Raw genomic sequence first — 144,179 nt, 5'->3', positions numbered from 1 at the left:
TTTTTTCTTTCTACTTCAAGAGATGTGTGTAGAATAGAAGATTAAAAGGAGTATAAAGATCCTGAACAATAAATATAGTACAGTTACATAATACAATGTACCATCATATTTTCCTTTTCTAGAAATAGTGCCAATTAGCAGGAACAGTGATCTCCTATAAAACTTAGTGATCATCATCTTTATGTTCCACTTCAAACAGGTAATGATCTTTTTTTTTTCTTTTAGATCAGGGTATGTATTTACCCATAAAGGCTTTAGCTACAGGTAAGGCTGAGCTTTAAGGCAGAGGTGGGGGAGTGATAGAGCAATTTTGGAGGGCATCTGGCCTCCAGCCAGGGTCAACCCACCACACAGGTGGAGCAGACTGGCTCCAGAGTACACCTCTCTTACTAGTGAAGTCCCAGTGACCTACGATGTTTTGCACCCCTCCTGGATCTCAGGCTGTGCTCACCCCAAGCCTGCATCCCTGTACTCACAGTGGTCTGAACCCACAGGAGTCAGGAAGACAGGAGCACTTATTTCTGTCTAGATGTAGGATATTGATTCTGTGGGAGGCAATAATCCCTATGATGACTTCATGACAGAGTGAAAGTCACTGGCTTTTGCAAAGGCAGGATACAACCTTTGTAAAAGTTGTTTTTTCCTTGGCTACTGTCAACCCTCCAGCTTGGTGAGAAACAGGATTCCTTGAATGTCGAGGTGGCAGGTGCTCACTGCTAGAAAAGAAGATGCTTTATGCTCAGGTCCTTCTGAACTTGGACTTGAATGCTTTGAGGGCTGGAACTCCATCTCAGAAGACATGAAATTTCTCACAAGGAAGACATGATATTTCTCACAAGGAAGCAGGAAACAAGCACTAGGCAGAAATTTTTGAGGATGTCTGAACAGGTCAAAGAGATACATCCCAAGCAACATATAAGATATGATGGCAAGAATAGGCCATGAACTGTTGAGTGTTATGTCAATATTAGAAGTTTATATCAATCAAACAAGAGATAGCCACTTTTCCCTTTGTGGGTCACATGCTGGCTCAATAATTAGAGCATATTATCTTGAGAAGTGATGAAATTTCTAACAGAACAGTTTCTCTGCACTTCTTTTTCCCTTCTTTTTGTTTTTGCCCATTCTAGCTCATTGTTTGGTTTCTTATTCCTCTCAGATCTGATGTAGAGAATATTCATGAACATTTCCATTTGCCCATAAGCATTAGTGTGAGCACCTCTCATCACTTTCTTCTACATTGCTTCTTCCTAATGCCATGTATCTATACAGCAACTGCTATGTTATTAAAGATATTTTTCCCACTTTTTTTTTTTTCTAGGACAGAAAGCTCAACTTCCCCAATTGACTTGGTGATTTCACAGTCCATGACTGGATGAGGAAAATCCTTCCCACTGCACATCTCCACCTTCTTTACTTCTCTCCTGATGCGTCCCTCATCCTTGCACCCTGTATTGAATGAAAATGACTAAATGTGTAATTACAATCACCAGACCATTAGTATTTTTTATATTTGCCATGCAAAACCAACATTTATTCATGCCAATTGTCTTGGGCTGGAATAACATCAGAACTAAGATTTAGAAGTTTGGACGTATAGGCTATGCAACTGCCCAAACATTGGCACTGGTTTGGTTTGGTGTCCATTGCAAGTCCTTCTGACATCTGAGATGCTGTTAAAAATGATAGCCCATCACCTCCTGGCTCTCCTCTGCATTATGTCAGTGTACTTTCCATATAAAACCAGTTCTAGTCCAGCTTTGGTTTAACTTTGGAATGGAATACACAGCATAGTTTATAGCAAAGCAAAAAATATTTGTTATGTTTTACATCTTATGTGTCTGTACCCAGACTCCAGATACTCCTCATTATGTAGAGAAAGCTACCTCTGATGTTGAGAACCAGAGCTCTAGATTGCTGAAATTCAAATAGAAATCTTTATCAGAACTTCTCTGTTTTATTAGACAAAATTTCAAACTCAAAAGCACTGAGCAGATTTAAATGGCTGGACTACAGTTATTTTTAAATCCATGTTTTTTCAATTAAAGGAGAAAATAATCAGGCTGTTGTAATCTTTGCTTTCTTTAATGACATCTTCTGTGTCACCACTACAAAGCACCTTATGTTGGTGGGATAGGTATGTTTTTAAGTGACCAAACACATCACCTGTGAATAATCATGAAAATACTCAGTGCTGAGTATTACTTCTTAAACCAATCCTCCTCTCTTTTATTGTATATACACTTTCTTTACATACTTGTGCTAATATGAAAGTTTATATAAACATATTTCTGAGGAGGTAAAAATATATAACAAATTCTTATCTCCCCCTTAATAAATGAAATATGAACTGCATTTCAGTGTGTGAGAGAGAACAAAGATTGACTGTCCCCTAAAGGCATTTGGTAGGATAAGAAATAACCTTAAGGCAATATTGTGACTTTTGCAACTATTGCTGTTTTTGAGATGTAGGGTAACGAAGTCCACTCCTTCAGTTTTAGCTGCCAGAGGCATTCTGCCCACAGAGGATGAGTTTATGTTTCGCATTTCTTGCCTTTTATGGATAATGCTAGAACTAAGAAATCTTTGACATATTAAAGGAAATTTAATACAAATCCCCGTAGCCTCGCAAGTTTAAACATTTTTAAATAGGAAAGAAATAGTATCTTAATCACTTACCTGATGAGACATAAGGCTATTTCCAAACTTGTTACAGGAAGGAGGATGCACTATCCTGAAATTCTGCCACACAGGCTGGATAATGGGGAAAATGAGGTGAATCCAGTAGTACTATGAGTTTTGCAGATGTAAAACTGCCATTAAAAGAAGACAAAACCTGACAAAGTAGCTAATCTTTGAGAAAAATATTAAAAATTACTGTCTTATGAGAGAAGCTTTTCAAGGTTAGATCCCACAGGACTTGCAAAGACAATCCCCGCTGTAAGAGAGTTATGATCCTGGAACATGACCCAATCTAACACCAAATATAGGGCACATGGAAATCAAAATAGCTGAGATGAAAATCTGGGTTGTTCCTACTGAATTTGTCTCCAATATGAAGAGTTGAATTATTTGCAATACAGAAGAAAATTGGAATTGAAACAAACAAAAAAATCTGTATATTTATAAAGTGTAAAAGTTTGAATGCTAGCAAAAGCATGCAAATACATCAGCATTTGCAGCTGAGCCCAAGATCATGGGGGAATTCACAAATGAGAATTATTCCCAGGGTTAAAAATATGGAATAAAATCATGCCTGGAACAAAACATTAACCATTGCATGCTCCCTAGACAATGTGCTTGTGGATTTCTGAGGCTATGCCACACGTCGTCAGAAGTGAGGAGACATCGCATCCCTCCTCTGCATCACTGTGAGCGCAGTGCCATGGGAAGCAGGCCCAGTGTTTTCAGAGAACGTCTAACAAAAGAGCATAACTCTATCTACAGTCAGTTATTAGTCACTTGCTGCTGGTTTCCTGCTTGAGAATCACAATACCGTGTAGTTCAGGTGTAGACTGCTAACTACTTTTCTCTTTTACTCATTCTTCCAAGACTTAAAATAATCCCAAATGAGATGAAGTGGGTCAATACATTCCCAAATATTCACTGAAGCAGGAAATGTAATCTCATGGAATCCTGATTGTCTGCTCTAGAGACTCCTAAAAAAAGTGGATGCTGTGCGTACTTGTTTAGGCTGAAAGACAATAAGACAAATGAAATTTGCTTGCATCTCACTCATCAGGATTTGATCTTTAGTTTTTATTGCTGGTGTATAGATGTGACAGTAACTGGAACTATTTCTGTAGATGCAGATAACCACTAGAACTAATATTCCAATAGGATAGACATAGTTCTAATATTAGTTACATCACAGCCTAATGAATTTAATGTATATCAAATGTCTTTTCCTGAAAGCTAAAAAAAAAAATAAAAAATAAAAATCAGTGTCTTCAAAGAAAACTGGTTCTTCAAGAGTCCACGTTCAGAAAAACAACTATGCTGCACTCTAAATTACTAGGAGTATTTAAGTAATTATGATTTCAAATACTGATCGTAAGAGCAGCAGTCTAGATTTTACTCAAACTGTTACCTGCTATCTAAATTGAACAGCAAAACACCTAGGAAACCCAATAAAGTTAGTTTACACTGAAATAGAGTTTCAACCTAACGAGAGAGAAAGGACATTGTTCCGTTACTTTCCCATGAGAGGCATAATCAAGAAATATGACTTCTCTCTACTCTTTTCAAAGGTGTCAAAATCTGCATCACAGTTGTGTTCATATTTCTCCATATCTATACACGATGCAACTGCTTGTGTGATGAGTTGCCAAACTGGAACAAATTGACTCACATAATCCCAATACATTCATTATTTCTCAACCCAGGAACACCACTGGGGATTAAAGAAGAGAAATCTCTGCATGTGAAACTCCTGAATACTCTGAGTGACAAGAGACTGCTTGGCTCCAGCACTCTCCATTTCTGCAAAGAGTCTATCTGTCTCCCTGTCTAATGGCTCCCCTGGATTTAAACAAAGATTCCTGCCTGAGCATCCCTCAAATAAGTTACAAGAGCAAGTAAAACTACTTTAGTTATATTCTAGTGTTGTTACCTCATCTATCTTTTACTTATGTTTTCCATCTAGAATTGTACTTACAGGCACTGAGGAGTCCCTTCCCTTGTCCTTCTCTTCCTCATCTCTTCTCTTCCCCATCCTTCCCCCATCCCTTCCTAATTCCCATCCCTTTCCTTAAAACCACAGCATTAAAACACCTTCACATCTACAGAGGACACACCAAAAAAAAAATCATGCAATGCATTTTTTTAATACAGGACACATCATAATCATGTCTCAGTTCCTGCTATCAAAAAGAAAATCAAACCTATAATTGGATAAAGATTCTGACAATGTCAAAAATTTGACAGTTGGGGCACTATTTTTTCTCCGTTTGGTAATGTGAAGTGCCGCTTTCTCTGCACAGTGGTAAGTTTAAAATTATCTCATTTGCTACAGTCTGTTTGAACTTTCATTTCTCACCTTTCCTGTCAATCAGAGAAAGCAGAAAGGGAAATAACTTCTTGGTGATTAGACACATGGAGTTTTAATCATCTGTCAGCTGCTGTAAATCAGCAGAAAGAACAGCCAATGACTTAGTTCAAAAACTATAACCAAAGTGTCTGAAACCAGTCAGATTTCTCTGATTGCTGGATTAAATTTAAAAAAAAAAAAAAAAAATTAAAATTGAAATTAAAGTACAGTGGGCATCTAAAGATGTCAAATACCCAAGGGAGAACTTATAATAAGCCTACGTTTAAAAGAATATGTATAACCTAATGGTTAATTAGACTTTGGGTAACATAATGTTCTGAGGAATTTTGTTAAATGGAGTATATCATAAATTAATTTCTCTGCCTAGGGTTTTTGAGTGTAGACACCATCAGTCCCGTAAGCTATATTCTCACAGTGGATATCCTCTCCGAGGCCACCCAATGCCAGCCATCTCCTTCTTCCTACCACTTGTACAGCACCAGAACTATAAAAGAAAAGCTTGACAGAGAGAAACTTGAAACAGAGTGAGGTAGGTGAAGCTTACTGCATACCCGCTGCTCTTAACTGTGTAAATATATCTCTAATTTAAAATGTGCTCAGGGGACTACGTGAAGAAGTCATTGTTTACCATGTCCTGCCACTGATGGTTCCTGGCTCTTTCTGGGTTTTGTCATCTTGCTCATTCCAGCCTGGCTGCAATGCTCAGCTGGTGTTAATGAGAACAGGGTGAGTCAGGGAGGATCTTCTCTATGGCCAAGCTATTGGCAGCAGTAAGTTATTTCATCTGAGGTGTTCCTTTCACACTCCTCAAGGCATTTTTATTTTCTCTCACTTCTCCAACATTTACTTTTGTTTCAGGTTCTATAAATAATAATTGCTCATGTTACTGTTTACATGGATTTTTGTGTTAAGTGTTTACAAAGTCAGATTTGTTGCCTCTTTTTCCATGGAAAACATCTCTTCTCGTGGTTAAAGGGATTTAGATAGTTTTCCTAAAGGGGCTATATTTTTTTAAGTTTCCATTCATGACAGAAAATGAATTTCAAGGAAAAATGAAGTTTAATGAATACTGACAATGCAATTAAAACATTTCCTATGATGGGCAAATCCCAAGGAATTTGATGAGAAACAAATAAATGTAGTTATGAATCGCAGCTCCTTTTTCTTTGCAGAATAAAAGGAATGCAGAGATAGCAATGAGCAAAGCAACGCACTACATCATCATCTGAGAAACTTATCTTCATTCTTCAAGTGCATTCATATCTTTTTTTTCCCCCATTCCTTTTCTGTTTCTCCATGGATCACTGGAAATATTAGAACCAATTTCTCCTCTTGAGGCATTGAAAGAGGTAATAATGATATCAGTGATCGACAAACATCAGAAAAATGTGGAAGTATGGTTAAGATAAGGCTCAATGCTCTCCTTTGTGGAAGATCCCAAAGCCCCTTGCATGCAGTGGTGCGTGCAGGTTTTAGTCTGTCTGTCACACAAAAGAAAAGACCTTTGGGATGCAGCGGTTGTTTAACACGACAATGTAACAATGCCACGGGGTGCAGGCAAAACAAGGCAGATGCAGATTGGTGGGAATACGTATGCGCTTAGAAAATAAGCATTTGCAAAGTTCAAGGTTACTTTCAGAAGTTCAGAATAATTCATTGTGCCACCCTTTCGCTTCTCAAAAAGTGATGTGTAGTCTAAACGATCTGCTTTGTTTAAACGCCCAGCAAAGCAGCAGGGTGAGATGTGTGGCTGAACGCAGGGGAGGCTCATTGTATCTGTGCTATTGCTGAGCAATCAGGGTAGCAGGATCCAAAAACTTGGACGTTTACTGCAAACATTTAGTCAGAAATATTTTCAGATATTTCAAAGTGGACTCACACCCCCCATGCACCAATTTTTGAGGGTAAGTGAGGAACATTATGGAAGTTTCCCCAGTAGGTGCGTGCACTTACATACACAGGGTATGTCACCAAACCAGACTGAGACCACGATAGCTGCAGCTAAAAATAAACGTGAAACAAAACATGAAGGACTTTTTGTGTGGGGGAAAAATAAATAAATTTGTGGTGAATGATGTTTCATTACGTTACTTGGGAAACAATACTTATCATGGTAAAGTAGAGAAGTTGCTGTGCAGTGATCAGAGGAGGGGGAAGAGCACAAAGCAAAGACTCCTGGTAACAGATCTCTGATACATCAATCTCTACCAAACATTTGTGTGGCTTATTACTTCAGGAACATACTGGTAAGATATCAAATGCAGGCAGTATTAAACATACTATCAACATAAACAGAGTCTTTCCGAATCTCATTTTATGAACCTTTGGACTATTCAGGTTTGCTTGTGAATTCCCCTCTATTCTGCCCTGGTGAGACCACACCTGGAATATTGTGTCCAGTGTTGGGCCCCTCAGTTCAAGAAGGACATAGAACTCCTTGAAAGAGTCCAGCATAGGGCCACCAAGATGATTAAGAGAGTGGAACATCTTTCTTACGAGGAGAGGCTGAGGGAGCTGGGCCTCTAGCTTGGAGAAGACTGAGAGGTGACCTTACTAATGTTTATAAATACATAAAGGGCAAGAGTCAGGAGGACAGAGCCAGGCTCTGCATAGTGATAGCCAGTGATAGGACAAGGGGCAATGGGTGCAAGCTGGAGCAGAGGAAGTTCCATGTGAATGTAAGGAGGAACTTTCTCACAGTGAGGGTGAAGGGCACTGGAACAGACTGCCCAGAGAGGTTGTGGAGTCTCCATCTCTGGAGACATTCAAACCCCACCTGGATGTGTTCTTGTGTGATCTAATCTAGGTGACCCTGCTCTGGCAGGGGGGCTGGAGGGGCTTGGACTAGAACGTCTTTTGAGGTCCCTTCCAACTCCTAACATTCTGTGATTCTGTGAATTGATCAGTGTTTTTGAGCAAAAGCAACGTAATGAATGTCCACCTGAGGGAGGACAGGAAGCACTGGTAGGAAATGTGAGTGATAACAAACATAGTGGCTATCCAGATTTGTGCTAGGTCCCTGCAGGGCGTTGATGAGGGCTTTTGCATAGGTGATGTCCATTTTGGTGGCCCTGCAGAGAACAATGTGGCCACAGGATGTCACCTACTTGTCAGCAACTGAACACACATGATTTTTTAATTTTCATTACAACAAATTTTCCAGTCCTTTGCAATATGAAAAAGATGAAAGGGCTTAAGATCTAGACTTGTGAGGATGGTAGCATTTCTTGATGTTGTTAGTGTTTTTTCTTAATCCTTTTCTGGGTTATGATAAAGGAAGAAGAAGGAAATGGATTCAGCCACACTGTTGTTCAATAGCGTAACTACATCTCTCACCCTGGCAGCTAGCACCAGTGCAACATACTTCATGAACAGTTACTTTGATGGACTGTACCCCTGTGACATTGGACAAGAGCAGTAATGGCAGGCAGTAAGTCCATCAAAAGGATTCACATTGAAAAAGCTGCAGACCTTGTCAGAGGGTGACCTATGTCTGACAGTATGACCATTAATTTTCTCTTCTGTGGGTTTTTTTTTCCCTTTTCATTAGCAAAGATTAGTCTTAATTAAACACTAGCTGTTAGATCAAAGGGAATTAGATCAAAGAAGGAATAAACCCAATACATTAATGATATGGTATTTGGTATAATACTTTCCCCAAAAGCCTGTGAAAAGTGTTTTCAAACTATACATTGGTAGCCAGACCCTGAATAACAGGACCCTTGTGTTTATTTATAACTAGATTCTGTCAGATTGCCTTTTTTTTTTCCCCAAGTCATATAAATATATTACTCTCAGGACTGTCTCAGGTAAAGGTATCCAGTTATTGACAATCCACCTGGAAGTGGTGCCCAGCTTCAGTAATAAATACAAAATAGACTTGCCTTTACTACAAATAAGCATCTCCAGTTTAGGAGACAAGTGAATTTGAAGATGATTAAGGGGAAATCTGCTGAAAGTTTTAAGAAGGATTTGACAAGAGAAGCGCTTTTCCTTTGAGCTTGTATTCAGCTTTGAATCTCAGTAGAACAGAGCTTTCATTTCACAGGCAGTCACTCACTGCATACCCAAGCTTTAAAATTTAATGAATGCACCCTTTGCAGGAGACTCTGGCAATAGCTCAGATATATTAGTAAGTGCAATGATGTCAAAAAAGGGAAAGACAGTGCAAATGATGTCTGTCATTGTTATAATCATATTGATAGCTTCAAAGCTTCTGTGTTTTTAATTCCAGAACCATTCCCTATTTTGAACAAGACAGAACCATTAAAAAAAAATCCAACAAACAATAAGATATATCTATCCTTCTCGTAATCATATTAATAATTTTAGTTAATATACATATTTTAGAGAAAGTGTTTCCAATATGAAACAGCTAATGCTATTTTCATTTAGCTGCTCTGAAAGGAAGTCACATATGTAATAATTTAACTATTTCAGCCAGTTTTAGGGTAGCAATTAATATTTATATGCACCCCGAGGATTTAGAAACATGCCAGGGCAGTTATCCTCATGAGTACAGGGCCAAAGGAAATGGGCTCAGCTGCTGGGAATAAAAGAGGCAGCTAAAGCTTTGCGGAGAGTAAAAGAGCCTTGGGGATGTGGAAGGTATTGATTTCGTGAGCAGCAGTAGTAGTATGTGACTGGTGTGGGAGAGAGCTGCGTTAGGGGGCTGTACTCTGTGTTGTGCTCTTGTAGAGGCTGTTCCAGGTTATGGCCCCTTGCTGGGACTGTCCTTGCTAGTTGTCCTGTGAAAATTATTCCTAGGTGAACGTACAGGTAAAGCTCACAAACAACTTCACTTTCTCTATCAAAGCAGCCGTGGCATGTGCTGAGGATGCAGGGCTTTTTGTGTTGTGCCAGGAGCAGGTAGGGAGAAATGCAGCTTCCCTTTGTGAGACTCACAGTGTGTGACACCTTGAAGCTGTTTCAAGTACTGTGCCTACCTGGAGAGAGTTGATCAGAGATAGCTGAAACTGAGCTATTTCTATCTCCTCTTTGAAGTTAGGATGCCAAAGGGCTTGCAGTCTTTAAAGGTTGAGTTTTATTAAGGTACTTCAAAGTCCCTCGTGTTTAGGTGGAGCTTCCTATATTCAAGTTTGTGCCTGTTGCCCCTCATCCTGTTGCTGACCCATCCTCCTGACACCCACCCTCAAGTAAATTGCCTGTTCTCTTTTGGTTTTTAGTCCTGCCTTACTGTGTTGAAAGTAATAACTGAAATACCAGGTACAGGAGCTGTAACTTGCAAATATGAAGTTTTTAAGAACGAGAGCTCTAAGCTTTCCTTAATCTATTCATCAGAAAAAATATGCACTCTTGTTCTTGCTATGTCATTTTTGATTAGGAATTCTGATAATTACTGCAAATGTGTTCCTGTTGGAAGCACAAGAGAAGAACTGAGCCCAGCAGTCTCCTAAAGTGAGAAAATTGGTAACCAATCAATTATTCCAACTACTTTGCATAAGAAAAGATTCATGTAAAATGTAATTGTTGCTTTTAGAAGCCAGGATTATTCATTATTATGTATCTCATAAAGCTGTAATCCTAATTACATAGAACGCAACATGTCAGATCCACAAGCCAAACTAATCCTATATCCTCTAGTCCTAAAATATTTACTCTGAGGACATTACTAATTGTGTGGTACTGTCTGTCTTTTTTTGTGTGTGTGAACAATAATCAGATTTGCTTTTGATTTAATGTTTTCTTGAGGCTAAATAGGATAAATATAATACATGTTTTAGATAATTTAGAGCAATGATCTACTGAAAGGATGAGACATTATAGGATAAGTAATATTTTCTGGCTAATTCTTGCTGAATCCTGTTATGTTGGATGTGATCAAGAAAAACTGGCTGGGTACTAAGAAAAGTATAGTAATTCAAGAAAAAAATTGAATAATGTTAAGAGATAGTTACTCGTCTTTAATGATTAGCTGTACTTAAAGAAGAAACATGTAATAAAATTCCAGTGCTTTGGATTTTATTGGATTTAGCAAAGGAATACTATGGGGTTTAATTATGTACAAATTATGGATATGAGGAGGTTTATCTTGAAGACTTAGTATTACTTTTAAAAAAATAAAACTAATCAGAAGACAGTAATACTATATGTATGAAAATTACCTTTCATTTCGAGATGCTTAAGAAGCATTATCTCTACATAGAAGCTAACAAATTGCTCTCCAATTCCCAAAGTTACTCAGCAACTGATAAGCGATTAGTGTTTTCTGATTTGTGCCTTATGTACACACATCTAAATACCTTCCTAAATGTTTCTGAGTATGACTCTTCTCTTAAGCTTACAAAATAGTTGTACTTAAATGTGCTTGCATATACACCTTTACAAGACCATGGCTCAGAACATGTGTACCTCTTAACCACTTCTACTACAGAGCTATGTGCTATTTGGTGCTGAAATGAAAGGCCACAACCACCAACAAACTACTACATGCTGAAAAAATAGTCTGCCAAAAGAATGAAGTGTGTTTATTACTGGAGTTTTATACAAGACTTTGTACTGCTGTTCCTTAGGTGTTTCCTATTATTTCATTGTTATGAACAATCATTTATGTTGTGGTTCTTCCTTTCAAATTATTTAGCTGAACTGGTTTGGTTTTAGAGATTGATTCTATGTTTATAATATGTTAATAATAAATCAATGCTGATTGCAGAAGACTATCAGTTGTGTTTATCTTAGCTAGTTTGTGTAGGAGGCAACTGTGGTAGCCTATGTGATAAAATACCTCATCTACATTATTTGCATTTAATCCAGCTGAGAGGTGATGGTGGTACCTGTAGCACACAATACTCTAGTAGCAATTTAGAAAGGCAACTAATTTTTCTGCTTTGGTGAACTGAATTAATTGTTTAACAAAGTTGGTTATCTTCTCCACTAGAGACCACTGCATGCTCTTTGTTTTATGGCTACCTGGAAATGGAGAAACCTTCCCTTGGTGAAGGTAATAACACTGAAAACAGTTGTTTTGTTAAGTTCAAATCACCTGCAGCATCCTCTCTGCACAGAGTATGGGCTGAATGAACTCTTCCCAGCCATTTCCCATAATCAGTATTTATACAAAAAACTTACAAACCTCTAAAAATACTGCTGCTGGGATCTGTGTGCAGGCTGCAGCACTAGGCACTGAGTACTGGATGATCCTTACAACAAACACTGCTTTCTGCTCTCGGCTATGTCACTTGGCAGCAGACTTTCCAGTTACTTACCCGAATACCATATACTGTTGTCAGCAACTAACATATAGGTTTAACTAAAGAATTGTTAGCATAGAACACATCTGAATGCAAGTCATATTTATAGGGAGAACAAAGTCCAATTCCACCATTTCTTCACAATGGAAGCATTGCTTTAGGAACTATGGTAAGCGCAGAAAACAGGAAAGCTTTCATGAACATACCAGATAGTAAACTGCACCTAGCATGTGAGAACCTGCTGTGTATCAAGAGTATTATTTTGCCACTGTAGCCTATATATAAATCCACTGACATAAAATAAATCTGCATATGGAGCAGTACTATTGCTTTTAGACTTCTGACATTCCTGGGAGTACTGCTGCTCGCTTTACCCCACCTGCAAATTGTGCTGAAAGCTAGTGTGTGTCAAGGCTTTCTACTATAAATCTTCATTTCTCTCTATTATCTTGCCGAGTTTTTTGTCTTTATTAATGCATGACACACTAGAGCACCCTTCAGTGCCCATTTATATTAGTGTCACAAAAATTGCGACCTGCAAAAAGGAAATTCCCTCCCTCAAAAGGATGATAAATATCTACTTAAGCCTGTAATGACATTAAATGTTAATGTTTTCCTGAAATGAATCAGGCAGAAGAGGTGTTTGAAGGAAGAGTAACCCTGAAAGCATGACCAATTAAAACTAAAGTCTCTTAATGCACTTCTTCAGGTATCCCTCACTGTGAATGGCACTTGAAAGCACTAAGCCACTTCAGAATGAAAAGTGATGATACTTGTGCACTAATAGCAGTGGAGAGCCTCTTAAAGCAACAGTAAATGTTGAGGGTTTTTAAATATGCCTAAGATTTAGCAAGAAAGGAAGCTGAAAGAAAGACCATGAAATAAGGGTTTTGAGCAGAAAGCAGGATTAACACAGGATACTGGACGCCATTGCTTACTGTGCACAGGTTATATATATTATGCGCTTCTTGTGTTACGCAGTGGTGTTGAAAAGCCTTTAGTGACCCAAGTGTTCTTCCAGTTTTTCATGCAACTTAATTTACTAATAAACAAAGGCCCCAGAGGAATTCAAATGTGGTGGTTGTTTGAGATTGCTGGATGGTCTGTCAGTTGTAGCACCTAAGAGGTTAGTTTGGGTTTGTTTTTTTTTTAAATGGATATGAACACTAGGGTGTGAGTAACTAGGACTTGTCTGTCAGAGAACTCCGATCTCTTGAGCATTCCCTGAGAAAACATGGAGTAGGGACAGAGGTCTTTGGGACCTTATGACATTTAGATGATTAAGTTTGTAGCCACTTAAGATTAATTTTCTTCACTGCTTAAGAATAACCTACCTAGAAGAGTTTAAAACATGAAAAATTCTGCATCTAAAGCTGTAGTGGAGATTTTTTGGTGTTGTCTGTCTGCCTTTATTATAAATGATAATGCCTTTGTTTACTACTATGATGCACTGGCATGAATTATGTCACTGGTTTTGTTCTACGAACTACAGTGTAGTCTTAGGATTTGCTGTGATGCGTGTGCCTCTGGGTTACACACCTTTTTTGTGTAACCAGGCTGGCAAGGAGCTATACACCCAGCAGGAAATCTTGTCTTCCTTTGAGGAAATTCCCCTGGAGACAGCTCTTACGTGAGAACAGGGCACTGCTGGGTTAAGGCTTTTGACAGACATGATTACCAAAAAACGGATGCAGGATAAAGCTGTACCATTACTGTCATCAGTTTCTTAACTTGCAGCATTTTAAATGCTCATTAAAATTCTCATAACTTACAAAAATTCCTAAATAACTGAGCTGTGAAGGTAAGTTTGACATCAGCCTGCAATGGCTTCAGCACAAAGGCAGCATTATAAAGCCAATGAACTGTGACTATATCCTGAATGAGAAGAGCTAGAGAAATGCTTACTCTGCTCTTTCTACATGCTCTCTGTATTGGAGTAATTGTTGAAAGATATGCTAATTGAAGATCCTAGGTACAAGTAATTGCAGTGTTTGCATGAAAAATAGTGTTTGAAAACAACATTTTTGCAAAGCTGTATCTGTTTTTAGCCCATCCTCCAGAAGCAAACAGGCCACTAACTGGGATGGCTTCTCTGGTCTGACATGACAACACAGAGTAGAGGCTGATTTTTTTTTCTTAGCTTTGTTTCCTCTCATGGTTTTATATGTAAGTTGTGAAAAGACCTTTCTCCTTCAAACAGTAGGTGCATGAGGCGAGTCAAGCCCTCTTCTGAGAGATGATTGCCTTAGGAGGAGACTAGCAGGGAAGCTGGCAAAGGTGAGAGGCTGCTTGGCTCAGGGGGCAGGGAGCTTTGGCCTCGAGCTGGACACCTCTGGAGTTAATGAAATTCTCTGAGGAAAATCACAGCACAATCCACTTGAGCTGTGTGGCTCTGGCTTAAATGTGGTGAGTCAGAGATGCAAGAGAGCCTGGAGGAAACAGCATCTGAGCAGCAATTAGCTGATGAGGATTTTAAGTGCCAAAGTAGTAGGGCCATCAAGCTGCCATGACCTGGAGAGTGAGTAATTCTAGAAAAGAAAAGGCTGTTCTGTTCTGGTAGAATTATTCCTAGCTGCAAATTCTTTAACTAGTAAGGACTTCCCACGCACACAAAGGGATGGCCAAATCCTACCTCAGAACTGAAGTGCTTTACTACTTCCCATCAGATGTGGCGGATTGCCCTTCCAACTGCAAAACCTGGCTACGAGCTTCCTCTGATACTACCAGTAATTTCCACTAGCTTTGGCCAATGAAGATATTTGCAGGTAGAATGTAAGCAGCTCTGTTTACCTTCAGTCTGCAAAATTACTTCACTGCTAGTGAAGTACGTACTATTAGAAAATAAACTACAACCGAATATGACTCGTATCATGTTTTCTTTAAACATACCATAAAGCTTCCTGTTCTCTATCCTTAAACCCAGAAAATGAAACTCCTGCATCAAGTGCTACCAGACGGGAAACAAATACTTACAGAAGTGTGTGCACTACAGCCTAGATAAACTCCTATTTTCCACTGTTTTTACCTGAAGCGCTCCTCAGTAATGACTTACCTTGAGGCTTTTTCCACTCCCCCTCCTCTAGAGTAAGACTCCTAAAGCAAAAATGTAACTATTAGAAGATAAAACAAGGCTTTTCAACTTGGGAACTTCTGAGGCTTCTTCATCGCTGTTTATACTTGCAAAGCGTTTTTAAAATGCAAGGCAGAAAGGCTAAATACAAACCAGATAAACATTCCCTATTTAATCTGAGTAGTTTTAGAGGGACCAACGCATGGTGAAATGTTACAGAAGTTACTAGTCTCAAATGAAATGTACTGACCTGTGTTAATGCACAATACAAACCTCCCCTGAAAATATGGAAAGATGCTTCTTTTCGCTTCTTGTCATGCATAAGGAAAGAAATCTGGGATGCTTATTCACATGAGCTATATCTTGCATAATAGTATAGCTAACTGGGGTGAATGGAGGACACAGAATTTAAATTTTTAGTTTTAAGTAGCATCAAATTAAAAACAAGTCCATGAAGTTTTCTTCCCCTGCAAACACTGGTTTTATATGATAAGGTCAGATAAAGCAAATTATTTGACTTAACTTTTGTTGGTGGATGGTGTTGGGTTTGCTTTGCTACACAGCAGGCAGTGAGCTGTGAACTTGTAGTTTTTAGTGTAGCATGTATCCATGCATCAGAGGAGAACACGCAGTGCTCCTGTTCATACACGGACTGTTGAGTAGCTGAATGTCTACTCTTGGATTTCAAACGTTCTAACAGGATGTTATCAGAGGTCCAACATTTTTTCATTAAGAACCCCTAATGAGGCTTTCTTGTGTATGTGTGTGGGATAGATAGCTATGGGGGTGAAATTCCTCAGGGATAGAAAATACAAGGGGTTAACAAAACCCCAAAGCCACAAGAAGTGCATAAAATCTTCAACTCAAACTAAAGAATGCAAGAATATATCTATATCACTTTTTCTTCACAAACAAGACTATACACTAGTTTTCTCTTGAGTGTAGTTATTCAGCACTATCAAACATAAAGAGCAAAAGCATGGTCAGTTGTTCATTTATTACAAAGAATTGGAAAAATAACTACCCGAGTTTCTAGTTTGGTGTAAAGACATCTAAAATTTTTTAAGGGTGAATTTCTGACTTTGTGTAGGACTATGCCTGACCAGACACCATGTGGAGGTCTGTTCTAGATCATTAACTTATTAAGGTCACTTAGATGATTGCGGAGATTGTTTTATTTGGCTGCTCTGAAGAGTATCTGGAGTTTAATTTGATTGGAAGGCGAACTTATTTACTGTTTTTTTTACACTTTTTTGCAACTTCAGTTGCAGGGCTTTGCTGCTATAAATCTTTATGTTTTGATCCAGAAGTATGGATTTCTTTTTTAACAAGTTTGTAGGCGTTGACTGCTGCAAACATGAACTGGTGAAAAATGCTCTCAGGATTGTTAGGACAGCACTCCTGCTCATTTAGAATCTGGGTACGTTTAAGAGATACTGCTGTCTAATCTCCAGCTTTGGATTTCTACTTAATTTTGTCATCTAAATGGTCCCTTTTGAAGACAACATGTTACTCCAATTATATCAACATCTAGTTAAGGTAACTAAGTGCAAAAAACCCCAAATGTAGAATGGGGATTCCTCAAATGTCAGTAGGATCTGTGCAAGAACTTTTAAGGCCTGTGATACAGCAAATCAACAGATGGAAGAAGATGTAAATACATCACTTTACATTTGTGTTCTGCTAAATTCTGTATTTTCTCCTGTAAATTTTGCCTGACCACATACCTTGTGATTGGGGTCTTTTGAAAGGCTTCCTCTCCTCCTGAGCAGTGCCAACATCTGTGTCTGCACATCTCCTTGATTGCTGCTGCCTTCCAGACCTGCTTACTTGTGAACAAAAGTTGTAGTAGATCATATAGGTCCTAATGTCACCTCCTTCCTCCTTCACAGCCTTTAATGAGCTTACAAAATGCCTTAAGAGGTCAGACCAAAAGCCAATCTAGCTCCATGCTCTGGCTGACTACAGATACTATTTAAGAGAGCATGTGCTTCATGCTTTCTCCAGCATCCGGAATTACTGTCCTAAGGATGATAAACAGTGCACGTTTGCCTCTAGAGTTTCTTGTGGAACTGTGACCATGAATTTTCTGACCATATTCTGAACTTTCTGATATTATCTAGATCCACAGTTTGAAAAAGTAATTAGGACGTACTTCCTTTTAATTTTTTTAATCAGCTGCATGTTTGTTCTGTTAATGTAGGATTTGGTGAATGCTTTGTATTCAGCTTGTCTAATATGTTCATAAACCTGTAAGCCACAATCACGCTATCCTCAATTTTTCCTTTCCAGGTGAAGAGTTCCAGGCTTCCTAGTGTCCCTTCACAAGGAGGGACTCCGTCCCTGATCAATTCCCAGTGCCTTTTCTTTACCTTGAATTGCCCTGTGTCCCAGATGCGTAGATCAGAATGACATACAGCACTTGGTCAACAGGAGTGCAGAGATTTCGATGTAGTTGCAAAGTGTTGGCCTCTGCCTTGCTTACTCATACCCCTAACTGAAGACACAATTTTCAGCTGCAACTGCACACTGACAATTCTGTTAAAATAGGTTCAGTTATGAGCCTCCTGTCTCTTGCCTGAGTTTTACCTAAGACATGAGCACTGATGTTCACCTGCCAACTTTTTACCCATTCTTTGAGTTTTGTGAAGTTCTTGTGGACTTTTCTCCCCATCAGCACAGCTTATCTATCAGCACATGCCCCTCTACAGGTCAGTGACTAAGATGTATTCAAGTGGTCCCAGAATCAGTCTCTAGGAGGTCCCATTGATGACCTGTCTGTCACAACAAGTGGCCATTAAACCGTATCTCTTGCTTGGCATCTTTTCAGGTCATGAAGAGGACACTTTTCCCAATTCCAGATTAGAGTCTTCACTCAAGTATTGGCAAAATTGTGGGTTTGTTTTCAAATCCATGTGTTTTCTGACACTACTTTAGCCCTCTCTAAACTTTGTGAGCTTAAATTCTCCTTTATACAAGTCCTATACCCTTCTGAGGTGACTGCTTACCCTTGCTGTCAGTAAACATTCTTTATTGCAGACTCAACCCTCCTATCAGGATTGGAACATGCTCATTGGTCTGTAGCTCAGTCTTCCCTCCAGACTCTCCTTTTTATAGATGACAGCCGTGTTGGCAATCTGTCAGTCCTTTGACACAGAGGCAATCTGTAATGATAGGTGAAGACACCTTGCTCAGCAGTTCTGCAACCTCACATCTGATTTCCTTCAAAGCTCTTTGATAAATGCCATTTGCTCCTGAGATCTTACCAGCATCTAGCTTATCTATTTATAGTATTTACACAGAAGGTGCTAGACCACATTGATCTAGATCTTGTGGCCTAGCTGTTAAAGAGAATTTGGCTTCTCTGTCACAGTCTTTTATCAGTGGGTATCCTTTCTTAAACCTCTGTCATCAACTCTCTCACCATCTTCCTACTCAGTCTCCTGCTTTTGATGCATTTAAAGAATTCTGTGTTACCATGCTTCTACCTTGAGCATCGCCTTCAGACAGCCTATTTACAACTGACCTGTGATGTGTTGTGAGTTTTCCTGTTCCCTGTCCAAATCACAGAACTCCCTCTGAGTAAATTTCCTATTGAGCCACATATTTTTTTATTTCTTTTTGAATTGTGGCACATGTTTTACCCAGGTTTCTAATTCAGTAGTTAACAGCCCCCAGGCTAGCTGTAGGCATCTTGTTATTTAGATTATTCCTTTTTTGTTGTTTGTGGTAGGCTTTTGTTTTATTAACAGCCTATATTCTGCATTGCTCCAACTCGTCCTCTCTTGCAACAGTGCTAAACCTACTGTATTGTGGTTGCTGTTATAGAGTAGCTCTCCCATTAATACCTCTTATGCACTACTCAAGCTGCTACTTTGGATTTGGTTGCTATGAGATCTACTGGTTGTTCCAGTAATTGTTCCAGTTGTAATAGTTTATCTTATCAAAAGCTGAAATTCTTCATCTCAGTAGGATGTGGTCTTGAGATCTCTCATGCCTGTAACTTGCAGTTTCTCTAGTCGCACTTTTTCATCACTATAGTTCATTGATCAGGGGTCAGCAGCAGAGATTTTTTCTTTTAAGATTAGATTTTTTTTTATTATTATTATTAGGTCAGTACAGACTTCAACCATTGAGACCTACTACTATGCTTCATTCTCCCTGTGAGACATCCATGCTGTTCCACTCCGTATTATCTTTCACATACGGTGCTAGTGCCACTTTGTCACCTGCATATCCTGCTGTGCCATTCTTAGGTCAGTAGCCTGGCAACAATATCCTACTGATTCTTCCCCCCCCCCCCCCCCCCACCAGGGGGGGAAAGCTTGTTACACCAGGGCTGTTTGATACCACACATTATAATTCCTTCAAATTCTTCCCCACAACAGCATATGCCAGTCAACTGGTACTGTGGGCAGTCTGATTTGCCTTCCCTACACAATGACGTGCCTTCCTAGCTAACAGCTAATGCACCTCTGAAAAGGCTGCATCCCCCTTCACAGTCCATATCAGTCTGTGAACCAGATGTTGTAAGTTTGTCAGTTTTTCCCCAGTTTCCCATTCAAATGTTGACCTTGTAACATCTCCTGCAATCTTGCTCTGTTTTTATGCATATTTAACCTCTCCTTCCTTTTTGTACTTGTCCTAAAATATTTCCCAGTTCCACCTTGATTTCCTGGAGTGCCAATGACATGGAACAGGTATTTGGAAAAGCACCAACGCAAGGAAAAGAAGCAGGACTGAAGCAGGATATTATGTGATACTTCTTGTTTCCCAAGCCACGGAGAATAAAATATCATTGAATCTTTAATGTTGGAAAAGACCACCAAGATCTTCAAGTACAGTACCACCATGTCAACTAAACCACATTCTCAAGTGCCACATTTACATGTTTTTTGAACACCTCCAGGGATGGTGACTCCACCACCTCTCTGAGCAGCCTCTTCCAATGCCTGACTACTCTTTCAGCAAAGTAATTTTTCCCATAATCCAATCTAAACCTCCCCTGATGCAACTTAAAACCATTTATCTTCATCCTATTGCTAGTTATTTACAAGAGACCAACCCCCACCTCAGCACACTTTCCTTTCAAGTAGCTGTAGAGAGCAGTAACATCTGCCCACAGCCTCCTCTTCTCCATGCTAAACCACCCATTCCTTCAGCCATTCCTCATAAGACAATGTAGGCATATGCAAAGGTTTGAGGAATTTGTATAGTGAGATGTGAGCAGCTACAAAAATGGCAGGTTCACATGTCATTACAAATTCCTACATAAGCTTTTTACAAAGCTGGGTGAACACAGAAAACTGGTACCTGTGTAACTCCTGCTTCAACAGACTCATCTGTATTGCTTTATAAACATGATTCAGGATAATACATTCCTTCTGCTTCTACTTAGGAGAAAAAGCATGTTGTGGATTACAAAATAGCGTTCCTCCCATTTTGTTACCATAGCATCAACTTAAAAGTATCTGCATTCTCACTGATATGTCTTCTTCTTCTGTGCCTCAAGGTGTCACAATCCATGTTGAACTGCATCCTTTTGTAAGAAAAAGAGATGAACCTGTAATGTGCATACTCAAAATACTGCTGGAAAAGAAGAAATCCAGGATGAAAATAAGTAGAATGCTATTTTATATTAATGGCATAACACGTGTGAGGTGACCAGAGACTACACATACATACACTGCTTCAAAACAAAGTGCTGACAAGGTGCCTGTAGTCATTAAGTTATAGTTTCCACCATGGTATTTCTGTTAGAAGTTGTTGAAGAACCCATACTATGTTCAGTTCTAAAACACCTCAAAACCTTATAAGAAGCTTCAGGTGAAAAATCTAGGCAGTATCTTTTAGTCCATGAATGCAAAATAAATGAGGAAGTCTGAAACAGCGTTGTAGTTTTGCATGGCTGGGTTTCATAATTGTGGAGAATTTCTGTTGGGATGGGGATTTTAATGATGATTCTTAAATGTGTGATTCATAGAGGCAAGGGGTGGAATGTCACAGTTTTGTGTTGCTGGGTTCTGGTGGAGTAGGGGGGCTGTAGGGGTGGCTTCTACAAGAAGCAGCCAGAAGCTCTCTGCAGGCCCCACAGAGCAAACACCAGCCAGCTCAAGGCCGGAGTTGTTGCTGACCAAGGCCGAGCCCATCAGCGATGGTCACAGTGCCTCTGGGAATCACATTTAGGAGAAAATACCCCACTAGCAGCTGCTTTTTGCCCCTACAGAAGGTAGTGATAAGAAACTGTGCGGACACCAAGGTCGGTGAAGGTGGGGGAGGAGATGCCCCTGCAGCCCATGGAGAAACCCATGGTGGATCAGGTGTCCCCCCGGAGCCCACGGAAAATGCCAAGACCCCATCTGTAGCTTGTGATGAGGCCTCAGGCTGGAGCAGGGGGAGACATATAGGAGATGCTGTGACCCGTATTGGAGCAAGCCCCTGTCAGCACTTGCAGCCCATGGAGAGAGAGAGACACACAGAGATGAGAGACAGAGAGACCCACACCGGAGCAGGTTTGCTGGGTGGGGGAGAGGCTTGTGACCTTGCCGAGGACCAGGCTGAAGCAGTCTGAGCTTTAGAGACTGAGAGACATTCTATGATTTGTGACTGCACCCCACAGAAGTGACCCACACTGAAGCAGCTGGTAAGGAGCTGAAGCCTCTAGGAAAGGACTCACATTGGAGAAGTTCGTGAAGGACTGTCTCCCGTGGGTGGGACCCCACAGTGCAGCAGGGGAAGGGTGTGAGGAATTGTCCCCCAACTAAGAAGGAAAACAACTTGTGAGGAACTGATCGAAACCCCTATTCCCACAGTCCCTGCCCCTCCCCATGCTACAATGCAGGGAGAAGAAGGGAGCAAAATCATGACTAAAATGAAGTCTGCTAAGAAGTGAGGGATGGGGGGAGGTGCTTTAAGATCTGACCGCACTTCTCATTATCTGACTGGTGTCACTGGGGGTGCAGTGTAGTGTAATTAAATTAGAGAGTTTTCTTTCCTTTGTTCTGTGTGAAGTCTGTTTCGCCCATGACGTTGATTGCAGAATGATCCCTCCCTGTCCTTATCTTGACTCCCAAGCCTCTCAATATATATTTTCTCCCTTATCCCGCCGGAAAGGGGACTGAAAGATTTTGATGAGTGTCTGGCCTCTAGCCAGGGCTAAACCACCACAAACAGAAGCCCATTATAATGAAATTTATTTAAATTCTTTAGCACACTCTATTCATAACTTTTTAGCACTTTCCAATGATGCATTTACTTTATGTTTCTATAAATTACACATTCATTGCATAAAACTGCATTCATTTCTCTATCAGTATACTATATAAATTATCACAAAAACAGATGAACCAACCAAAGATTCTTGAATACACGAAACAGTGGCGGGCAGATAATATCAGTAATAGCTTATCTTCATGGTAAGCAGCTCTAAATGAATCCCCTCTTGAATTCATTTAATTAAGAAGCTGAAAAGAAAGAAAACATGATTAAATGCTGAAAAATGCATATAAAACATAGCATCACAATTATTTGAAAAGAATAAACGAAGACTTCAACACATTAATTTGAAAAGTCATTTGACACTTGTGTAATAATCTCTCAAGTTTTTATATCCCATTTAGTAACTACTAAGCAAGCATGAAAGTTAACAGAGAAAACTGCAATGACTGAAACTTAAATTTGCCTATTTAAGAAAAAAAGAAAAAACAAAATGCACTTCAAACATCTGTTGTCTTCAATCAACTTCAGCATCTGCTCTTACTACTTAGAGTGAGAACTACCTTTCTCAGAATGTTTCAGATTTATTTAAAACATTCTTCATTTACAGATAGTGTGGTCCCAGAGCGCGGAGGATATAGAAGGCTTGATGAGGCTCTGTAGGGTTGGAGACTCGTAAATTCTCAGTATTTTACCAAATGAAGATGTTTCAGATTACACTGCTGCTGCTTTACTCATGGAACAAAAAATTTTATTTAAAAAAGTAGATATATATTGCATGTCATACCTTTCTAAGTACTTTACAAAGAACAGCTCTCATAAATTGGGAAATGAGAACACAGAAAGACTTGTACATAACTGTAGACTGTGCTCTAACACACACATTTTGTAGTAATTTCATCAATTTTCCATTCGTGGCATAATTTATTAATCAGTACAAAACATAAATACAAGTGCCATAAGCTTAAAAGACTCCACCAGTACAAAGATGTTTCCTGCTGCATAAAGCTGACAAGCTCATTAGGCAAGATACACAAACCAAGGCAAAACAGATGGCAACTGGCTGGGTGCTGGAGGGTGAAATGATTATTGAAAGGGAAAAGCTAGCGTGAAGAGGTGACTTGTAGGGTGCTGAGTGGAGAAGAGCATGCTGAGCAAAGGAGACTAAAAAGATAACCCAGGTCTCAGATAGCTATGTCAGGTGATGTATGGGGAAGGAGAGAGAGGAGGAATAGTGGTAGTGAAAAGTTTGGGGGGAAGAGTGGGAAGGGGTAAAGATTACAGTAGGCAGGCAGCACTGATAAGCTCAAGAAGGGTAAATGAATGATGTAACTGTAAGAAATACAAATACAGCAGTGTCATTTTAGTTAAATATGCCACTACTGTAGCTATCATTCCTTACTTTCTGCCTGCAAGCAAACTGCATCGTTAGCAATGAAGAGACATGATACAGAATATGGATAAGGCTGAAAGATATGTGGAAGGCATAAAACAAGTTTAAGAGACTAGATACACAAAGAAGGAACAAGCCTAAGGCAGAAAACCACAAAAAAACCAAAACACCATAAAAAAGTCATAAACTACAGAGTAGCCAAATAGAAGGGGGTGGGCAAGGTTTCTGAAAAATCTATAACAGAAAATTGGACAAGAACTGTTAGGACAGATCTGCAAAAAGAATCCATGTGGGCTTATGCAGAGGAAAGCAGAATAGGAAAGGATGGTCAAACTGTGCCCTTCCTGACATTAACTACCTGGAAACGGGTAGAATAGGTAGGAGCAAATGCTAAACTATTAATAAGACTTTCAAGGAAGGGATAAAAGCAAAAAGGCATGCTTTATGGTGGCAATCACAGAAGGAAAGTCCTACTCACAGGAGAGCATGCAAGCTGACACAAGAAGAAACATGCTCTTTTGAAGAGACCTGCTATGGGGCCAGACACCTGGAACTCAACCCTCCTGTTCCTGAAAAGACTAGAAACAGGCACTGAACACGGATACTTCACAGAGAGAGGAATGTGGAGGTCTGTGGATATTCATTAATTCTGTGTGGTGTTGGATGAACAGAAAAGCCTCAGCTGTCTGGCCTTCCATTTATATGGGCAGCTTCCTTCTGAAGAACACAGTGACTAGCCCCAATAAGAGAAGTAGTTCAGAAAATTCTAAGTGCAAGATGCTTCGTTTTGACAACTGTTTATTACTATTTTCCTTCCTTTTAAAATAATCCTGACTTCTGCCATTTTGAAGAAAATGACCAAATTTGCTGAGCACTATAGACCTGAATGTGAATCTTGGTGTTAATCAGAAGTAGATATACCAGTTCATAAACTTTTTGTGACTCAATTTAATGATGTACAAAGTCAAAGTGAAACATCTGAACCGTTGTTAGCAGTGTTTGCGTTTATTAACAAATTCAATTTTTCATGTCTGCAAATGCTATTTGTTCTACTTATTAATATGTTACCAGCATATTTCCAAGAGGTAACTAGTCAATTTTATTCCCTTGCTCAGTCTTATTTAGGATTTCTTTACTGAAACTAATTACAATGATGGCAGACATTTCCTATATAGTATATACAGTGAATGTAAGGAATTTTCAAGCTGTGGGCTATATTACAATTTGTCCATTCTTGTTGCATTGACTGTTTTTCTCTAAGCAATGAATGAATAGTTCAGGTCTGACTTAACATTTATGGTTTTTTGATGAAAATAAGGCATCTTTTATTTATTATACTTTCTTGGAACTCATTTTCTCTGCTAGTCAATACAGAACATGCACTTTTCTGCTCTGCCAATACACAGTTCTGTAGGCTGATTATTTTTTGTGGTTTAACTGAAAACCCTTCACATTGCTCTCTTCAATAATACCCAAATACAACAGCTAAGAATCTGATGATTAAACACTCAACTACAAAAATTCTTTTTAAAGCCAGTTAATGTAACCTTATATGAAAACTTTGAATTTTCAGGTGTTCATATCATTTACATTCAGACTAATACTACAGCAAATAATAAAATGTAGACTTGAAAGGACAATTGGAAGTGTCAACAATAATGAAACTGTACTAAATCATCCAGAAAACAAAGCAGAAAGGACAACACAGGGCAGTTAATAAGCTAAAACATAAAAACTAAAAAAAAAATCAATAAACCTTTTTTAACATCTGTAAACAGTGGATAAGGCTTTTCTATATCCTCTTGAAAAAAACAGTGTCACAAATATTTACATTCCCAACGTTCCCAGTAATACACTGCTGTGCTGGTGTACTGATGTCTTATGGTTTACTCCTATTGCCCTGCATCATTCCTTTTAATATTCTGTGTGCTTTTTGGACTGAAACTGCTTAAAGTGAGGTTTCCAGAGATCCCTCCAAGCTCTTTCCTGACTAGCAAAGCTAACTCAGAATTCATGCTTTTAGGTTATAGTTAAGGATAGCGTCTTTCTCATTCCCTTGAGTATTAGTTGAGAGATAAAACTCTGTGTTGATATAATGAAATTTTATTGCTCAGTCACTGAGTATCTGATACTTAATATATCACTTATTCACTTTAAATATTGGGTGAGAAGGCTTCCAAAAAAGATTCTCTCAGATATATCAACACTCTTATCTCACCCAGAAAGCATTATAAAGGGGAAAATGATGTGTTAAATAAAATTAATGCATTATCTTCCAGCAGTTAATGACAGCAATTAAATTAAAAGTTTTAACGAAATGAAAAATTTCATCTAGTTCCCATAAAAAAGGTGGATTAGTACAGGCATGAAAATGCCTTGCCATGGTAAAAATGGCCCTAGCAGAGAAATTTGTTACATGCTAGCTCATCGATCACAATTGTGTTCACTCAGTAAGTAACCTTCATGATGACCTCCATTTTGCATCACCTCTCCCATTCCAATCCCTTACCGTATAAGGGTATTTTACCAGCATGTTAATTAAACCATTTTTTTTCTCAACCTTAAACTTCAAGACAAAAAACTTTGTGGAATTAAGAATCAAAAACTTGAGTGGAAATTTTCTAAAGTGGATGAAAAAATATAAACAAAATGTTACTCTCCCTTCCTACATGCATGCCCTGTAGAAAGCACGCTTATAGACCTGTGTGCTCTTATCTAGCACTCCTCTGGACAGTTTTCTGTTTCTCACAGAAATTAACAATGACAATGGCATTACCAGGGTCAAAGAAATAACAGCATTCCCAGTACTTTTATTTATGCACTTTAGAAAAGGAAACAACATTCTTTCTCCAGTTTCTGACACCTGCTTTATGTTTATCCACCTCTCTTTTGATTTATCTTCACTTCATGGAGGTCACTGGAGAGAAAGAGAATGCACAGCAGGTTGTGTTGCTGCTTCAGTTTTTATCGATGCATGCTGCTTCACAGAGGACTTATTTGGTTGTTCAGTGCCAGGGAACAGAAACAATTTACTACATTTGACTTTTTTTTTTTTTAAAGTAGGACAGTGAAGTTAATGCCTGAGATCGTGCTTATAGCATTAAAACAATTTCAGTTTCCTGTAGCTGTTGCTTTAGGCTTGCCAACATAAACATTCTTTCTTTTTTCTGACAGATCATTAGTATGCATTGTTGTTACTATTGTTAAAGGCAAAGCTTTACTAGCCTGAGGATGATTTATCACATAAAGACTGATAGTTTCAAGGTGAAATCTACAAGCAGTGAACGTAGAGAGACAGACATATTTCACATCTCAAGATATATCTACACTGGGATCAATTAATGGGACACATAACTTCTTTGAAGATCCAAAGGAATTCAGACAAAAAAATAATGTGTATCAGTATATATGATTTAAGGAAAAATGCAGGATATTAAATTAAAGGGGAAAGAGAAAATAACAGTTTATATACTCGGTCCTCCTTAGCGTTTCGCATGTTCACTTCAGAAGAACTGTGCACATAAACCAATGACCCTTCTATTAAGAAACGCTACAGGACTGTCATGAAGATGACATGGTTGAGACCACTGAAGTGTCAAAACATCAATAATGTTTATTTAAAATCAATAACATTTATTTAAAATCAGTAATGTTTATTTAAAATACCACAACAGAAAATTACATCAGAGCTACCCAAGAAACCAACAGAAACCATAAAGATTTAACTTTGGAAAAGCCCAGATAAGTAAATTACACATTTGGGAAACTAGCAAATGAAATTTGATAATAGCAAAGCAAGAGGATCAGTTCTAGTGCTGGTTTCCAGTAATTCCGTACTGAGTGGGGATTTAAATTCAATGGTTAATTTATTCCCATGAAAGCATAAAGACTCTGGGACAGTCCAAGTAAGCCTGTAAGATCTTTTTTGCTTAATTCTGCCAGAGCAGTAACATTCTATATAAAAAAAAAAACCCAAAAACCTAAAAAGAGAAAAAACACTTAGCCAGCTATTAAATGTTTCCCTGCATTCACAGGGTTCGTTCTTTTATGAATTTACTTAATGACTGTTTCTGATTATTAAATTGAAACACTGGATTTATTTATCTCCTTAAGACAGAATGTAGGGGTTTGGATCTAATAATTCCTGCACAGTAACACCATGATGCAGCGTTTTCTCATTTTAACAGGACTGTGATGAATCATTCTTTTCATCACTAACCTGGATTTCTTTTCTATCTTTCTTTACCAGCTGTTATGAGAAGATGCAAGTCATCTCAGACCATGAGTTGACATTCTTTGGTAGCACTTCTCAAGTGAGCTGACAAGCTACAGATCAAGCTCATAATTCCTTCTTAAGTTTAAGACTTAAGTATTTAATGAGATGTAAGAATCTCTCACACTTAGGAAAACCAAAGGATGCCTTTCACCTCAAGTCAGTCAAAATCTTGCAATATGATACTGTTGGGCCCTTCACAGACCTCTTTCCTTAGCAGAAATGAGTAGAAGGCAGGATCACACCTTCTGTGCATATGAGTTTCTTTGAGTATGATGTTATTAAATGTTAAAACTAAACTGAGGTGATCTAAACTAAATGTCAATCTGCATAAAGAGACAAAGCTCAGTAAACAAGAAAATAGTTCTAAAGTCTTGCAGCAGAACTATTAAAAATCTAAGTATGAGTTCAAATGTAAGCTCTAAGAGGGCTGTGCAAGGCTGAATCCTAGTGGAACACGACATGGAATATAAAGCTGGCTGATGTACTCATCACAAGACGTAGACAGAGAAATCTGAGTATCAGAAAAGTGTATAAGTATTCCTTATATGATTAATGAACATTGGCTGTAAAAACAACGTAACTGTTAACAGTAATACCTGCAGTTCTTTTGTACTTACTTCAACATACAACCTTCTAAACCTGCTGTACTCATGTTTTCCTTACATATGCATTGGTTGACATTTCATTGTGCCAGATCTTTCAGCAAAATGTTACTGTATCTACACTGCAACACCCATCCTCCACCTACTCTTCGAACATAGTAACAGTAATGTAGACTAATAGTCTGCGAAGGATTAGTTTAGTAATTTACAGAAACCAATTTTACTGGAATGATAATAAGGAAAACCTCATCTTTTTAAATGCACTGTGGCTAACTAGAGGGCGAAAACAGCACTCATGCATAATATCTATTGTAATGCCTAGCATAGCACGTAAAGGTTATGTCAGTTGTATACATATATTTATATATGCCTAGACAGATAGATGGACAGACGGAATGAATGAAAAAAAAAAGTTTAAAAAGAGCAAACACTGCAGCAATGGGAAGAACAGCATGGTTTCAAAAAAGACCAAAAGTCAATGGAACAAAATTGCTAATCCTGAAGAATAAAACAACAGGAAACTAGATGATCTTTGAGGTCCCTTCCAACCCAAACCATACTATGATTCTATGAAAAGGACTCTTCCTCATTGAAAATATTTAGCAATTATTTTTGTACAAAACAAAGCTTTGGGAGAAAAAAAATTAACAGGTCTCTCTTCTGTTCACCAACTTCATGACTTGGGGAATGTCGCTGAATTGCTTTTATCTCAGCAGCTCGGTCCATCATTACTATAGCACTGCAGAGTTGCTTTACTGCACCTTTCCTTTTCCTCTAGCTAAGCTTTTTCATGTACATCTGAATATGGTACTAGGATCACAAGAAAATGTTATGGGCCATCTGTTCATGTCAAATTACTACATAACTATATAACAGATGAGCAAGATGATGTGTATCCAATGTTTAGACTGCCTCTGTAGGTGACCTCCCAGCTGACAGCATTCATGTACTAAAGGCAAGAACTGTGTTTCTTTTACTACTTTTCTACTTTTTCTGGTTTTTACACAAATTATAACTGTTTAACTGACAACTGTACCTATAATTAAACAAGACTATAACCTTTCTTTTCTCTCTGGTATGCCCTGAAGAAGAGGAGGATACTTCTGTGATACATCATGCCTTAGCACTGTACACTGGTTAAGTGGTTTTGTGCCTTGTCTTACGTACATCTTTGTTATAAACACACACAAATAAATAAATAAATATCCAATGAAGGTTAGAAACTCAAGCACATGTTTCTTTTCTCATGTGGCACTGCATATGCCACACGTCTGTGCTCAAAACCACTGCATTAACAGTCATGTTAATAACATTAGCTTTCCAGATTTTGGTTTGCTGGAACTAATCACCTTTCTTCCTGCTTCTTCCAGCTCCCTTAGACTTCAGTGGAAAAAATTACTGCCCGTTTACCTTAAAGTTGGTCTTAAACTTATACAAAGCTATTAAAATCTATGAAATGAGAATTTAATGAGAAATTACCTGTATGGATAGCCATGGTATTTGGAGCGAAATATTGACAGCAGGAAGCTGAAGAAAAAGACCACCAGACCCAGGCCTACCAGACATATTACTGGAAGGAAAATAACTGTGTTTACAAGCACATAAAAGATTTAAAGCTGGAATATCTACAAAGAATATTATTTATGTCAATCATTTATGGAGAATTTTGACATAGTTAAATACAAAATATTACTGCTTTGACTACTGATGCCCACTATCTTCTGACAGGATTTCAAACACACATGGAAATAATATTTATGGTTATTAAGAAAAAACAACTTGTCAGTGTGAATGTATTCTCAAGGAAAAAAACCCAGCAATTTGCAACTCAAATGTATGTGGATGCAAACACCTTACTGCTGATAATGGATTTAATAACCCTGTAAATCATACATATCAAGCAATGTAATTTCAGGTATTTGCTTGTTCTTTGTGGAAAACAAATTACATTTAGAAAAATATCTCTTAGACAACTAATTGAATAGTTGTCTCTAGTCAATCATCTAAGGCTGAAGTAACAACAAAGGTAATTCAGTAACTATCTAGTTCTTAGGGGCTAAAACATTTCTCTGAGGTAAATTCCAAGGCTGGTAGCCAAATAACTTTTTGTCCTTAACTTGATAGAAATATAAATCTTTGCATTTTGAATATAAATAACAATCATGCAGACCTCCCAATAACATCCAGATGTAAGTGCTTTGAGCCTTTTCAGGGAAAGAATTAATTAGCAAGGTGAATGCTTAAATTAACAAATAAAATTTGGAATGCCAGTTATCACCTTGTTAAATAATAGCTTAAAACCCTTTTAATCATGTATTTACATTCAACTGTATGTAAATAAATAAAGAAAAAAGGCAACATATACAGTTGAAATACAGTTCATCTATATGAGATGATATTTTGGTTCTGGTGAGCTGCTTTGATTTTAAAGGCTTCTCTTCTTACACTATTCCTACTTTAGCCAAACCTTTGCTATTAATTGCAATATTCATGCTTCAGAAGTGTGCTGTCTTTAAGGGAAGGATGAGCAACTGTGAAGCTGGGGAAATTGACAATGTCACATTTTTTCATTAAAACTGACCATGTGGAAACCAACAAATGTCAATTGAAATATAAAATTTCTGCAGCTCTTTTGCAAAAAGTAGCCATATACGAATCTTATAAACAGCCTTCCTTAGAAAGAAATCAGCTCTCTCACAAATACAATTTCAAAATACGGATGACTAAATTGTGAGGCACAACCAGTGCAAGGCAGGTACACAGGAAACAGTCGCCTCATGGCCACAAGCAGAATGAGTCTGAATTTGTACTCCTGTCCACTTAATTTGTTGTGCCCACGTTCACAGACCCAGATCTCAATTGTGATCTGCGATCGTATTCCAATTAAATTCATGTCACCAGCTCCTTTGACATCAACATTGAAACTAGATACTGTAAAAGATATTCGGAATTAAGTTATACATCAACAGCTCATTGAAGAAGACCCTCAAATCACTACAGATTAGAGATGTCTAGCCAACACTCAACCAGCTATATTTATTTATATTTTTATATATAAAGCACCTATCACCGTATTGATAAATTTTCTTTGGAACCACTCTGATGGCAAAGGTCAGAACAGGAGTCAGCCTGTCAGTACCTCAGCACTGCTGCTTAAACTGATTTAGAAACAAAAAGTAAAAGCCACGAGACTTTTGAAGAATTATGGAATTATGGGATTATGTAAGTTAGAGAATTTCTGAAAGCTTAATCAGATATTAATTTGCAATTTCTCAATGTCTTCTAATTATCCAACCATTATCTTAGTTGTACTAAGTAACTTACTTCTCCGTTTTCCAACATCCCCTTTGGATGTAGCAGCTTCATTCAGGAGTACCATTCCCATGGTGATAGCAGCATCTGAGTGGCCGTTGTTAAGGAAAACAGCAAATGTGTGGATACCTCAGAAAGCCACAAAGGTACAACTAGGGACAAAAGCTTTCGGGTTCCTAAAATGAAAGAAAGGATTTATACACAGAACTGCGTATCACATGCTGTACTGTACCAAGACACTCAACTGTGGCAAAAAGTGTGTTCTAGATAAAAAAGGAAAGTTCAGAAAACTTTAAAGAACAAGTTGTCATGTAGGACACAGAAATTTTGGACAGCTATGGAAATTGTTATTCTCCAATACCTTACAATATTCTGTAAATTGGTAGTAAAGGATTTTTTACAATTAAAACCGTAAGAACCAGAAATCATTCGGTGTTGTTGCACACAATTCATTGGTTATTTCATGCAAATTGAAGCAGTTGAAATGCTTTTTCTTTCTCTGCTTTTATATAAGACATTAGCTCCCTCTTTAGTGTCATATTGCTTAATAGTTTAGCAGAGAATCATCTCAGAGGCAAAGTCCTCAGTCACTTCCAGTGTTTTATTGTCTCATTATAAGTTACAAATGTGAACAAGTACATAATGATAAAACAATTTAACTAATTTAGCAAGATCTTAAACCATTCACTTAATTGTTTATTCGAAACTGTATAAACAAAAAGGAACAGCTACTACTGTGCATAACATCTGCTCTGAAGAGGAGGCATGCCTGAATGCCATACTGAAGCAGGAGCGCATCATGGGAGCCCTATCTCACAACTTCAGGAAATATGAACTTCACCGGAGTTAATGGAGTCCTCAATAAGGTTGGATGTTTAAGCATGACTTACCCCAGGGCTAGACAGCAGGATGACTGCAAACTTTAAGAATGAGAAGATACTTTTGTTTATGCACACAGATAATGCATGGGAAGTAGGTCGAACATGGTACATCCATAAATAGTATCTACATCCCGTAACTGAACACTTGAACTAATCCTGCTCATATTCATACTATGTTAGAAATGTTCTAAATGTTCAAAGACACCTGAAGTTTCAGTTATACACTTTCAATTATGTTGAGCCCGAGAAAAAGGATTTAGAAATATCAACACTAACATCATCCCACTTCATCAGAGATTAGCAGCCTGATTGAAGTTTGAGACTTCAACATTTCAGATACACAGAATAAGGAAAGTCAGATGAGGGATAATAGGATTCACAAAGCAAACACCAGTGGTGAAAGGAGGCAGGTGCCCATCTCACCCAAGAGGCAACATCAAGCAAATCCAAGTTTTAACACAACCTCTTTGATACAAGCATCTACCTACAGTCCTACAATACACACTAAGTAGAAACACACTAGTACCCAAAACGACTTCTCATACGTGTGCACAAGGTATAGTGCATAGGATCACTCTTATGATTAAATGGTTATATTCAAAATTTCTAGATTAATGGACTTGATATCATACTTTTTAAAAAAATTCGTAAAATATTGGGAAAAAAAGCCAACCATGGAATCCATGAGACACTGCAAACTGGTAAGGAAGGCAAAAATTACTTTAAAAAAGGTCTGCATGTTAGGATTCAGATTCATGAGCATAGGAGATTGGAAATCTGTGCAACTGTTATGCTTCAAGTAGGAAAAAGAATTGGAAGAAATGTAAAGAAAATCATTTGGTTTCATCTGTTTTCAAAAGTTACAAAAGCTTAAAAACAAATTAACAGAGGAAGCTGCAGCAAGAATGGCTGAGAAAAAGAAAAAAAAACCACATACATTTCTAACTTCCCTATTTATCACATTCTACCAATCCCTTGATTAGATTTATAGTAGTGTATTTGTTTTCAGTTTAACTGAGTCATGGGAAGAATACTAGCCCTGAGATGTGAGAGTAACTCACCAGAGGCTATAAGGGAAGTGCTAGAAGCTTTGGTCTGCTTGCAAATGGAATTTATTTGCTTGATTATCTCACATGATACTGCACACAATGCATGTAATGTGGTCCTTTGTTATTTTATCTTACCTTTGCTTCTGAGAACTAACCAACCACACACACAAAAGCCATTTGGCAGATAATGTTTCTGCAACTTAGCTCCTGTTTTCTTACTGGACCATGAGCTTAATTCACTTTTCTCACCATCAGAGAGAACAGTCTCACAAAAGTAGCTGTATGCTTTGCGACTGAGAACTTTAAATTCTCTCTTTTGGAGTCTCACGCCATTACCCCTAAAGCTTCTCTCACATTGACACTATTTTTGCTTCAGTTGTTGCTTTCTAACTTCAGTCATCATTGTTGAGCTTTCAGCCTCACCGGTTGCTTTTTAGCTTCAATGACATCAGCTTCGTAGCTTCACACTCTAACACTGAGCATATGTCACTTGCCTCAGCTCTGTGATGCTGAAATAAAAAAAATCAATCTCACCAAGTTTTGATTCCAATGCAATCGTTAGCTTTTTACCACAGAATATACAGCTTAAGTTGTTATCTTTTGCTCCCATTTCTAACATTGTATGTTATGTCTTTACATTATTTTGGTATTCTACAGAAAAAAGCAACAGTCCTAGCTCTGAAAATCTAGTATATTTCTCTAGCAGTACAGAATATAACAATTTGGTAAGTGGCTACTTGGACAGTTTTCCATCTCTACAAAATGAGATGGCATCAAAAGATGGACTGATTTCTAATTCTTCTTTATCTCCCTCACTAGTATGAAACTATTCTGAAAAGATGAGGGGAATGTGGTGCTCAGACAAACCATGGCTAGCCAGTGTTTTAAATTCAGATGCTCATGTTTTCTGATAAGTGTATCCCTCTACAGCAATTTTTTTTCTTTTTTTTTCTGTGTAAATCCAGTTATATGTCTTCTCAAATTTGCAATTATTTCACAATTACACATTAAACTTCTGCTGCTCCTTTTCCCAGCTGGTACATGTTTTTCATAGAAACTGACAATGCATACTGTTTGAGCTTTGGTTCTGAATGTTTTGACACATGAAGAACAGTATTAAAGTAGAATGAAAAACACAGTGATCATCAGAATTTGTAACATTATTTAGAAAATTATCAGCAGTAACACAGCATAATACTTAGCCCTGCAAAAATTAAGATTCCTGATCGGAAGTATTAAAAAACCCACATCATCAAACCCAAATCAAATCAAAAAAGACTGGATTGATAAACTCCCAAATGATAGGTACCCTACAAAATGAAAGTGATTACTAGTAAATTCCAGATACTTTTTGTAAGCATACCTTAATACAGACTGTGATAAATGTTAATTCCAGCCAGAAAGGTAAAAAGGAAGAAAGCCTGATAGTTCATAAATTTATTATCATTATATATATATGTATAGCATTTATATCAATTTGATATTAATATAGAATGTCCTGTAGTAAAAAAAAAACTTTGTTTTTAATTTCAGCCTCAATTTATGAGACTGTCTTTCAAACACAGAGATAATCTGATGGAACAGTAGCTCTTATGATGCTCTTAGACACTTGAAAATGGAAAGTCCATATGAAAGTTTCAGAAGAGGAAGATTTCGGAATCAATTTTAATTCAACTGCAACAAAGTAGCATAAGGATACTTGGCTAAATTTGAGCAAAATCACTATCATACAGTGTTTTTCAGCCTAATTTACATCCTAATTATTTATATTGTTGTTGCCTTTTGGGATCATCTAAAACCAACTCTGGGGAGATAATGTTTACATTTATTATTTATGGCCTTTTTGTTTTTTTAAAATTAATCTGATGGAGTTTTAGGGTTAGTCCTGTCCATCTTGCAAATTCTTATAGATGGTTTGACATTGTACCAAACTTTTTTTTCTAACCTTATTTACATTTTATAATTTTTCTTTTAAAATTTCCTTGCCTAGAGACATGCAAATCACAGCAGTAGACACATCTCCAGAACAGGTAGAAGTATAACAGTACTTTAGTTTACTTAATGTTAAGCATAACAGAAATTAAAATAATTGATTTTTCTCTCAACTTCATTTAAGTTTTAAACAAGATAAATTGCCTAAAATGAACTCTATTTGAGCTATTGATAGGTATTCACAATGCTATGTTTTTTCTCTTTAACACTTTATTCCAACCATTTACCTTACCTTCACGCACTTTATTTCAACCACTAGACTTGTTTTAGTATGCTGTCTCTTCTGTTAGTACATACGTCATCCTTCAGAATTCACACATTCCACCTCTCTTGCTTTCTCTAAGCAGCTATAATCTTTTTAAGAATATCACACCTATTTTTTCTATACCATAAATCATCATCAGTATGACTTGAGGCTGTCATTACACTTCATTGCTAAACACCTGTGCAGCACCTTAAGAGAGACAGTTTATTATTAGCTGAATGCACTTGAGGAGTATTCCATTTAGTAATTCATTTAGTATGTGGATCCAAAAGAAAAAAAACTTTAACTTGGGATTATGTTTCTGCACTTTTTAGCCACTCAAATATAATTCTTAACAATTAAAATTACCAATAAAATTACTTGATGCCTAAAAGACACCCTTAAAATGCAGTTGTTTCCAGCCCGTGGTCAGTGAATGCCTCTTGGTCTGTGGACTAGTTGTCAGGTATATGCAGAAGGGAAACAAAAATGGGGTAATTGCCAGAGCAGCTGACAGCTAAATTTGCTTTGCAGGGGTCTGCAATTCCATTGGAAAATTTTAGAGACAGAAATTGAAAACAGTTGAAAATCACTGAACTACAGAGTTGGCAATTTCATACAGAGGACACACGCCACGTTTGAAGGCAATTCACCAAATCCATTCTCATTCAATTAACTGATGAGAGAGAATTAAGTTGTATATTGCATTGACAAGTTCCCAGCTGTAAATTCCCTGTGTATCTCACTTAGAACTAAGAGGCTTTAGCATCTTTCTTAAAAGGTCATTTTATGAATTACTTTAAAGTCAAGCAATAGAAGAATGAGTTAATAAAAAAGTTTCTTGATTCTTTTTTTTTTTACCTCTCATCTTTCTATGCTTTGCTAAAATTAGGAGTCAGTCAGCCTCCAGAACATCCTACAAGTTTAACAGACAGTACTGGTAGATAATGCAAGAACAAAAAATGTGCTGTATGTTCTGCTGCTTTGGACATTGATTTCCATAGTTAATTAAGAAACATGCCTAAATATGTGCTAATTTTGTGCTTTTGGTTCTATCTTTTTCCACTGTGGTGTTCTTCCCTCTGTCTTATCCTTAAGATCACACATACAAAAACCTTATCTCACCGCTTTAGTTGTTGTCATCTCTCCCTTTTACATAATCTCTGGGGAACACAATTGGATTCCATTATGCATGACTGATAGAGTCTTACTACCAAGAGCGAAATGAGTATTGTTCTTCTGACTTTGACTGGAAATTTCAGGTTCTTACGCTCAGTGACTTTGCATGAGCCCCACTGACAGACAGAAAGACATCTCACATTTAAATTCATTTTGTGGTTGAGTTTTCTTACACCAAAGAAGCACTTAATATACCACATTTAAATTCACTCTGTAAGACAGGAAATGTCTTTCATAATAGGTGTAATTTTAATGCTACAGAAAAGATTTATCTTTTTCTTTGTAACCAATCACATTTCTTTTTCCTTTTCAATCAACATCTTATATCCACCTACACAGCTGTCACATTAAACTCTGCCTTGAGAATTCAAATTAACATGCTGAAAAGCCATTTCCACTTTTACTAAGGTGCATGTATTTTATCAGCAAAGTTAACTAAGTTTATTAGTAATAATGAGAAAGATTTTCAGGTTAATAGTAACTGTTAATTCTTATATTAAGGGTTTAGATTTATCTCCTGTAAAACAAACAGTATGCCTAATAACTGAAACTCTTTTGATAATGAAAATATACACTGTAACTCTGAAATTTACTCTGCATAATAATAAAGATTTACTGTTACCGCAAAAGCAAAGACATATGAGACATTACATTCAAATCAGTTTTATTTCTCAAGGGAATGAAATAAAAACTTGATGAGAATGGTTAGTGTCTACCAAAGGGAGAAATGCAAGAACTGAAGAAATCTTCCAACTTCAACACAGCCTCTCCAATCTTACTATTCCACACCTTTCTTGCTGTATTTTCACACTCAAAGCCATATTTACAGCTCAACACTGCACAGTCCAATGGCTGTTCAGTTTATAACAGTCAATATACTCTATCTGTATTCGACTATATTCAATTACAGCAGTAATACTGATTATGTGGTTTATTTCACATCATTCCTTTTAGAAAATGGTATTTCTAATTCCATAGTTAAATCTGCCTCTATGTCTTCTTAAAAACAGTACGCTCCCTAACTCTAGCAACAGTCCTTGTCTTTAGTTCCTCTTATCTCCTTGCCTTTCCAAGAAAGTTTGTTGGGTTTTTTTTATAAATACCTGATCATTTTATCTGAATCTTATTATCTATGACCCCATTTTTGGTAAGAAAGGGCAGTAAGAAGAGAAACCAGCAACCTGGAACATCTTCTGCATGAGGGAAGATTAGAATTTTTCTACTTGGAAAGGAGAAAAGAAAGAGAAATCTGTATGGTGAATTCTCTAAAGTTCCAAATAAAAGGAAAATGGGGTGGAGGGGGAAGAGAAAGGACTATTTCCCATGACTTTATTAAAGTCATGCAATACAGTTATCATGAAATTACAGAATTTAAAAAAAAAAAACCTCCCCCTAAAGGGGTAACTCCTCCATTACTACATGAAGTTAACATTCATTGATATAAATGTTGTGCCATAATTAATTCAAAAAGGGATTAAAAAGAAATTTATTCATTAGTGGCCAGGAGCTGTAATATTCTGTATGCTAGATCTGGCTTTAAAATCCCTAAATCATTCATTATGGTTGGATGTGTTGTTTTACACAATCCTTCTCTATCTGTGTAACTAACAGTCACTGCTATACTTACACACGGTTTTAAGCTCTGATGATGACTTGAGAAGATGACAAAGTTTGTTGTTAAATCATAATGTGCTTAGATATATGCTCTTTTTTATGTGGTAGAATTAGATACCTAGCCAACAAATACTCTTACCAGAATTACTCATGTGAACAAAGTTACTCATCTGTGTAAATTATGCATTCTGATGGTCCTCAGAGATATTCACTCTCTTCAGAAGCAAAACCCTTGCATTACAGGCTGCATAAGGTCTAGTATGTTGAAAGCTTCACATAGATTACTGCTTTAAAAATCTATTCTGAGGTCTTATTTTAAACAGTCTTTGTGCAGTGTGCCATACTTATCCTACAGCAGTTATATGACCATTTCTGTGATGACTTATTGATAACTTTTCTACTTTGCAGGAGAGTCCTGATATCGATATAATTCTATATAACCACCCAAATTATGATGTGTGTAAATTAGACCCAGTTGCCTGAAGCAATGAAGATCTGGCAGATGTGGGCATAAATGCCGTTATATGTTACATAAAACTTCCTTCTCAATTGCAAATGCTAAGGTTCTGTTGCTCCTGGGAAGGAAATCAAAGTTGGATAATTTCAAAGAAAACTCAAAGCAGGTATTTAAAAGACCAGCATATTTTTATGGATGATTAAATGTAGTCTCGATTAAATTTATACCTAACTGCTATTCAGCATTACTTTTTCTCTGGAAATAAATATTAAAGCAAAAAAAAACCCCAACCTTAAAGAAAAATTATCTACCAATCTATGATTAGGGATGACCTGTAAGGTAGCCCAAATCAAACCAAACCAAACCTTGCCTTCTGTTTTTCCCCTAAGTAATAAAAAAGCTAAATCATAATGGATGTCATTATGAATTTCTGTTCATTTCTGAATTAAAACATGACTGAAGATTCCACTAATTCTACAAGGCTGGCAAAAATTCCAAAGGGAAGCCAAAACCTTATGACAGAGAAGACTGTTATACTCAACAGCAGGAGTTATGAATTGCAGCTTTGGTTGTAACTGCCCAGAGACTATGCAATCTCCTTCCTTAGGGTCTGTAAACACTTGCACTAGACAAAGACATGAAAGACCAATGCAGTGTTGTTGATAATCCTGCTTTAAGGAGGAAGACTGGATTACGTGACCTTCAGAGGTCCCTTTCAACCATCATTTATATGATTTCCATGACTATTTCTTGAAGTTAACTCTCCAAGACAAGACAAAGGGGAGCCAAATAACAACAGAATTGAATAGCAGCATAACATAAAGCCCTTAAAGTTTCTGCATAGTAATAGCCTGAAAGTCACCGAAGTGTATAATTTAACAAGCACCCTCATCTCCAAGCATGCTTTTTCACTGTTCTCTGTGAGGTGCTCAGCCACAAGGACTTTTACTATCTCATGCACGTTTTTAGCTGTCAGACTGTTCCTGAGCAGACAAAAGCATACGTGCAGCAAAGCTTATCATCACAGGATCAGCCCGATCAGTACAGGCAACCAGGAACTTTGTACTGCATTTCTACCAATGGCAAAATGGCATTAGGATGCCAAGCCAACTTTGTGGATTTGGATATATGAAACTTTAGATAGATGAGATCACTGTCTTGGCAGGGGTGGAGCTGAGCTGTTATGAACTAAAGTGCTCCTGGAACAAGTGCAAAGGCAGTGAAGCCATGATGTGCTGGAGTTCGACTGGAGTTGCCTCTGTCCTCAACCAGGCAGCTATCTCCACACACTTTGGACTACACAACCCCTTCACCTCAAACACTGCAGCATAGAACTAGCTTGGGCGAGTGAGTCTGAAAGATTTATAAATACTCATTTCATAAGGCAAAAAAACCCAGCCAGAATTACAGGGGCTACTTCTTACATTAAGGAGCATTTCTCAGGTTTTTAAAAATCCATTCAAATTTTAATTCACTATTCTGCAGACATGAATTCAACCAGGTCTATGTCAAAACATGATGATTTTTTTTTTCTTCAATTTCTAAAAGGAAACTTTACCCAAGATATAAGATGCTATGGACTTGGTAATACAGCCCCCATCAACCACCTCTGCGAAGCCTCAAAATGAGTATAAACCTGGTTTAGGACTCTGGAACTAAAGTAATGCCTCCCTGTTCTGAGGTGACTGCTTACTCTGAGTTAATGTCTTCATTAAGTGTGAAATCTATCCCATTTCAGCTAGTCTGTTATGCCCCTAAATGAAATATCAGTATTTTGGCTGTTAGAAAGCATAACACAAAAATAAAATTAAATACCAAAAATAATCCAAATGCATGGTTGTTTTGTTTTTTTTAAGAAGTTTTACTGAAGCAACATTGTACATGCTGTATGTATTATTACACTAATTTCCACTGTATTACTATATAAGATGTAGTGACCATGTTAGGAGTAAAACTACTGGTTTAAAATATTATAAATATTATAAATTGAAAATTTAATATAAATTTAAAATATAAAAATTCTGGGTGTACATCCAGTTTGTAATCAATAACTTTGTATAGGTTTTACTAAATTTCGTTTTGCTTTATAATATGATTGAAACAGAATATCTGACATCTTCACAAGTCTTTCTTACCCATGTCCTAATTATGCAGCTATAGCTCTTGAAAAAAAAGCAGAAATTTATATGGGTATCATCTAGCAGACTCAGTAGGATCACTATCTAAAAGCAAAACCAGAACTGCAATGGAATATTTTCTCAGAGATATTAAAAATTCACTTTATAGAGAAACACCACATTGTATTTCAACATGTAGCAAGAAGTGACAAGCCCATCCTTGTTCTTACTACTACAAAGTGAAAGGAAGCAACCAAATGAAGCATGTACATTACCAGCATAGTAATGTCTTGTTTTAAAATTCAATGCATCTTTTAAACTTTAAAAGGATAAAGTGAATGTACCACTGTTTATCAGTCTGGCATACTTTATTTCTAATTCCCACATTTTCTATCACGATTTCCTGAATAAACAATAAATGAAGAAGCAACGAAGCAGCTAATAATTACTACCAAAGTTGAAAGAATAAAGAAATATTAATCCTTTCATGCATAACTGTTAAAATCTGTCAAGATTTCATTTCACTTGTGAAATATGTGTGTGACCAAAATCTCAGCTCAATAGTATTGAGCCATGAAATGAAACCTTAGTGAATTCTTTTTGTAAGTGGCATTGAACAACCTCACTGAAAGGATTCTTTCAGCCAACTGCTTTAATGTAGTTAGCCAACTTCCCCATGTAAAGACAGTCTGCCAACAAGAAGATATCACTTTCATGCCTGAGTCAGACAAAGTATGTCATGAACAAAAGTTTTGTTTATTTTTAATCTCCACTGGTTTATAAATTTACTTTTCCCATTCTCAAGCAGCCAACAGGATTTGTTTCAGATAGCAGATTTGATTAACTTGTGGCAGCTCAGGAAAAGTAAAAAACTGTACAAAAGAAAACATGAAGTTGACACTATGTAAGATGTATAGAACCATACAATGGTTTGGGTTCAAAGGGACCTCAAAGACCACATAGTTCCAACCCCCCTGTCATGGGCAGGGACACCCTCCACTAGACCAGGCTGCCCAAAGCCCCATCCAACCTGGCCTTGAACACTGCCAAGGCAGTGTTCTGAGGGCACTACTAAGAAAGTCTGTCTCCTTCATTTCCTGCGATCATGTATATATGCACACAGGTAAGATCCCCCTGAGTCTTCTCCAGGTTAAACAGTCCCAGATCTCTAAACCTTTCCTCATATGAGAGATGCTTGAGTCCCTTCATCATCTTTGTAGCCCTTTGCTGGACCTGCTCAAGTAAGTCTGCATCTTTCCTGCACTGAAAGGCCCAGAACTAGACACAGTACTCCAGTTCAGTAAGAAATATTGCATTTGCTCTTCAAAACATGGATATAAGTTAAATTTGCAATGGTTATCTACGGAGTAAACACAGTTTCAAAGGCAGCAAAATTGTTCCCAGGTAAATAAATGTAATGAAGCAAGAAAATTTAACAGTGACATTGTCTTTGGATTGTACATGCCAAAGATGAAGGTTGATGGGGAAGCTAGAGGAAGAGCAAGACGTAAGCCAACATAACCTCGGGGGATGAACAAGGGAGTAGTTATGGTCATCAAACTCGCAGATCCATACTTCAAATTGGGAAATGCTATTTTCTTTCTCTTGTACACCTTAGAGGAAGGTATTTGTGATCTAATGGCTGTATTTTAATAGGGGTTAATGCTGACTACAGTTTTTATTTAATGAGCAAAGCTGATTAGAAGTTGGCTTTAAAGAAACAAGATAGCATATGAGGGATTTTTTACAGATTATTAAGACATATTCACAAAATAATTAATTTAACTTGCTCTGACTCTAGAATGAAAAGGTAACAGTCAGGTGTGAGAGTCTGTGAGGAGGTGATGTCAGAGCAAACGGGACTCAGTTATTTCTTTCAAGTAGTAGTAAAACTGTTTGGATTGGGGGGAGAGGGGAGAAATCAAAACCAAATACTACTGGAGGATGAATCACCTTTATGCACAATTAGTTAATTTCAGTATTCTTGCCTTGTCAGTTAAAAAAATAATTTTTAACATCTGATTTTTAATTTCTATAATAAGGAGTAAAAAAAAAGAAAAAGGGAAATTAGTTTCTGCTACTGAAAAGATAACACCGAAAGGAAAAACTTTATGATCAGCAACCAGGCATAAGAGTGACAAAGGAAATAATAGGGTACATATATATTAGAGAAAAGCAATGTCAGCTTTACTTGGCAGTAAATAGCAACCACATTGAATATTTATTCAAAGCTATAGTAAGTAAGCCAAATTACAATACCTGCTCAAAAGTTCAATGATATTCACTGTCAGAGCAATTTCATTTAGCACCACACTGTGCCTCAGCTTCCTTTTTTTTTCCTATTCATCACCAGTTTGAAGGATACTCAGCAGAAGAATAATATGTGATTCTGCAACAAACTGAGCCTGACTGCTTCCATGTATGTAACTCTGTAAAGGAAAAAAAAAATAAATAAATCCTCTACACAACAAAGAAATCCACTGAAAATGGCACAACTGGATATGTGAGAATCAAAATAAAATCTGTTTTGAAGAAAAATACCAACAGCTACAGGCAAACAGCACAGTTTAGGTATGTATGTTTTGTAAAAGGGAGTGTTAAACCCAGAATATTTAAGCAAAGCACATATATGCAGTGAATGTAACATTTCATTTAAAAATGCATTATGCTGAACTCTTTCTCACACTGCTGCTAGTGTGGAGTAAAGCACATCATTTGCTCAGGAGATACTGTTTTTGAGAAGGGAGGTGATGAAATCTAGGATAAGCCTCAGCATGATTTTGACAAAAGTTAAAATTGAACCTTGCCTTTTAAAAAAATCAGTCTGTTTTCCTCAGATTGAGTCAAGTGTCTTCATACAAAATCTATTCTATAATTCTCCATTAAGGTATGATTATGTCTACAAAAAAATACAAATGCATAAAATGTCCTGTTTAAATGGAATTGTAGTAAATGCCACCACAGATGTTAATTCTAAATACAAAACTGATATACTTTTTCAAAAAAAAAGTATTGTTACTGGCCTCATTTTTTATCATTAAGAACATATATTATATTATTCAGAAGCTGTTAGTTCACTGTTAACTACCTATGTCAGTAAAAAAAGGAAGCAAAAATTAGACGGACATGCAGAAAATGAAAGAGATTCTGTGTCTTCCTCTACTATATGAATGCTTCTCATACAATTCTATATGAAATTAATATTAATTATATATCTGTTCTCAAAGTATTATCTACATGTATTCTTAGGCACAGATGTGATTTTCTTCCCAATTAAACAGAAAGAAAAACACTCACTCCTGTTAAGGTAAAGAAACAGGAAACCTTTTGTTCTCCTTATGGATTGATGGTTTTGTTTGTTTATTAACTGCTTTTTTTTGCTTTAATTCATTTTACTCTGAATAATTTTGCCTGAAGAGCAGCCTTGTCAAGAGTCAGAAGAATTCAGGTTTGAAATACTCTAATGCTTCAGCAAATGAAAGAATGCCTTAATTCACACTGGTTAAGTTCTTGTTGACGCACTGTCAAAGCATGGAGTTCACAAGATAGGATAAAAGCTTGTACACAGTGGATGGTTATCTACTACTTTCAAAATTCAATTATATTATGCTTATTCGAATAACCAATTCAAAGCTAAACCAGGCAAGAACTTCAGGTATCTTAAGATCTCTCAAAGAAGACATCTTTTTTCTTTAACAAGACAGAAATTGTTGATCTCATAAGAATATCTCATTGCAGCATGACATGACAATGAGACAATCTGAAGATTTTTTGCAGTGTTCCTTCTACATCTCACTAAGATTATTTTTAGATATACACATGCACATACACACCTATGACAAAGGAAGAAAATAGGAATGTTTCATATTGCCAAAGATTAAAGATGAAGTTAAAATGCTTAATAGATTGTGTACTCTTGACTCAGTTGTGACCACAGGCCTGCAGTGACCCTCTGTCAGTTGTGACGACAGGCCTGCAAACAGTGACTCTCTGTCATTATTTCTCATGTAGCTAACGCTATATATATATACACACATATATATATATATATTTTGCTTGTTTGTGTGTGTGTGTATGTATATATATTGCTTGCATATATTACACACACACATACAGGCACACTCATACACTTACAGGATCCGGACTCAAATACGCCTAGCAAAGTGTAAGCATCTATTTCTTCTTACAGTCATAACACCAAATTTTAGTCAAAGTTTCCTCAATATATACTGTATTTCTTTAATACAATGCGAACTGAAATAAAAAAATTAACCTTTCATCAGAAAGTGTAACAGGATCTAGCAGCATTCTTTAGTTATTAAATACCTATATGCGTTTATACTTAGTCATTACTACTTTATTCTATGCACATGATAAATTATATAAAAATACACATTGGGAACTAAAGAAATACACTATGTTGAAGAGACAACATTATTATCACAGATTAATACAACTGCTTGTCACATGACTCCTAAGACTGTAAATGTCTTCTATATTTGTAAAATATTTAGATGAGAGGTGTCACCTTTATTGATATGATTTAAAATTTGTTAAATTATTTTTCTCTTTCTCTTTATGGCAGCAATTAAATTCACCATAATACTATTGAACAGAATCTAAAGTATGTACACAAACACCTACAGAGACTGTATCAAGAAATCATTCCTTTCCTCAAAATATTTTATTGACATTAAATTGTTTAGCTTTCATCCTAATCAGGAGCAAGATTCTTTACCTCCAAAAAAGGCAAATTCTATGCTGTTTCCAAGTACGTAAATATGTCCCACTGGGAGGAAGAATCAAATTTTAGGTGCTAGTCTTTGTCACCCAGCATAGTAACTTTATTTTTAAAAAATCAGTCAAGTTTGTGTGACTTCTGATTTCACTTGGCCATATCAAATAACTACAAAGAATTTTGTTAATGAAACAGGTCACTGTTTCTCTGATAACATAGCTAACATACAGGTCTGACTGCTACGTAATGATGTTTTTAAAACTGCCAGCAAATATGCTTTCGGTTCTGAAAGTTTCGAGTTCACCAATTATTCAGCCTTGAAAAAATGACTGAAAAAATCCTCTCTCAATCTCAGGATGATCAGAGTTCACAAAAGGCGAACTCAATTTGCAACACTGCACTAGTAGTGCCACATAGAATGCAAAGCTGAAACACCACAAAGAAAAGGCTACAAGCTACAAAAACTAATTAGACTGTTGTTTTTTAAATCATATTCTGATTAAAAAAACTGAAGTCTTGTCTACCTGAGAGGGCAAGTTTTTATGTCTTATAGCAGTGGTACATAGATTTGATCTAATGTACGAGCAAGGTTAGTATCGCGATGCTGTAACAATATGATACTGGAAAGACATTCTTAGAACTTTCCCTGCCGGTTTGTTAAATTCCCAGAGTAATTAGGTTTATTGCATAATGTCTACTTGTCTCAGGATTTTCTCATTTCAGTTTTTTCCAGGAGCTGTTTGAGAAGCTTTCAAGGTACAAAACAGGTCACCAAGCCAGTCCGTTGAAAGATGAAGTTCAAGACACTATACTGCAAATAAAGATACTTTTCATTATTGCTATTAATCAGGTGACAGACTCCTAGCTACCTCCACTCAGTATAAAGAAAAAAAAACATGAACTAGATACAGCTTATTTGTTAATGCTGAAACTTGAATCAACCAAAAACCAAACAACTGGAACAAGCAAAACCTGCCTGGGAGACCTGAATCAGAGACTGTAATCTGAAAACCAGCTGCTGAATATGATTTTATGGCTAAATATCTCATAGGGATTAATGTAACTACATTTCTTTCAACGTGAGTTGCAAAGGCATGGCCTTGCTTGCAAGGAAATGGATATGGGGTTTGTTTGTTCTGTTACACATGTCCTTAGGTAGATTATTCTTTAACTGTAGCAGTGGTCAGTCAGCATAATGGTAGTGAAGAAGTGAAAGACTGTTCCAGACAATCAAAATAATTTCCATTTGACAATACAGCGTGAATCAACTGAATTTAAAACAGCACCTCACCCCATTTCTAATGAGCGATGAGTCTTAAGGACTTCACACAGGAATTGCAGAGTGTGTTTTTTACACAATGAACTTTCAGACCTACATTCTAAGCAACAGACAAAAATCATAGTAGACATTTTCAGAAGACAGAAGACCAGTACTTAACATAAAAAACATGGTGAACAACTTTCCTGGAAGAGAGAATAGCAAGAACTATGTGGCATTTAGACTTGTGTCTTTCCTTACAGGTATACGATGATACTGTGAGGCCACTTAAAGCATAAATTATATTTGTAAGGGTATGCATTTATACAAATGTATCCACACACAGTGGTTTTGCACACTGCAATGGCCACTGATTCATCAAATTTTTAAATTCATGGCCATCTGTGGCTCATACTTATCTAAACCAGAATACATTTAAAGATAATATCTCAAAAGGAATTTTGGCAAATTAGGTTGTCAACAGTTTACAACCCATTTTCTCCATATTTTTATCGTGTAAAGTTCTTTAAAAGAAAGGACCTGGTCACATGTGAGGTTTCTTTATTTTCATACTTCTTTCCTTTTAGAAGACAACTGCTGAATGACCTACATGCAAGCAACATATTCTCATGAAATTTTATTTGAAGCTACAAACTACGAAGACTCTAAGAAGTAAGATTTCTGGTTTTGCTATCATTTCTGCTTTGACACTGAATCCATTTACTATTTGGAAGCTCTGTGAAGTCTATCTGGCTGCAAATGCTCTAGGCAAATGCTTTAAATAAATTCATGAATAAACACAGTATTTCTCTTTCATTTTGGAGGAGTCAGGAGGGAAGACGATGTAAGATGCAAAGCTAAAGTTCATCAGAAGAGATGCAATCATGGTTTGATCAGAAGAGCTGTACAGCCTCACAGTTACCACAGCTACACAACAGATACCACAGCAAATGCCATGCTGGTAGGACTAATAGGGGAACCAAAGCATGAGTGACTGACACTTTGAACCAGGTCCTTTTCCAGCTTTAGCATTCTCCTATCTCAGGTCTGATTCCACAGAAGCAATCTGAATTGCTAACTGAAAAAAAATCACATCCCCAAATCAGGCTATTTTCTTTGGCAGTGACAAACAACTGTTCAATACGTTCACATTTCTACAAAGCTCTGCTAAATATTTATCTACTATTTGTAAACTCATTAAATATTTAGTGTTACTGAACTGCAGATGACACATATATATAATCTCTCATTAGGATGGTCATGGATAACAACATTGTAATATATTTTTAAATTTCCCTAAGTACAGCATATGCTTGTTGATTTCCTTTCAACAGTGATAGCTGTCATCATTCAGTAAAATACTTAAGTGTAATCTGTGCCCTCTCCTTCCTTTCTGTTAATAAAATGTAAATAAAACAGAAAAAAAGTAAGTGGAAATAAGGCCTCAATATGTTTATATTTAGACAATACAATTAACCTGTGGAGTACCCAAGATTAAAACTGAAACATGATTCCAGGTGCTCCAGCACTCTTTCCTAAAATAAACATCATTATTTTTTATAAGCATGTGCATGATGAATGCTGGGGTGGAGGGAGTGGATTAAACTGAGTTGGATTCAGTAACTGCATACCATACAAAGCTATATCACGAATTATTATTCATTTGGATAACAAAGAAATAACTCTAATTTCAATTAAGAGTTCTTAAATTTTGCCAAGAACATACATTAGCGCTAAGAATTTGTTCTTTTCTCTTAGAGTGAGGGTAAAAAGACCCCCCACAGCATTCTTTTTCACATCCAAGTTTCATGTTTTCCAATTAATGTCCAGGAGTAATATGACAGTAGAGTATTTAAATGTTTATAAAGCATAAGTTCTAAAACATTCTCTCACGATACCATTTATATACCTTATTTGGAGTGTGAATGCAGAAAAATGTTAAACATGAACAAAGAGTTTGTTCGGTAAACCAAACACTTCAAGACCAAACATCAATGTATATTCACTGAATGCTTTATTGTGCATCTTTATGATCATAACCATATTTCTCCAGATAAATTTAACTATGTAACACTCCAGAAGTAGTGTGCAGCCGAGGAAGATTAAGAATAAAATCTTCCACAGGTCAAAAACCCTACCTTTCAGATATTTTGTTTTCTAAAACCAGCAAGTTTCACATACCATCACTTGAAGCATGCTCTCTAAATATGCTTACTTTATTATGACATAGTAGTATCTGTATTACATAGTAGTATCTGTTCAGTTCGTGCAGGCAGATCAGATTTTAACTTGCTTAAGAACCCAACAGGGGACGTCATATCAAGTTATTAACCTAGGCAGGTCTCTGAAAATCTGAAAATAGAAACCTAATATAATTCTTTCCATCACAGAAGATACTGCTACCTGCTGGGGATAGCACACATACAGTGACCTGTTTTCCCTGTAGCAGCTAGCCATCAAATGCCCTTGTGACTACTGATGTGAAAAATCATGCAACAATGCGGGTTTGAGCCTAGGTTGTTCACATGTGTGAGAATGGCTACCAACTTAGAACGTGTTTGCATATGGACATGATCTGCCAAAATAATTTTCAACACTTTTTTAAACAGAGGGATGTAATGTGGGTATGTTTATTCTACAGAACATAAGCAACACTGGAAGTAAGTAAAAAATATAGAAAGAAGCATCTCAAAAAGAAATACAAAACTTCTTGACTCCAGTTCATTTACTAAACAGCTCAGAAACCTCTGAGTATTCTAATCACATATTAATGTCCAACAGTTACAATAACGACCAAGCATTTAATAGGGCAATTTCTTTTATTGTGGATACCCAGTTATAAAAGGGTCTATCTGTAAATAACACTTAACTACTTCAGAGTTTAACGCAGTATTAAACATAAAATAAATCTAAACTCACTTACTGCTAACAGAAATCCTGAATTAATGAATGTGTGTTTCTGGAAAAATGAAGACTGTGGTGGTTTAACCTTGGCTGGAAACCAGGTTATGACAGTAAGAACTATGCACCCAGCTATTTGAGCCAGTATTTTTTTTCTTAATTTAACGTTTCAGTTTAGCACTAACTCACTTGAAATAAATACTGTCTTTTAGACAGTTACTAGCTTTATGAACATTTCCAACTCAAATATAAGCCAACAGAACACCACTCTCGTGGAAAAGTAATTTATTGTGTTCCTAGCAAGCAATCTCTGTAAGCAACATTTCTACACAAAATCCAGCCCAGCTCATTACAGCCCAGAGACCAAGACTAGGAAAACAGTTAAGGCACATGCACCAACACACACAAACTGGCGAGGAATGATGGAATTACTGGATGTGGTGACTATGCACTTCTAGTGAATTTGTTCAGCTCACACTCCAGGGCTTCACTATCAATAGTAGTAGGATAATCTAGGAAATAAACACTGGTCCCTACAAATAAAAGTCTCTGTCTCAGCATCTTTGGTGTAATATTTAGTGCAAGTGTTCACATTCCCACTTACTAAATGTGATCATGGAACATATCAGCCACTTTTGATAGGAAAGTTTAATAGCTATAGATAAATTTTACCCTATTTAAGAAAGAGTTAATGTTGAATTTTTTGAAAAATGATATAATAAGGTTGCACACAACAACCTCCTACCGACTCTTTGATTCGGTCATGTATCAATTCAGTGAATACGAGTTACATTTTCCATGCCTGAGCTCACTGCTGCATCCACCGTTGCCCCAAACCAAAACAGAGTCCAGAGACAGCAGCCAGTTTTCACAGGACTGGCTGGCTGAAACAGGCTGCGCTGGCTGCCTTCCACAAAGTCCATCTGGCACCGAGCACAGAATATGATCTGGGTTCCCAGCCCTAAAGCAGAAGTGGAGGATTGCTGCCTACTTTTGCAGCTAGCTGGCTGGAAAGGGTAGTTGATGCAATTTAAAATAGTATACAAACCCTAGTTTATGCTGCTGCTTTGGCTGTCCCTAGACAGCCATTCTAGCTATACAGCATTATTCAGGGTGTCTAGAAGTACTATCAAAGGAATTAGTCAGAATAGGTGATCTCACAGCTCCAGAAACTGTGAACACTCTGTTCAGCTCTAGAGGCTTTGATACAATTGGATGAGTAAGAAATTATTCTGAGGGACTCCTCACACATTTATTAATTACTAATGACGACAGAAGATACAGCAATCCTTGGATGAATAATTACTTTGCAGGTTTCAGTAAAAAACAACAACAAAACAACACAGAACTTAATCTGTCATTAGGAATAAAACATTATAGCACTCAATTCCCAAATTCAGATAAACATGCAACAAGTATCTTCCCCCCGAATAGGCATTACAACATGCAGTACCCTTGTGAGAAACTTTAACAGAGAGGAAGGTAAGATTTCCAGGATCTCTGATAGTTATGGGAAGTTTACATAACAACATCTTAGCCTAGTTGCCTAAAGAAAGGAAATTTTTGCAACTGTAATGCTTTGCTTACCAATGTGACTAGCTTCTAATCCACTCGAGAAAGTGGATTAGATATCTCAGAGAAAACTGGCATTCCTACACAGCTCACTACAGCCAGACAACCAAACCAATGATTCTAATGGACAAAATATTGCAGTTAAAGTTCAAATCTTAATAGCTGTTAATAGCTGTACGAGCTACTTTGCTTAACACATGGACACCAAACTACACTACTACTTCTAATTTGGAAACAAGAGATTTTGATATGTTTTCAGTGATCAGCGTTCCCCTAGAAAGACAAACATATTGTTAATAAGAACTACTTTCGGAACTCTTAAAATATCCCTATACTTTTTGCACTCATTCTGATGCTAAGCACAACATGGGATTATATCTCACTGGTCATTTACCTTCTCTATTTTATTCTTTGTTCTTTTAAAGAGACTTGACGGAAGGCAGAATATGCAGCTGGATGCTGCCATATAGAATTACTTTCAATAGGGTTAAGCAGCACTCATGACACAAGTCCACACAATCCGATAAGACTGCTAAGACTGTGGTTAAAGAACTTCATTTTTCCCATTAGCAAATTCTAGGGTGGGAACTCTTCTTCCCCACCCCATCTCCTGAATCCTTTTTTCCAAGACAATGTGGAAGTGTGATGATCTTCACACCACTGGTGTACTGACAAAGACTTATTATGGTGTAACACAGGGAATACAGTAACTGCATAATAGCCTGTAAATTTTCCTTATAAATTGATAGAGATGGAAGATGAAACCATTCAACCGAGCTCATTTTGTTGTTGTTATTTAAATTATGGTTCAGAATTTAAGCCTAGTGAAGTATCGCATGACTCTAGGTCAGATAAAGGTATAGAAGTTTTCTGCAGAAGTTAAGTTTCCCTTTTTCAAGGTCTGTGGTAATAGTCTTTTGACAAAGAAATTACAGCCATTTCAGATATAGCCTTCACCATAACCACCTGTACATTTGGGCAATATATATGAATGCAAATAGGTTTTTAATTTCTTACTCAGGACCTGTGATATTTTCTCTTTTGTAATTTCAGAAGTGTTCTTTCAATTGGTTTCCAAGCTGTGAGGCAAAAAAGGTAGTTTGACCTAAATGCTGAAGTGCTGGAAGCAGAAGTGAAGAGGCCTTAAAATGACGCTAACTCCAAAATAAACTTTGCTGAATTCAAATAGCTGTGAAAATCCCCCAAAATGTTCACTGTGTAGCTGAAGCAAGAGGAGGTGCAAAACCCAAATTACCCAAAGCTACAATCCAAATAATACCAATAGGGGAATGTGAGAATAATCCTGCATTTGATGTAGCTACCTATCCCAAGTAAATTGAATACTGCCCCTAATTCTGCTACACCGAGTTGAGATATGTAAATTAAGTTACTTTGGCTACAGATTTTGCAAGTTCCATAGTAAGTTAAGTCTTTTTTTTTTTGGATTTGCAATAGCACAGACACTTCTCTAGTATAGAGGAAATATCCGAATATTCAGAATGCTGCTTTTAAAATGCTAATTAACTAGGAAGGTGAGACACACTACGCGGGCATGACCAGGCACGCAAAATTGAGCTTGAAAGATTAGTCTATTATGACTGAATAGTTAGATCCATACCAGAAAGAAAAAATCATGCTAGTCTTTCTTGCCAGAGTAATTTTTAGAACCATCTGAAGCACACTGCACATCAATTTACAAACCTTAACACTTATTTTAAAAAGAGGTAACTGAACGAACACAGCATAAACTAACAGATTCATGAATTAACTTGCTAGGTCTCTGGTGTCCTTTCAAATAACACTTGTTAGTAAACACTGGAGTATTCTTGAGAGGAAGACTGACAGCTTATCGACAAAACAGGAACATGAGAGAATGAAGGCCCAGCCATTATTAAGGGACAACAGCTCTGGTGAGGCCACACCTCGAGTACTGTGTGGTGAAGGGTCTGGAGCAAAAGTCCTATGAGGAGTGGCTGTGGGAACTGGGGCTTTTTAGTCTTGAGAAAAGACATGGGAGATCTTACCGCTCTCTACAGCTACCTGAAAGGTGGTTGCAGAGATGTCAAGGGAGGTTGGTCTCTTCGGGTGACAAGTGACAGTTAGATATTTAGATAGTTAAGTTAGATATTAGGAAGAATTTCTTTACTGAAAGGGTTGGAACAGGCTGCCCAGGGATGTGGTGGAGTGACCATCCCTGGAGGTATTTAAAAGGCATGTAGATGAAGTGCTTAAGGACACGATCTAGAGGCGGACTAGTCAGGATTAGGCTGAGATTGGATTCGATGATCTAAAGGGTCTCTTCCAACCCAGGTCATTCTACAATTCTGTGCTTGCATTTCCTTTCAGCTATCTGTACTTCAAGACTTTTACTTTTTTCATAACAACAAAAAGAAAATTTTACTTGTGTGAAATATGAAACTGTTGCAAATACTCTGAAGTTTTATCACACAGTTTTATTTTTACAACCAATTTTTTACTACATGTCATACAGCACACACAGTCAGATATACAAATGCATGTCCCGGTTTATATCCTACTTTAAAATTAACTTCAAAATTAATATTCTGTATTTTTAAAAAAAGTCCCAAACTATGCAAGTATGTAAAGTATAAAAATTTAAGTCAGTAAAAATGGGAAGTATTATTTGCACTACAGCAAGAGTTTTATTAATTCTGTTCAGATTTAGGTGTAACTTACCATCTGATGTTCTTACGAGATGGTATCATTTCAATGATCTAAAGCTTTAAATACTGACATTTTAAGTTCATTACACACTATTGCTGCACAGCATTACCTATTAACATTACTCTCGGGATAAAAAGAACATCTCATGAAATTTTTACTAGATCAGAATTCAGGCTGGCACACATTACTTGAAGGAAACTTATTTACACACCTTCTTTAATCCTTCTTTTTCCAAAACCTTTATTTAATTTCTCTTTTTTTCTCCTCATTCTTCTACAAGCTAACTTAGTAATTTCCATTCTCATGGAAGACCCAAACCTACCTGATTTTTCTCAATGGAAAAGAGGTTATGTTTCTTCCCAACATAAGCTCCCTCATTTGGTCTTTGCTGCTGCTAAGTAATAGTTAGAATTACAAAGCAGCAGTCCTTTGGAGAAGGGGACTAAGGAAAAGGATGCCTAACACAACTGAACAAAAAATTCAAAATAGAACTGAATACATAGTAAAAAAAGGGTCAAAACCAAGTTTTACTGTACTGGTTTTAATCTTTCTAATATTCTAGAAGCAGCCCATATTTTTCAGACTCAAACAACTCAATTCTTTTAAAAAACCTGTTCTGTGTTGCCCAGAGCAATCTTTTGCACTGCGTATCACGTCTGGTTAGCACATTGGAGGAAACACTGCTGACATCACACAGAAACTGAGCAAAATGAAGCCTTTAGCAAGACAAATTGAGAACAAAAGAATCACTCGATGTTTAGAATATAAAATCTGAAAGTAGACACACTTGACAAATAGGAATTTATTTCACTATAACAAATGCTTTGAATCCATGATTTATGAGGGCAGCTATGGGAGTCACTTATTTAAATTCATTGTTTAATGCACTGGCAGATGCTTCCTAATTATTAGAATATAACAGTAAGAAGATTTTTTTTTTTCAATGGATGCGCTGTGCCATTAAACATCTTCTACTGCAGCAACTGTCAAATTTGTGATAATGTATTTTATAAAGTTCTTTTTAGGATGGCAGGCATTAACTTAATATACCATAAAAGCCAGTAGCTAAAAATTTTATGTTATGACACAAAACCTCAGACCTATTTGCTGTGCTATCCTTAGCAAGTACTGCAGCCTGCAATGAATACAAATCAAATACTGCTGTCAGCAAGACAAGTTGCACTTCAAGTTCCTTCCATCAGCTGTCTCTGAAAAAACCCCCACCTGATTAGTCAAGAACTGAAAAGTTCCAGGTCTACAAAAAATATTGCAATTCTTACAGACATACCAAATTGTCATTATATTCACACTTAAATAGAAATACTTAAAATGCTAGCTTTACTAAAGAATTCATTAAAAAAAAAATACCTAAGGGAGAAAAAAAAAGAAAACCAACAGAACATTGAATGCCCATGCATTTGGGACAAAGAGACCTGGGAATTATTAGAAGCCAAATTAGTAACTTGGGATCCTAAGCTGTAGTAAGTGCTTGTTCATGTGAGATTTTCATACGTGTGCCACAGTATGCAGGAAAATTAGAAGAATTACAAGTACTGAGTTATGAAAATGCAGTATGTTTTCAGCCCAGAAAGGAGAAAATAAGCTTAGTTATATTCTATGAATACCAGAAGTCAGTCGTTCAAAATTCAATTATTGTGCTAAAATTAATAAAATAACAAAGTCGTACTTTCCTGACATATTTAGTGTTTTCAAATAAAAAAGCCCAATAAACAGGCCACTGTGGACAAATAAGCTTTTAAGTCAGAGGCAGAGGCTGTATAATGAATTTCATTAACAAAGAGGACTGAAACACAAAGTAGATATCTGAAAAAACAGATACAATACTTCATGATAAATTATTTTCCTTTCTTTGAGGTAAGGAACAGAAAATAAAACTTTCCTTCAGTAGATCATAGCTCTGCAGGTATGAAGGCAGAGTGCAAATAAATACTATTAATTTGGGCAAGGTGCTGAAAAGCAAAAACCTGAAATAGCTTCCTTTCTAGAGTAGTGTATTAATTTACCCAGGAAAAAAAAAAGCACAATACTGATGTCAACACTAAATTTTATGTAATAGCATTCATATGTTTAATGTGAAAGCGCTACGATGCTATGAAAAAGGTAGATGAAAACATACTAAGAAGGGAAAACGAGATGACAGCATGTTATCTGAGAAGGCAGATTTGTCTCTGTTAAGAGCAAGAGAGACAGGACAAGGCTAAATAAAAGAAAATTCCAGACGTTAAATTGTTCACAAATTTCTAAGAAGCCTATCCCATGAAGGAGATGTAAAGAAAGAAAGTAAATCCACTGACATGTTTAAGATTTTGATAGCTTTTATGGGTTAAACTACGAATTACTGCTTGGGGCCAGGGCTGAGGAGAAAAACAAATGCAAAAGACACATATATTTGATGGAAATAACTCTATAAGAAACCATAAAAGAAGAATCACTCTACATTATGCTCAAGACAAAGATCTTGCAGGAAGCCTCATAAAAACCCCTGAAACAAACCAATCAAACTTATACAATAATTAAAGCATTCCCTGCACCTCAACTTGGGGCATTTCATTTGGTGACAGTACACAGAAATCCCATGTTGATCACTGGAATCTCCAACCATAGCATTGTTTAGACTGCTGCAGAGTTCCCACTAAAACTTGTAGATATAAAAACATCAGAGTCCTCCTTGCTCTCTGGGAAGGTGCAAAACAATGTTAGCACAATTATCTTACCTGTGACGTGCTGTAACAGAGAGAAAAGGAAAGCCTGGGAAGCTTTAAGAGACAACAATTTTCTCAGCAATTGCAAGTATATGCATATAGCATACAGGTTACTTCATTCTAGAAGAAACTGCAAGAATAGGTCAACATTTTTAATATTCAAGAAAAGAAAAAATTTACATCTTAAGAAAAAATAACCACCAAGGCATTAAAAATTAAAAAACCCACCAAAAAACAGTTGACTCTAGATGAAGGGGAAAAACTGAAGAATTTAAAGACTGTGTGTAGTCTAGTAAATTAACAAATGAATTACTCAAAGGAAAATTAACACACAAGAACACACTGACAAACTGATCAAAGATCTGGAAGCGCTGTCAGATCTGTGTTCAAGAAGATTTTTTAATATGTTCTAGTTAGGAACCATCGTGTCATTTTTATGTGGCTTAAGTAGTTCCACTCAGATTCTTTAGCATTCATATGCCTCACAGTACTAAATGATTGAATGTTTTGAGAACATTCAGAAATTTCATCAACTTTGAGGCCATTAAATATTATTTCCCTCTCTTCTTGGCATCCAGAAACATCCAGACTTTTAAAGTCTCTACATTACAGTTGAACTACTATGGTTTAATTTTTCTGTTAACAGAAGGGTGGGTTTTTTCCCCCAAGGGTTTGTTTCAAGCCAAAATGCTTAGTACATTAACTGTTGTGGTGCCCATAGCACCTAACTGAAAACTATTAACAGGCAGAAACACCTAGCACAGGAACACCTCTTGCACGTATTGTGAACCTAAAACACAGTTTTGTAGCCAAGTAGCAGAAGAGAACATGGATGTCTGGGTATAAAAAGATCACATAAAGTAAGGACACAGAACACAGTCTTCACATACGTGGTGGCAAAGAATTGTTTGTTTATTCTTTGAGTTCAAGTTTAGTCCCACTGCACATGAACTTCACCATGTATTCACATACAATGCACTTTAAGAAATACTTTTCATTAATACTTTTGTCACAACAGAACTTCAAGTCAGCACGCCAAATCCAACTGAAATTTAAGACTTTTACAATGCACACAGCATTTTCTTAATGCTTTGAGTACTTTCAGACTACTGAAACTAAGCAAAACCTTCAAGACTGCATTTTAGATGTGTTCTGGAGTGCAACTTGTTCACTAGTCTGACAGGCAGAACACTGCCTCAAACTGCTGTATTTCTCTGCATTTAATTAATTTACTAATTGACTGGTTTTTTTCCCAATTCCAAGAAACCTCAGTGGTTGCATAAATTTTCAAAGCTCACTTATAAAGGCAGGTTTGTCTTTAACAATATGAAGATGTATTTTCTCTACACATCCCACCGCTTTAGTACAAAAAGGTTATTCCCAGTGTTGGAGGCTCTTCATAATTTTTTCCCCTTCCACCTGTCTGGACTTTCAAGATTCCTTTCACTTCTTATAAACCAATTATGTGATTCTTTTAACACAATAGCTGATTTCTCAAAATAACTTTTATTTTAAAAAAAAAAGGTGATAAAAGTGGTTTAGCCACATACCTATCTCTCTAGGTTATGAATGGTATGGAGCTCTAGATACAAAACTTCACGCTGACTTTGACCTAAGCAGATTTCCAGTCCCATGATATTTGTGAAAGAGCAGAGGTGTCTTCTCTGTACCTAAAATAATTTGGGTGAAATGCTGATTCAAAAGAAGTCAATAAGCATTATGCTATTGATTTCAACAGAGCAAATATTTCATTTTGATGGTTTATTGGTGATAGAATTTCAGAACATCAATATTTAGAAAGATATATAATACACAATAAACCACATAATTGCACAGAACAAACTAAGAGGTAAAATCATTTACTCTATATTAAAGAACTTCAACCTGACACTTCCCATGTAACATACAGAAGACTAAACTGGCTGCCACATAAAAAACAAATTTTCAACAACAAAGAAAGGCTTCTGCAAATAATTGCAGGCAAGAGGTCCAGTAGGAAAACAAATGGTCATCCATGTTTCTGGAGGTTAGAAATTACTGTCTCCAAAGTTTCTTCTAACCTGACCAGGACAGAGAATTATTTACTGAACCAAAAATCTAACTAACATGAAGTGCTTGAACTAGAAAAAACATCTAGCAGATGTTTTTCACTGCATCGTTCACTATATCCTCACAGTAATGCTCCACATCCAGCACAGTGTCCCATCTTCTGCATTTGAAGTTTCTCTGGGGTGAGGTCTTTTCTCTGTTCCTCATCAGAATCCTTTCCCCCCATTCGCTCCCCCCCATGAAGCAACTGTCCTTTGCTCTAAAAGGCAACTCACAGATGAAGCACTGACTTTTACTTCAATGTCTGCCTTTAAGAACTGTGACGGCTAGAAGCTACTGTATGTAATGTATGTATGTGCTCACTCACATCCAGACAAGACTAGTACTACCTCTACTACCGCTCAACTTCTGCTAGTAGGTGGCAAGTTTCTCCCAATTCAATCTAAGCATCATTTACATGTCCTACAACTCCTTCAAGTAATAGGGAACGCAGCATCTGCCTTGATAAAATACTCAAAAATGTAAGTTATTTTCAACACTAGGAAGTACATTTTTATCTCTGTGCCTAAGCAGTTTAAGAGGCTCCTACTAGCAAACATCTTTTCTGTTTTTAAGTATCTGTCTCCAGTGATCCATATTCTCTCAAAAGCTGGTGGGAACAGCTGGCTTGCATTACAACTGCATGTATTAGCAGGACTATGCATTGCTCCCTACCAGCCCACGTCTCATTTTCTCATCCACTTCAAATTTGGCTGGCTCTATAGGATGTGAATTAGTATGTACACCATGTGAATGATGAGTGGATTCTGGTATGACATAAAGGCCTAGCATGACCCACACAAACTCTCTATCTTGCAATTTAACAACATAAACCTTTCTCATTTCTTTTTAATGACCAACTACTGGAACCCTTCATTTTTGTGACAGTGTGTCTATGTTATATACATGCTTTTAATGACAATACAGTTTAATGTTTATGTTGGGGTTATGATCTTCAGAGATGTCACCTCCCAAATCATACTTCTGATTTTTAGGCAGACTACCTTGCAACTACAACCTTGAAGAGGTTTTAATAGCTATATATTTATACAGTAGCTTTATGAAAGCTGTAAACTTTCAGTACGTGTAATAACTTGCAGCAGAGAGTTCCACAACTATCTGTGCAATACAGAAATGTTTTATTTGAAAATTCTGCCTTCAAATTTCATTTTAATAAATTGAAAACTATCCCCCCTTTTCTTCACACATCTTTCCTTGTCACTCATTATTTAATGCACCTCGCTGAAATTAGCTCGTCATCATTCCTTCTATATAAGCACTTTCATACTTTAGCTCACCCTTTGTCATCTCCTGAGTTTTTTTCCAGATGGTACTCAACCTGTGCATAACACACAATTCATAGCACTGCCTGTAGCTTTCTGTCTTAATAATTCCATACATTGTTTGCTCTTTCGTCCACTGAGTAGTCAGTGGTTATTTTGATTATGCTATTCTAACCAAAAGACCTTACTCCTGAGGAGAAATAGCATGTGCTGAGGGCCTATCCTTTTACAGACATTTTACTTTCATAGCAAAAATGTATGATCTGTTTTTTATTCACATCACTTTACAGTTATTTCTAACAGAGTAATAAAATGCAGATAATACTCTTGCCTGTTGTTGTGCACAAACTCCACCTATACTTCTTTGCAGCTGGCCCCTCTCTTTATCCTTCCAAATAACTTAATGCCAACAGCAAGCTGTCAAGCTCTTGCAAAGTGATGAACAGTAAATAGAAAAGGTTATAACAAACCCCTGCGAGACAGCACCGATTTCCTTTCACCTTGAAAAGTGATAATTTACATCTATCAGCTCCTTATTAATTCATGAGAATAACTTATTAGATCATTCTGTAATTTCTTCAAACTTATATAATGACAAAACTTCATCAGTTCAAGTGGACTGTCAGCAGTAGCTCTCTCAGTCCTGCTGATGCCTTCAAGGAATGTGAGTAGATGCACGAGGCGAGTCTTCTTCATACTGCCATGCTGCTCCCCTCAGTGTGTCATATGTAATAATGATAAATGCTGCACTATTAATCTCCTAGCTAGACACAGGGTATGCCCAGCGTCTGAGGGAGAGGCTCTATCAGGCCCAGGCAGTGTGGTACTGCCAGTTGGGTCCCTTCCAGCAGATGGAAAACTAGTTGCTACAGGTGCTCTATTCTCCCTCCACAGGCTCCTCCCCTGTTGGTACAAACTCCCACTCTTCCGTTCCACTTACTTTTAAGCAGATCCCTTCTCTAATTTCAAAAGTCTCTGTGATTCCCTGGTTACTGTTTAATTCATCTAATGGTTGCTAACCTCTTTAAAGCATTAGGGAAACACTCTCAGTTTTAGTACTCCATTCACACTCATATTGCTATCTTCACAGATATTATCTAGAGCATTTTGTTCGGTGTGAGCCTTGCAAGCACCCACACACCTGCTTTAAAAACTTGTATCACATTAACCACATTCCCAGCCCTCCAATACCAACACTACCTCTCTCACTTTATTTGAAAGTCTTTTAAACGACATTGAACGCTAGTGCCTTGGTTACAAGGAAACACTGGTCTCCAAAGTCTTGCTTATCGATACACTAATAATCAGTGTAAATAAGTCATTCTTCACATGAAAATCAACTCAATGTAAATGGAGAACTCACTACATATCTCCATTGCACTGCACATGTTTTTCAAACTGATTCCAAATAAGGTATCTGTGATTGTCCCTCTCTACTCTGCCCTCGTGAGGCCCCCATCTGGAGTACTGTGTCCAGATTTGGAGCCCCCAATACATCCTTCAAAATAGGCAAATTTTCTTTTTTTTTTATCTTTTTAGTTCAATAAATTACTTCATCAGCAACAGTAAAATTGTGAAAGAATGGACTTAGCTGCTTCAACCATTTTTGCTTTCCTGAAAACAGATAGATTGGCAGGAAAAAAGGCAACTAGGAACAACAACAAAGGGGAAGGTACAATATTTAGCCCACAAAGTGTATATTATAGCCTGACTTTTCACGTACTAAAAACCACATTATCAGCTATGTAGGTTGCTAAAATTAGTAATATTCTGACACAGAAGTTTTCTGCTAGGAGAGTTCTTAGCACATATAAAGTTGGTCTAAAGGCCATCATGTGAATTCATTTTGATTCTATTGTCAAAAGCAATGCGTTAAGAGCCTCTTGACTTATGCTAACAGGGAAACACATCACTTTAGAAGATATGGGATACTGTTAACATAAAATGAAGATCCATTTTCACTAATTATTAGTTCAACAATCAAAGAATATGGCCCATGTTTTGTGATACAAAAAAGGTGTCGATTTTAGCAGAACCACATTGCCTACATAGAATTCTCCAAATACTTAGCATACTGGATGATTTTGTTTTATTTTATGTCATGATGATTTATTAGATATTGAGGGATGCTTTCATACATCTGAAATATTTGGGATTGCTGATGGAAACAGCACACACACTTGTCAATTTTTATTTGCTATCCTGTACATCAGAAGATCAGGGATAAGAATTTCACTCAAGTAAACTACAAATATTATTTCAAAATACCTAAACATAGTAATGATTTAAGACTACCTGATTTGGTAGTGGAGACAACAATTTTTTTTAGAAATTATCTTGACATACTGTTAAAAATGACCTACAAGTCAACACAAGAAAAAAAAAATCCTTTATAGCTCCGTACACACGTAAATGTTTAGCACAATTGTATTTTCATGCAGAATTTGCACAATACTCTTGAATGCATTGAGATTTTGCTCATTACCTAGCTCATAGGGAAAAAAATACAATATATAAGAAATAAAACTAACAAGACCATGAACAGCAGTTCAAACCAATTCACATTGTCAGCACTTAAAACACAGGGCCTGAATGCCTTATAAAAAAAGCATAAAATTCATCCTACAGTGATCATAAATAGCTTGTAATGGTATTTGTATATTAGAGTGTGCTAGCTTTTATTCTGTATGCTTCCATTCTGGTGTTAAACTTTGAAGTTCCAACTGGCTTGACAATTCAACAGACATCCCAGAAAGTAATGCGTATTTAATGTCAATTTCCTAAAAAGGTTAGAAATGTGTTTGGAAATTACTTTTTCTGAAAGAGACCAGAGTGGAATTTCATACTGTATCAGAACTGTCAGAAACATTCCGAATTTAGTTTAGAAGTCTGGCATATTTATCATTATACTAATATCTAAACTGTATTAAAAACTGCATTTCAGTACATGCAATGAGAAATTGGCTACACTATAAAAACACTGATAATAGTGTTATCTCTTCTGTTCCAGAGAATATAACCTCAAAGAGGAAGCTTTCTCTATTGACAATTCAAAGCCTTCTTGAGTATTCACATTATGGCTCTGACACTTGCATGACTGATAAGAGACAAAGTCAGAAAAAGTTTGAAGGTTACTCTTTTGTCTCCCTTGAAACTGGTATTTAATACCATCTACCAACTTTTTTTCTGGCAGATTCTCAGTTGAGAAATGCACTATTTTTCAGTAGATTTTAAAACGCAAGTTCTGTATGTTTGAAAGTGTTTACTTTTTTTTTTTTAACTTGACAAATCAAAATAAAATTGTTAGGAGTAATCAAACTGACCTTTAGAATGAAGAGAGGAAGCTCTGCAATAAGAAAATATATCTATATACAGCAAGGTGTTTGTTAATTCTATTAAAAGATTGAGCATTTTTCATTTTTTATGTCTAGGATCAACCTGAATATCTATTTTTACTAAAATTTCAAAGGAGTTGTAGAGAACTATAATAATAATAAAGGACTGAATATTGTGTTTGAAAGCCATAAATACTAGGATATTAATACTGGGATGTAAATACAAGGATACTTATAAAGCTATAAATACTCAGACATGTTAAATACAGGACAATTATGTTCATAGCTGATTTAGAAATTAGGTTTATAGCATATTAAAATATATATGACAAAAGGTATCCAGATTCACCCACTGTAACACTTAAAACTATGATAGAAACTCTACATTCAAATTATTTTAATGTACAAAGGACAACAACTTCAACTGAAATGAAAAATTAATGAGCAAAGTCATAAACACAAATTGGGTGAATTGAACAAGTCAGAGACTAATATTTTAAGTTTCTCAAGCTATCCTGAACCTGTATCCCACACATTCTTAAAATAAATAAAATAGTGACCTTTCAAGGAAAGGATTCCAGATGTAACCAATAATCCCAAACGGAATACAATGAACAGCCAGAGCTTAGAAAGGATGGAAGGACACTGACTAGAAAATACATTTCACTCTTAAAAGCTTAAGAAGTTTAGCGATAAAATGAAAGCTGCCAGTAGGTATGGTAAGGTGGCCCTGCAAATGAAATTGAAGTGGCTCCTATTAAACCAGAGGACAAGCAAAGTTGTTAATATGCAGTAAAGGGTAGTAACAACCCACGTTCTGAACTGTTTTCAGCCATGCTTGTGATGAACAAAAGGAAGAGATGCATTCTCTCAGCTGCAGGCCCTTATATATCACATGAAAAGTCGAAGGAAAACTCAAAAAGCAGAATTCCTAATCTAGTACATAAATCTTAAAACCTAGAAGCAATTTCATGGTTTTATGCATGGATCCTAGGCAAGTCTGAGTATGTTAGTGTAAATCTGTATGACATCATGCATTCAGGAAGGAAGGAAGTTAGATTTCAACACTATGAAAACCTTTCCAGTAAGTTCTGAAATGGAGTACAATTAAACAGATGAAGGAACATGAAAAATGAGATGAAATAGAGCACATACATTCCAAAGAGATAGATACCATATTCATCAGGCACAATCTCTTTCTTAAGGTAATTAATTCTCTTGACAAAGGAAATTTGCTACTATTTATCTGGACTTCGGCAATTCTTCCTGTTACATGGAAAGCTAGAGAAAAATGGGTTTGGAACAAACACTACAGCAGGTTGAATAACTGTCTCAATGGGAGACAGAATAGGCTGTTTAAAAACACATAAAGGAGCTCTAGAGCTTGGGACTAATTTATTAAGTTTCAAGTTGATGACGAGAGTGCAAAAATAGGTAATAATGAATTCTGCTGATGACAGAAAGGAACAGAGGGAAAAAAAAACACCACTACATTACATGGGAAGAAATGAAAGCTTTATGCTTCAAATATCAGAAGGATTTCCACAAATTACGTTCTCATCTAAAAGAAACTCTGCTAGAGAAAAGGTGTGTAAGTACGGACTGAATACGATCCATTAATGTCATCAACCTATTAAAAAATTAAGTCAAAATCAAGGTGCAAAGTACTGCATCTGCAATCTACCAAATCAATAAAAAGTTTCTTTCAAGTGCAAAAGGAGGTGCACTATGAATCATGCCTAGTAGCAAAATCCTCAAGTCAAAGATTTTGATGATGTCCCATACAAGGACGCTCCCACTGCTGCATATACATGCACTAGAAATTAAAACACTGAAGTTACTTGCTGGATCAGAGCTACATGAAACTGTGTAGAAGGTGCAATGCAAAATAAATAAAAACTGAGGGGGAAAGGAGAAGGAAAAATTTTCAAACCAGTATTATGTTTAAGGACTGTACTTGTTCCCTTGGTAGTAGTTAGGGAAATAACCCAACCTTACAGTATTCTTTAAACATCTAGGGTTAAATTCTAGGGAAAAGTGGCTTGTTTGAAAGACATTAAATGTATCAGCAGCAGACATGTACTGGTGATCTGTTTGTTTCTGTGTTTTTATTTTGTTTGGGGTTTTTTTTCTACTTGTCCTCTTCTTTTTCAAATTTCTGTTGCGTGCTATCTTTTTAGGAATGTATGTTGTTCAATTTATACCAAAACTAATCCTCTAAGTTAACAGTGGTTTGAACGACTCTCAAACCTGTTTCTCCTGGATTTTTTTCCTGAGCTTTAAAAAGGCTACTTTGGAGGGCTATCAATTGTTCATTCTTCTGTAAATGAAGTGCTCCAATATTTTATTAGGGTTAGGAAAATAGGAAATTGAACAAATAGGAGAAAAAAGCCAGAAGAAATACTAAAGTCTTTGTGCTGTTTTTACTTTTCTAATGGCTCAATGTTTGCATATTTGTAGACCCAGATTTAATATAGTGGGCTTAAGGGACAAGAGAGATACAGCTGAAAGGCCGCAGTAACAAAAACATTTATGATTCTCTATTTTCCAGAGATAATTAATAATAATACAAATGATCGATTATTGGGATATTAAATGATTAACAGCATTAATTTAATTCAATTTGGTTCTCAAATCGATTCTTAAAATCCATTCTTAAACTGTGCAGCTGATCCAATGCTGGCATTATTTCCACTTACTGTAGCATACTTACAGTTAAATGCACGCTTAGAAGGTGAAGTAGCTAACACTGACAAAACTCTCCAGTTCTTTACAGTGCTGCACAAAAGGGCTGTGAATGCTACTATGGCTAAATACTTCACAGTTCTAGAGCTCAATTTCCAATTTTTATTTTTACACACAAAGTAGTTAATGGCAGTATATCTACTTGTGTTCTCAAGACAATCTATCTCCATTCTGTTATGCAGAAGTGAACTCTCCCAAGAAGGGTTTTAGATCAGCTTTTCTAACTGAAACATGTTCTTCAGTGACTTTTTAGTGGCAGACAAGGTATACTGTAATGAGGACTACTGAGAAGATGAAAGTATATACATACATTCCGATTCTTTTATAATTGCAACCATTGTAATAAAGAAAGATACAATACCAACCATGGAACATTAGATAAACAAACTATATAAATTAATTGCAAAAAAGAAAAGAAAAAATACTATCATAAAATAAGGTCTTCATTTATTTAAAGATATTGTTTTTTCTAAAGCTAGATCAAGTTTCATTTGAGCTACTGAAACATTACTGTGCTGAAAAAAAATAATGTTTTTTGGATCTGATTTACAAAGATGCTTTGATTAGGTTTCTGTTATAAAAATCATGGGTAATTATACCACAACACATCTGTTCAACCCAGTAACCAACCCTTTCCTTTACAAAAGCACCTACTCTCAAATTCTGCTTATATGTATAACCTTCCAAAATGCCAGTTTATTTTATTTTCATTTTAGTACAGGAATAGGTTTTGCTTATCTGAGCACACTATCTGAAGTCCAAGCTGTTTCCTCAGCTACCTGATTTCTGACTCTGTTGAATTCTTATGTAAGTATGCTGCTAGGTAGTGGGAGAAAAGAAAAAACAAAACAAACCACCACCAAAAAAACCCCAAACCCACCCCACAAAAAAACCACCAAACCATTAATAGGACACATCTAAGTCTCCAAATGAAAGGTACAAGGAACAGTAATTGTGGCATGATTAACCTTGTGAATGTTCATAATGCTTCAAAAGAATACATAAGGAAAATAACTAAAGTATTTATGATCTATAAGATCTGGGTGCCAGCATGTATAAGTAAACAAAATGTTATAATTTCTTCAAAGAACAAGAAAGGGTAAGTATATTCTGCCACTTCACTTGATACCCAGGAACTCTGAAAAGTATCTGCTATCTAAAAGGTGGGATGTACAGTACTATGCTACTGGTTTTCAGAGCCTCAGAAGAACAGTCTGCATGTACAATAAAACTTTTTAGTTTACATTTTAATTTAGTCCTTATGTCTTCTATTGTTTCTTCCTTCAGGAACAGTCACTAAACATGAGAGGCTAGCCAAATAAACGAATTAATGTTGGCACCAGAGCTTGATAATAAAAGAGTCAGAATAATTTTTGTTTCTGTGAAAACATACAGAAAGAATTTTATATTCATCAAAATAAGGCAGCAAATAATTTCTGCCTTGCAGATTACAAAAAGCATCAAAAATTCTTTATGTTCAATATTATTTTTTTTTAAACTCACCATCAAAAAAAGAATAACCACAACAAAAAGGTATCTCACCGAACCAGAGACTACCGGTGAATTAGTCCCTGAAGGACTGTCTGAAGTATGCCGCTTCACTTACATTAACACACTCAAATGCACATTCCTTCTCTTGACATTGTTCACAGCCATAAAAGGAATCAGAGCTCAGTACCAAAGTATATGGAGAGGCAAGAGCTCTCCAATGGAAATACACACCAGGTCTAACTTGAGAAGGCTCTGCAGGATAGAATCCAGTTTTACACTCGCTTAGTAATACACGAGACAATTCCCAACTGCTGACATTTTACTTCAGCAAAAAGGAACATCTGCACCCTTGTACTATAGATTATTTTTCTGCAAGGAAGAGGAAAGATTCACAAAATAATCCATCTAAAGCAGTAAAAGACTGTGCAATACAGAAAACATGGTAGAGTTCTTTCCTCTCTTCTCCCTTCCCTGTGCTCTCAGAACTGTTGAGAACTTGTAACATTTGAGAAGAAAGCAGACATGCTTAGGCTGTTTAACAGCTACAGGAAGAACGTCTGCACAGTTCTATTCAGAGAACAGAATCTATACAGAGAAAAATCCCTATGACTACTACATTTTCTAGCTTCCAGCGTAGATACTGTAGTGTTACCATAATAGTGCTAGTGCCACTCGAGCAAAGATATGCTGTCAGGAGCTCTGAAAAGGTGTTCGGCTAGGCTAAACCTAATTTTATTCAAGCAAGTGTTAAATACTAATTAAGAACTCAGTTAAATCAGCTTGTATTGGATAAAAGGATAAATTTTACTTTGCTCCTGAGGGAAATTAAAAAAAAAAAGATAAAAATAAATTAAAAGGTAAAATTAAAAGAACAGTGTGGATGGTCAAATGCTGGAACAGGTTGGAGAATCTCTAACCATTGAAAATTCTCTTAGACAATGTCCTGAGCAAGCAGCTAAACAAAACCTTCAGAGGTACCTTCCAATCAAAACTATTTTATTAGAGAAAACTCTTTAGCTTTTAACTTCTACACAACCAGTAAGTTCCTGGAAGACAGAAAATATAGATTCCTACCTGGCAATCAAGAACTCATTCTAGTATTAAGCGAACAACACAAACAGATTTTTGTCCTGTGCTATTCTGGCTTTCTGTCTTTAAAAAAGTCTATGTTCATTCTATCTTCAAATACTTCATAACTTCTCTTGTTTGAGGTGTCACTGGCTCCTGTTGTTCTGTAAAAAGCAGTTCTTTCAGATGAAATTAAATTGCTTCCAGAAGCTCATCCACACTTTGCAAAAGGTAGGTGGGGGAAAGGAAGGGTATTTGTTACTTGAAAGTGGTATCAGTCAATTCAAATTGGATTTCTGTTGTTACAAGCAGCAATTAAAATCTAGTGCTATTTTTACTGGATTTTATCATGACAGACTACTTGCTCTCTGATAACTTGTCTAAAATCCAGTTTTACTTGATAGGAAAATTTTCCATCATTACTCAGCCAGAGCCACAGTACTTGCAATATAATGGTACTATCTGAACTTCTACAGCAAGGATGTTTCAAGATCTGACAGTTTTAATTTAGCGGTTCTAATGCCTCACCTGAGCAAACCTCCTCTTATGACCATTTTCCCACCTCCTCCTCCCACACACAATAACAAGGATACAAAGTATCATGTAAGCTTTCCCTTTTCTAATATTAAAGTAGAAACATTCATTATACAGGAAGCTATTGAAATGCCAGCTACAACCACACTCCCAATCTCTAATTAACTACATCTTAAAATTAGACAGGTTAATACTTTTCCCAACACTAGTTTACATATGATGTTGCCCATTTTTTAACGTGCTGGTCTGTTAACAGAAATAAGATTGAGACTAGTTCTACATCTTACACTGCTAATTACTACTACTTTTTGACTAAATCAAGGCAGAAGTTGGAATTCAAGGCTTGAAAAATCCATTAATACTTGCAGATTCTTGAAAGACTCATTGCTTTGATAACCACAGGAAAACAGTTTCATTAAATACACTCATAAATAACCTACTTCTCATTTCTATCCATCATACTAAATAAATGGCTATTCCAATGAAGTATGCAGAAATACTTTAATAGCACTGTGCTTGTGATTATTGTGGATAGATGCACCAAAACATGGCTGAGGTACTCCTGATACCAATCTGTTTATTTTACACTCACGAATCATGTCAAAAACCACAGAAGAGTATTTCAATAGATGAAATTTTGTCCTGCCTAGAATTGGAGTACTAATGTGAATTAAGAATCTCAATATTCTAAGCATGAAGTGTTCATAGTACCTAATTTTACATAGATAAATGAAAAAATAAATAATAGCAGTCAAAGATATTTTTACTTTGACTTCAGAAACATACAGATTACCAAATACCTGTATCAGCTAGACAATTTGAAAAATGCTATTTTGGAGAATGCTCCTGAATAAAAGATCAGTGGTTACAAAAGTATGAAAGGTAAGTTGGGAAAAAAGAAAGGCTGAGTAAACTTCACAACAGAACAAATACTTGCATTTGATCTGACATTCCAAAGTGGTCCATCTAAAAGATTTACTAAAAAGATATAAACTGCTTTGTAAGGACATAATTTGTCTTATGCTTAAGCAATTTCAACAAGCTTTTGAAATATAAATAATGCCAAAACCCCAAATCCAGTTAATATAGTGTCATATAGGACAATTATCCATTTCATAAAGCATCAGGTAATGTAGGAAAACCATCTAATTCTGGCAATAAAAGTATCATATTTCCCTCTTCCCACAGAAACATTTCCAATTTCTAATATTTTTTTTCTTGGAAAAGCAAAGGAAATTACGGCCTTTGAAAATCAACTTAATTCAGCATTTTTGACAAAAGTTTGTCTTTTGCCCTATCCTCATTTATAGCAAACTTTCAGTCATTTTAAAGATGCAGCTCTGAGCATACTGCACAATGAAAACTGTAGAACTTGTATTCAGGTAATAATTTTAAAAAGGCTGCTAACCCTGGACTGACATGCACAAATGCTTTCTTAGCCACTGCTGCTACTAGAGTAAAAGCTGACGAAAATCTAATGAGAACTCATTGCTATTAGGTCAATTAAACAGCAAGGAGGCTCAAAAATATGTAATTGCTTTCCCCAGCTCTCTAGTTGTCACACCACCAGCTCTAGACAGATCAAGCTCTGAATAAAAATCAGAGCTCTCCCAAGACTGTTTATATACAGACACCAATGGGATGTTTGGTTTTCACTGTCAACTCCGGTAAAATAGGTACAGGTTTCACTGTCACACAGTCAGCAAGGAGCTAATCCTAAGAAATAATTACGCAAAAGATGAAGAACTCCAAAAATATAACAGAGATAAAAAGAGAGAAATGTATCAAGACAGAAGACTAATACTGGTTACACCAACCTAAACCAGAACTGACATATCAAACAACAGTACTGCATGATTCAGCTTTCTATGTAAAAATTGATGCTGCTTTCATGTGGACCCAAAACCTGAAATTAGCTGATAGCAATGGGGAATAAAGTAACTGCAACAACATCAACTGGAGAGCACATCAACCTCACCAAACAGATCCACACAGAATTACAAAAATATGATTTAAAAGCTTCATTCAAAGAATACAATCATAGAATTAAAGTAATTCAGGTAATCAAGCAAAGAAGCATAAGTGCAGTGCCACAAGCAAAGGATTTTAAGAACTGGTGATGTACCTTTTACAAGATCCTGGTACTAGTAAGTAGTGTTGTTTAAGCAAAGCAAACAAATGTCTTTTCATCTTTGAAAAAAAAAAAAAGGGGGGATTTAAGGAAGAGAAATGAAGCATCATCTAAAACTATAACAAGAAGAAAGCAAATAATAGGAGATATCTAAAGCAAGGAAGAGTTTATGAAGACAGAATATTAGCATTCTCAAAGTCTGGTGGCTTATCAGGCACTACAGCTAGTACAGGAACTGAACTGTTAACTCCTATGAAATAAGAAAAACTAAGAAATAGTAAATCTGAACCCAACCATAAACCAATTAAGCTTCATGATCTATTTGATGCCTTCCCTTAAGAACAGATTTTTACACTGTAAAAGTGTTAACAATAGTACAGAGTATTACATGCAAATACTCCTTGTACAAAATTAGCATGGACATTTGGAATTAGTACTATACCCTAGACATTGGAAAGAAAGTAATGAGTTAAATTTCATCCAGATGTAAAGACAGCAGCTGCTAACTTCACGCAGAACACTGTTACAGTGAGTTATCATGGTTGAATAAATCTCACAGAAGTGTTAGATAAGCACTTTTATGACTTCAAATTCACAGGAACATAGATAAGTGCTAAAAAAATGAAACAGGGAAATGTTCAATAACGATATTTGGAAAAAATGCAGTGCAAAATAAAAAAGGTTTACAGAATACTTATTAAGCTTTTAAGACTGGTAAAAAACCAGAGCTTTAAGTTAGAAATATAGCAGTCCGCAGTATCTTATATAAATCAGGAATTTCATGATTCTGCAACTATACTTTTTTATTCCTTAGAATCTGACTGGTTGCACTTACTGACACAGCTATAACTCCAAGGAGGTGAAAGTACTGACACAAATGTACAAGGAAACCATATAACGGAGCAAAACCAGAAAATTAGTGGGGGGTGTGTACAGGAGGTTAGTAAGTAGGACTTAAAAACATCTCTACCACCATTTTCATTATTTAGTTGTGTATATTAACACTCCCACGCTAGTAGTTTTTCACACACTCAGATATGAGATCGCACTCTGGAAACTGAGACAAGATGACACAAATTCAGGAAGAATTAAAAGGACATTTTTTAATGATTTAACATAGCCCATACTTCAGCAACAGGTCTTTAAAAAGGGCAATGTGTATAAACTGGGTATGGTAAAAACTTATTTGTCAGAAACAGTTCTTTTACTGTGCAGTATTTCTCCTTTCTGTCACTTTGTAGGAAGGCATCATCAATTTAATACTGCAAAGCAGTAACGAAAAAGTGAATTTTTATAAGCAGTGTTTTATAGAGATTATTTATTACATTATTAGTTCCACTTCTGCATAACAAAGTTGACAGGTGGTCATGTCATTTTATGGCACCATTACGTTGGTAAATTCCTGATACAAAGTGAATCAAAGTACTCAAATTCAAACCATCATCTTTTTATTACTCCAATTAAGATATGACACAAAGGGAGCTTCAATTATTTTTTCTTTACAACATAAGCCAGTCTCCTTTAACCAGCGATGGCCAGAGCTGAAGAGAGCTAAACAAGCCACTAGTCATGGAAAAGCTTCCTAAGCACTGTGCTCACTGCAAGCTTCGTAGATTCCATCCCAACAATTTGCTTGCAAAATGGTAAATAACAAGGAGTGGTAGGAACTAGCAAAGGTCCATTTTACATTCCCAACAGGCCAAGATTTCCTTTTCATGAACTCTAACGAACTTTTGCTAATTTGTGAGCAGGAAGGAGCAAGTACAAGAATTCCTCCAAAGACAGTACTAGCAGAAGGCAACAATAATTCTGGCTGTAGTCATCTAGTAATAACTTCTTAGTGAAGCTGATAAAGAACTTAGATTGAAAGAGTAGAGAAATATAAGAAAGAGCATTCCATAAAGTTCAGTGGAAGAGTTATAGACATGATGGAAAAAGCACATGAAAAATATGAAGCACATGAAAATATTTGCTATCTCCTTTTCTAACTAAAATGCCCAAGAAATGGGAAGAGGTTAGAAACCTCAAAGGTTTATATAAATGGAGTCTGAAAAGAAGAAAACCCACACGTGCTTTTCACCTTGTGAAACAGCATGTTTCTATAAAAAGGTGTAATATTAATATCTCTTTGGACAGCGGAAATTGTGTGGAATGGATCATTTTGTAACACACTCACTACAGCTGGGAGTCTGCTAGAAAGAATTTTAGAAAAAACAGCCATCTCTTAATTGCTCAAAACAAAGATGGTAGAATTTTCTGAACAACTGAAATTCCAAAACAGACTCTGCTTGCAAGCAGAGATGTAAGACTCTGGCACACCATCATACAGTGCTGTGGCACTGCAGTAACTTGCTATATGAGATTCAGTGTAAGAAGCAACTATACAGTGTATTTCCTCTCAAAACAAAATTACAAGAATCAACTCACCACTTGTCCATTCTGAGGATTTTTATGTGCATACGGGGGTCCACGGATGTGATTCCACATCTGACCAGATGTCATCGCAAATACAACACACTAAATAAAAAAAGAGAAAACAATATACTCATTTATTTACCCAGAAGAATTGAATAGAAAACCATTCTGCTGGTGATATTTGTTTCAGATACATAATTGTTTCCCTAACCAGGTACAGTATCTACCTCTATTTGTTTTTTAGAATAGGGTTTGTAGATGCGTTGCCGTCATAAAATTCTTAATGACTTCTGTTAGAAAATGAGTTAGCTCAAGACAGAGATTTTCCAAATCTCACTTGAAATAATCCTGTTATTACCTGCAGTTGGAATTGCCACATTTACCCATATACACAGCAAAAAGCACTCATAGAAGGCATTAATTTCAAATATTCTGCAATCTAGTGTTTGAGGTTATATAACCTTCCGCAAAGTTCTTTCTGCCTTTATTCTAATATAAATATTTAACTGTTTGCTTTCAGGTGTATGAAATGATATATAAAGCCATAAGGAAAAAAAGTTCCAATTATCAACACAATATCCCGTTCTATGAAATTCTCATCGTGTGTCTTATCCTACTGTGATTCATTTTAGCTACAACAAATAACAATGGTTGAGCTGGTAGGAAAGTGAAATTCCCTATGGAAAGAAGTGTGGAGTTAGGTTAGGAATGTATGAAAGCTGTAAAAACAAGACAGTAATTCCTGAAGAAGGTCACGACAGAATCTGACTGCAGAATCTAGACAACAAACTTCCTAGTCATAGCAAGAGTCACTATGACTATCCTAAAGATGAAAATTTAGTACCTTTGGATTACCAAGTGAGAAAAACAGAAATGGAAACTTGGATCATGTAAATATGTCTGACAGGTTTCTTACAGAATCACAGAATCACTAGGTTGGGAAAAGACCTTTGAGATCATCGAGTCCAACCATACCCATACTCTACTACATTATACCCCCTAAGCACCTCATCTACCCATCTTTTAAATACATGCAGGGTCGGTGACTCAACTACCTCTCTGGGCAGCCTGTTCCAATGATCCACAACTCCTTCAGTGAAGAATTTTTTTCTAATGTCTAATCTGAACCTGGTAAGTTCTCCCCTCAGCCTCCTCTTCTCCAGGCTAAACATCCCTTCAGCTGCTCCTCATAAGGTTTGCTCTCCACACCCTTCACTAGCCTGGCTGCCCTTCTCTGGACACACTCCAGGAGCTCAATGTCCTTCTTGTAAGTGAGGGGCCCAAAACTGAACACAGTACTCAAGGTATGGCCTCACCAATGCCAAGTACAGGGACCTACTGGCCACGCTATTTTTGATACAAGCCAGGATGCCATTGGCCTTCTTGGACACCTGGGCACACTGCTGGCTCATATTCAGTCATCAGTCAACCAACATCCCCAGGTAGCTTTCTAGCAAGTCTTCCCCAAGCCTGTAGGACTGCATGGGGTTGTTATGTCCCAAGTGCAGGACTCTGTACTTGGCTTCATTGAACCTTCTCCTGTTGATCACAGCTCATCATCCAGCCTATCCAGATTCCTCTGAAAAGTCTCCCTACCCTCAAGGCAGATCGAATACATACATGCTCATTTTTACTGTACTACAATATTCCCACCAGCATAGTAGAGTGATAATGATTTAAGAAGATGGACCATGAATGTAAAAATTTATACCATGATAGTTAACTAAGACAGGGTTTATTAAAAAAAATTTAAAGGGTTTTCTTTAAAGAAGGTTTAATAACACGTTTGTGAAATAAATTGCCACGTCTAGAAGACAAACTAAAACTCTGGAAGTGTTTAGGACTGAATCTCGTCAGAAATTCATGGATTTGCTTTCCTGGATTTAACTTGTTTAGCTGAAAGAGCAATGTTTCTGAAGATCAGGTGGCTATGCCTAATGGATATTACTTTTGCCTATCTTTATATGACATCTTTTAATTATTTTTTTTTCTATTCTATACAGGATGAAGTGATTAGGACTAACATAATGATGTAATGTAGGCACAGGGTGATGGCAGAAACAGCAAAAATGGAAACACAGGATGCAGCATATCAGTATAGAATGAAAATAAAGGGGGCACAGGATTACACTGACTGATATTACACCAATGGTGAATCAAAGGAACACAGAACTGAGAGCTGGTCAAGATCAGTTTTAAGGGTAACAGAGAGTACAAAGGACAAACATCCAATACCCATTTATCCAATAAATTTTGATGGAAAACGTAGTTGCAGTTAAGTGAAGGAAGGGCAAAGTGTAAAAACAGCCTGAAGTGCTAGAGCAAGGAAGAAAAACGTAGCAGCATGGTACTCCTCACAGCAAAGAACCTGTAACACTGACAACTCACCACAGTGCCTCCTTCCCACAAACCAAAGCCAATGAACAACTTCAAGACCCAGACAGAAACAGCGAGTAAGCATGATATCAGAAAAAAAATATTAGGAAGTGTGCTCATAACAATTTTAATTGCATTATTATTGAGACTTTTTGCCCTTGTAATAAAAAGAAAAATAATGTGGGGAAAAAAAAAAAGAGACATTTACATATCCAGTTTAATGAGAATTATTTTTTGTAGCATCAGGATTTCAACTACACTAAGAACAGATTCTTAGCCTTAAATATAAGGTGTGTTTCATTTCGCCTTTAACAGGATTTGGAATATAACAGTGTAGTTATTACTATGGCAGACGAAAGTACACTGGTTGTGATTATTAGCAAATGAATTAAGTTTTAATTAATAATATGCCAAAGAAATGAAGAGCACATACACTTCCATTACTAGAAAAGGGTAATAGATGGTTATTTCAATCTCTTGCAGATTGTTTTAGCAGAGAAATTTATATTGCTATTTTGGTGATGAATCACACAGGAGATCACTTATGTGAAACTACCAAAGTGTAGAAACTGAAAGTGTGGTAACAAAAGTGAGGTGAAAGAGGTATTTTAAATGCCAGCAGTTAGCTGAAAAATAGAACATCAAAAGAGAACAGATGCATGGAGTGCACAAACTGTGGCTCTCAAAGTGAGTTTTCTATGAAAAGTCAATTTACTCAAATTACTGGATTTAATTTACATTCTCTAAGGCCAAATCTGTTTCCAAATGGAAAGTAGAAAAAACCACCCCTGTTTACATAAAGCCATATACTTTATAACATATAAATCTCTCAAATAAATGAAGGTCTTCGATGCCTGCAAATACAAATACACTGTCTCACAACACGGAAACATCTAACTCAATTTATCTAGGAAATACAATGGTGGGGAGCAACAAACTCCAAGTATTAATATTATTGAAAGAGTTAAAACTATATGGTTGCTTATCCTGAAGGCATCTTTCATATTCTTCCACTTCAGACTTAGCGACCAAGAAAACTGATTTAATAGACAGCACGCCTGATCTGCGATAATTCCCCTTTCATCATGCGCCTCTTTACTGTGTATTTCAAAATGACCTTTTCAGAAGCCAAAAAACATTTTCCAGCTTCTCCCTTGTCCTCTTACACTCTCTGTCTATTTTAAGTATCCTAAGAAGAGAGAATTTCCATCATATCCCTTCAGCAAGTACTTGGTATGCTACAGACAGTACTTGACATTCAAGCTCATTTTGTTGTGTTCTATATTCTACTACACTCTCTGCCTTAAATAAATAAATAAATTGGAAGCCACAGGCTTCTACTGTTTGTAAAATACACTTGAAATGCACACCATTATTTGTAGAACAGAAACTTGCACTTATGATACATGATATACCACCTTTCCAAACCCCATAGTTTCCATAGGGTCACATGGTTTGGAATCTATAATTTCCAAAATGCTTGGTTCACTCACTGTTACTGTTGGTGTTTCCTAGAATAAAATTCATTCCTAAATTCATTTCTATGATTTAGCAACTTCTAACATGTGATTAATGACTCCAGAGTTACCTCACGGGCTTATATTGTATTTATTTCAATTGTACAATTCATAATCAGGAAATTGGCCTTTTTCCACAGCTTTCTCCTACCTTATGAAAGTACAAAGGATTAAAACAGGAAAAGAGGAGAAGATTCAAGCTGAGGCATCTGAGCACGTAGAAGGATTTTCAACTTATCCAGAGTACAGTCCATACTCCAGCAGTTTTACAGAGAAGAGTACCATAAGAAGGTATTACCCCCTTCACAAGGACATCCCTTTCATCCACTGCCCATTTTTCCTTTCTTTCTCCTTGTCAGACTCCAACACCACCACTAACTGCTGCATGCCAATGTAATTATCGTGGGAGTTCAGGGCTTAGCTATTTCAAGAGCTTCCAGATTTATGTAGCTTATTCTGCATACAAATGATTAAAGCAACCAGAGTAGATGTACGTTACTGACTGATGTACTACAGAGAGAGGGACCGATGGTTTGCTACAATGTTATGGTTCCAGGACCAACTGCTCACAGAATGCCTTTAGTGGCAATGAAGTCCACCACTAATACCTGTCCTAAGTGAGTACACTGTGTGTGTATACCATATTGCTCAAAGACCTTGTTAACAAATTGCAAGTGATGCTTTCTTGATGGCTTCACCGTGCATGCCTTCAGCCGTCCTTTCACTAAGAGGGCATCGGTTCTGAGCTCACCTGCAGTGCATCTCTGTGTACACCACAAGGCTCCTAGGAACAGACATAAAGGAGATAGGCACCTGCAGTCCCACCAGAATACTGAACTGCTAAGCAAGACACAACTTTACAGGTACTGGGCAACCATCTCTTGGCTGTACTTGGTGTTCCAAGCATTGTCAAATGACTTGGGTTTAATAAATCTCTTTCTCAAAGGCATATGTTTTAACACGACTCATCTAACACGACTTTCTATCCAGATTAACTTTGCTTTGGTACTCAAGGAAGGCTACAGAACTGCAATATTTTCAATTTCTAAATAATAATCCATCACTTAGCAGCCTCTGCAATGAGATAAACTCAATTCAAGGACAGGGAGCACAACACACAAGCAAAGCGAATGGGTTTCTCTATCTTTAAAAGGTACTGTGCATGTCTCAAACCTCTAGCTATGGAAAGAAATTAATAACTTGCATTTATTGCTGCTCTTTTGAGATGCCTATCTACTCACATAGAAGAGCCTAAGTTTTTCCAGCTCTATCTCTGAATAAAAGATGTTCCTTTTTTTATCCTCATTCTCAGAAGGAGGTAAAAAAGCCACTGGTAGCCATGATACCCTTCAAGCTCTTTTGGAGCAATACCTGATGATGAATGTACCATACAGTACAGGTACTGTGGAGTGTATCAGCACAGAACACATTTCTCATAACCATCAACTATTACAACAACAGTAAACATACGCTTTGCCTCCTAATTCAAACCACTTGACATATTTTGCCCAATGGAGTCAACTCTCAGGGAGCTGCCTTGGAATCTGAGCGCAGACTTTGCCTTGCCAGATTCCATAGGCTTACAAGCAAACCCAAAATAGACACATAAAACGGAAAATTACATGCAGAAAACCACAGTGGCAGCATGGTTAAACAGAAAAATAATAAAGAAAAATGCTTTTTAAAGCCTCCTGGCAGCTCCCGTTCTAGCCAATTGAACAAATAAACTCTCAGTACCAGAACTGTTGTCTAAGGTGCAGCAATTCCCTATCTAAAACGTTAGAAGTTTGCCCAGTTTATACCATCTGACCTTTTATTCTCTCTGCTTAAGAAATGAACTCTTGACAAGAATCGGAACTGCTACACGTTATCAGTATAAAAGGAGACGAGTCCGTAAATAACAAAGGACTGAAGTCCTTCCTCATCTTTGTGCTAGCATGTCAGAGGGAAAAATATTCACTGATGAGTAGCAGAATTTGAATTACAGTCTAAAATAATCTAGGGGATAAATTTTGGATGTGATCTCAAAAGACATCTTTTGGGATACCATGTACTGTGACTCAATCATTACGATTTGCCATTTTAAAAGTGTCCTGGGTAATGTTGCAAGTAAATTGCCTAAGGCAGATGAGATACTACTGGAGTTCCCAGTGGTCCAAGGAGGGGGTGAGACTGCTAATGGTGTTGCTGTTGCACAATCCAACGTTGAGGACAAAACCAATTCAAGAGTCTTGCGTGAACTGGCATCAGAATCAATGTGTGAGATGAAAACTCTCATCTTGCTTCTGAAAGTCTATCAAAACCATTAGATGGATTGCTAAAAATGAACACTCCAAAATATTCTCCCAAAACTACCTATGAGACACAACTTTCTGACATCAATAGTTATGAAATAAAAATTCAGCAAACCGTTCTTGGATCCTCTGCTCTCCTGCTAGTAAAACCAGCAGAGGCACTTCATGCAGATATTGTTTTTTCCTAATGTTTAGGAACAGATCAATGAGGCAGAGGTGTGCACATTTTTCATTTTAAAAAATGTATCCAACGTATGGGAATATAAAAGTTATTTAAAACAAACTAAAGAACTCTGAAAAAATGGGAAAAAAACAAGACTTCTTTTTGCAACAATACAGTTTTCAGCTACCGAATTCCACAATATATTTGAAAGTTTTAGTTCAAATTAAAAATGTTTGTTTTCTACATGCTCAATGAATGCTGGCAACCTAGCAGTACAAAACTTCCCCCAAACCAATCCAACTCACCAACTACAGCTTTTACAAAAAAAGCTCCTGTGCTTTCTCAGTTCTTCAACATCTGTAAACAGAACTGCTGGTAAGGAAAAAAAGTAATTGCCAACAGTCTTCTCAAAAACATGGGGCTTCCTGTACTTTTTATGAATCTTGCGGGGCTCTTCCAAATTAATTTGTGTTTTAGAGTTCAAAAAGAAAAATATATTCATTAAGAATACAATTCTTTAGAATTATTTGGTATTTATACACTTGCAAAAGCATTTTATTAGGCATGACTAGACACCATCTTCTCCATTTATCTTTTTAATGATCCTTCATGAAAAAATAAGGTCTAAGTTTCACTGGTAGAAAAAAGCACCACAGAAACCTACCATAACTACATAATACCTCTGAATTAATATAATGAATCTTCATCTATTTTCTTGTATGAATCTTGACATGTGCTAGCAGTTTTAGAGAGGTGAGGTCATTCACACAAAACTTGCAAGCTGGAGTCTCCTTATGCCACCGAAAAGAACTCACGTGGACATACACCTGAATAAAACTAAAAGGACTCCAGGTTGCTGCATGATCTTTACTAAAACATCATTTTGCAGTATGGTGCTTTGACAACATTGTGAGGACAGAAAAATCAGCATTGATTAAAAAAAGGATTGCTATACTTTCAGATGTTAAGACCTTTTTCTAAAGCATCCTCTAAGTGTTTTTCACTTTTAACATAAACTTAATTTTATAGTATATTATTCACAACAACAAATGGCATTAACATAATTTTAATTAGTTTTAACTCTATTATTGCTTGTCAATATAACCAGTGGGATGGCAATTATTGAATGGCATTATTACAATTTCTTTAAACGTTTGATCACATTTGGATATTGATTAGGCGTTTCCTATGTTGTAATTTGGTTACATTCAGGTGTAAAATGTCCAGCTGCTGCTACAGAGAACAGCAAATATTTCAAGAAAGAATTATGTTAATTTTCTTAATTTAATTAGGAAGATAATTATGTCTCCCACTATTTACTGAATGCAGATTATAATAGAGCGATTCTTGATGTACAGAACTGATTTTTAACCTCTACCAGACAAAAAGCACAATTGCCCAAAACATGAAAACATTAAACTTCTTATCTGAAACCCTGAGGTATGAAATTGGAATAAAATTGCTGTCTCCAGAGATACAGCGCGTGGTTAAACATGGGAAATACCACTGATTACATAATATATTTGATTTTTGATAGAAACATCTATTTTGGTGTGCTAGTTATTGTTTTGCTCAGGTGATCTCTAAGAATATTTAATTAATAGTCAAAAAATTAAACTTATAATTTTGAGCTTTCTGTTTATAGTATATCTCTAAAACGTATTATCTTTGAAAAATATTGATCATCTAGAAAAATATATGCCATTAAATATGAGAGACTTACTTTAGAAAAGAACTGTCAAAACTCTACTACTGATCAGGATACTCCAAAAGACATCCTGTAACACGTAAGTTATCCTGCTCCTGACTCTTTAAATCACAAGGAAATATCATTCTACATGAAAACTAGTCCTGTGGGTGGTTTATTTCAAGTCTTTTTCTTTATCCCTTTCTCAATGTACTGGACAGATTAACAAACTGCTTAAACAAAGAACATAATGCCATGTACACTGATAGGAAATGCTATGATAGCACATGAGAAGAGACAGCATTATCAGTAGCCTTTAGTAAAGAGCAATGCCAAATATTAAGTCAGTCTGAACAAAGAACTTGCTTTAAGATCTCACTTATCATTTCGATATAAAAATGAGTTAGCGCCCAACCAGATAACATTATCTTTAAATTGGTGTCATAAAAGCTACTAACTGGCACATTAGCTGAAATGGTCACAAAAAAGGTATCTTCTCATTCTGTTGAATCAGAGCAGAACAGCAAGACACCGACATGATGCAGTTTGAAAAGGAAAAAGCAACTACTGGATATATCAGTAAACTACTTCCAGCTGAGCTAAACCACACAGAATCATAGAATAGTCCAGGTTGGAAGGGACTGCCACAAATCATCTGGTCCAAGCTTTCATGGGAAAGGAAGCCAAGATGACAAATAAAATATGAATATTGCTTCTCAACTAAACTCATATTCCCTCTACAACCCTAGCCATGTGCATTCAAGAAAGGGTAACTCATTGACACAAGTTGAGAAAAAGCCTTTAAATTTAAATAACCATTTATATGGAAAAAGAAGAAAAGCTTAGGTTACGTTGCATCAATACATGGACTAGTTTTTCAAAAGTACAGTTCTCAATTAGCAGGTTGCTAATACAGAAGGAAGGAGCTCTATTAAGCTGTAAAATGTTGGATTGGACTTGATAACCCTAGATGCTGTTCTAGTGCTGACTCTGTGTCCCTGGAAGTTTAGCCTCAAGATTCTACTTCGCAGATTTTTCTCTTCTGCCAGTCACAATGATGGCAGAACTTAAATTAGTAACGAGCAGTTATTGATGCACTTTAGCAGTCATCTACCATCCTTACATGCTATTTCCTAACAAAAACTGACACAGCTCACTATGAGGCACAGTCCACATTTTTCAGTCAACTCAGTTACTACAACGTAGATAAACACACTGCAATACACTATCAAGCACAAGACCTCTGAATTCCAAACTGACTATAGGCTACTTTTAGAATTTCTTCAGTATTAACCCTATTCAGATATTCTATTTTCACTTAGGTTAACAGTGAGATATTACAGTCAGTATTACTGAAACTGCCAGGAGAATTAGCCACAAAATCTACATTATGAATCTTCATCCATCAGTATCATTCTGAACATTGTATTAATGCAAGGGTTTTTAATTTTTTTGAAGCCACACAGGCTAAGAAACCAATAAAAAGCATAAGGAAAATCTGCATACCAGAGCTGCCATGGCCCAGCCAGTTTTGTTGTAGATGAACTCTAAGTTATTTCTTCGCAGATACAACAAGCCACCAACAAGGGATACCAGAAGAGCCAGTGCAATTGTACCAGAATAGTTGGGTGGCCTGAACACTCTGATCTGGAAAAGATAAATGCAAATCACAGAATCACAGACTGTTATGAGTTGGAAGGGTCCTCAAAAGATCATCTAATCCAACCCCCCTGCCAGAGAAGGATCACCCAGACTAAATCACACAGGATTCCAAATACAGATTCCAAATAAATCAATACATACAGATCACCTCCCATCTAAACAAACAGGGAGCATCTAAAATCTGGTTTGAGTCATAAAGACTAATCCATAAAGGTATAAATAAGAAAAAACAGTACTTCTTTAACAAGCATGTAGTATGAAAAAAAATTTAAGCATAATTTTGAACTGCTCAACTCCAAAACATTATTTCTTCAATACATTTGCAGGTTGTGTCTGAATTAGCAGTCGCTGCCTCTGGTTCCATCTGTTTTATATATCGCTTTACAAAGCAAATTTAATTTTTACAACTAATTATCACTGCTTGTTTTCATCCAGACTAAGACTACATAAAATTTAACAAAGCAAGAATGGAATATAATCTGCAAACTTCAGGAGTTACTGCAAGATCCACAGCTATACTTCTTTTTATTCCTTTTTTCTTTTTTAAAGTGTTCTAGAGCCTACAGCTGAGGCAAAATAAGTATTAAGGAAAGACTAAATTTGTCATCAGCCTGTCTCAGACTACAAAGATACATTTGGAAGCAAGTTTTAAAATTGTCAAAAGACTTACATGAACATCTGTTCTGTCAGCTATCCATTTAGCTAGCTGCTCAGCTGCAAATCCGATTCTCTGCAGGTCAAATGTGTCAGCTCTCTTGGGTTTACCTTTTGGAGGAAAATGCATGAAAGTCGGAGCAGAGTTCATATTCAGCTACAAAACCAGGAAAAACAGCAGAAAAAAAATCAGTAACTATCCTCAAAAAATGTTTACTTTCTATATAAAGACAACGCAAGTCTAATTACCATGAAAAATATTATTTGCCTCCATATGCTATGCTTGTTTATACATCTTTATGTATAGTGCTGTAAAAGAGTGCTCAAAATATTCCTTAATCTCATAGATTCTTTGGGATGTTTAATTATTCAGAGTATTTCACCCACAAGCTTTTCTGAGACTATTATCCTTTAAAGTTCTCACACACTGTAGTACTTTCCTACAGTTAGTAAAACAGAGACCCCACACCCATCTAATCTATTAAAGTATGTTACGTTATAATTCTAGGGGAGGAAAACAGCATTCAAATAGCTTGACATTGTTTCTCTTCCCACAAATCTGAAGTTAATTAGTCTGAACTACTCAGCTAGACTTTCACTGGCTTCAAGACAGACTATCCACTAGTCACTAATTTTTTCTGAACCTAGGAAGACCTAGATAACTACCTTACATTACATAACTTACTCTGGAAATCTCATGACTCTTAATCTGTGTGTTGATGGCATTGGAACTATGCACAATGAAGCAAAAACCTCCAAAAGGTGCGAAAAAATTAGATTTGCATTTATATTTGCCAGTTCAAATTTTGACTTCAACTCTGCAAGGTGCTACAAAAGAACTACGATTTTACTATACAAGATTCTTCCATATTAAGTCCACCTCAGAAACAGTGCAATAAAACAGTCGAATAACTGAAAATTGGCACAAACAAAAGCAGGAGAAATACTAATGAAATCTTTAAATAAAAATGTGGAGTAAACTTGTTTATTTCATTGCTGCAAAATGAGTTTCATCACATTACCAAAAAGAAAATATTTCTTCAAGTACAGAGTTGTTTTCATTGGAAATTACCAACTATTAGAATATTTTCCCTCTAAGCAAGAAAAAAAGCCACCTTTTTATAGGGAACTGATTCAGAAATAAAAATATTCTGAGAAAGGTTAAGACAAATGTGTAATGAAATATCTTGTAAAATACATTCTGAGATATAGAAACCTAGCAGAGTTTGTGGGCAGTTGGTGTGCAACTGCTTTGTCATTCATCTATAAACAGTAAAAGATGATAATCTGTGTCACATTCATATCTTATTTTGGTTTTGGTTTTTTTCTTTGCTATGGCATCAGTATTACATTACTTATTTGCAGGTATAAACATAAAATCAGATCTACATTTCCCCCAAAATCCACCTGATAACACTGTTATCTCTCAAAGACAGTCAAAAACTTATGAATTGGTCTTTTACATGGCTTTAAATGCATACCACCAGAAATAACTGAATCTGTGCCTTTTTGCACATGGAGTAAGCTAGACACTATTCCAACATGCATTGTGTGGCTTAAGGCAAGATCAAACACCATATTTTGTATTATTTTATCCATGTTGGAGAACGTAAACTGATCTTGAACTAAATTTTCTTAAGCCAAACCTTCAGCTATTAATAACAATTCTTTATATAATACGTCCTAAGAAACAAAATTCTTTACTAAACACAGGAACTAAATTTTCCAAATAAAGTATTTTAAAATAAATATTAAACTATTTCAAGCCTTGTCACTCAATCTGCATTTTTAGCTGCAATCAATGGATAAACATCAGAGAAAAGCATGTCAGTATTTAGTACGAATTTTCAAGGGATGCACTTCTCCATGGCTACTCAAGGGGGTCTTAGAATGTTATCCCAACAATTGAACTTTCACTCTTCATAGCCATTACATAAAATCTAAATCTCTTTTCTTTCCCTGAAGAACTTACAGATGAATATAAATACTTCTAGGGATGAAGAATATTTTATTACATAAAAGCAGTTAAAAGGCTCTAAAGAAAATAGCACTTAACTAAAAAAGATAAAGGAAATCTTTAGGTGCAAATGTTAGCTTCACTGCACTTAATTCTAGAAAATTACATTGACAATGGGTTGGGAAAAAATTACATATATATAACATCTATAAGCAAACATTATAAACTACACCTGGAAAACACTGGAAGTGGCTCCTTCTCTACTGTCAGAGAAACTAGTGTTTGGTGTTTATATATACGTAACACAAAGGCACACATCTACACACAGAAAATTGTATTGTAATTTGTCTTGTATTACTTGGGAAATAAACATGGAGCTGTGAAAATTAAAAATGCTTGATAATATATAATATAACATTTACCTGTTGAAAAACATCTGCCCCTTCATCGTAATCCACAATTGTAAAAAAAAGTTTGTTTGAAAAGGCAGATGAGTAGCGCCATGAATTAGCCAGCACTTGGTATTCTTCATTGGCTTGCCTGTTAAGGAAAAGAAATAAACATACATCCATTTGGTGTTTGCTGGCATTAGAAGAATTACACCCGCAGTATCATTCCCAGCACCCATCTCAACACCCTATCAATTAAAACCAGTTTCAGCTAGCTATGCAACTCTTGGCTTCAAACTTGCCTTCACCTGAATTAGAAATGTATTAAGTCAAAGGATACCACAGACACCCCTAGACCATGCCAACAAAAAGTGATGTTTTCTGTACTTAAAAGTCTTGGATAACAGGAGTGGCTCCGTGACAAGAATCATGCAGATATGCTAACAGATCCATGCAAGGAGATGCTCACATGGCCCTTGAGCACAGTAACAGGATTTACCAGTTGGGTTTTGTTTATTAGTTCGTTTGAACAAGAAAAGAAAAAAATCTTTCAAAGCAAAACAAGTAACTTTTCTCTGCCTGCATGGGAAGGAAAAGACAAAAGTAATTCCAGGAAAATAATTCTGGAATCATTACTAGCAGAGGCACTCTGTAAACACACAATCACAGAGCTGTGAAACACATTCTTCCACAGGACAAATCCATTTCAATGAATAATCCAGAATGAAACAAAAAAAACTGAGAAGATCATTGCAGTACTTTTGGCTTTGCACAGGCTCCTTAGCTAATTATTTCCACATTACTGATTAATCCTATCTGCTGCAGAGTCCAAACCAAGCTTCTACCACTTGGCAACTTATCTTTGCATGTGGCAAGACGCAGAAGTTGTATAAATAAATGTATTCTGCAGCTTTTCTGAAAACAGTATTTCTATAAAGCCAGTTCCATACGTTTGATGGTGCAGAACACTGGTTTGGTTGGTTTTTTTTTTAAGGCATAGATGCAAAAATCTGTTTGTTGGAAGAGAAACTCCACAAACACACACATAATATATATTATAATTTGAGAGAATAAAGAGCAGGTAGAGGATGATAGGACCACGGATGTCATAAGACCCTCCCCATTTCCTCATAACTGAGATCAGCCTTAGGCATTAAATTTATTACACACAACCCCGTAAGATCTGCATTGTATCAAGGAATACGTTTACCAAGGGAAAAAAAAATAAAATCTATGATTGAAAAAAGTAAGTTAAAATGAAATTTTATCTCCCCTTACCCCCTACAGAATAAATCTCACGAAGTACAACAAAACTTCACTTGCACTCTTATCGAGTAAAATTTACTACTTAAAACATATATTGAACAGGTAAAGATTGCAATTATTTAAAAAAAAAAAAAGGTTTAGGCATTAGATGGGTTATTTCTGAACCCTGTGGCATTACCATTAAGCAGGCTAACATATTCACTGTCCTCCTGAAGAGGGCAGTCAGACAACATCACAGAAATGCCATAAAATCTTAAGGACTATCTGTAGGGCACTGTTCAGTTTAATCCACTATATTAAAGCTGAACCACTTTTATTATAAAAACAACATAAAAATCGCTTCATCTTAATGCCATCATTCTTATTCTACCTTTCACTTGCTATGAAATAGTACTTATGGGAAATTTAGAAACTCCAGGTATGCCCCCAACTACTTGAGAGAACAGCCTTGTTCCCGCTGATCTCCACATATTTTTGCCTCTTTGAATCATTTTGAATGAACACAATAGGTGGAAAGTATACTACAGAAATCACTGTTTTGCAAAATATTGTCTTAGCTTTTCTGTAACAGATTCAGAACACAATTATATCCATTTGCTGAAGAAAGCAAAATATCGTGCAACATGCATCCTCATAGCAAGTCCTGAGGAGTGTGAAGCAAAGAGCAACAAAATTACAGGACAACTGAAGAATAACCTACAGTCCACTATATAGTTGCTCAGAGATACAAGGCTGATTCAATCATGTAAATAACTTCTGGAAGCACTGGTTACTGCCCTTCAGATACAATAATAGTAAAAAGCATAAGCATTTGGCTGAAAAAAATTCAACCTCCAATTAACATCAGGTCATATCACCTCTGTCACTACATATTTATCTGTCTCTATCATTAATTAGTATCAATTCTATCAGTTTGTTTCTATGAAGTAATGTTAAGTATATGAAACTACAATAATAATGATACAAAATACTCTAAAGGCATAGGGCAGAAATACACTTGCCAGCAACTCAGAATCATAATATCAGCACTGCTCCTGTTATTTAAGAGGATTTTTTGATACAGAGCATTGAAATGTTATTGCTGCTACAGTTAACTCTTAAGAATCTCATCACAACAGCATCTAGCAACAGTAGTATTAACAGACAGATCAAAAAGGAACATTGCTATTAGACTTGCCTAGAAAATCCAACATACTGAAAAGCTTCTAAGTAAAAATCTACAAAAATGTATTCCATTACACAAGAGGTGCTCGTGAAATATTAAAACTTTTATTTAAAAAGATTAATTATGTGGGTGTCTATGGCAGATAATCAAATTTGCATAGCTTGAGTTATATTAAATTAGATTAATTTTATTCCATTAGTCCAACAAGATAGTAAGGAAAACCCAAACAGAATGTTAGAAAAAGAATGAAAGAGACCATGGAATGATTTGCCAAAGAAAGCAGTAAAGCATCATTTTTCTGGCACACTGTGTACTGTACAAAACACTTAATGTAGAATTGGCAAATACCACACTACCAGGTCACCTACCTGTTCTTATCCATCTGTTTAAACTAAACTGTGATCAAAGCTGCAATTTACCTTTTAGCAATGACTTTTACCTTTTATTTGGAATGATTTTCCCAAAATGAAACAAAGGGGCTAAGTGCCTATTTTAACTTCTTCAGAATATCAAGATGATAATACATTAAGTATGCTTACTGGCCTTTATTTTTGTTTAGGCTGAGTCAATGTCATGACAAAAAGCACTGAAGAATCTACAAACATGTCCAGAAAATTCACCACACAGGAGAAAATGAAGAGCACGGACAATAGTTGAAGACTACTTTGTTTATACAATATAAATATCTAAATAAGGAGATAGAATAGCCCGGGTTTATATTGCTTTCTCCTATTTCCAGTATCCCATGAAGTTTCCAATACTCTGCAGATGAAAAGAAGCTCTGAGAAGAGCTATTTTGTAGAAGTTTCAAACTAAAAAAAAAAACCAAACCAAAATTAAATTGTGACCACAGAAAGAATAAGGACTCTCTTATAATCCAAGTATAAAATTACTGCCCTGTTAAACAGGACTCATCAGTACTTCTATCAAGATCCTGAAGTGCCCTGGAAAAGCAATTGCAGAGCTTTCAACAGCTCCCTCCACGTTTCTGTTCCTTCTTTGAAGTAAAGTTCAAAAGATAATTCCCTCTCAGTACACTTAAGAGACTTGTCAATGACTTTCTCACTACCTGCTCTTGATCAACCAGTAAAAAACTGAAAGGCTGAGGAACCTGTTTCTTCTTTCTGATGATACCTTCTTGACTGCCAGAATTCTTTCTGCTCTTGACCTATTCTTTGATCGGCTACTTGAAAACAGTTTTCTGAGATATCTTCTTGAACAAGGAAACCAACAGAATTCCTCTCTTTTCTAGATTAAAAACCTCCTCTCAGAGGTCTCCTTGATAGGATAGATGTAAAGAAAATTATGTGGAATTTCTTCTGTCGTGTATTTTGTGATTTCCTTCTGCATGTTGTGAGTGAACAGCAGAAGGCAGCTACACTCAGAGTCCTTTATGAAACACACACTACATTAAGCTCAAAACTTAAAAATGCATTAACTATATGTTGAATTATAACTTCCCTTTTGTATAACCCTGTTAAGAAATAGAGAAGGAATGGCTCAAGCAGTTGACTGAGCTCATTCTGCAGCAGGCTTTCCACATTAGCTACAAGGTTGCTCTGATTGAGGACATTAATAATCTCTGACAGATTTCAACTTTGTCACCCAATGCAACACAAGAAGTCCTCTGAATGTATATGCCATTTCTACAAAATTGACCCAACTCTCTCAAATCCTACATATATATTTTATATGTGTATTTGCACATAAGTATTTAAAGACATATAACCCTTCAGCTAACAGGAGTAACCAGTGCTCGTTTCCACATAACGAAACTTCTGATGCTTATAAAAATAAAATTGTCTGGTAACTGTGGGGGTCAAGAAAATTATTGGCTACAAAAACGCCTTTCCATTACAAGCCATTTCTAGCTGCTTCTTCATAAATACAGCCTTTGGAAAATTGTGTTTTCCAAGAATCCAAAAGCAGGTTTGTTACTTTCACGGTAAAATATTGTTAGACATCATCCTGGACTAAAACAATACAATTTGCAGCTTGCAAAGTTTACAAGTTTGCCTCCCAAAGTGGTCTTACTAGAGTCTTCCTCTGTTGTATCTTCCCATTTTAATCCTGATCATTTATGGCAGTAATTCTGGGCTTTAATCTTGATTTGCAATGATTCCATCGGGCTTTATTACATCCTTAAAAGCCACATTTGGGAATTCACAGACATAAAAACGCACAGTAGAAAGTATGGTACCTTGATATTCAGAGATGTAACTGTCTAATTTACATGTTTTAACCATTATCAGTGAACTAACTAGCAGCACAGGTCAAGGTACAGACACTATTCACTGAAACTCAGAGCCCCTGACACTGCTCTGATACTTTTTTCAAGGAACACTAAGAAAAAAAAACAACAAAACAAAATATGCAGCTTTTTGTTTATGGGCTTCAGCTGTTGGGGGGAAAAAAAAATAAAAAAAAACAAACTTAAGGGATTAGTTTCACTTCTCTGACCCAGATTTCCCTTTCTAAGTGAAAATACCCCAACAATGAGTTTGAAAAATTAACCAGACAAAAATGCAAACTGTTTGTCAAAAAACAAGATCTCTCTTGTATGCAAAGCGGAGACGTTTGCGTCTCCCAGTGAAATAAGAGAAGCAGACCTTAGAAAGCAAAATAAAAAGCCTCATATAATTTGTTTATGGAATAAACAGATCATATAGCAACAAACAAACAGAACAAGTTAATAACAATGGAAGGTGCAGAGGAAGAGTCAGCACAGTGACTGATCCAGTACACAAGAGCTAAAGCCTATGTGCAGCTGAAAATCAAAGAACTAGTGAAGTCTGGTTCGTAAACTGGTGGTGACCCCACTGGGAAAAAGTACTGATAATAAAATAAGGGAACAGATTTCAGGAAGCAAGAAGATAGCAGGGAAGCTGGAAGAGAATTTTCACCCAAAAAAGTGTTTAAGGTAAGGCTACTAGTTACTGTCTGCCTGTATGTAGTACAAAGTACAAGCTGAGAAACAGCCTCTTCATCTCTGTGAAGATGCTGTTGTCAAAGTGACCATTCTTCTGTTTCTACATAAACAAGAATTTTCTTCAGCAGTGTGACTGGATGATGTGGCTAACATGCAGCTGAGTGAATACCTAAGTACAAAGGGAAGAGGGAATGAAACTGGTCTTATATCCTGAGGAGTCACTGTTTAGTTTATTTTTGACTTCATCATATAAAATAAAATTAAAAAATAAATAAAATCAAACTAATTCATCATCACAGTGCAAAGGGCTCTGTAATAACTGCTTCCAATGAGCTGTTGTGGAGGATACACACCAAAACTAGTAATATGTAAAGTCAATTAAGACTAAGTTAGTTAACTTCCTGGGACCAAAACTGTTTAATCAAACATGTTTCCACACCTGCATGGAATCCCCCCACATCTTCACCTGTTAGAATCGCATCCCATCCCCACCGATATGGCTTCATGTTTGAGAGCACACTGGATCTCTAATCTGTTATAGTTCATTCATCTCATTTATAGTTCAACACCAGCTATGTGACACTGAACTTAAACAACTGTGTCAACAGGAAAACTGGTATTTATGCTGCCACTTACACAGTTGTGGAATCAAGATGGATTTCAAGAGTTTTTTGTACAAAAATTTGAACTTGCTTGTCCACAAACATAGACGTATATATTGTATTCCAAATTCTGCTTTAGGATAATATCAGAATTTCCTTGAGAAACCCTCAAGAGGCACGATTAGAGGCACTACTAACATGCTGCTGGTTTACCAAAAGTTCACATATGGATTCATTCAGCCAGCCAGCCTTTTCCAGTCCATAGTTTGTGAAAATATTCTATTAAGATGAATATGGAACCAATCTCAGTCTCAAAGATGACAAACGTGTAGTTGTCTTTCAGAAAGATCTAATTGTTAAGACTAAATTCCAATCAGTAACACAGACATGTTATTTCTAACTTTTTAAAGTATATCTTGACAGCATATTCTCAAAAAAAAGCAAATCACGCAAAATTAATGAAAAGCACTAACTACAATAATAGTTAGCACTGAATGAACAGCTACGTTTCACAAAATTGACAAAAAATTTTTAAAAGTCTAATTGATTTTTCTCAAGGTGATATAGAGGAATGTATTCATCTCCTGCAGTGATAAACTCATTTTGTATTCTGTTATGTAACTTTTGCTAGAAAATACTTTAAAAAGCCCACAATATGCTTTAGTTCTACTGAAAAAACTAAATCAGCTCCTTTGACTAAAAGGATATTTTTACATACAAAAGTTTCATCCAAATATCTGGAGTTCAGCGGACTACTTTTAAGAGTAAATGGGTATTTGATGTCATTTTGGTGTTAGTGGCAGCAGTGGTTGCCCAGAGCCAGGACAAGGCTGACAGATGAGCAGGAGAGCGCCTGAACACAGAAAATCTGTTACTCCATTACAATTTCCATATACTTTCACAAATCATTACGTGATTTATGTGACTGATGTGACAATATGTGATGTTACAATATCCTCCTTGCTGCGCACAAAAATATCTGGTCAAATTTCGATACGTAGGTCCTTGCTATATGGAAAGGTAACACTTGAAAAACGTTTAGACATCATGCCTCCAGCCATTTTAAGACTTTCCTAAGATCAGGTCAAACAATTTTTATTTAAAATCTGGAACTTCTCCAGTGTTAAAAATCATGGGGGGCAGGACAGGGGGAATCCTTCCTGCATACCTTCTAGACAACACCTGCACTACAGCACTTTTCAGCAACACATAATAGTCCTTAGTCTGGTAGAGAACCTGGATCACCAAAACTGAGTTTGCATTCACTCTGAATAGTGCCTAAAGCAACGCTATCTTTCTGAATGCAAGAAGCCACCTCTGCATCTTCGGTGGCAAAATCATTCAAAACACCTACCAGAAAAGTCATAATGATTTTACTGTAAGCAGGGGCTCATTTGAACACTAAACATTCTAAATATAACCAAATGGAAAAGCAGATACACAAAGAATCTAGTTTATTTAAACAAGATAGGATACACATGACCTATCCAGCCTCAAATATGCAAATCTGCAACAGGTTGCTCCACTGCTCTTCTCCAGAAGAGCATTTCCTACCACTTGGTCCCCAAACCCATTATTTATCTTTTTTGATCTAATACCATGGTTTTCATGCTTAGCATTTGACATAGCTCTATGCAACAGCAGCACAGAAATATATTTTTCACTTCCGAAAACACTGCTCCCCTGTTCTTTATAAACTGGACATCTAGAAGAGATAAAATACAAAAATGTCAAATCTAGCCAAAGGGAAAAAACAAATATTTTTTTTTTAATAATCCTGTGGTATATAAACCAACCAAGAGGGAGAAGGGAATACTAATACTTGAGACAAAGTTATTCAAAGATTTCAGTCTAGCTGCTTTTTTTTTCATTTGAAATATGACATTGATTTTTCCATACGCAATTGCTCTGAAAATATTTTGATGACTAACAGTTAACTTAAATCTTGGACAAAAGCATCCTCACAGAACATTAAAGAATAAGTTAAAAATCTATTTTTCCTTTAGGCAAAGTGGCTACCAAATAGCTAACAATAAAGCAATGCATGCATTTCAGTTCTGTATATCCTTTCTGTGCTCCTGTCCATTAATTAGCCATTGATTTGAAAAATGTCGATTTTCCTGATAATGATTTTATGTGCAGCACGATCAGCCTCATTAAATTCCTTTTATTTCATATGAAAAAGTGGATCTCAACTTTACATTTCCTTAAACAAACCCAACTGAAAGTAGTATGTTGAATTTTATGCTTCTAAATTTGCATTGCTTCTGTATATAAACAGCTACCCTGGCATATTACAGGATGAAGCTCACAAACTCTCTTTCAGTACAGTAAACAATATACAGTTGCAAGCATAATTAAACTTCTTAATAACAGCAGTATTTACGTTTTTTTCACACGCCCTACAAAAGAGCCATACATAATGCAGGTAAATAATACGCTATGATCATTATTATGATGAATACACTGACCCTTATAAAGCTGAATTTAGTGCCTCTCCACTAGCTAGGTAGGGAAATAAAGAAAGATTTAGAAAATCAAGCTGTAAACTCATATTTCATCTTTAAAATTTGAATTCTCCCAACACTAAGAAAAATTAACAGCAACTAAATCCTGGAAGTTTTATAAAAAAAACAAAATCCTTTGACTGGGAAAACTTCTGCATCTATTCCTTCACCTTCACAGTTCAGATATGGAAGGTGATTTCATAGCAACATGATTTATATTCTCTCCCTCAACACTGACCAACCGACTTGAATGACAAAAACTTGAAATAGATTAAGAACTCTAATAAAACCCATATGTGACTACAGGTGGCAAGGTGAAGTTTCTATTGCAAATGTTTTATTCCAACAGCTAACTGCCTGCTACATTTCAGTAACTTTCTGTGTAGTGTTTAAAGTGCACCAATTCAAAACTAAGTAATAATACCCTCATATACAGCCTATGTATTTCATAGTTCTATGGAGTAGTTTGCTTCCTATTTAAACACTATTTAGAACTCCCTGCACAATAATCCCATACACAGTAATTTCTAATGCTTACTTTAGCTGAAGATGGCTTTATTAGCTCAGTTTCTGATTTAGCAAGGCAATTAAGTGGATGACAGCCTTTCAATCTCTTGACCCTATTTACACACCTATCGCTAGCCTTTTCTGGATTATCTGATTGAGCTAGGAACTTGCAGAGAAAGATCTTGAACTTAGAATAATACCAGAGCCACTCTAATACATATTCTAAAAGGAGCCACCAGAACATATCAAAGTGCAGTGCCAGAGAGTACACCATTATAAGGATGTCCTTGTGGAAAACAGTGCTTGTATGTAAGGATTGTCCAAAGCTGTGAAATCACAGGGTAACTCACATCTGCATCAGAGCCTTGGAACATCTCTTAACTGAAGATGTCAGTGAATTGTCATTATTAAACAGTAATGAATCACTTCTGTCACAACATGTCTTTGGAAAGATCACGGTCAGCTGATAAAATAAAGCTGATTTCTTGAAGAGAAAGATGTCTCCTCAGTTGTGTATGTTTTATTCAACTGCAATTTCATAAAGCCCAAAAATAGGAAGACTTCTAAAAATGGTCATATAGATTGAAAGGCAGTAGAAATGATGCTGTAACAAACACGTGAGCCTGTCCAATAGTAAGCATCCATCCCCTACTCAATGTACCGCACGTTGATTAAAACCTTCACTTGAAAACTGTGGTGAGGAAAATTTGAAAAAAGCTCACTGAAGGTATGAACTACCTGCAAACAGAGCACTGCCGCTGCGGCTGGAGAGCAGTGAACATCACTACCACCGAGTAGTTACGAGGTGGAGCCTTCACAAATCTCCGGAACTTGTCTCCGTTCATGCGGATGACCGAGCGCCTTGAGCTCCACTCCATCAGCTGTTCCACCTTCTCAGCCAACAGATTCTGTAATTGAGGACAAGGATAAGGAATGTTTAAGCTTAAACTTCAAAGCACTTTGTATCTCTGCATCCTCGGAGCTTCTATCAACTTAAGCAGGAGGCTGGTGGCACTGGTATATGGCTTATAGCACCATTTAGTCTTCTATGTAGACAAGTAGATTTTAATTATTAAAAAATTAACTCAATGCGGTCTTATACAGAAAAGATACATAAAATGAAAACAAACAGGTGGCTACCAAAGGCAAAGGAGTAGAGTAATACTCACTGTCTAAATACACGATACCAGTACACCAATCATTTAGCTTCCAGGAAAAGCTGGAAGCTTTAAGAAATGCAGCACTATATTCTATTTAGTAAAAATCACAGCAGGATATTGTCAGTCACACAAATATGAAAATGAAAAAAGTGTAGCTACCAAAAAAGAAGTTATTATGTTCATAATTTCTTTATCAAGATGTAACATATTGAATTTAGATTAATAAAAGCTTTATATTTTGCTACAGACTGGAGTGTGCTTACAAACCCATCTAGGTTACTATCAGCACTTTCAGTTACTTTCAAGACTGAGATTCTCCAAAATATTTTGGCTGAACTGTAACTGTATAAGAACAAACAAATGGCTTTTGTGGTGGGTTTCTTTTGCATGACAGCATTCCACCACATGAATGATGTAAAACAAGGCTATGAGAAATACTGGAAAACAGCCCTGAAGTTAGATACAGTCACCTAATTGCTCTATTTAGATTTTTTTTTAATCAAGTAAACCTAATGTGACACATGCTCAGCAAAGACTTTTTAAGTTTCCTGTTTCAGTGAGGCTGCACTAACCATGCATGGGTTGCTACACATGCTGCATATCAGGACCAACACAACAATCTATCTTGTTTTAAGTCTTCAGTTTCCTGCTCAAGGACACTGTAGAAGCTGCCTATATCAAATAAGAGCTAAAAAAAGAGTGGAGAAATCTGGAATATTACATTTGCAGAGAAGCAGAGTGCTGAGAGAAGGCAGGAAGGACAGTGAGACAGACAGAAACAGGGACAGACAGTGAAGGGGCACCAACCAGAAGAAGAAAAAACATTCAGAGAACTGGAAGGTGTGAGACATCTGATAAAATGCTCGTAAGTCAGCAAAAGGATATACAAACTGATGAGGGTCCATTGTAGAAGGGAAGAATAAACTAGTTTAACAAAATAGATCAAAACGGGGATGCTCTGAGAAAAGAGAATATGATGACATGCAAGGCAACACTAAAACCCAAATACTGTGCAGGAACAACTGAGCAAGGAGACACCGTGGTTTTTCTAAGACTTTTAAAAATTATATAGAAAAATTAGCACATCTAGTAACACTTTGAAAAATCATTAAGTCTATAAATAACAGTAGATATCTATCTATCTACTCTTATCTACTCATATCTATATATTTGAGGGGAAGGAAGGAGTGAGCTACAAGGATAAAGGAAAACTACATTTCACCTATTGGATCTTCCATATTAAAAATTAGCAGAAGTCCCTTGCAGCTCCCTATAAGACACAGCTGGTCGTGACACTGAGTCCTAAAGAAGCTCTGATCAGCATAAATGATGAACTCTTCTGAGATAGCCACTTTTATTTGACCCTCTAAAGCCTTTAAGAAAAAAGATCTTATAGGATTTCATTCCCATTCTCAGAATTTAGCTGAGATTTGTAATCACAAACGTGGAGAGATTACAACTCTGTTTATCATGAAAATACCAATCAACGTATTAATACTACAACTTCTCTTCTGCTGAAAGACATGGTTTTGGTAATTTTGCTTCAAAAAGGCATTAAGTAAGTTCTTTTCTTTAAAAAGAATCATCAAGCAGATTACATAAAAATAAAGCCTACTCATTTGTAAGATTTCCTTGGATTACCAGTGCCTGGATTAAATTTTTCTGTTCATTTTTAAAACTTCACTAGTTTTGCATGAGAAACTCCAGTTGGTAATGCGTAATAAAGCAGAAGCAGCTAAACTGGATGCATACCACATTCCCAAAAGCTTTAATAACTGAAGCAAAAAGACAAATGAAAGAGAACTAATACTAACCCACAACTTCTAAATTAAGGAAGAATGTATAATACCTGACTGTACAGAAAATCAAAAACCTTTCAGAATAGGCCTTAACCAGAGAAAACAATCAGAAATCCATGATATATCATTATGGATATTTTCTTGACAGGAAAAACAAGGAAGAATAGGAAAAAGCAACTCTATTACTGCTAAATAATCTGCTTCTACAAAATACTAAGTGATACTGAAGAGAGTCTCTCAGAGAAATCCCATACAGCTTTGCTTGGAAACTTGTTGCCAATAAAGAACTGCCTTGATTCCTTTAGATTCAGCCACATATAATGTCACCTTCGTGTAGCTCTTGTGTAATGCTGTGAAGCTCACCATAAATGTTCTTAACCACTGGCATCTTTTGCTTTGCTTTTTCTCAATGCATCAGACAAAAAGCTATTAACTAATCTGTTTATTACACTAGGTAATCAAGATAGTACTTTGGGGGCATAAAATCACTGGGTGCCGCTTTAGTACTTGCTTCACTGGATTCCGAAGAAATCTGCATATTTCAAATAGAAAGTTACCATTGAGTAGATTGTAATAATCACATACATCATGAAACATTCTACTACAGGCCATATTTCTCTTAGGTAACTGATGGCACTTAGATATCCTACCACTTCTTAGTCCACTTTATTCCAGAAAGTCTCCTTTTGCAGAGTAATTGGGACTGACAACTCTAGAATTCACAATGAAGGCTGTGGAATATCTCACATTTTACAGCTTTCTGATTTGTAACACTTCATAGACAGGTGAAGGTCTGACATTTTGTCATTTGTAACATCTGCATAATACATGCCGCCGAGTAAGTTATCAACCTTTTCCTCATCTCATTTAATAATGAAATCCAAGAAATAAATCTAGTATTAAATGAGACTCCATTATAGCCGTGCCTTTTACTTTTGAGCACCTGTGTTTGGGAAATATGGCACACTTTAACATTCCAGCTGTCTGCTTTAGCTTTGGATCAAGAAGACACATACTTGTCAGATACTACACTCAGAAAATGACTAGTCAAGCAGGGAAAATGTATATTTTTGAAAATGCACAAGCTAGCAGTCTGGCCTTATGGACTCATAATTTAGAATGCAACTTCCACATTTTTATAAGAAAATTAAAAGTTTGAAAGATGGAAGTATATGAAAATGAAAAACAGATTCTCGAACAAAGGTGCAAGGATGAGCTCTACCTCAATTTTATCCTATGTAAAAGACACCGTGGTTTGGCTGCAGGTGGCAGCTAAGTACCACGGGGCTGCTCACTCCTTCCCCTAAAGCAGCGTGGGGAGAACCAGCAGAAAAAGGTAAAACTTGTGGATTGGCAAAAGCAGAGTTTAATAGACAGCAAAGAACAAGGAAAGTAACAACACCACCACTAATAAAGGAATATACAAAGCAGGTGATGCACAATGCAGTGTGTTTGCTGCATGGAAGCTGATCCACAGTCATGCCCTGAGGAAGGATCCCTCCTCTCCAGCTAGCTGCACACACAGTTACATACTGAGCTTGACATCATATGGTATGGAACACCCCTTTAGCTATTTTGGGTCATCCCCTCCCAGCTTCTTGTGAAAATTAACTCTATCCCAGAAAAAGAACAATGGTGAAAAATACAGGAAAATAGACAGAAAACATTTAGAAAAGGCAGAATTTTCCTTATTATCCTAATGGAATAACAATTAAAAAAATAATCAATATCCAGGAAAGCACTGTTAGAAAAGACAATGATGTATCCCAAATTATTCTTGCCACGAAGGTGCTAAAACTGAACATGTCCTCCAGTATTTTTATTTTACTGCTTACCATCCAACCACACATAAAACTGTCACCAAAGTGAGTCCCCATTAGGATTACAGACATTTACAAAAGTGTTATTAACATTTTCCACCCCCTGGGGAAACTTTGTTTTACCAGAGAAAATCTGGAAATAGGATGGCTAAATGCAATCCACTAGACAACACACATCTTGTGATGGCTGAGAAACATGAACAGTTTCACTTATATGCAGAAAATGAGACACTATGTCAGTTTTGTTCTAAAGTGGTGTTTTTCTGCTCCTTTCCACAGTCAATACAGGCAAAGACCCTACATTTGTTTAAACCCATTTATTTACATAATTCCTCTGAGCATTTACTACCTTTATGCTGTAACACAAAAGGACTGTTTTAGTTGAAACTCTGGGGGGAAAAAAAGACCAAGTAACTCACAAGCATAAACCTAAGAAGGGAAATTAGGGAACTGGGCTTGTTCAGCCTGGAGAAGAGAAGGCTGCGGGGGGGACCTCATTGCAGCCTTCCAGTACCTGAAGGGAGCTTATAAGCAGGAGGGGATTCAACTTTTTAAAAGAGCAGATAATGGCAGGACAAGGGGGAATGGACTAAAGCTAAAGGAGGGAAGGTTTAGATTAGATATTAGGGGGAAGTTTTTTTTTTTTACAGAAAGAGTGGTGAGGTGCTGGAACAGGCTCCCAGAGAAGTAGTAGATTCCCCGTCCCTGGAGGTGTTCAAGGCCAGGTTGGATGGGGCCCTGTGCAGCCTTGTGTAGATCCAGGCCTGGAGGTTGATGTCCCTGCCTGTGGCAGGGGGGTTGGAGCTCTATGATCCTTGGGGTCCCTTCCAACCCAGACCATTCTATGATTCTATGAAATTCTTCCTTTACACAGAAAATTGCGGTTTTGTTGGTGCAAGTACCTACAAAAGGGTCAACAAGCAACAGTCTACTGATGAAAGCATAAAGAACATTTAAATCAATAGGTGAAGAGGCAGCCAAGTATCATTAATTTATTTTCATTAGCTGATTCCCCAAGCAGAATAAAAGAGCATGCGTGATCTATGCGTCAGAACAACATGGATACTAATATCTGTAAAACAAATAGAACTAAAAATATTACTTGCTGCTCTGTTTTACACACTGCTCTAAAACGAGTTAAAATATATGGCAAATATATTTTCAGAACTAAATAACATGGTAACTGAGAAAATCCAGAGTCCAGGAAATTTCTGATGCAACAAGGAAAGCAGTTGTTTAGGACAGGGATCACCCAAGAAAGTTATTTTTGTTGCTGGAGTAGGGCTAAGTCATTGGTATTTTGGCTTCAATCCTGTTAAGCAGATGAGCAGTCCCCACTGAAATGAGCTGCTTGGGACAGCAGTTCTAAACCATTCTGCTTTTATGCCTATGGCTAACAAAACATTTTTCCATTTGCAGTTTTCCCTATCACTGAATCAAGAACAAAGCAAAAGAATAAAGTTAAAGCTCATCTACTATAGGTCTCAGTTTTCAGTGAAGTGATGAAGCAACTATGTCACCTCCCAATAACATAAGCAACCTGTGACAAGGTATGAACGAAGATGCTGACAGGCCAAGCTTCTAGTATCCGCACCTGAAGCAATTCCCTATTAAGGGACAGCTTCCCAGCGATCCCCTGTATCTCCTCTCTGCTGCTTAACCCAATAGTTTGGCATCTACCAGCCTTCCCTTTTGCATTATGTGACTAGCAGATTAGCTTCTCAAAAGACAGCTTTATGCATTCACTCTCCCAAGACACAGTGCCTACAAGACAAAGCAAAAACAACAACCACCACCACCCTGTATGCACACGTTTTGCCTCACTTGATTGTTCATCTTCCTTTGCCAGATTTTCTAAATGTCTTTTGCCCCAAATAAAACCCTATCTCTCTAGGGGAAAAACAAACAAGCAAACCAAAACAAAATTGTCCAACGCACACCACTTACATTTTCAAGACAAACATCTTATTTCTGAAACAAAACCATTTTTTAAGATTTAAATACTTGATTCAGATTCAGTGATCCAGTAAACATACCGCAAAAGAGCTGGAGTGTGGCAAAGGGAAGTTCTTCCTTGGTTCTTCTAAAAGTTTTACCAGATTATCTTTATCATATACATGTATTTCCAGTGGGTTTGCATTACTGAAAGCGTATTTTGAAATAAGTTTCTTCTTCAGACCTCCTTTCATTTACTTTACCTTAAACCAGAACAATATCACACAGGTAATTTAAGGCATAAAGGTTCATCAAAAAAGGCAAAGAACAAAATCCCAATGATATTACTCCATGCTTCAGTGTCCCAACTGGCCTCCTTGCATTTGAAACACATGGTCTCCATTTACAATTTGCTGCTTTCAGGTTTCAGAAGAAGTCTCAGCTCTTTCTGATGTAAGAGGGTGACTCCTGAATATTAGACAGGTGAAAATGGAAGACCTCAGCTCTAGAAAGCTGGGGTAAAGACACATAACGCAAGATATCGGTTCTAGTCAAAGTCACAGAATCACAGAATTGTAGGGGTTGGAACGGACCTCAAGGGGTCACCAGGTCTAACCCCCTGCCAAAGCAGGTTCCCTTGGGCAGGTCACACAGGTAGGCATCCAGACAGGTCTTACACCCCCCTGGGCAGCCTGACCCAGTGCTCTGTCACCCTCACTATGAAGAAGTTCTTCCGCATGTTGGAACTTCCTGTGCTCCAACTTGCAGCCATTGCCCCTTGTCCTGTCCCCACAGACCACTGAAAAGAGGCTGGCCGTTTCCCCGTGTCCTACACTTAAGGTATTTATACACATTAATCAGATCCCCTCTCAGTCCTTAAAAAAATTGGACAGGGACCCCATTCTACTGGCTACAAACACTAATTAAAATTATTTGGTTATTAAGCCATTCCACCATTCCTGATGAAAAATTCAAATTCAGTCCAGTAGCTCAAGTTTCTGTAGTGAAAGAAATAAAGCATGCCATTTCTAATTAATCACTGTATAATATACTTGCTACTGGAGATAAATGAACTACAGACTTTGTAGAGTATCTCTTAAATTATGATACCGCAAATAAAAAAACAAATAAAATGGAAATGGCTTGGCTTCCAGTGTTCCTTTATGCAAATCATAAAGCCCAAACCAGCTCTTGGAGACTGAATGACCATCCTTGATGAGGACTTTCTTTTGTTTACTTAGGTGTATGAAAACCCCAAGAAATGTTAGCTTTGTAGGTAACTCTTTCAGAACAACAGTCATTGTAAAAAAACCCAAAATACACAAACCAACCAATGAAATGAACAAAAACCCCATAAACAAGGGTGCACCGATAAGGCATGTGAAGTATCTCCTAAGTCTCTCAATGTGATGTATGTACCTTCAATTCCAATTTAACAGGGTTTTTCAGCCTTTAGTTACACTAAGAATAATAGGATAGAGAAACTAACTGTACTGATAAATGCATTCCAGCACTATATTGTGAGAATAGTTAACTCCTCTAAAAATGCATCCGATAAACACACACAGATTTGTAATTACTGACTCCATTACATTAATGGAGGATGGTGGAATTAACATTCAAAGTGCTGTTACAGCCTATTTAAATCGACAGTCATTCATTCCTCCATTGTCTCTCATTCACCTGATGCCTGCATACAAATGTATTTTTACACTACCAATACATCAGTATCCTTGAATATATCAAAAACAGTTTTATCATTTGTAAGCCTTGACAATGCTTGCATATACTCAGGTAATTTTATGTACTTTTATCACTCCCTACACGCTAAAAAGGGAGAAGACAGATGACTACTTTCCTGCAAAAGCCTTCTAAACAATACCTCACGTGACTAATGAACTTCAAGGTGCTAAAGAAGAATAATTTCTTTGATCTGTCTTGATCTTCACTCTTCTCTCCAACACCTCCCAGATTACTCTGGAATGCGGCAAAAAATAAAACATGTTTCACTTCTATCCAAGTTTATCCCCTTTCAACGTAAGACATGCAGCATCAGAAGCTTTATCCAAAATATTTATTCCCTACTTATCATAGAATTATAGAATGGTTTGGGCTGGAAGGGACCTTAAAGATCATCTAGTTCCAACCCTGCTGCCATGGACAGGGACACCCTCACTAGCCCAGGAACAGAAACCATGGGTCATTCCAAATCTACAAGCTTTGTTCAATGCAATTTCTTGATTCAGAGCAAACCACAGGACTAATGCAGAACTCCAAGACTAAAGTATCTGGATATTCCAGTGAGCAACATATTATTCTGCAGCAGCAATTAGAAATGCTTACATCAAATCCTGGAGGCATCAGAAGCACAGTATGATCTGTTCTATAAGTCATAAGATCATAAACTAATTACTCTATTGAGAATGGTCGTAACAGTACTGAAAATGTTTTGTTCCCTGTCCTCCTCTCCCCTGCAGCTCTCCAGCATTTTTCAAAGGCTGTTTAACAAAAAAAACAAAACCCAAAAACCAAACCAAACAAACCAACTAGAAAGAAAAGCATGAATCAATGTAAATATTGCTAATCACTAAAATACAGAGAAATCTGTTAGGATACTTTATTCCCCTTCAGATTATTTATTTAGTTTTAAAACCATTGCCTGAACATAATTGAGAGGCCACGCAAGCTTCTGTACAGTATGACTGACTTGATATTATGCTCCATTGACCTGGAGTCAATGAAGCTGTGACTGAGGATTTGCTTCTTGGAATCAAGACATTGATTTTCATCTTGATGCAAAATAGCCTACATTTTTTGGTAATAAGCCGAAAATGTCCTTTTAAGGCTGAGTAGCTAAATGAACAGAGACCTAAAAGCACTGAGGGTTTTTTTAGCCCATAAATTGCTCTATTGGCCATTTAGGAAAAAAAACTGGTTGATTCCCTATCACATGGAGCTGTCATTTTCTGATTATACAAGTAATAATATTCTATCTTGCATTTCCTACAGTACAAAAACATTAAACCAGCCTGCATAGGGGTTTACATTAAAGTATTTTTCTGGTTGATTATAAAAAAGATTCTTGATTTCCATGGAATATAATCTAAGATTGGCACTTCAACTCAAAACATCAGAAATTCATCCATTTTTCAATTAATATTTTTCAAAATGTTCACAGTTTCTAAAAAACTTTATTTTTTAATGAATTTAATATTAATAAAGTTCACTTAATTTAAGTCAACAGTATGAAATCCAGATTAGGACTCCAGCACTGTAACCAAGCACACAGTTTACCTCAGGAAGAATTCCTACTGCACTGCATTGAACAAACACAAGTTAAACTGTTTTAACAGTTTATAGAAATAAGCCTAACTAAGATGCCTTATACAACTACAGGCTTTTTCCTTACTGTTTAATTTCATGTTTTTAAAAAAGCATGGAAGCAATTAAAAACATAATGAGAAATATCAAAAGGATCAACCACAAATTAGAGAAAAGATACTACAACAAAAGGATCAGCTAAAGTAAGTACATTTTGCTTAGGTCACCTTTATACTGAATGAATATTAGTCTCGGGAGAGCATAATATAGGACAACCAGGATGACTCCAAGAGTACTTGTTATACAGAAAGACTAAAAAAGTTCTATTTATTCTCAGTAGAAAACACTTCAGGGTGACCTAGCAGAAGTTTTGCAAAAGTTCTTAATTAAAAGATGGGGAAAAAATCCTTATAAAAATACTAAAATGATGCAAAAAAAGTTAAAAACATCACCCTGCACAGATATTTCAATTTAATAAGACAATCAACCTCCTAATTCTAAATGACTGCATATTTTTTTAGCATTCAGAACCTTCAATTTCCTTGGAACTGCTATGACCATGCATTTTACAGTGCTAAGTTTATGATTTTTAAGCAGATACTTCAAGTTGGTTATATGCACAATTACTACTACACAAATAAAAACTATCTAAATCTAAGAACACATCTCACAGCTACAGATTTATCAAGCCACGTGTGAAATTTACTCAGCCTGCTGTTTTCAACTGTTTCTGAGTTTAAAGTAAGACTGAACTTAGCTAAGACAGCCCTTTAAACTAATCGTTTTTTATAATGCCATACTGAGCTTCCAAATTTCTTCCACACATCCTCCAAGATTTTTATTAAGTTCAGCTTGCTGCAATACTCACCTCAGCATTCAGCAGTCTGCCTGAATTTACACTGGAGAATTATGAATTAAGTACTGAAAACCACTGAAGAACTATTATATACCTTGTGTACCCCTCCCTCGCTACAAAGAACATTGACTTCTCGGACACTATTAACATTGTGCTTATTTTTTTAAATAAAGTGACTTTTGATCCCAACTCTTTTCCCTTCACTGCTTTAGCATTTGCCGAAATCAACAGGCAACCATATTTAAACTATCGAGATCATATGAAGAAATGACATTTCTCTACTAAAAGCAAAGGCTGAACGGTACAGAAACACAGAGGCCGTTTCTCCTTCCCCCAACCCCAATGTCATTTTTCTGTTGTTTTCTACAGCTAGAATCCAAATTGTCTTTGAAAACATGAAAGTCTGGGCTCTCCGCCTTGAATTATATTCCTGTTTGACTGCTCTCAAGCACTGTTTGTGAAGATAAATAGAACATTTCTCCAAACAGTGCTACATAACCAAGTGTTCCCTGTCAACTTTATTGCAAATTATTTTGTTCAGCTGGATCTCTTTAAAAGAAGAGATCTATCAAAAATATAGCACTATAGAGCAAGCCATAAGAACCCAATAATCCAGGATCAGGTTCCTCATACACTGAGAAGTCTGTGCATACCGAAGCACGCAGCTCATACTTTATATAAAAATGAGGAGGTGCTGCCCATGGAGAAACGCAAATAACTTGTATAGTACAATCTTTTTTTATTTTTTAAAAAAAAGAAATACTCAGAATATTTTGTCCTGTAATACTTTCTGTATCTGTAAGAGAAAGACTGGAAGAAAATAAAAAAGTCAATGTTAACTTGAATTTTGCTGTTTCTTTGGGATATACTACAGGCAATCAGAATATTTGCTTCAAGTCTGAACATGAAGAAAACAGTCTGCATTTCAGACTGCTGCAGGTTCAATTTATAACTATTGAGCAATTTCACAGAATCACGAAATGGTTGAGGTTGGAAGAGAGTTTTGGAGGTCATCTAGTCGAACACTTCTGCTCAAGCATGGCCACCTAAAGTTGATGGCTCAGGACTACATCCTGACAGCTTCTGATATTTCCATGGAAGGAGACTCCACAAGCTCCCCAGGCAACCTTCCCAGCACTCAGTCATCTTCAGAGTGCAGAAGTATTTCACCATGTTCAAACAGAACCTCCCGTGTTTCAATTTTTGACCTTTGCCTCCAGTCCCGTCATGGGGCACCAATGAAAAGAGTCTGTCTCTCTCTTTTTTACACTTTACCCTTCAAAAGTATTTATATACATTGGTAAGACCCCTCCAGAGCCTTCTCTTCTTTAGGATACACACTCTCAGCTCTCAGCCCTTCCTCAGAACATTTTCAATTTCAGAACACTGGATGGAACGCTTATTTAAAGGATGTGCATGACAAGGTATTACTTTATTCAACAGTGGTTCCTCCTTAGTTTTTGTTCTTCACGAGTGTAAAGCAAATTCTACTCTGTAGAGTGAGTAGCATCTAGAGGAAAGGAGACTTGAACAAGCATAGATAACAACAAAATTGCCTTTCCATTTAAGCAATGCAAAGACGGGTTGTTTCTTGTTTCATGATAAAGTAGTTCAGAAATCTACATGACTGGAAAGACCCTTCCTTTCCTGGTGAGATGTGCTGTTGACTCGGTGTACTGCCACTTCCTTCCCTCCCACATTCCTCTGCATATTTGTGGAACATATTTTATGTTGAAAGTTGATATAGAAACAACGATGGTAAAACCAGACACAGGTAAGTAACTTCAGAAATCTGAGGCTGCTTTGCCTATGGTGGAATGCTGGCAACAAACCACAACCTGAAAGGGGGCAAAAAGCCAAAAGAGCAACAACACTTCAAGATATTAATGGATTTTTCTCTCTGAAAATTTAAAGAACTTATATAGCATCTGGATCTTTTCGGTCTCTGTAAAAAGGGATTCCAGAGAGTCACTGACAGCCGAGCTCTCTGCACTGTGGAGTCTCCACACAGACACTAATCCCACAAAGCCCTCAAGTACTGTTCTACCTCTGAAGAATTACTCAGCAATCAAGCCAGACAACCAATCTATGGGTAATGTTAAAAATGAGCTTTCTTCCTCTTCTTGAATTTTCTAAGTTATTTCAAACACCGAGTTAAAATGTAGATGCTGTATGTTTGATCACTGAAAGTACAGAATGGATAACTTAACTGCTACAATGAAAGTAAGTTTTATCTTTTAAAGCAGCTTATGCACTGCTAGCCATGGAAGAAGCATCAGACTTTACAGGGAATTAGATTTATAAAGGAAGACTGGGAAGAGGAAGGAGCATGCCCTGTTAAAGTACACTAAGAACAACTTAATTCAACAACCATTTAAAATTTAAAATGCATAGTAAATACAAACCAAATGAGAGATATTTTAGTTCCATAAATGAGTAAAACACACTGGAATAAAGAGCAATAAAAGGGAGGAAATTAAATTGTTATCAGGGTACTTAAGCACTGTTCGGTAATCAGAAATATAACTGCTTGAACAGGAAAACAATGAGAGCTCGATCAAACATACCAAAATAATTTTGACAGAACACCCTTAAAAATGAATGAATTCTGGTGTGTTGGGTTTTTAAAATTGCTCCATCAAGGAATGTAACAGTACTCTATTTTGCTTTGTTATTATATAGCAGACAGTTAAAAATGAGGGTATATAACACTAAAATATTTTAAATAGCACTAAGTGACCTTTAGCTAAATCAGCAGCGTACTTATTAATAAAAGTGGCTCCAGACAAACACAGAAACATCACTTAAGTTTGACCAAGAGGCCTTATAAAAAATCAAGGTGAAAAACACTCTCAGTAGGACCACATTCTCTGGCTATCTCGTCTCCCAAAACTTTTGTTAAACCACACCCCCCACAAAACAAACCCACCTACCCAAACCAAACCACCACAGGCAGATGTTCACAGATTTACCTTCTAGATATCCCCAAGAGGATTCTCAAGTACATATTCTTTACTGGCACCTTTACTATTAAGAAGAAAGTTTACCTTGCTAATTATTAGCACGTTGGGAAACAGTAAGCAAATTAAAAGACTACTGGGAGAGGAGATGGCAAGCAATAAACACTTTCTATCTTCTGACAAGCCAATTAGGTACTTTCTGAAATAAGATATCTAACTACACACAGGTTAAGAATTTCAAAGATTAGATTCAAGAAGTTGCAAGTAAAATAATTATCAAACTTCAGAATGGAATAAGTTGTTGTTGTTATTATTACCAAAGACACTGGAATATCCACCTACCTATTAACACACATTAGTTGCATTTCTTCCTTAAAATTCCCAGTGTTGCTCGTGTTTTACCCATAAACCCAAGTACCCAGAGGATTAAGCCTCCACTACAGAGTAAAACATAAACATTACATCAAATATCATCACTATTCTCACTCCACAAAAACGATAGCTCTTACATATGCTAAATCTGAGTCTATCAGGGTTAAAAATAACTGCCAATTTTCTACAAATTACTAGGTTATTCTTTTGCTAAAGAGGAAAATGTCAATTTCAAGACCTAAACAAGTCAAGAAATATTAAGCTTCAAATCTGCAGCAGACCTCATACAGACACTTGATTATTCTACATTTAAAGTTAAGGGGAAGAGAAGGAATACTTGCGCTTTTGAAGCATAGGGTATTTCAAAATAAAGAAAGGAAAAAAATTACTTTTGGTTTTAGGGAGTGTCTTGACATTGAATAATGAAAAATGCAAAAGGAGAAAGGAAGCATGACTATGTAAGTTGACGTTCCACAGACCTATCCTAAAGGTGTGCTTTCCAAGCAATCAGAAGAATAATTCTGCCCTTTCCCTATTTTTTTTTCCAGCTGAAGAGGCATCATTGTTCCAATTATGTAAATGCACTCGGATACATTCTGAAGTCCTCTGTAGATCCCAAGCCCATTGCTGTATGAACATAACAGAGGCTGTACCAGCTCAGGCCAGAAATCAGCCTAGTCCGTACCCAATAGCGGAGTCCTACAAAGTGTTGAGGGAACTGAGCAAACATATATCCTAGGATATACTCTCCCAGCCCTCACCATTTGCATCTCAGGGACATTCTGAGGTAGCAAATGCTAGTCTTTGTATTTAAAGTAACTCCACAAAAGGATAAACATTGAAAAATTACTGAAGTCAAAGGCTGCATTATCTTTAAAGAACAGATCCATTCATAAGTGAATAAAATTTATGCAGCTTCTTGTCTTGCCGTGGTTAGCAGCTAGCTGAAGAGATATACTACAGCTAATGCAACTTATCTCACATTTAAACATTCTAATTTTGAAATCTGCATTCTTTAAGGTCAGTATTAGCACACTAGTTAACCACACCACCTTCCATCTCCCCATTTTCAACTCCAATTGAACACAGTTTTTTTTAATCAACACAAGAGAAAAAACACATGCCTGAGAAACCTTATTTTATAGCCCAAAGAATCTGCAGAAAGTTTCCCTACAAAGCTTCAACTTGGAGTGACATGATCTTCATTCAGTACTGCACCTTCTATGTGACTCTAAGTCACTTCCCGAGCTCCACCACAAATGCTACACCGTTTGCCACAATAATGGACTAGCAAAGTTGGCTACCCAACCAATCCAGACAGTGAAAACAAATCACTTAAAATATACTGGTTTTCACAACAGCACAACAATCTAAGATACAGCAGTCTTAACATTTCTATTAGAAGGAAAATCTGTGAAAACTGAAGCAGCCACTGACCAAAACACACAGAACAGTTCTGAGCTATTTATTTGTCAATTTAACATTACAAACTCATCTCCAAGTAAGATCTAAAAGGTCACCTGAACAGTCAAAGATGAAATGAGAAAATAATCTTTTCTAAGCTTACTGTACTTTAGTGAGCAGGAGGGAAGTAAGAGGATGATACTTGTAATAGATTTATAATCATTACTATTGAAATTAAGACTAGAGAGGTCTAAAAAGAATTATAAGGTCAGATAAATAAATGCAAAGCTCACCAACATGTTTAGCAACAAAAGTGGTGAATATGCATTGAATATGAAAGAGTAAACAATAAATCACCTCATTATGCAAGGAAAAATGCCCATCAGGAATATCCACATTGGTTGCACCACACTAAATACAGTCAATTAAGGAGATTTTCATCATTAAAACTCCCTACAGTTTTAAAAAGATGTCAGAAAAAGCAGATACTACGTATTAGCTCATTCCAATTTTAGTCTGACACAATTTATACTCCACATTGTTCAAGGGAGTCAGGGCTTCAACTGCACACTAAAAAAAATGCCTTTTCTACAGAACTGTACTATTAATTTTAACAAAATTTCCTTCGTAGGGGTGGGAATCAGTATTAGCATTATGTATGTGCACATCTTCAAATAAAATTCTCAACTTACATAATTAATTTTTCCTCCTCCATATCTAGAAGAAAACAATTATGGGAAAAAACGCACATTCTGACAAGCCTGAAGATGAAACAAAGTAATAGGAATCACATTTGGATTTAAGAAATGCAGTGCAGACACTTAAACTCCTCCCCACACATTTTCAGTGAAATAATACATCAGTGACCACAGGGAGGAGAAAGCATCACCAGAAATTAGATGCAATTACTGCCCTAATCCCTACAGACAGAAAGACTGAGAATATACTTTATCTCCATTTGACAGAAACCTATCCTTTCACAAGAACACCACATGATTTGCTATAAACTTTTAGGTCTGAATCACATTTAAAAATAAGTACATGAGGCATTGCTTTCCAATTTACTTTCCTGGTACATAAGTACTTATCTCCCACCACAAGAATGTAGTTCAACTGAATTGAATTTACTCTGCAAAACAATGTAATTCTAATAAGGAAAGCATGCACAAAATGCATATACAATTATGAAATGTATATATATACAAACATTAAAAATAATGTAGTTAAGCATTTTGCACTATATATACACACACGAAGTTACACACACAAGACTGAACCTGGATAAATATTAATCAGCAAAACTAATGGGTTGTTTTATAGACATAATCCAAATAACATTCTGACTTGACTGAAATCATCTGACTGCCTCATATATTGTTAAATTCGGTTCACTGGGTTCCGCCAAACACCCAATAATTTAGTGGTACAAGGTGAGAAGAGACACTTAATACTTTTCAGACAAAATGCCTCTTTGCCAAAAACTATGCAAGCATATGGTTCAAAAGACAGTAAGAGTAGAGAAATGCAAGTATTTAAAGATCCCATAAAAAGAACAGACAGGGCTGATGGGCCGGATGGCTTTTTACCAGCTCTTTGTAAAAGGGGGTGGGGAAAAGTGATCTGTAGTGTGACTAAGTCACTTTGCATATACACAGCTCTGTCTTCAGGATAAGCTAGAGGAGTCTGTAACACCAACATAAAACTTTGCATTTGTTCAAAACGAAACAGCCTGTTTGAAGCACTGTCCTGGTTTCAGCAGGGATGGAGATAATTTCCTCCCTAGTAGCTGGCACAGTGCTGTGTTTTGGACTTACGAGAATCATGTTGATAACACATTGATGTTAGAGTTGTTGCCAAGCAGTCAAGGACTTTCCAACTTCTCATGCTGCCCTGACAACGAGACGCTGTGAGGGGACACAGCCACAACAGGTGACCTAAACTGGCCAGAGGGATATTCCATATAGTATGATGTCATGGTTGGGATATAACCAGGGTTTGGACAGGAGGTGGGGCAACTCAGGAACTAGCTGACCACAGGCTTCAGGTGGGGAACAACTGTGCTGTGCATCACTTGTTTTGTATATTTTTTTATCAAAACACTTTCTTTTCTGTCCTATTAAAAACTGTCTTGATCTCAAAACCATGAGGTTTGTTTTATTGGGTTTTTTTTTTGTTTTTCTTTTCAGTTCTCTCCCCCACCCCACTGCACAGAGGAGGAGAGGGAGTTAGTGGAGTAGGTGAATGGCTGTGTGGCTGTTTAGCTGCCTGCTGAGTTAAAGCACGACAGGCACGTAACAGTTCCCTCCAAAAAAAAAAAAATACAGTTAACACTACAGGAAAACTTACTCTCCTGCTATTTCTTAAATGGCATTTCAACAGACTGGCAGGAAGAAGGAACTCATGGAAGATTTCAGACAATTAAAATGACAAATATCAACACAAGAAATTCTAATAAAGGGTATATCTTTAAATCAATGCAAGAAGCTGTGTATGAGAGGCAAGCCAATGCTTTCACAGAGGCTGCAGGTTTTACAGGAAAGTTGTGCTGGAGAGAATTCAGTTCCTGAGTCAGTTGTAGAAACCATTTGAGCAAGTGCCATCACCTGCTAATCTTTCCTTAGAGTCTCTACTGCCATTAACAGCTCCTTTTTCTCTTTTCCCCCTTTTCCATCATTGTCATGGTTTAATCCCAGCTATGCACCAAAGTTGCTTGCTCACTCCCCCACTGTGGGACGTGGGAAGACACTGGGAAGAGTAAAAGTGAGCAAACTCATGGCCGGCGATAAAGAGAGTTTAATAGGTAAAGCCCAAGCCGCACACACAAATAAAGCAAGATAAGGAATTCTGCACACAGAATAGAAAGAAGAAACCAATGAAGACCACAGGTTAACAAGGTCCAGAGTTGCTTCACCACATTTATTTGTCTAGTCACTGTCAAACAGACCTAAAGAGGGTTTTAAAAGAACAGGAGCCTTTGTAATGCTGTGTGAGGTGCTTTTTCAGTAGGATAATCTTAGTTTCCACCAGAGATACTTGTTTTAAAGATTTTAATGAATCAACAACAAAGAAACTTCAAGACAATGAAGAGCAGGAAGGTGGCTAAATAAATTTTGCTTACATACAAACTCAGTCAAGTAAAAACATTTTCTGTAACTTGTGTGTGCTATTTCCTTCTGCAACTACGGATAGTATGTCATTTGCCACAAAAAAATGAAGGACCAGGGCTAAAATAAAAACAGAGGACAGATGCTGTTAAGTAAAATGCTGTCATTTTTGTGAGCTTTCAAAGCAGCCATTGCTTTAATATTCATTAACTGTACAGACCCTTATTTTATCCCTGAAGCCCTAATTATTGTGAACCCACACTGTCATCTACATTTTTTTGCAAGACTGCATCCTCTCCCTTTTTAGAACACTTAATTAAATCTTTAATAAGCCAGTATAAATGTAAAGTATGTGGAACACAAAATATCACCTTATGCATATTTATTAAATTTCTGCAAACCCTAAAGCATTTTCCCCCAGATTAATGGCATGGAAAAACATTATTTCAGTTTACCTGGCAATTTCTTTTCTTGTGATAATTCCATCTGTTAGTTCTTATGACAGGGACCTTACTACTAAATACTGCCTGGATATATTCTCCAGAACTTGGAGCCTAGACCACAGCTGATCACTTCCTCAGGTAATTGATTAAGATAATGCTGTTCTAATCATTGTGTGAAATTAAGCGTGAAATCTACCCACCCTCAGCAAGTGGACAGCCTTGTTTACATATTCTTGCTCAAACACTGGCATATAAAGTAGTTTAAATTGACGGAGGAAGTTACCAATGACATTCAAGCAGTGCTGCCACAACAAGGATGAGAGATCTCAATACATGGTGACAAGCATAAGTGCAATTTCTAAAACTACTCAATCCAATACATTTACTTCAGGAAATTCATTAGACTCTTTTCACAAGAAAAGATGGTGAGATATATACAACAGATCACTAAACTGAGTACTGATGCTTGCATACATGCAAGTAATCTCATCCTAACAGCAAATGGTACTTTCACATAATACTAGCATATTCAAGTCATCCAGAGAACAGAGGAGGAGGGAGGGGAAGAGAGGACAAAACAATGTTGAGATTTTCTAAAGAAATGAAAAATTGCACTGATTTGGGAGAAATAACATTAACTTTAAAAATATATATATCTTAATTCCATCTGAGGTAGGGTTGTGATGAAAACCCTATAAAAGAATTGATTGATTAGACACAGTTGATTTCCTCAGGTTGTGGAAAATTCAACAGCTGTAAAAGCATGACTTGCATTATTCATCTAGTTTGACTTTGAGATCTGCAAGTGGCATGTAGAATGTCAGCACTTAATTTCAGTGCTGAGTACTCTAATAAAAACATTCAGCTAATATTCTGACCAACTATCCAACCAAGTTTTAAATACCCAAGCCCCAGTGTTCAACAAGATAGCAGTGTATCTAGTTTGTCACTGCAATGCAGTTATCCTTTGCTGTCACAGTATGTGGCACGCAGAAAGACAACACAGCATACCAAACGAACTGCAAAACAAAGATCAGTTACAGAAATTTATGGTGGTTACAGGTAGTTCTCATAGCTGAAGCCAAAAAGAAGCTCCACAATCGTTAAAACTAGATAAAATAAAAAATACATAAAAGTGTATTATATCCCTAAGTAAATTAACCAAAAGTTAATGAATTAACTTACAACACAAAACGTGCACCTTACCTCTTACCTTACTTTGTCTAAGCTTCAGCTGTCAAATGAAATATGAAAATTTTCTGACAGACACCTTTCTTAACAGATCTTTAATTTTTGACCATGCTCAAGGCCATCCTGAATGTCTGGTTTTAGCCAAGGATGAATTGAAGCCTTTCCCTTCCAAGCAGGACACAAATACTTGTTGTAATTCTCTCCCAAATTCTTCATTACTTGTCAAACATTCTTCATCACGACACCAGAACAGGCTAGAATATCCATCAATGGTCTCATCCATGCCAGTACTATATGCATATACAATTATGTCATGGGCTAATTATTTCCTCAATTGCTTATTGTGAAATTACACTCACCCCCTCCCCAACAGCTGGGAATTGGTATTCACTTTGAGTTGCTGGCCACAGGACTCTAGGATCATTTTTGTAAAAGTGACCTTCATACTTTGTTCCAAGTCATACAGAGCAGTCAGGTGGGTCAGGTCAACATACAGAACTACTGCTACCTTGTTTTTTAATCACAGGGAAGAACTCATGCCATGTATAAACCTACTTGTCTCTGTACAGATAACTGATAGAGAACGACCAATATATTAGACTGAAAAAAAAAATCTAGAAGCATGTATTTCACAACAGTCATGTGAAATTAACATTTCTTATTCTTAGCTGCTTCAAGATCCAATTACTTGGGGAGCCCACCACTTACCACAGCCTATAGAGACATAATCTAGATCCAATCACAGTGCTTTTCAAAAAACTGTTAGGTTCTCGATACTTCCTGCTTCTACAGTTTAAACTACAGGTGCCACGAATTTTGAGTTGGACTTTCCTGTTTCTACTGTTCTTCATGTTTCATTTGTTCTGTTGTCATGGTGGAGATTTTACACATGGAACACTGTGTTCTACGCCTCAGATAGTCAGCAACTTTCCTTTGGAGGTCCAAGACCTATTCCATTTTATATTTTTTTTCCACTGCAAGCTTTCATTTTCAATAAAAATGCAACATTGAGCATTACTTCTTCAAAATAATGAAAGTTCATTTTTGTTACTCCCCAATTTGGGAAACAGGACAAAATTGTCTCATTCAGTACATAAAACCACATTTTGTGATGCTGTTACTGTAAGCTACCGTGGTATCATCACGGGTTTAGTGCATTTTTTCCAAAAAAAGCTGCTAATGTACTTAAATAGCAGGCAGGTTTTATACCAGGTTGATCTGCATCACAAGTTCACATTCAAAGGACTACCACTGAAAGTACTCTCTCATGCCCTCCCACAGGCCATCTTAAAACACTAAAATGAACTGTCACTTATTTAAAACACAGAAATTTTGGCATGAAATAAGTACAGGTAAAACAAAAATCATCTTGTTGCTTCGTAAAGGAAGTTGTTTTGGATTTGGTTATTTTTGTATAAAGCCTCAGAACAAATGGCAGGCAATTACCTCAAGTGACAACCATCATCTACCAATTGACCATATTAAGCCTAATTTTCACCCCCACCCCTTATTTACATCACTCTTATCAAACACTTTGTTACAGTTCATTCATGGCTACCTATTAAAGCATGCAGTTGGGCACTTTATAGCTTTTGGACAAAACCCACAAAACTATGACATCTCCAAACATTTTTTTTTGTGGAAATATGGCCCAGGTGGATTGCAGGATTTTCACATTTTACATTTTGAACCTTTCAGAACTCATACATAAAACCAGGAACCCCAGGTACCCTCACGGAGCATACAGAGATGCAATGCCCGTTCATATGTCTGTTGCATGAATGTTCAGTATGGAATTTCTAATGAGTAACTGTAGGGATATTGCATCTAGAAATTACTGCAGAGTTATAAAAACATGAAATGAAAGCGGTCTTTGCTCAGTTTACAAGCAAATGAGAAGTCCAGGTAAGAAGCGTACTGCAGATAATCTGTTCAGGGAATGCAGTCATTAGGATTTTCATCATTAAAGCACATCTGCTAATTGGGTTTAAATTAACTGTTGGAGTACTTACGTTCTGATGGATACAAACTGCAGTGTTTCACACACAAACATTTCACAGGACCACATATGAACAAAAATAATATCCTGTCTCCTTATATTCTTCTCTCATCGTTTTTCTTTCCATAGTCATGGTAATCCAAGACCATTTTATAGAAGTTTTTAAAGAGATGTGTAAGAATCACACAAGCAGAAACGGTTGATTCAGTATTATGGTCTTTAAAGGGTTATGTTTCATACGCAGTCCAACAACCTGTATTATGCAACATGTCAAAATACTTTTTTTTAAAAAAAAACACTCATATGTACTACAGAAAATCTGGAACTTAAAATTGCAGATGATATAAATAAAGCTCAGAGGAGTAGTTGGTAGGCCAGCTGACTGCACTGCCTACCAGAAGACAACAGGATGGAGAAACAGGCTGACAGAAATCTCAAGTTCAACAGGAAACGCACACTGCTAAGTTCAGCGAGGAACACCCCTGTGCACCGGTATATTTTACAGGACCACCAGCTGGAAAGAGAAGCATCTGGGGGTCCTGGTGAACAACAAATTGAATACTGAACCAGCAAAAAGCCCTTAAAACAAAGTAGCACCTTATTCTGCAGCCATGGGCAGGCTGAGGGAGGGCATTACTCCTTCCAAAAAAGTCAATATATCAGGATTTAACATATCAGAATATATCATGTTTTCAAATGTATAAAAAAAAATTAGGGTTTTTTATCCCATAAGTTATGACTTTCATTTAAGTTGTAAGATGAATTAATTTTAGTCATATACTTGCAGTGATGAAAAAAAAAATCATAATCTTCAACACTTCTAAACAAAAAGTACCTATTATTGAAAATAAGTATCTCAAGCTCTCTTCAAGAACCAAGAGTATGCTATTAAGTATAGTCATGGAAAAAAGTGTGGTAGGAAGGGATCTCCAGAGATCACCCCATTCAACCTCCCACTCAAGTCACAACCAACTTCAGGAGATACACTGGGCTGCTGAGGGCCTTGTCCAGTAGTTTTTAAAGTCTCCAAGAACGCAGATTCTGAAACCTCTCTGGGCATCCTCTTCAATATGATTATGTATTTTTTTCCTTCAATATCAAGTGAAAATTTCCTTCTTGCTGCATCTTGTGGGCCCTCACCACTCGTCCTTTCACTATGCTAACTACTAGATTACAGATAACATGTCCACACCTCATGTTTCATGGGGGGAGGGGGGAAATGAACAGCTCTAATCTTTCACTAATTCAGAAACTGCATCACTTGTAAAAGAACAATTATCCACAGGAGGAAAGAATCCCCACTCAAGAGTACGTACTCTATGTAACTTACACTGCCTCTAAAACCGGCTAAGTCTGACAGGTCAGATCAGCCGTATCTGTTTGTCAATATATTGCACAGAAAGAATCAAACACTTCTTTATTTTCACAGTAAACTGCAGGCCAGTTCTGCAATTTTCCATCTATTTCAAGACAAAAAGGCAGTGCCCAATTCAAAGGCCAAATGACTGCAAATCTATTCCCAGCTCAATCTCGCTTCTCAGCCCCAGAAAGCTGAAAGACCGTGTTCACAGTCTAAGAACATCATCAATAAAAGGCCCAAATACCAACACAATTATCCTGAAACATGCCCTTCCACAAGAGAATGGGCTCTTCTGCAGCTTAAGTAGAGGTGCCAATATTTTGGTGAAGTGTATAGTGGGAAAAGGAGAACCTTACTCTTAGCAATGCCAACCCTCTGTGAAGAATTTATCTTCATGCAACACTGACCAGGATGTGAAAAGCAAGTATTCTAAAGATATGAACAAACCACAGAGGTGGTGAAGTCATCACTGCGATCAAATTTATGCATGGTAAAACATAAGTTTGAGTCCAGACTGGTTTGACAGTTTCACTCATTTGATACTCCAGGCTGAGAGAGAGAAGAAAAATACCTCCTCCTGCCAGGACAGATTCTCACAGAATAATAAATTAGCTGTGCAACAAGGTATTTATAAGACCTTTTGAACAGTGACTTTATCCAGTGAATTCAAGGGATGCCTAATGGACAATCCTACGCTAGAAGGTACAAGAAAAGCAAAGCACTTACTTTCTTTGACACCAAAATCCTTGGTGAAGACAAAGAATCATGAGGACCAGGCATCAGCCATAAGCCTTGCCTAAATTCCTCAGCCAAGCTTGTAAAATCTGAAATTCATTTTCTTTGTGTAGCATCTGAGGTGGTGATGAATGAACTCTCAGTTTGGGGCCAGGTCAGTCCTCTCCAGATTTAACAGACCTAGATTCCTCACAGCGTTATTCTACAAGGCAGTGCAAGATCTAGGATTGCTGAAATAATCATTACCAAGGATTCCAGACAGAGATCTATTACTGGAAAACGTCAGACTGAAGGAAAAGAGAGGTGAAAACATCTGAAGGGTGGGAAATTGTGGGTTAGTGAGGGGGCAATGTTTTCCCTCCTTAAGCACCAATCTACAAATGCTGGGGGGAGATACCAGGAATATGCGAGCTCAGACTAAGTTAAGCAATTCTTACCCATGTTATATTGAAGTCCTAGCTGATGTGATAAAATATTCAAAGCACAAGGCAGCTTCTCACCACTGCTCAAGAAGAGGGAAGTACTTCCTCTGACTATCTCACAGCTCTTTAAAGAGGTAACATCTGAACCATTTTCACTCAACACAACCCATCAATAGGACAAAAATCAGTTCTATGAGGGCTCCTGTCAATAGATGGGTAACACATAAGGCAACGATTAGAACTTCATGAATGAGAATCATCCCTTTTATAGATTAGTGCAGAGAGTGATCATGATGAGATCAGAATCCATTACTGCCTTGTGCGTAACAGGGAGTTGCAAGGAGAACTGGAGAGGAAAAAAATAAAAGCATCTACCAGATCATGCTCATTTCATAGCATTTCAAACCATGTCATCCCAGGTATTTTTCTTCTCCAAGCATAGCAAAGAAAACAAGAGTTTATAGAGCTAATTCACACAGCCTGTTTTGAATTTTCAAGGAAGTAATACATACTATATGTCAGAATGAAGATCTTCAAGCAAAAAACCAAGCAATCTAATATATCCCAAAGACAAAAGGAAGCCACACTGAAGGAGAACCGTGCTGAATCTGAGAACTTCACCACTTTACATCGTTATTAGAAAATTTAAGTCCAGCAGAATTAGTAAAACAGTTTATTTTCCAGTTTTACTGTGTTCAGTATGTGCAAAGCTAAAAGTCCTTTAGTATCTTACCATTAGAAATAGTAATAATGGTACTTGAAGGATTTATCCTTGTTCTTACTTTGCAGTGTTTGGAACCACCAGGTTCCATGATATTTAATCACACACAAGCCATCAGATTAGTATCACCAGAAATTTTTAGAGAGAAAATCGCAATCACAGCAGATAACAACTGGAAAGCAGATTCTGAGCATTTCTTTCCACACTGCAAGCAAAGCTAGCTTTCTAAAATGATGAGATTTGATCAAACTAGAAGCAAATGGATGTTTTTATTTTAGGAAAAGTTGATTCCTTGAAAGCAAATCAATCAATAGGAATCCTTACATTTCCGCCTTCACTTACAAGGGTACGGAATTTAAAGGAAATCTGATACAGAGCAGAAGCAAGTAACTGCAATAGGGGCCAAGGCAACATTCAATGTCACTTCAGCAATGGGGAGGAATTTAAACAGTGGCAGACATCTACTGACAGAAACCAGGTGGAGGTACAACATAACATGAGCTACTTTCTTGAATGCTGCCAACTGAGCCCATTTCAGCCCTGACTGACAGGACAGATTTGCATACATACCAGAATTAATGTGCACGTGGTAGATGTGGTGCTTAGGGACATGGTTTAGTGGTGGTTTTGGCAGGTTGGGTTGATGGCTGGACTCCATCTGAAAGGTTCCTTCCAACCAATACAGTTCAATGATTTTAGAACAGATTGTAGAGAGGGTGAGAAGAGATGAGTAACAACTAAATTAACCCCTCGATTCCTTTCCACATTTGCCTCCACATACCACAATGATTACAGATGTGCCTTCCTCTCCTGCACCAAAGTTATACAGAGGGATGATACTGAGATTTTGGGGGAAAGGAAAAAAAAAGGCAACAAAGTAAAAAAAATCCAAAAATATAGATCTCTTCCAACACATCAAAATTTGATTCATCCTGCCATGTTATTTTATTCAGTTCTCCCCTTTAAGGAGAGCAAAATGTAGCTATCTTAGAACAACACATAGAAAACAGATCGTGGGAATGACTTTTAAAATCCATCTGCACATACCAAGAAAAGCAGACTATCAAAAGGAAGGAAAACAGAAAAAAAATACAAAATTCTTGAGGAACCGTTAAGTATATTCCAGAAAAACTCAGGGAAAATGAAACCAAAGGCTGTAAGGAAAAATATCTACATCATCACAAAAATATGACACTAAGCAAGAAGTCTGATGATGAAGAGAAGGAAAAACATCATGTGAAGAAAAAAGAACTGTCAGAAGTTACAACATGAAGAAACAGAACAGAAAAAAAATAACACAGTCTAACACTACAGGGAAGAGAAATGCAACATAATACAGGAAATTAATAGAAGCAGCCTAAAACTGGCTTTGAACAGGCCTAAAGAACATTTTTGGCAGAAAACACACATGTAACTTTCCTCATTACAACACAGGAAATAATTTGCTCTCTGAGTTGAGCAGGCATCAAATGTCCATCAAATAAGTGAACATTCCATTCTTAGAGAAAACAAAAGAGATAATGAAAAATAAAAGGAAGAGGGACTAAATAGTAGGAAGGAATCCAGACATACACACAAAACACCCCAGCTGGGATACAGAAAGAAAATAAGTAGACTGTTCAGTTAAGCAGAACATAAATGTAGACACAGGAAGAAAAAGTAACTTTGTCATTACTTGAGACTGCAGTAGGTGCCTGCAATTTATTAAAAACAAACAAACAACAACAAAAAAACCCAAACAACAAACCAAACAAAAAAAGACAAAAAAAACAGATTTTGGAAAACAAAAATATGACCAAAAAAGACAAAACTGTAAAGAAAAAATAAGAAAACTATACTACAAGAGTTGAAAGTTATGTCTAGAAGTTTACTAGAAGAGTTCACAAATGATCCATTAATATAATTTATGGTCCCACGAATTTTAAAGGATTAGAAGTCTTCACCTAGATTATAAATTTGTACAGTTTTCACAAATTGTGTATTTTATGTGGTGCATGGGAATTTTATAGTCCCCATACATCCTCCCATCAGTCTGTAAATGCACAGGACTGAACTTTAATCCCCATTTCAGAGTTAAATATACACTCAAACAGCTGAACCTGAAATAAATACCTCTAATCTTGGCTACTTAAAGGCTCTTCAAAATGATGGTCATGTTTTTATAAAGGAATGCAGAGAAGGAATTATTTCCACAGCAGTGAAGTGTAAGCTGGCTGCCTGCCCCTTCGCAAGGGCAGCTGCCAGACACACAGACACAGTTGCTCAGCATATGGAGTTACCAGGGAAAGAGGCAAATCTATAACCTGGGATACATAGTGGTTAAGTGGAATAATACACATTTGGAATGTATCCAGAAATTCAACCCTGGAAGATACTGGAAATGCAGACAAAAAGGTACCCACAGCAGCCTTCAACCTGAGACAACAGTAACGTACATCTTAGCATAAACTGAACATTAAGAGGTTTGAAGAATTTTTCATTTTACTTCAGAATCCGTTTGCTGAAATTCTCAGCCAACTCAATACAGGAATGAATACCAAAACATTCAGAAAAAGAAATCTGAAACAGCCTAGCATATATATTCTACAACACAAACTCAAAATTGCACTTTTGTCTGAGAAGGAATGCAGTGAGCATTCTAGAATCTCTTTTTTTTTAATATTTTTTTTAAAAGCATTAACTCATGGGTAGTCACCCTCCAAGTATAGTCTGTGGGACAGGACTGCAGTAGATGCGTTCCCAAAAACACACATCAATGAAGCACAGAAACTCTCTAAACTACCTGTAACACAACTTACAAGTCAGAATGACCTTTTGCTGTTGCTTAGGACTACATGACTACCTTTGACTTCTTGAGGCACACTGTATACAGCAGTTATTTGTACTGATACGAGACTTCACGTGTATTCCAAACCTGAAAATAATGCAAACAAGGAAAAATATAGCTAATATGAAATTGGAAGATACCACACAGGTATTTCTGCTCATCTCATTTATACTGATAAGAATCTGTGTAAACATAACATTCTTGTGTAAATAAAGAAACAAAAACCTACTTTATTTAAGTAAAAAAAAAATCAGTACTGCAGTGCAGCAGTATTTCTAACTGAAGAAGAAATTCCTAAAAATCTCCATCTGCAGGGGAATTAAAGGGAAATTATATTGCTGGCATTTCATAAAACTTCTGAAGAATGCTGAGACATGACAGATATGCCCTGTAGACAAGAGAGTTGGTAGCATTTCCCTCCCCTTTATCCCTATGTTTATTAAGCAAATAACCGTATTTGACCTATGGCAGACACGTAGCCAAGGTCCACTGGGCTTATCCTGGTACATGAATTCTCATTTATGGCAAAAAAAATCCCAGCCTGTAATCTACTTCATATAGCTGAATTGGCTAATCAAGAGACAATATATTATGTAGCCCAAAAATATTCCAATAAGGGGCTTAGACCACAAGTGAACACTATGGCTGGAGTTGGGTAGAAGTAGGTAAGTAAGCCTCCTTGCATCAATACATTTTCAATACTCTGTGAAAGACTGATATTGTCAAAGTTTACATTCTGCACATAATTTTTTGCCACTTCAAGCAATGAGCAGAAATAAAAAACTGCTAAAGCTGTACTCCAATAAAACCCTAACTGATATGTAAGCAAGATGTGACTGAATTTTATTTAATACTCTGTAATTTACATTTTTAATGCATTAACCTTATCCATGCAAAAGATTATCTCAGAAGTAAGTGGGGAAAGTGTGATTGTAAGATTGTGCCTGCTTGCTGAATGCATGCAGTGAAGAGTTTGAAGTGGGATGGAAGAAAAAATACCCTCAGGATCAGATGGCCTCCTCTAGTAATTACTAACAGCAATCCCATATCTAACCAAGAACAAAGGTAAAAGAGAAAATTGCTTTAAAAACTGTTGCCTGTAAAAGGCCTTTCTGAAAAGGGCTATAACCATTTACTGAGTTCTTATTTTCTCTTAACATTTTTTCATGAGTATTATCAACATTAATTTAACCCAAGTCCTTGTTTTAGTGATGTGAAGCCTACAGTCTTCATAAAACAGGAAGACAACAGAACCCTTGTCATCCATTCCCCTTTATTAAAAGAATTGCAGAATATTACTAAAGGAATCTACACTGTCAGCAGGTCCTAGAAAGTGGTTTTAGTGAAGTTCAGAATTCCCTTCGATTTATTAGTTCACACACACTTTTCTTCACAACTTAAGTGGTATAAAGAAGTGATGACAACACTCATTCTCTGGCTTGCTGTTTTAAGTATTTTGAAATAACTGTTATTATCATATGTATGCATTATAGACATTCATTCCTAGAACAAACAGCCATCTGGATGTGGTTTTGTTCCTGTATATTCCTAAAGAGCAATTTTTAATATGGCACAACAGCAAAGTCATTGATAGAAATGTCAAAAAAATTGTAAGGGAAAAATAAGATACCCCAGATCTTCAGCTTTTCTATTGAAGTATGTTACTGCTTAAAAAAAAAAAAATCACAGATCTTGCTAGGAAAGTTGGTTTTGTTTGACCATGTGCACCCCTATATATTTGATGGACTCTTATAGTACATTTGATTTGCTCTGCTTTCATGAAATTACATAACACACTGAATAAAATTTCATAAATCCTTTCGATTATAGACTTTTCAGTGCTACTGCAGATTGACAAAACCTATCAGGAGCACTTACGGCACTCCTTCCTCAAAAGTACCTAAATTTGACAGTTACTGCACATTACTAAGAAAAGCCTTAAAATATAAAAATCATTAACATTAGAGAGTTGAACTGGCTGAAATGTGGGCTTTTCAAGTAGCTTTTTTTAACTGAAGGCATTTAAAGCTTCTGAATTACACAGCACAGAGCACCTACCAAACAGGCTGTTACTTTTCCTGAAACCAGTTAAAAAGAATTTGTGCCAAATTGAACAAATAAATTGCTTTTATGCTTAACACGTCCTTTTCTTGGCTATGAAAAGGAAAAAAGCAGGAGCAAATGGAAATAGCAACTATTCCATTTTATAAAACAGACAAGTAATGGCAGAAGATTGGGCAGAGTTACACAGGAAACCACTTACACATCTAACAATTGAATTCACATATCTGAAGTCTCCAGATGATGCCTTAACACTAGGGTCAGTCTTAGCAATAGTGCTCTCTCAAGTAGACAGGGTATGATAGGACATTTCCTTTTTATACAAGTATATCAGAATAGCACCTTGCTTCATTACTTCACTTGAAATTAGTGAAAGCTTACTTCAGTTTCAAGGTTAAATCACTTTCAGGATCAAGTATTTCTTTATGTGAGTTTCCTCCCGCCTCCCCAAACAAAAGTATCAGTCAACCTCTGAACAGATGCGGATTTTAAGAACATTAACAACGCCACTCAAAGGCAATCACGAGTATCTACAGCACTTTACAGGGCTAACAGTAGCAACATGACCTAATCAGTTTTACAGGCAACCTACAAGACAAGAAAGGAAAGGTTCCAAAGCAAAAGATTGCTCTGAATGACTTGTTGCAAAAAAAAAAAAAAGTTAAAAAAAATAATTCATAAGAATTTGTAGAAAATTCCCAATTTTCTTCTTTGCTAGAAATAGCAAAGTGTAATAGAGAAAGGTTCAGATGGCAACTAGTTGCAAAAGTTTGGATTCAAGTTCAGGCAGTTAATATTTTTCTTCTTTATTTTCACCATATGCAAATCAACCCTTTTCCTTGTTTTTCTTTTGATTAAACATTTCAGCATAAAGACTCCACAAGCAATTAAAACGAAGTGAGACCTACTAGGCAATAAAGCTAGTTCTGAAAGCATCAAAATTAATTTGAGTGTAAGCTCCACTTCTTTTAAAAATTATGCAATTTATATATTGTGCCCATTATCCATTATCCCCGTGCTAATGTGTTTCATAGCAGTATGCCTCCTAATGTTTTTTTCAAAATTACTTTGATCGTGACTAATGTTCTCATTGTGAGAAACATCTTCATCTATCCTCAGATTATTTCACTGTCACTTTATTCCTAATAGTTACTCACACATTCTTTGCCATCTCTGACATTTATTCTCCATAGGTTTTTTCTATTATACCATACCTTTATTGGTCACTTTAATGTCAAGATTCCAAGAAACGTCTATTTCTCAAGAGGAAAATGACCCACATAAAAATATGACAGAACCATTAAATTTAGTGTCCTTCTGTGAACAACACCTCAACATTTTCAAACAACAATATCTTTTGTAAAGCTTTTCTTTATCCTCCATAAGTAATCCAAATAAAGTTCTTGAAATTGCCTGTACATTAAGGGACACAAATATTAGGCAGTTGAACAGTGAGTTCCTTGCACTGGAACACCTTCTTTCCTAGTAAATCATTCAATTATAAGACAAAGGCCATAGCATGGTTCTAAATTAATGAATTGATTCTGTGGTTCAATGGGAGGTAGACAATCTCTAGTGATAGATAAAGCTCTTAATCCTATTAACATATAATAATTACTTTGCACTTTCAGATCGATTTCTAAGTAGTTTCAGGAAAGACCATTCATAGATACCAGCATAATTTTGATCTAAATAAAAAAGGGCAATTAATAAGACTAAATCCTAAGTTCATTGTTGAATGCTAAATCAAAACTGTACAAGTGGTCAGGAAATTTTAATGCAAAACTTAACAACTTAAACATGCCAAGAAATAGCCATTTAAACACCCACACTCTGGATACTGAATATTAAAGAATCGGTACTTCATAGTGACAGCAACTCACACTGAAGAAACTGAAAGATGAATTAATATCTACATTAGAAAAGCAAAAATTTTAAGTAAGTGTTTAGCAAAATAGCATTGCTTTCACATTAAAAACTGACATTATCAGGAAGTCTAAATGTTAACCTTATAAAATTGTTCCAAAATTAACCTTAGAAAAGATCAATATAGACCTAATGATGAAAATCAGCTAAAGTGTCTCTTCTACCTCATTTTTAAGCATTACTCTTTTAACTCTTTGTATACTCAAGATTCACTGCAGACTTGAGTAAAAATGTGTTTCTCCCAGAACATTTTTAGTATCAAAATAGTTCATTAAATTCAGGAAAAGTTTCATTTTCACTTCTTGGGAAAAGCAGACTTCAAATTACTTTGGAAAACAAAGCTGCTGTATCAGCTAATGAACTTGTAATTTTCTCTCTCACAGCCAAGCAAGCATGAGTTCTGCATGAGAGCACAACGCATTCATTGCTCAAAAAACTGATGCTGCTATAACTGAACAGCTTCAGCTAGATTTCTGAATCCTTTGAGATACATGCCAATAGACTCATATACTAACACAACCATAATTGTATCACTTGAACGTGGTGGGATAAGGGAAACAGAATTACAGTTCTGGTTTCTATGAAACTACACGTTATCTGAATATGCAACTTTACTTGGATTTACACTATCATTCATGTAGCTCACTTGAGGATTCTGTAAAAAGGAACATGGCTAAGGTGTCAGCATATTTGTCCTAAATTCATGAAAAGACTGAGGATGGAAATATCCCTCACCTTACAGAGGTGGGACTGTCTCTATTAGTACTTGCTGCTGATGGTACCAAAGGCTGCTAAGCCTCCAGTAACAGTATCTTGAGTAAAAGTGTAGAGTGGGATGACGTCCGGCCTCATTTTCTTCTGGTGTAGCCCACTTGCTGACTTATCTTCTACACCATATAATATTTTGCCCTAAAATAAACTTATCTTTATCATCTCCTTGTATCTAGCATTCCATTAAACCCAAGTCAAATATGGTGATATCTGACCACCTATAAACTCTTTTGCTTGGTACCTGCAGAGCTAACATGGTACTTAGTTAAACTAAGTCACAGAGAAGCAGTTAAATGAGAAATTTGCACAGCACACAGGAACTAGAGTCTGAGCTAGCAATTCCAGATTTGAATGGCAACCTAACCTGCCTAACACCAGGTACTTACAACCCAGATTTTGTGTAATCTCCCCATCCTCCACATTCTTGTAATGTACAAACAGGCTGCAACAGCAAAAGAAAAAAGCTGATTTGAGCATCCTTATGTTCCCACCAAGGCACCTGCAACTTCAAAATATTCAGAGGCTGGCAGTCTGAGCACTGGGCATAGAGCATTCCACACTTACATCCTTCAGCCACTTCCACTGACAGGGGTGGGCACTTCGTACCAAGAAGCAATAGCAGTTTAAATGGAGAAATTGAGTGTGCAGAGGTTATCCTGACTCTCACTACTTAAAAGTAACCTTGATTTCTTTCCCTGTCCTCCATGTGGTTCCCAACTTAAAGGTTTGGCAGGCAGCACTCATGTCCAGATGGTGGACAAGTAAATCTACTTGAACAGATTGTATTACAAGGTTTTACACTAAACAGTTATTGGATTAAACATATAAATAGTTATGGGAACCTGGGACTTCCCTCTTCTGAATGATCATCCTTCAGCTAGAAAGTTATCTTCCCTCTTGCCACTCCTCTGTGGCCCAGTGAGCCCTAAAATCTCCCTGAAGCTCTGTGGCTGTGCAAGTGGACAGATGAAGTACCTCAGTATCAGTGAGCAATGCAATGAGCACAACTATGTCTTTAAAATAAAACAGCTGGTGCTGAAACCTTAACACCCACACCCTGCAGGATTTTGCTTCTAACTAATTCAAAACTGCTTCCAAACAATGAATGTGGATTAGCAATTGGAGTGCGTTGCCTGCACTTCTGGAGTGCATGCTTCAGTTTTATTTCAGTAAAAGAAACCAGTTCACATGCTCAAGAGACCATTTCAGACTGCAAACAGCGTGCTGCAGAGCAAAACCAACTGATTCACTAATACCACCTTAAAGAGTATCCAAGCTCCCAGAACAGTAGACAGTTGTCCTTAGGGTACTTTATGTGAAGCAGGATATAATTTCCCACAAATCAAATTAATTTCAACCACTCCCCCTATTTCAGTTTCTCAGATACGTGCTAACCACAAAGCCACTGTATAAAAGCTTGAGATGTCACATTCCACTGACAAATTAATCCTCTTGTGAATGTTACAAGTTGATGGCAAACAATAGAAGAATGCCTCCTTTCGGTGCACAGAATGGGTTAAAACACAAGATACCAAAACAGATGAGGTATTGTCCTCTTGATGTGCAAAAGCAGTACTTCAGGTACCTATTATTTGCAAAGAAACTGAATCATGTTAGCAGCCTCCAGAACCAACAGTTGCAGGAGAGCATTTTAGATTAAAATTTTACTCTGAAAGCTACATTATCCATGAGGTCTGGTTAAAGCACTTTGACCATTCTGATGCTGTAAAATGCTGACATCACAACTCAATACCCTTGATGTCTATTAAGCAGGCATTCTTTATTGCAGCGCTGGGAACACAGGGGATTGCCCTTCCTCATGTGCGCGCTGCTTAAAACAAAATCCCTTATATTCATACAGGTCAGTTATACATAATCATTACATTTCTAAGAAAAAGGCATGGTTATGCAAATTATTTCCAGGAAGTTATTTACTCCTCACAGGAGCAGTCTTCAGAGATGAAGGCTGGGCATTGTCCTCTGAACTTTTTAGCTTTTCCTTTGCTTTCTATGGTTTTCTCCATCATCTCAAAAAACCATTCCAGCTCCAAATAGTTAGGAACACCTTTTAGCTGAAAAGAAGATACATTCTTTCTCTTTATTGGTTGTTGCTTTCCCCCTTTGTTACTTTCCTATCTTACTTCCTTTTCCTCAAGGCTGTTCCAGTGTCATGGTTAAATTTTGTAGCTACTCCAGCAGAACAGCTCAAACAGCTATACCCAACTAAGATTTAAAACTCCTTATAGAAATACTTTCTATTCTCCTTAAACTAAAGCTACATTAATTGTTTGGTTCTTAAGCTGTATCTATACTAATCTATTTGGTATTATTATGCATCATTCAATAAATTTACAGGATCTAGGTTTAGATTACAGAAAGACAAGAACTCGTAGCTGTTAAACGCCATTTCATATACAGGCAAACCAGTGTGAGCACGCACATGTGCATATATATATTTATGAATTTATCTGCATTGACTGATTTATCCACCTTAGAGGAAGCAAACAGAAAAATGAGAAAGCCAACCATGAATTTTAAGTGGAAAATGATTAGTGATGCCCAAAAAAAAAGCATAAAGGAAATGAAAAACAATGATAGTATCTGGAGCCTGTCCAGCGGATATTAACAATGTTTTATCTTCCTTTCTAAACAAATTGCCCACTAAAGAAGTTACTCCACTGCTATCAATAAACAGATAACTGAAGAAAACTTATAAATACAGGCAAGAGCTTCTACCTACACTTAGCTTAGAAGGGAAAGTGTCCCAAAACAGAAGGAAAATATTTACACAGTACCCTCAGTTCAGCATTAATATGCACTATTCTATCATTTTCTGAACAATTTTTGCCCCACACACTCAAAGCACTGCCTCTTTGTCAGCAACTGAATCCATCTGCTCTGGACAAGTAAGAGCTATGACTTTGGATTAAGCTTCCTAGCACTGACATCCTCCTTGAAATGCCAATGAATTTCCTGTCATTCACTTTCAACTACAGCTGGAAGCCTTGGTAAAAGTCAGGCACAGAACTGAAAGATGAAAAACTTCCAGTTCAACGCATTACAGCCAGCCCATTATATGGTTACCAGGAGTACAAACTATGACTAAAATACTCAGAAGCAGCATGATGCAAAAATTATGTACAATTCAGACAATTTAGCACTAAGAGTTTCTATCCTCTAACAGACTTCTAAAAGATTTAAGGGCTCTCATTTCTGAATACATTCTATCACTGAACTTGGCTTGTCTTAAATATTAATAGCTGAACCTGGTAAATGTTTATGCTATTTTTTTTATGGAAAGATCATGTCACATTTCCTTAAAGACGACGCTTGGAATGATTTCCTGAATGAAATTACCAACTATCATCATTTGGATTTTGTGATAGCAACTACTCTTTAACTGTAATAAAAAGACACATGTAATAGCCTGACCAAAATATTCCTGCTGCATCAAAGTAATCTTTGTTTCTATGATCAAAACTTGCCTTCTTAGAAATGCATAGATTTAGATATTCAGAAGTATCTTCTTTTGCCTTTAATATATTTACATGCATTTTTGTGGCATCGAATTCCACAGGTATTTTGCCTCAAATTCAGATGAACAGCTGAAAAAAAAAGTTGATCAGGTTCAACATTCCTCTCTCATTGATCAGGTTGCATTTCAGCATGAAATAAGCTATGGGGTTCTAAGAGAACATTCAGGAGGAATCTGGCTACCAATGAAGTTTTATGTACCACTAACAGAAATTCCATTTAAGGCATATGGCTGGAGGCTGATCAGAAGGAATATTATCAACTTCAGTTATCCATCACCACGAAGACTGATCCATTTTGAACTGATTTTTGCTCTACTCAACTACTAGATTCAAAGAGAGCCTGAAAGCCTTCTCACAGTGTGATAGCAACATAAATGGCCGAAGAAAACCTAACGCATTTTTTGTCTATGAGGTCAAAAAGGTACAAGCAAAAGAGCAAAAAAATTTTCACTTCTTCATGCTTTTATACTAAAGCATTTCATTTAGTGCCATTTTAACCTATGCATATAACCCATTAATTCTGCTAGCCTAGTTACCGTTGTAAATCTATTTTAAAAAAGGCAAGGTAGCATCTCAAAGATTGTTGAATACAAGGAATCTAGAATAAACATAAATCCCTGGCAATTAATGTCTCCTTAATTTCAAGACCGCTTTTAACGGGTTTTATTTTCCTGTATGTACTTATTTTATCCTCCAGCTCAATAAGAGGAAAACCAGCTTTATGAAAGATTGATTTCAAGTTGCCTTTATTTTCTAAAACACTCCAGGGAAATGAGAGATAGGATTTCCATTTAAGTCACCAGGATGTGTAAAGTTACACTGGACGTGAGGTTTGTATGTTTAGCTAACCTGCTTTTCACTGGACAGATCCATAGATAGCAGGGAATTACATGCATTAACCACAGGCCTCTGGAACTTGTAGCAGAACTACTTCATATCTGACTCCCAAGTTGAGTAGCTTACATGTGAAAAAAAAACCTACTCAAAAAAAATTTGCATGTAAAAAAATACTCAAACATAACTGTAAAGGGGGAGAAAGAATTCTCAATGCTCTCCAGGCCTCTGAACACGCCCTACACTTGAACGTGCCCGACTCTGCAGTGAGATCAAGTCTACAGCTTCACTAAAAAGACTGATAAAGTAGGTACATTAATTCCCCTTAGGCATCTGATCTTAAGTACAATCTGACAGTGCCTAATTAATACCAAAAAGCATCTTAGTAAAAAGGCATCACAGAGGAGTTACTTTAAAAGCATGCTTGAAAACCAAGCCCACTTATTGTTGCAAACATTGGTGCACTCTTCTAAATTTCCGAGTGTTTGACCAAGTAAGGATAAGTGGATTCAACTGGATCTTCATCAATCTGGGAGTATTCACATCCCACATCTTAGGAGAAATTCCCGAAACCAAATCTTGTAAACCACAACCAACAGGCACACTTCTACCATCTTAAATCACCCTGTGGAGATAGAAAATTAAAAATATAGCTATCACTAATCTAGTAATTACATTCTTATTTTACTTTTTCACTGTTACAATTTTTAAGGACATGTATATAGCCCTCATCGTAGAATTAACATACAGACATCACCGCTATCTCCTCCTGTAGCTGACGCCTGTGCAACACTTTATCAAGTCAACTTTAGGAAATTATACCATAGTCTGAAGAGCACAGAATGGACAGCTCACCCATACAGTTCTGAGTTTAGCAACAAAACTCTAGGGAAAGACAAGATTTCAGAAACATCCTTTTGCATTTCTTATTCCTTCGTTCAAGCTCTCCGACTATACAGACTGCTGGTACTGCAACCCATGATGAAGTGCACTACTCTTGCCATTAACACACTGCTCTAATTACCTCAGCCACTTGTCGCCTGAATTTCAATTTGGACAAACACCTAAACATATGCTGGTTTAGCTAATTAATTCCCTCACTGCGTGTAACCCTAGCCCTGCAACTTTTTGGGTACCTATAAAGTTATACATCACCTCTGTCAGTCCAAACAGATTTCTACTTGTCTTCAAATACCTACTCCATACTCTCAGATAACCTTGAAAAACCAGAGCAGAGAAAGGAGCTGTATTTGAAAGCAACCTGTCTGTTCAGTTTCATCATACCTTACATTAATGTCCCTTGCAGATTCTGAGTTTCTAGTTACATCTTGTATAGAAAGATGAAGATTCACATTAAAAATACTTTATTAGTATGCAAAAATGTTTTTAATTTTCCTATTTTTAATATATCAGTATGCCAGTGAATTTAGTAATTGCCGATTACACACGATTTAGATTTCATTATAGTTTACTACTAAAAGTAGAGGAGGGTCATATGGAGTTACTGATAATTAAGGGAAGGAAAAAGAACAAAATGCTTTAAGCGATAATTTGAACCATTTAAGTAAATAAAGACAAAACAGCAACCATTACCAAGAAAATTTTAAGCAGCACCAGGCGAAAGAAAAACCACCACCCTAATCACGTATGTTATTAGTAAAATAACCATATTCTTCAGCATAGTTAAGCCACTGCAATAGAGCAATCCATTATTCAAAAAAAAAAAAACCCTCTTGCATAAGAGTGCAAATTTGAGCTAAAGGCTTGGCTTCAGATTCAGAATGTACCTCTGCACTGATAAAATCGAAGAAACAAAATAAGGGACAAAAACCTGAGTGTGTAGTCAGCAGAGCCTGATAATATTCAGTTTTAAGAGAATTAGGTAATTAATTAGCAGAACAACTATCAATTATTTTCATGAGTCATGAAAACCATGCCACAGTATCAAAGAACTACTTTTAAAAAGATCAAGCTTACAAAAACATTTAGCAGAAGTTATAAAATACAGAAACAAACCTTCTACTTAAGTAGGGTGGAGGGTTTTTTTCCCTTTATTACCTATACTTTTGCTCTACAAGCTCAAAAATCTCCACCAGAGACATCTGCATGGCTCAGATGTGAACACATACCCATCAAAGTCTAGAGAAGTTAAACAAAAATCTAAGTATGTAAGACGCAGGATTAGATACGGTCTTAGCTGGCCTACATAAGGCAACTGGATAAGGAAGGTAACAGATTCATGCCGATTTTGTAATTGCAGAGCAGACAGCAACAGTGACATGAAATTATTAAAAAGCCAAAGTCAGAGCTGAAAATGGGTGTTATCCTTCAACAAGCAGATGCTATAGCCTATAACCTCAAGCAACTCAGAGATCAAAATGTCATTCCACAAAGGGACCGCACAGCTCTAATTATCACTTGTTATACACTTGATCTGCAATTTCTAAGCAACACAGCCACACTCTGCTAAGCTTAATTAAGCTGAAATTCCAAGTAAGTTGGTTTAGATTCAGAAGAACAAGAAAAAACAATGGAATCGCCTAATAAGGCTAAAGACAACTGTTTAAGAGGAAGATGAAGAATTTGGGGTACTCCAGAATGGTATAATCTTAAGAAAATACAATCCTAACAGTAAATCCTGTTAGTTGGGAGAACAGTCTCCCCAGAGGAACAACAAAAGTCTTGCCACCACTTTAGCAATCACGAAGAATGTTGTCATGAAGAAATCTACACTAGAAAGGGTGCATATCTTTTCCATCTCAAATTTCTGAAATTATTTTCTATCACTTTTTCTTTTAATTCTGTCATAAGAGAAGCAATCCATTCAATGAAAGCATCAATTTCCTTATATTTCTTAAAATGATAGAGAAACTTATTTTTATATGCTATTATCACAAGTCTATCTGAAATGCAGCTTTCAAGTTCACTATAAAAAATTTTTCTATTTATTTTCTGACAATCCCTCAGTATGGAAAGTTCTAACAAGAAAAAATTTACTTTTAATATACACACTAAGCATTAAAAACTGTATTACATATATCTTACTGTTTAAATGAAAATCTAACAGTACTTTATTATGCCTGCTTTCAGATTTATTAGAGCAAATACCAGGTAAAGTTGCTTTTTCAGCTCTGGTCATTAGTTTAGCCAAATGAAGTGTGACCTTCAAAGCACTTTTTAAAAATTAAGACATCTGAAGATCCAAAACAACAAACAACCCCAACGCTTTCCCCTGTAACTGTACTGACTGAATTTTCCAGCACATTCAGAACTCAAGCAGATATAATCTGTATTTTCCATGTGGTTGGATGTGATTATAAACAGTTATAGAACAGGGGGAAAAGATTGATTATGCCACTGATCCATCCTATGACAGCCAGGATGCCAAATGAAGAAATCTGGGGCAGAAAAGTTTTAATAATCCAATTTTAAAATGCCATCAGGCTGTTGTAAGCATCCTTTATTTCACTTACCATGACATCACTGATAGTTAAGTTTTGTCAAGTTTCCCCAAAAACTTTAATTAGGAACAGACAAGGAAGGAATACAGAAGTTTTTTCTGCTTGTAAACATCAGGAGAAAACAGAATTCTTGCAAACATTTTTCCCCCATTCTAGGGCAGAGTAAGGAAAAAATAGGAATTGCATTTCAAGAATGTTACATTTCCAGGCATAAGTTATGGCTGTTACTTCACCTCGAACCCAGGACAGTTATTCTAAAGCTTTAAGCATTGCCTGAAAAAACCTCTTTTCTCTCTACTGTGACTATAGATAAAATGGCAAATTACACCAATGGATATAAACCCTCCACTCAAAACACGTCTCAAATTGCTTGAATCCAAATCTACAGTCTGGACTGAGTTTCCCTTCAAAGACTGAACCTTTGCCATATCTCAAATTTTAATAAAGTTTTATAGAGAAATCTATACTAGGTGTAACTATCAAACATCCTCCCGCATGCTGCTTCAAAATCAAAAACATTCAATGCTCCACAGTCTGAAGACTAAAACAAAAATTTTAATTATTAGAAAACAAAAAGAAGCTTTGAATTCAAGTTTAACATTAAATAAAATTTCTCAAGGGGAAAAAAAAAGAAGAAACTTAAGTTTCAAATAGCACTATCCTGTTGAAATAATATCACAGATCCTGAGATCAAGCATCTGTCTCTCATAGTACACGTGCCATTGAATCTATGCTGAACACTCCTCATCCATCATACACCTCTTTTTTCTTCCCTTTTTCTCCATCTGGTCAACCACATTTTTCCCATCAATTCTTTCTTTAGATTAAATATGCAGGCAAAACATTGACTAGAAGGAAGGAATGCAACAGGTCATCAAAAACAGCATCAGGACACAAAGGAAGACACTAAACAGTGCCCTGTTCCATTCTGAACAGAGGCCAAGGGCACAGTTCTTTGCTGCCCATCATACTGGTCCTAGCTCTGCCAGGCTGACAAATGCTACATTCATGGTAAATGTCACCACAAATCAGACCAGGAAAGGAGTTGTGAAGCAGAAGGTACCACCCTGGCTGTAAGGGAAGCAACATACCAATAGTCATGAATAACCTTTAATAAACAAGGCAGGCTTAATATGGAAATTCCAAGTAATACAGGAATTCACGGTCCAGAAACAAGAGGATCCTGCCAATCTATCCCAGCTAATTTCATACTGAACAGAGGAAAGCATGTTCAGGACTGAAGATTCTCTCAGGGAAACTATCACACGTAATACTCAAAAGCTTTTAAAAAATACATAGTTACTTCTATTTAGAAAAAAAATAAAACCAACCACCCAGTTAAAAACTGTCAATTCCTACCTTTAGTCCTTATCTAGATGGGGGCAACTGGATCAAAGAATAACCTGTTTTTAATGGTTTTGAGGAGGGCAAGAAACAACAGGATCAGTAATGTGGGAATTGAGCACAGAGAAATTTACATTAGATCTTTGGGAAGAAATTGCTTTTAACAGGAAGACACAGTTAACAGGCTACAGCTGTAGATTCACCACCACTAAAGGCTTCTATGGCACACCAGATAGGCATCTGTCAGGAACAACAAAAGCAGATCTGAGCTTTGGGATAAAGGATAGATTAGCTTGTCCTTCCAGCCCTATCGTCTACCATTTCTCACAACTGCTGTAACTTCTACACCCAGTGAGGAAAAGGACAAGACACATAGGGAGGAAAAAGTAAGGAATAGCAATAGGGATACTTCAAAAACACTCACACTGAGACATTACAGAAGCTTGCATTGCAGAAGAGTAAGATTACTACAATACTGTTACATGTCACAAGTCACAACAGTCTCTTTGAGTAGATTTAGACTCAACAAGGTACCTCCACTTAAAAGCAGCTTCTATGTTGATCCACACAGAAAGCTTCCCTGTATCAGAATTATCAGTAATGACAAGTTTACCTACAGAAAAATAGCTACTCCAATTCCCTATCAGTGGTTTAACTGACCTGCTGAATCATCCACCTGAAAGCTCAAAAATAAACATTACCCTGTATCAGAAATGCTTTCAATATTGAAAAAAAACATTCTCCTTCTATACGTTTCAGTCAAAAAAACAACCCTATTTATCACTTACAATGTTGTACTAACTTCTGTAAAGATACAGGTGTAGGTACAGTCTGCCCACATAAACCACGTTTTGTCTGTATAAACAATCAGTCCACTGCACTAATAGAAAAAACATTAAACAGGAATGAAAATATGGACATACAGAGAAGACTGAGAAGTGTTAGTTTATCATTTGAATGAGTTAAAGAGGGGGGAAAATGGACTAACGAGCTTCTCAGGGGAGAAATACCAGCTTGAACTGTAACACCAGATGGCTAGGCAACAAAATTCGCCATTTCAATCCTGCTATGTACCACCTCTAAAGTAGGATGGGGAAACTTTATAGAAAGCAATTGTAGATGTCCATTTTAATTTGCCATTATTTACTTGTTGGGAAAGGATTCCATTTAAAAAGAAATAAAGATTATTTCAGCTATCTTGGTAGCACAGCTGGCGCTCCACATGAAAGTGTCAACAAAAGTTGCAATGCCAGCACATCACAGCAAGAGAGAGTGGAGTGTCAAACACTAAATGCATTTTATTAAAATAACCTAGCAAGTTGAAGCTTTGAAAATAAGCTAATTGTAGCAGAAGTGCAACACGTTACTGCATGGTCTTTCCAGGAAGGGGAAGATAATGCTTAAACTCAAAGTGTCTTTTACATCCATATCCAAGGAATTTATCTCAATGATAAGATTGCTCTTCAACTTGGTAAGACAGAGTTAGATCGCTATTTAGATATTTAAACAAGGAATTTACATTTTAACTTTGGCCTTTTAGAATCACAGAATATCCTAAATTGGAAGAGACCCACGAGGATCAAGTCTGACTCCTGACTCCACACAGAGCAACCTGAAAGTTGAACCATGTAACTAAGAGCATCGATCAAACTCTTCTTGAACACCAACAGGCTTGGGGACACCACCACTTTCCTGAGGATCTTGTGTCAGTGCTCGACCACCCTCCCAGTGACAAACTTTTTCCAAACCCAACGCAAATTTCCCCTGAGGCAGCTTTAAGTGAGTCCTGCCACTGGACACGGCAGAGAGCACATCAGTGCCTCCCTCTCTGCTCCCCCTCGTTTTACTTCTTTGGCCTATAAGCCTTAGTAGCTTATTTAGAGAAAATTAAAACAAAGAAAAAAAATCACCTATCCTTTTATATCTGAGTAGATAGTTCAAAAAGATTTGTTAGCAAAATCTTCTTTCCTTTCCCTCCACTACCATAAAGCACAAGCCTTCTGACAACAGTAACACCACCACAGAGATGTATAAAAAAATAACAAAAACAACCAAAATACAACTCTACAGTTCGGTAAAAAGTTACGTCACTTCCTAAATGATGTTTAGGAACTGTGAAGAGACTTTACTGGTTGGCCCAGCACTGAGTGTATGAGAACCTGGCCTGAAACCCAGGGCAAGCCACGAAGTCTGAAGCACAGGAAGCTCTACCAGCACCGAGACCCGCAAGAGGCAAACAGTTACACGACCCGGTTTTGCACGTTCCCCTATTTCAATACAAAAGCTGCTTAAGACAGGCTGCCGCTAGCGACATCGGATTAGAAATGCTCGTCCCTCCACATCTCTCTTACCCAGAGGACATCTCGAAGAAAGTACCAGCACCTGCAGCAGCACACGCACAGCCCCGCTGCCATCGCTTCGGTGCTACTTAGAAACTCCGGGCACTGCTTTTAAGTTGGCACCGCAAGCAAGGGGTTTAACTCCGTTCTCCGGTCAGCTCGCCCCAGGGCAGCGCTCCTCACCCCCGGATGGCTTCCGAGGCCCGCCGCGGCGGCCAGCCGAGCACGGGACGGCGGCCCTTGGTTTTATTTGCTCAAAACGACGGAGTTAAAGGCCTGCGGTAGCAGATGGCAGCCCTTGGGCCGGGACATCGCGCTGGGAACGGCGCACCCGGCGCTGCGACCTGCCACCGCGAGATGCGCGGCGCCGGCTCCCCTGGAAACGCCGCCGCCGGCAGCCGGCCATCTTTCGCGGGGCGGGGTGAGCGCCTGGCCGGCGCCCTTCGCCCCACTGGCTCCCCCCTTCAGACCCGGGGATGGAGAGGAGCCGGCGGGGCGGCAGGAGGACGGCCCGGGCCCTCGGAGGGGGACACCGGGCGAAGAGCGCTAGGAGGAGGGGGGAGCGCCGCCAGCGCTGATGAGGAGGAGACAGCGCGGCAGGGCTGCCCCAAGACCCTCGGCCGGGCGCGACACTGAAAGAAGCGAACATCTCTACCTCCTTCTTTTTCTGTCCTCCCCCGAGCTGTCCGCAGAGGAGGAGGAGGAGCAGCAGCAGCAGGAGGAGACAGCTCCCGGCCGGCAGGTGCGGCAGCAGCCGCCGCGATGCCCTGGTACCCAGCGCCATGTTCCCCCGGCCGCTGGCCTCCGCCGGCGAGCACCTGCGGCACCGCTGCCCACCTCCTCCCTGTTGATTGGGCTCGAGTTCTGGCCAATCGCATCGCCCCGGGGCGCGGCGGCTCTTGGGAGATGTAGTTCTTACCCCGCTCGTGGCGCTGCCTGCCTTCTGAGGCGCCTCGCTGCCGTTACGGCGGCCGCGCTGGGGCTCGTCTCGCCGCTGGGCACCTGTTCACTCGCTCAGTGATGCACGATGGAGACTTGACAGGACGTTGTGCCAAGGCTGCAGCCACAGAAGCAGCGGGGTGCCGGCGGGGCGGTGGGTGTTTCAGCCCATCCCGGCGCAGGGGCGAGCAGCTTTACCGGCTGCTCCAAGTTCCCCGCCACAGCCACCCGAAGCGTAAAGTGCAACCGTGAATTAAGAGCACATGGAACAAAGCTGAGAGAGAACTAAAGACGCTTCTTTCCATGGCTGTAAGTTGTCACACGTAGCCTTGCCCGGTTGCACTGTTCACAGGGAAAGCTGCAGTTGCAGAAAGTCACGTTTGTGTAATACAATTTGATTTTAATTCCCAGTGAATTAACGCTGCACTGACGCATTGTGTTTACAGTACCGTCCTCAAATCAGTGATTGCACTGTGAGTTTTCTCCATGAAAGTGCACAGGGCAGTGCACAGGCCAGGTAATGTTCCATTGATGAGTGTATGCTTTGTTTCTCCTTTTCAAAATTTATTTTTTTTCCTAGAATTCCAAGCACTCACTTTATGCTGCATTACTTACTTACACACATCTGTGCTGAAGGCTCAAAAGGCAGAACTACTACAGAAAGACAGACCACTACACTCGTCTTAGGTGTCACTATTTCATTAACAAATGAAGACAAAGATGTTATGGTGGTTTGACTCTGGCTGGAGGCCAGATGCCCACCAAAGCTGCTCTATCACTCCCCCTCTCAGCTGGAGAAGGGAGAAAATATTGAGTCTTAGGAGCAGAGATAAGGACGGAGAGAGCTCATTCTGCATTAGAATCGTGGGCAAAACAGACTCAACACAGAATAAAGGAAAGAGAACCCTCTAACTTACTACAGTACACTGCACTGCACACCCAGGGACACCAGAGTTGGATAATGAGAAATGCAACCAGATCTTTAGGTACCTCCCCCCACCCTTACCTTCTTAGACTTCACTTCAGTCATGATTTCACTCCCTTCTTCCCCCTCATTGTGACATGAGGAGGGGCAGGAACTGGGAGATTGGGGGTTTTGGTCAGTTCCTCAGAAGCTGGTTTCCTTCTTAGTTGGGGGGGATGATTCCTCCTCACACCCTTCCCCTGCTGCACTGTGAGGCCCCACCAACAGGAGACAGTCCTTTGCAGAGTTCTCTTATGTGAGTCCTTTCCCATAGGGCTTCAGCTCCCCACCGACTGCCCTGGCGTGGGTCACTTATGGGGTGCAGTCATAAATCACAGAATGTGTCTCAAGCCCAGACTGCTCCAGCCCGGTCCTCCACGGAGTCACCAGCCTCCCTTTCACACACCCCCCAGCAAACCTGCTCCAGCATGGATCTCTCACCTGCGTGTCTAGTACTCTCCACAGGCTGCAAGCACTGGCAGAGTCTTGCTCCAATACGGGTCACAGCATCTTCTGCATGTCTCCACCTGCTCCAATGTGGGGCCTCTCCATGGGCTGCAGGGGGACACCCACTCCACCATGGGTTTCTCCATGGGCTGCAGGGGCATCATTCTCTCTGGAACATGGGGCACCTCCTCCCCCCCTTACCTGGCCTTAGTGTCCACAGTTTCTTACATCTTCTCACTCTCTTCTCTGGTGGCAAAAAGTGACTATAAGCATTTTTTTTCTCCTAAGTGTGATTCCCAGAGGTGCTATGACCATCATTGCTGGGGTTGGCCTTGGTCAATGACAACTCCGGCCTTGAGCTGGCTGGTGTTCACTCTGTGGAGCCTGCAGACAGCTTCTGGCTGCTTCTTACAGAAGCCACCCCTGCAGCCCCCCCTTCACCAGAACCCAGCCACGCAAAACTACGACAGAGGAATACAAAAAAAATCCAGTCAAGCAGCACAGGCTGTTATTTCCAGAATAATCGTTTACATGTCTCCCTGTGGAAAGATTTAAATCAAAATGACACAACTGAGAACTTTAGTTATTTCTTCTCTAGGACATCTAAGACATATGTGCATAATTTCTGCACAATCAGGAATCCTTTTATTGCACAGAATTGTTTAATCTGTTCCAGTAATAATTACAATAGAGTACTGAAATGCTATTTTACCTGAAGGTACTAAACATTTCCATTAAACATCAGTTTAGATTGTGTCATTTTCATGGAAGAATAAATTAATGTTTGACTAGTCAAGAGAATGTAACTTAAGGACCACTTAATG

At 37.0% G+C, this 144,179-nt stretch overlaps 1 protein-coding gene across 2 annotated transcripts; it reads right to left on the bottom strand.

Annotated features, from left to right (window-relative positions):
- Positions 1-30,292: 30,292 nt before the first annotated feature.
- TUSC3 (tumor suppressor candidate 3) lies at positions 30,293-141,789 on the bottom strand (the record flags this gene model as incomplete). Of its 2 annotated transcripts, none has more annotated exons than XM_084266768.1 (9): positions 30,293-30,387; positions 32,142-32,216; positions 44,028-44,091; positions 74,642-74,731; positions 84,173-84,313; positions 84,999-85,139; positions 87,362-87,479; positions 97,043-97,212; positions 141,637-141,789. In XM_084266768.1, the coding sequence occupies 9 exons, from the start codon at positions 141,787-141,789 to the stop codon at positions 30,293-30,295; spliced, it is 1,047 nt and encodes a 348-aa protein (XP_084122894.1). The 2 variants fall into 2 exon arrangements, with proteins under 2 accessions (XP_084122894.1, XP_084122895.1); XM_084266769.1 differs by having other exon boundaries at positions 141,661-141,789.
- Between the last annotated feature and the right edge of the window lie 2,390 nt (positions 141,790-144,179).

The sequence above is a fragment of the Gallinula chloropus genome, assembly GCF_964237585.1.
Source record: "Gallinula chloropus genome assembly, chromosome: 7".
In the NCBI taxonomy this organism is placed as follows: domain Eukaryota; kingdom Metazoa; phylum Chordata; class Aves; order Gruiformes; family Rallidae; genus Gallinula; species Gallinula chloropus.
This window is presented reverse-complemented; position numbering and strand designations above follow the sequence as displayed.